The 144,179-nt window shown below is 46.6% G+C and overlaps 1 long non-coding RNA gene across 1 annotated transcript; it reads right to left on the reverse strand.

Annotated features, from left to right (window-relative positions):
* Positions 1-12,274: 12,274 nt before the first annotated feature.
* Positions 12,275-95,828, reverse strand: LOC143764166 (uncharacterized). The gene is made up of 3 exons (XR_013213079.1): positions 95,792-95,828; positions 85,736-85,813; positions 12,275-12,295 (listed from the first exon to the last, which is right to left on the reverse strand). It is a non-coding gene; the product is annotated as an uncharacterized LOC143764166 (long non-coding RNA).
* Positions 95,829-144,179: the final 48,351 nt, after the last annotated feature.

The following is a 144,179-nucleotide window of genomic DNA, read 5'->3' on the forward strand; positions in this document are numbered from 1 at the left end:
ATTCAGCGGCTTTTTCAACAGGAGATTTATCCTCCGGTGTTCCGGCAGTGGCTTGTAGCGCGATGCACCGCTGGACGCCCCGCGCCACCCAGCCAGCCTCTCCCATGGCTCTCTTCCATCTGGTATAAGTTACCGCGTCACCAGGCTCCAGATCGCGAGGGAATCGTCCTTCGCAAGGCTCCACCTCCTCTCGGTCCACGTGGACTTGTAGCGGCTCCCCGATCTCCTGGATAACCCCGCGTCCATATTGGGGGTTGAAGGAGACCACTACACCCCAGTGGGACAAAGGGGGCTCTGCAACGGTGGTTAGATCAACCCGGGTTGCCGGTTGTGGTCGGGTTCGCCGTGCATCCATCAAGCGCCGCAGGTGTTCGGCCTCAGGCATGAGTTTCAGGCCCGGTGCCTGCGGCGCGCTGTCAGCCACGACCGGGTCGAGAGGATCAGGGGACATTGGAGACAAGCAGACCTCCGTGGGTTGGCCCAGCCGAGCAGTCACACGGGCATCGGCCTCCAGGCGGGCAGCGATCCGCCGGGCTTCGGCTGCGGCCATACATTCTTCCGATGGCGGCCGGGGGGGTCGGCCCATCGTTGGCTCCGTAAGGGTCAGCTTTCGCAGTGACGGCGTATCCTGAGCCACATCGGACTGTCCAGCCTCTCTCTGCGTTCGACCATCCCCCTGCGGTGTCTCCGGCGTCGCCATCTTTTTCTCCTCTCCAAAGTCTTCTTCCCGCGATCTCTTTCGTGGGCGGCCCCGTCGCCATGGTCTCCACCCTCCAAACAGGATCAGGAGGCGGACCTCAGCCGTTGACGGACACGTCCGCAGGACACAGAAATACTTGGACTGGGCGGCCATTGTCTTTCGCGCTCTCCAGCTTGCCTACGCCCACTCCACGCCCCTCTTCTCTTCCTGCGCTCTCCTCAGCGCTGTAATGGCGGCGGATTTTGGCGGCAAATGGCGCAGCACAGTCCTTGCAATAAAGTACAGTCCAAGCACAGTAAATCACAGTTCTAAGGCACACATGACCTGATTCTTCAGGCTTAAGTAGATCCTGTTCGTGACGCCAAGTTTGGAGCGCCCCCACACCGCCGCAGGGCCTAGGGGTACCCGGCACCGGGCCTCTGGGTCTCAGTCCAGTTCTGGGGTTGTCACGGTGGCTAGACCCGGTCCGTGGCCCTGTCTGTCAGTGGGGGACGTCCGGTGCAATAAGTGGTGGTGTAACGGTGCAATTGTGAGGTGCAGGTCGCGGTAAATAACGAGGACACCAGGTTGCAGTCTCTTTACCTCTTTACTGAAGATCTCTGAGTCCTCAGTCCAGAATACGGTTTACCAGGCTGCGCAAGTCCGGCCTGTCCAATGGCACCTCCAGAGTTCTCTTCACAGGTGGAAATCTGTGCCTTCCTGCTTGCGCTATGTGTTGTGGTCCTTCCCTGCTGTGCTTACGGAAAGTCCCCACAACTGTTGTGTCTGTTTCTTAAGTTCCCTCACAACTCGACTAGATGATGTTCTGCTAATCCTCCGTCCCTCCCTGAGGTTCGGGTAGGAACGGCACCCGTTTGACGGGTAGGCTCGGAGCTCTTCCGGGACCCTAGAGACGCCCCTCTCCACAAGTTGCCCCCCAAGACTTCATAGGTGATTTGAGTTAGACAGCCCGCCTGAGACTGACTGTCCTGCCGCTGTTTAGAGTATTGCTTGAAGCTGAATGTTATAATACTCTCTCAGCGTTCCGGCCACCGGTTGTGCGCCTCAGTAGAATGTTGCCTCGGTCTTACAGCACGACTCCTACTGGTATTCTCCTATCGCTTTGATCTCGTTTCTCACTCAGCACAATCCATCTCTCTTCTAATCCTTTCTTGGGCACCGCCGCTACCCGGAGCAGGCACGGTCCCGTTACGTTCGTTCTCGTTGCCAAGCCTCTGTCAGGATCCCACCCCTAACAGAGACCCTACTGTCTCTTCCCCTACAACACCCTCTGCCACAAGGTGTTGCCTGGTTCCAACCCAGTCAGCTTTCTCCTCTCACTTCCTGCCTGACCCCCAGTTTACCCACTATGGTGGGGAGTGGCCTAATGAATAGCACCCTTAGCTCCCCCCGGAGGCCCGGCTGTGAAATGTATTGGTGACTGTGATACCTGATTAGATGAACTCCTTCAGTGCCATCAGACGCACCATAGCTCCCCATAGTGGCGGAGCCACAGTACTGCAACGACCAGGACTCTGGGGCGCTGCAAACTATCTCTGCTCACTATACTTCAATGACATTTAGACAAGGTTTGAAGTCTCACCGCTTTGAACGCTTCTCAAGCTGGTCCTCCATTGTACGAACTGTAGCTCGTCTTATCCACATTGCTCGCTGTTTTACAAAGGACAAGCCCTCAGGGTGCCATGGTTGGCACGTGTGTAAGAGTCGTCTTACTGCCGACGACATAGACCATGCTGAACAAGTCATCATCAGGTGTGTGCAACAAGAAGAATATTCACATGAGATTGGCAGTATTACCAAGGGAGTCAGTGTGTCCAAAAACAGCACCCTACTCGACTTGAACCCAGTAGTCGATCATCTCAAGTTTCTAAGAGTGGGTGGACGTTTAAGTAAATCAAACCTATACGATAAGGAGCAGAACCCTATCATCATTCTAGGTCGACATCACGTCACTACTCTGTTGATTCGGCACTATCACGAACGAGTACAGCACCAAGGCAGACATTTTACTGAAGGTGCCATCAGGTCTGCTGGCTTGTGGATCATGGGAATGAAGAGGTGCGTCTCCTCAGTTCTCCATAGATGTGTCAAGTGTCGAAGGTTACGAGGAAAACACCAACAACAACAAATGGCGAACCTCCCAGCAGATCGACTGAGCATGGACCAACCGTTCTCATATGTTGGTGTAGACGTCTTCGGGCCATGGTCGGTTGTTACCAAGAAAACCCGTGGAGGAGCCGCGAACAGTAAGCGGTGGGCTGTCCTATTCACCTGTCTCAGTATCCGTGCAGTTCACATCGAGGTAATTGAATCTATGGATACCTCCAGCTTCATCAATGCCCTAAGAAGATTCTTTTCCATCCGGGGACCTGCCAAGCAACTCCGGTCCGACTGCGGCGCAAACTTTGTAGGAGCCTGCAAGGAACTGCAGTTTGACGACTTCTTGTCCGACAATGGATGCACTTGGGTATTCAACCCTTCACACTCTTCACACATGGGTGGATCTTGGGAACGCATGATTGGAGTTGCACGTAGGATCCTTGACTCCATGTTGCTGGACCATAAACTTCCCCTTACTCATGAAGTTCTGGTCACTTTCCTTGCAGAAGTGTCAGCCATAATAAATGCTAGACCTTTGGTTCCAGTGTCATCCGACCCCGATGCTCCAACGATCCTTTCTCCAGCTACACTTCTTACACAGAAGACTGGAGCTACTACAGTTCTGCCTGGGAACTTCGATAACAAGGACATTTACAAACGTCAGTGGAGGCAAGTACAACATCTGGCTAACGTGTTTTGGCATCGCTGGAAGACTGAATATTTGCACTTGCTGCAAAACCGTCACAAATGGCAGACGCCCAGTCCCAATCTCCAAGAAGGAGACCTTGTTCTCTTAAAGGACAAAGAGGCTCATCGTAATAACTGGCCAATGGGACTTATCACCAAGGTCCTACCCAGTGAGGATGGAAAGACTCGTAAGGTAGAATTTAAGGTTACAAAAGGGGGCTATACCCAAACCTTCTTCCGCCCGGTGACTGAACTCGTGCTGCTTCTACTAAAGGAAGACATCACATGAACTGAACATGCTCCCGGACGTTGCTCACAGCGGGGAGCATTCCTCCTCGTTCCCCAGTTTTATTGAATATTGACATTTTCCATTGGATTGAACTGTTAATATTTCCATTGGATTCTGGGTTGGTGGAAGAGTTGGCATGTTTGCGGCTTCCCCAATCTGAAGATGGGTTTAATGTACTTGGACTTATCTTTCGGTGTGATCTACGGGTTGACAACAACGAGTTTGACTTAAAAATGTTTGATGTTTATTATTGTATGCATGTTTTCTTTCCTCTTGCCTTTTCAGGTTCGAATGACTTCGAAGAATCACGGACATTGTGAAATCCAAGGATTTCAGACGGGGAGTGTCATGTCTCACGACTTGGGAAATCATTTAATATTTGCATTGCTTGTGTTCAATCCTTCTTTCTAGGCAGAAGTTTGCCTTTCCCTGTATTTTGTCCCAACTCTCTCCCTGTAGTCCTGTGATGTATGTTTGTTCTCACCCTTATTCTCCATTTTGTCATCATTCCTCCATCTGTATGCATCTTACTACATGTCCTCTGTCATGTTCTCAATGGCAAGAGAACATAGCATCAGCATATATAGAAACTAGCTCTTGGAAGATGGGAACTGAGCTGACCATGAACTAAACCTAACGCACAACTAGCAGTGGCCGGGTAGCATGCCTACGTTGATTCTAGATGCCCAGCACCAGCCGGAGGACTAAATAATGCTAGCAGAGGAAAATATTAGTCCTAGCTCACCTCTAGAGAAATACCCCGAAAGGAGACAGAGGCCCCCCACATGTATTGGCGGTGAATTAAGATGAAATAACAAACGTAGTATGAAAATAGGTTTAGCAAATTTGAGGTCCACTTACTACATAGCAGAAGACAGAAAGGACACTTTCATGGTCAGCTGAAAACCCTATCAAAACACCATCCAGAAATTACTTTAAAACTCTGGCATTAACTCATAACACCAGAGTGGCAATTCCTGTTCACAAGAGCTTTCCAGACACAGTAACGAAACTACAGCTGTGAACTGGAACAAAAATGCAAAAACAAACATGGACAAGAGTCCAACTTATCTAGTAGTTGTCTAGGAGCAGGAACAAGCACAGAGAGGCTTCTGATAACATTGTTGACCGGCAAGCAACTAACAGAGCAGCAAGGTTATATAGCGACTCCCACATCTTGATGGGAACAGGTGAACAGAGAAGATGAAAACACCAGTTCAATTCCACCAGTAGCCACCGGGGGAGCCCAGAATCCAAATTCACAACAGTACCCCCCCCTCAAGGAGGGGGCACCGAACCCTCACCAGAACCACCAGGGCGATCAGGATGGGCCCTATGAAAGGCACGAACCAGATCAGAGGCATGAACATCAGATGCATTCACCCAAGAATTATCCTCCTGGCCGTATCCCTTCCACTTGACCAGATACTGGAGTCTCCGTCTGGAAACACGAGAGTCTAAGATTTTCTCCACAACGTACTCCAACTCACCCTCAACCAACACCGGAGCAGGAGGCTCAACGGAAGGCACAACCGGTACCTCATACCTGCGCAATAATGACCGATGAAAAACGTTATGAATAGAAAAGGATGCAGGGAGGTCCAAACGGAAGGAAACAGGGTTAAGAATCTCCAATATCTTATACGGGCCGATGAACCGAGGCTTAAACTTAGGAGAAGAGACCCTCATAGGGACAAAACGAGAAGACAACCACACCAAATCCCCAACACAAAGCCGAGGACCAACACGACGGTGGCGGTTGGCAAAAAGCTGAGTCTTCTCCTGGGACAACCTCAAATTGTCCACCACCTGCCCCCAGATCTGATGCAATCTCTCCACCACAGCATCCACTCCAGGACAATCCGAAGATTCCACCTGACCAGAGGAAAATCGAGGATGAAACCCCGAATTACAGAAAAACGGGGACACCAAAGTGGCAGAGCTGGCCCGATTATTGAGAGCGAACTCTGCCAATGGCAAAAAAGCAACCCAATCATCCTGGTCAGCAGACACAAAACACCTCAGATATGTCTCCAGGGTCTGATTAGTCCGCTCGGTCTGGCCATTCGTCTGAGGATGGAAAGCGGACGAAAAAGATAAATCTATGCCCATCCTAGCACAGAATGCCCGCCAAAATCTAGACACGAATTGGGTCCCTCTGTCAGAAATGATATTCTCAGGAATACCATGCAAACGAACAACATTTTGAAAAAACAGAGGAACCAACTCGGAAGAAGAAGGCAACTTGGGCAGAGGAACCAAATGGACCATCTTAGAGAAACGGTCACACACCACCCAGATGACAGACATCTTCTGAGAAACAGGCAGATCTGAAATAAAATCCATCGAGATGTGCGTCCAAGGCCTCTTAGGAATAGGCAAGGGCAACAATAATCCACTAGCCCGAGAGCAACAAGGCTTGGCCCGAGCACAAACGTCACAAGACTGCACAAAGCCTCGCACATCTCGTGACAGGGAAGGCCACCAGAAGGACCTTGCCACCAAATCCCTGGTACCAAATATGCCAGGATGACCTGCCAACGCAGAAGAATGAACCTCAGAGATGACTCTACTGGTCCAATCATCAGGAACAAACAGTTTATCAGGTGGGCAACGATCCGGTCTATCCGCCTGAAACTCCTGCAAGGCCCGCCGCAGGTCTGGAGAAACGGCTGACAATACCACTCCATCCTTAAGGATACCTGTGGGCTCAGAGTTACCAGGCGAGTCAGGCTCAAAACTCCTAGAAAGGGCATCCGCCTTAACATTCTTAGAACCCGGTAGGTATGACACCACAAAATTAAACCGAGAGAAAAATAATGACCAGCGCGCCTGTCTAGGATTCAGGCGCCTGGCGGTCTCAAGATAAATCAAGTTTTTGTGGTCAGTCAATACCACCACCTGATGTCTGGCCCCCTCAAGCCAATGGCGCCACTCCTCAAAAGCCCACTTCATGGCCAAAAGCTCCCGATTCCCAACATCATAATTCCGCTCAGCGGGCGAAAATTTACGGGAAAAGAAGGCACAAGGCCTCATCACGGAGCAGTCAGAACTTTTCTGCGACAACACTGCCCCAGCTCCGATCTCAGAAGCGTCGACCTCAACCTGAAAAGGTAGAGCAACATCAGGCTGACGCAACACAGGGGCAGAGGAAAAACGGCGCTTAAGCTCCCGAAAGGCCTCCACAGCGTCAGGGGACCAATCAGCAACATCAGCACCCTTCTTAGTCAAATCGGTCAATGGCTTAGCAATATCCGAAAAACCAGCAATAAATCGACGATAAAAGTTAGCAAAGCCCAAAAATTTCTGAAGACTCTTAAGAGAAGAGGGCTGCGTCCAATCACAAATAGCTTGAACCTTGACAGGATCCATTTCAATGGAAGAGGGAGAAAAAATATATCCCAAAAAGGAAATCCTCTGTACCCCAAAAACACATTTAGAACCCTTCACACACAAAGAATTAGACCGCAAAACCTGGAAAACCCTCCTGACTTGCTGGACATGAGAGTCCCAGTCATCCGAAAAAATCAGAATATCATCCAGATACACAATCATAAATTTATCCAAATAATCGCGAAAAATATCATGCATAAAGGACTGGAAAACTGACGGAGCATTTGAAAGACCAAAAGGCATCACTAAATACTCAAAGTGGCCCTCGGGCGTATTAAATGCGGTTTTCCACTCATCCCCCTGCCTGATTCGCACCAAATTATACGCCCCACGAAGGTCAATCTTAGAGAACCACTTGGCCCCCTTTATGCGAGCAAACAAATCAGTCAGCAACGGCAATGGGTATTGATATTTTACAGTGATTTTATTCAAAAGCCGATAATCGATACATGGTCTCAAAGAGCCGTCTTTTTTTGACACAAAGAAAAAACCGGCTCCTAAGGGAGATGACGATGGACGAATATGTCCCTTTTCCAAGGACTCCTTTATATATTCTCGCATAGCAGCATGTTCAGGCACAGACAGATTAAATAAACGACCCTTTGGGTATTTACTACCCGGGATTAAATCTATGGCACAATCGCACTCTCGGTGCGGAGGTAATGAACCAAGCTTGGATTCTTCAAAGACGTCACGATAGTCAGACAGGAACTCAGGAATTTCAGAGGGAATAGATGATGAAATGGAAACCACAGGTACATCCCCATGAGCCCCCTTACATCCCCAGCTCAACACAGACATAGCTCTCCAGTCGAGGACTGGGTTGTGAGATTGCAGCCAAGGCAATCCTAGCACCAAATCATCATGTAGATTATACAGCACCAGAAAGCGAATAATCTCCTGGTGATCCAGATTAATACGCATAGTTACTTGTGTCCAGTATTGTGGTTTATTATTAGCCAATGGGGTGGAGTCAATCCCCTTCAGAGGAATAAGAGTCTCCAAAGGCTCTAAATCATACCCACAGCGTTTGGCAAAGGACCAATCCATAAGACTCAAAGCGGCGCCAGAGTCGACATAGGCGTCCGTGGTAATAGATGACAAAGAGCAAATCAGGGTCACAGATAGAATAAACTTAGACGGTAAGGTGCAAATGGAAACAGATTTATCAAGCTTTTTAGTGCGCTTAGAGCATGCTGATATAACATGAGTAGAATCACCACAATAGAAACACAACCCATTTTTCCGTCTAAAATTCTGCCGCTCGCTTCGGGACAGAATTCTATCACACTGCATACTCTCTGGTGACTTCTCAGTGGACACCGCCAGATGGTGCACTGGTTTGCGCTCCCGCAAACGCCTATCGATCTGAATAGCCATTGTCATGGACTCATTCAGACCCGCAGGCACAGGGAACCCCACCATAACATCCTTAATGGCATCAGAGAGACCCTCTCTGAAAGTCGCCGCCAGGGCGCACTCATTCCACTGAGTAAGCACAGACCATTTACGGAATCTTTGACAGTAAATTTCCGCTTCATCTTGCCCCTGAGATAGGGACATCAAAGTTTTTTCTGCCTGAAGCTCCAAATGAGGTTCGTCATAAAGCAACCCCAAGGCCAGAAAAAACGCATCCACATTGAGCAACGCAGGATCCCCTGGTGTCAATGAAAAAGCCCAGTCTTGAGGGTCGCCCCGGAGCAAGGAAATCACAATCCTGACCTGCTGTGCAGGGTCTCCGGCAGAGCGAAATTTCAGGGACAAAAATAATTTGCAATTATTTCGAAAATTCTGAAACCCAGATCTATTCCCCGAGAAAAATTCCGGCAAAGGAATTCTCGGCTCAGATACAGGTGCATGACAAACAAAGTCTTGCAAATTTTGTACCTTCGTGGCGAGATTATTCAAACCTGCAGTTACACTCTGAAGATCCATTACAAACAGGTGGACACAGAGCCATTCAAAGATTAGAAGGAGAAAAAAAAAAATAAAAAATTCTCAGCAGACTTCTTATTTCTCTCCTTTCTCAGCCAAGGATTTTAACCCTTTAGTGGTCCGGTCAAACTGTCATGTTCTCAATGGCAAGAGAACATAGCATCAGCATATATAGAAACTAGCTCTTGGAAGATGGGAACTGAGCTGACCATGAACTAAACCTAACGCACAACTAGCAGTGGCCGGGTAGCATGCCTACGTTGATTCTAGATGCCCAGCACCAGCCGGAGGACTAAATAATGCTAGCAGAGGAAAATATTAGTCCTAGCTCACCTCTAGAGAAATACCCCGAAAGGAGACAGAGGCCCCCCACATGTATTGGCGGTGAATTAAGATGAAATAACAAACGTAGTATGAAAATAGGTTTAGCAAATTTGAGGTCCACTTACTACATAGCAGAAGACAGAAAGGACACTTTCATGGTCAGCTGAAAACCCTATCAAAACACCATCCAGAAATTACTTTAAAACTCTGGCATTAACTCATAACACCAGAGTGGCAATTCCTGTTCACAAGAGCTTTCCAGACACAGTAACGAAACTACAGCTGTGAACTGGAACAAAAATGCAAAAACAAACATGGACAAGAGTCCAACTTATCTAGTAGTTGTCTAGGAGCAGGAACAAGCACAGAGAGGCTTCTGATAACATTGTTGACCGGCAAGCAACTAACAGAGCAGCAAGGTTATATAGCGACTCCCACATCTTGATGGGAACAGGTGAACAGAGAAGATGAAAACACCAGTTCAATTCCACCAGTAGCCACCGGGGGAGCCCAGAATCCAAATTCACAACAGTCCTCTGTTGAATATTCCTTTTTACCTGCAACTTTCATCATAATACAAGAATTTCAGTTAAAGCAACCCTCTTTTCCTGGAGTCTTCTTACATGAGATCGTGGCTGAGTTAAGCTGTCTGATTAATCGGTATGAACGTGAGTACAGGTGAATACGGAAGCGCCTAAAAGTAGAGGTCTATCCAGGCACTACTACGTTCTACATATCCATGAGTCAGAATAGGTTGTGACTGACCAATCTGGCTCACATATGATTGGGAACTACTATAGGTCTCACATCTTGCCATACGGTTGTGCGGAACAAATTGGGTGACCATAGGTGTCTGGTGCCTTGATGGCAGATTGTAGGGCTGTGGACTAGCAAAGTGAGCACCACTACTATTACCCACAGACATGCTGGAGGACATTGATTCATAATGTTGGCTGTAGGTGGTGCTTGGATCAGACCTTTGCCAATATTGCTGAGTTGTGGCATGGGCATGAGGCAAAGAGGTAGGGCCAGACATTTGCCCATATTGCTGGCTACTGGCACGGGCATGAGGCACAGAGGTAGAACCAGACATTTGCCCATATTGCTGGCTACTGGCACGGGCATGAGGCACAGAGGTAGGACCAGACATTTGCCCATATTGCTGGCTACTGGCACAGGCATGAGGCACAGAGGTAGGACCAGACATTTGCCCATATAGCTGGCTACTGGCACGGGCATGAGGCACAGAGGTAGGACCAGACATTTGCCCATAATGCTGGCTACTGGCATGGGCATGAGGCACAGAGGTAGGATCAGACATTTGCCCATATTGCTGGCTACTGGCACGGGCATGAGGCACAGAGGTAGGATCAGATATTTGCCCATATTGCTGGCTACTGGCATGGGCATGAGGCACAGAGGTAGGATCAGACATTTGCCCATATTGCTGGCTACTGGCACGGGCATGAGGCACAGAGATAGGATCAGACATTTGCCCATATTGCTGGCTACTGGCACGGGCATGAGGCACAGAGGTAGGATCAGATATTTGCCCATATTGCTGGCTACTGGCACGAGCATGAGGCACAGAAGTAGGATGAGACATTTGCTCATATTGCTGGCTACTGGCACGGGCATGAGGCACAGAGGTAGGACCAGACATTTGCTCATATTGCTGGCTACTGGCACGGGCATGAGGCACAGAGGTAGGATCAGACATTTGCCTATATTGCTGGCTACTGGCACGGGCATGAGGCACAGAGGTAGGACCAGACATTTGCCCATATTGCTGGCTACTGGCACGGGCATGAGGCACAGAGGTAGGATCAGACATTTGCCCATATTGCTGGCTACTGGCACGGGCATAAGGCACAGAGGTAGGATCAGACATTTGCCCATATTGCTGGCTACTGGCACGGGCATGAGGCACAGAGGTAGGATCAGACATTTGACCATATTGCTGGCCACTGGCACGGGCATGAGGCACAGAGGTAGGATCAGACATTTGCTCATATTGCTGGCTACTGGCATGGGCATGGGCATGAGGCACACAGGTAGGACCAGACATTTTACCATAATCATGAGTGTAGCAATGGGCAGGAGAAAACCAAACAGGAGCAGACATTTGGGGATAACTATGTCTTACGGCAGGAGGTGGAAGCATGGACGAGGGTGCAGGCATTTCCTGTGATTGTTGTGTACCTACATTTTGTGCATTTGGTATATTGGTAGCAGATGACATTTGTATTTGATGCTGGGCAGTTCGCCATTGTTGCATCAGTGGATATTTCTGCAGCATCAGACACCTGCTCATCAGGCTGCGTTGATGGAGTGGGTTCTGCTGGGGCTTCGGTCTCCGATGCCGACGTACATAGCACTGATCTTGCTGTTGTTGGCGATTCATCAGAGTCCTCAAGGTTGTCATCAGTCCTAGGATAAAATAACATTAACAGTTTGTCACAATGCTAAACTAATCCTAAATAACATTCAAAAACACATTTTGGTTTTCACAAATGAAGTTAGATTTGGAACATGTTTGTATTTGTTAATTCAACATATAAACATGAGGATTATTGAAAGCACAAATGTCCTTCTGAAAGATAACTAGTGACCAAAGATTTACCTGACTTTTTTTTTAATTTTTAATATTTGTAAATGTGAAAAGACAGTGTAGTTAGTTTAATATGTTGGGACAATCATACACAGTGACACTTACGGATTTAGCTCCAGGATTGGGCGAAGAAAGGCTAAGTTTCTGTAGAACACATATTGGCGTTTTTTAGAAGCACCTGACGTGGAGGGGAGGGGATTGAATTCCCGCCTAAACTGGTCCCTCGCTGACCGCCATCGCCGTTTAACCAAATCAACTGTTGGAAAAGTTGAAACACAACAAGTCACATTCCCACTAATAACAAAATATTCATAACACAACACAATATGTTCAGCTATGTTAGAGTTTAAAAGTATTATGCTTTTGATCATCATGCCTGGTACCAAAATACATTTTTGATAAAAAATGCTGATCCCTTGCCATTGAGACTAAGAATTGTGTGACCATTTAGCACCATGTTGTAATTTTCCTCGTACCGAATTTATTGTTTGTACATGTCCCCACTTAATTGTAAAGTGCTGCGGAATATGTTGGCGCTATATAAATAAAAATTATTATTATTATTAATTATTATTATTTTAAAAATTACGATATAACTAGCATGAGCACTGTTATAATCTGTTGGCAAAAACATAGCCTGCAGGACTGTGGCTGGGTATAATAACACAAACATTAACACAATTAGCAATGAGCATTAGCCATATGTAAGGGCTTGACTTGTGTGAATAATTGTGTATGATGGCATTAATTAAGTGTAAACATTTGATTTCAATCAGTCACACACAAACTGTGTTGTGCCCAGCAAGACATGTTAAAATCAAACCCTCCAAGGAGCTACTATGTAAGATTTTTTGGGTATGTTGGTTTAAAAATAGCAGTCAGCACTAGTGTTGAGCGGTACCGTCCGATACTTGAAAGTATCGGTATCGGAAAGTATCGGCCGATACCGGCAAAGTATCGGATCTAATCCGATACCGATACCCGATACCAATACAAGTCAATGGGAGTCAAGTATCGGACGGTATTCCTGATGGTTCCCAGGGTCTGAAGGAGAGGAAACTCTCCTTCAGGCCCTGGGATCCATATTAATGTGTAAAAGAAAGAATTAAAATAAAAAATATTGCTATACTCACGGAAAACGCGCGCATTTTAAGCAAAGAACGCTGTCGGTTCCCTCGGTGAGGTCCAGGCTGCGTCGGAGAGGTGAGTATAGCAATATTTTTTATTTTAATTCTTTCTTTTACACATTAATGTTGTTTCAATACCGATACCCGATACCACAAAAGTATCGGATCTCTGTATCGGAATTCCGATACCCGCAAGTATCGGCCGATACCCGATACTTGCGGTATCGGAATGCTCAACACTAGTCAGCACATGTTGATCCTTAGATGTTTAACATTATATTATTTTAATAAATTAAAAAAAAAAAAACTCAGAGACTTTAAGGGCAACACTTTTTGCATATAGTACATCAGTCAATTAACAGATATACAAAAAAAAACCATTGTTACGCATAAGAGAAAATAATGTTAGACATCTATGGAGATATGCTTGAATACAGTTCACAGTGCAAAATATGATGTTACACGTTTTGTTACGCCAGGGAATTGTGGGCAAAAAATGCAGGTTGTGCACATGCCAGACAACTAGGCTTTGAGTTACTTAGATATTCATTAGTGTTTGCAAACATGAAAACAACACTTTGCAAAATATAAAGATACACCCTGGAAATAAAATGCTGCCAGAAACACACACTGCATTTTTAAGCAATTTCTAACAAGCATGGTTCATCATTCATGAGTAATTATAAAATATAACACAGGGAACATACTGGAAAGTACTAAGAATATTTTAAAGTGTATATGATAAGGTCCATGTAAATATAAAGCTTAACAACACATAAGCCGAATGCTTATGATGAAGTAGTGTCATATGTTTCTATGATTTACATGTTCAATACAACAAGGAACATCCAGGGCTGCCACTAGAAATTTCAGGGCCCCATACTGACAAAATTTTCAGGGCCCCCTTGAGACTCCGCCCAGGCTCCACCCCAGCCCCACCTCCACGCTCCACCCCTCGAACTGTCCACAGCCCCACCGCTCTCTCTTGGAAAATCTCCACTTCTCACCTATCACACATTGACAGTTCCCATCACCAGATCACACATATAGCTTACAGATATATATATATATATATATATATATATATATATATATATATATATATATAGCATACAGCTTTTGTTTTGGCCTAAAGATTTTTTAAGCCACCAAAATGACAAGGTAAACACTTTTGGCCAGGCCCTACTCTACTGTAACCTATTAAATATTTGTTAAAATATGCAATACAATTTAGGTATATTTTTATTTATTTTTCAATTTTTAAAATGACCTATAATACCACATACAAGGAACAAATACCACAGCACCATGTCCAGACCACATATTACCACCACAGTGATCGAATAATATCAAATACAAGGAACAAATACAACATCATGACCAGACCACATATTACCACCACATAGTGACTGAATACTACAATACTGATCTGTAGGGTTGAGCGACTTTCATTTTTTTAAGATCGAGTCGGGTTTTGTGAAACCCGACTTTGTCCAGAGTCGAGTCGAGTGCAGTCGGCCGATTATCGCTAAAAGTCGGGGATCGACCGAAACACGAAACCCAATGCAAGTCAATGGGGAAGCATAGTCGGCAGTGAGTGGAGGCCAGGAAAACACCTACAGTGCCCATTTTAATGCCAAAAACATCCATTCTTGTTTCTGAAGCTTGTCAATCTTAATTAACTTTATAATAATAGTTGGGCATAGGAAATTGGGGGTCATTTGGCAAAAGTTGTGGGGGGTAGGGCTGGTTCAAGCCTTTAGTGGGCCAAGGAAACGTGGACTACGTCACGGCGGTGGAGCAGGGAGAGGTAAGTATTTCAACGTTGCAAGTGCTGTGATCCTGAGCAAGCAGGGGGGGGCACTCGTTCGCATTGGCACTGGCACAGGGCCCCTCAAAGTACGGCGGTTTGTTTGCATGGCGGGGGCGGGGATGAGGAGGAAACAGATATAGGGCCAAAGAATAAAGTAGGCTAAATGCAGTTCAAAATTGGTAACAGGACTAAACAGGCGGCATTGCTTTGTTCAGTGGAGTAGCAAACCCAAGAGCAGCAGACACTGTTTTAAGGGCCCAACCACACTAGTAGGCCAAATGCAGTTTAATATCTGATACTATAGGCCGAAAGCCAGAAGGTTGAAGCTCAGCTGTATTCAGTTGAGGGCAACACCAGGGAGGGGCAGACACCGTTAGTAGGCCCTAAACACCTATTTTTTTTTTTTTTTTTTAAACTTAATAAGAGCCAGAAGGTTGAAGCTCAGCTGTATTCAGTTGAGGGCAAACACCAGGGAGGGGCAGACACCGTTAGTAGGCCGTAACCTAAGTTGAAGGCCAAATGCAGTTTAATATCTGATACTATAGGCCGAAAGCCAGAAGGTTGAAGCTGAGCTGTATTCAGTTGAGGGCAACACCAGGGAGGGGCAGACACCGTTAGTAGGCCCTAAACACCAAGTTTTTAAAAAACAGCACTTAATGAGAGCCAGAAGGTTGAAGCTCAGCTGTATTCAGTTGAGGACAAACACCAGGCAGGGGCAGACACCGATAGTAGGCCCTAAACACCATTTTTTTATTTAAAAACAGCACTTAATGAGAGCCAGAAGGTAGAAGCTCAGCTGTATTCAGTTGAGGGCAACACCAGGGAGGGGCAGACACCGTTAGTAGGCCCTAAACACCAAGTTTTTAAAAAACAGCACTTAATGAGAGCCAGAAGGTTGAAGCTCAGATTTATTCATTTGAGGACAACTTGAATTAGGGACTGCAGACAGACTTACCAGGCTGTCCCCTGTGTGGACCATGCATCCAATACATTAACCCATTGCGCCACAAAGGACACGTAACCTTCCGTGGCCATGCCTACAGGTCCATGTGTCTGTTGTCAGGTGTACCTTTGGACTCACAGATTGACAGAGTGCATGTACAATGCGGTCTTTTACATGCTGGTGGAGGGGTGGGATGGCTTTTCTCGCAAAAGAATTGTCAACTGGGTAGCTCATAGCGTGGTACAGCGTAGTCCATCATGGCTTTATTAATCTTAAATAAAATTAAAAAAATAGGCTCTATGCACTGTAAAATAGGTTCCAGGGGTAAACGGGCAGCATTGGTGTGGTCAGTGGAGGAGTAATGCAAGTAGGGACCGCAGACAGGCTATCAAAGGCCTAAAATAACAAACAATAGGCTCATGGCAGTTTTAAATTGGTTACATGGATGCACAGGCAGCATTATGGTCAGTGGAGGAAGAGTAATGGAAGTAGGGACCGCAGAAAGCCTATCAAAGGCCTAAGATAACAAACAATAGGCTCATGGCAGTTTTACATCGGTTACATGGATACACAGGCAGCATTGTGGTCAGTGGAGGATAGGGTTGAGCGAAACGGGTCGATCATTTTCAAAAGTCGCCGACTTTTGGCTAAGTCGGCGTCTCATGAAACCCGATCCGACCCCTGTGCTTGTCGGCCATGCGGTACGCGACTTTCGCGCCAAAGTCGCGTTTCAATGACGCGAAAAGCACCATTTCTCAGCCAATGAAGGTGAACGCAGAGTGTGGGCAGCGTGATGACATAGATCCTGGTCCCCACCATCTTAGAGAAGGGCATTGCAGTGATTGGCTTGCTGTCTGCGGCGTCACAGGGGCTATAAAGGGGCATTCCCGCCGACCGCCATCTTACTGCTGCTGATCTGAGCTTAGGGACAGGTTGCTGCCGCTTCGTCAGAAGCAGGGAGAGCGTTAGGCAGGGTCCACTAACCACCAAACCGCTTGTGCTGCAGCGATTTCCACTGTCCAACACCACCTTCGGTGTGCAGGGACTGTGGAAGCTATTTTTTTTTTTTTTTCCCCTCAGCGCTGTAGCTCATTGGGCTGCCCTAGAAGGCTCCGTGATAGCTGTATTGCTATGTGTACGCCACTGTGGAAACCAACTGCTTTTTTCAAAGCACATATCCTCTTGTTCCTTCCTTTCTGCACAGCTATCTTTTTTGTTTGTCCACACTTTTTATTTAATTTGTGCATCAGTCCACTCCTATTGCTGCCTGCCATACCTGGCTTACATTACTGCAGGGAGATAGTAATTGTAGGACAGTCCCTGTTTTTTTTTTGTTTTTTTTGTGGGAGATTAAGATTGGCATTTCTGCTACAGTGCCATCCCTGTGTGTGCCATCTCTCACTGAGTGGGCCATAGAAAGCCTATTTATTTTTTCCGTGATTTGTGTTCTAAATTCTACCTCAACACAAAAACACTACATCAATCAGTGGGAGAAAAATATTGGCCTCAGTCAGGGCTTGTGTGCCACTGCTGTGTGTGCTATCTCTCATTCAGTGGGCTATAGCAAGCCTATTTTTTTTTTTTTTTTTTTAATATTATTTGGTTTCTAAAGTCTCCCTGAAAAAAAAAAAAAAACCTAAAAAAACAGTGGGAGAGTAATATTGCCCTTTCAGCTTGTGTGCCAGTCTTGACTCCTGGGTGTGCCACCTCTCTCCCTCTCATTCAGTGGGCCATAGAAAGCCTATTTATTTATTTTTTTAAATATTATTGGGTTTCTAAAGTCTCCCTTAAAAAACAAAAAATACATAAAAAAACAGTGGGAGAGTAATATTGCCCTTTCAGCTTGTGTGCCAGGCTTGACTCCTGGGTGTGCCACCTCTCTCCCTCTCATTCAGTGGGCCATAGAAAGCCTATTTATTTTTTTTTTAAATATTATTGGGTTTCTAAAGTCTCCCTTAAAAAACAAAAAATACATAAAAAAACAGTGGGAGAGTAATATTGCCCTTTCAGCTTGTGTGCCAGTCTTGACTCCTGGGTGTGCCACCTCTCTCTCTCATTCAGTGGGCCATAGAAAGGCTATTTTTTTTTTGTTTTTTTAATATTATTTGGTTTCTAAAGTCTCCCTGAAAAAAAAAAAAAAAACATACAAAAAACAGTGGGAGAGTAATATTGCCCTTTCAGCTTGTGTGCCAGTCTTGACTCCTGGGTGTGCCACCTCTCTCCCTTTCATTCAGTGGGCCATAGAAAGCCTATTTATTTTTTTTTTTAAATATTATTGGGTTTCTAAAGTCTCCCTTAAAAAACAAAAAATACATAAAAAAACAGTGGGAGAGTAATATTGCCCTTTCAGCTTGTGTGCCAGTCTTGACTCCTGGGTGTGCCACCTCTCTCCCTTTCATTCAGTGGGCCATAGAAAGCCTATTTATTTATTTTTTTAAATATTATTGGGTTTCTAAAGTCTCCCTTAAAAAACAAAAAATACATAAAAAAACAGTGGGAGAGTAATATTGCCCTTTCAGCTTGTGTGCCAGTCTTGACTCCTGGGTGTGCCACCTCTCTCTCTCATTCAGTGGGCCATAGAAAGGCTATTTTTTTTTTTGGTTTTTTTAATATTATTTGGTTTCTAAAGTCTCCCTGAAAAAAAAAAAAAAACATACAAAAAACAGTGGGAGAGTAATATTGCCCTTTCAGCTTGTGTGCCAGTCTTGACTCCTGGGTGTGCCACCTCTCTCCCTTTCATTCAGTGGGCCATAGAAAGCCTATTTATTTTTTTTTTAAAATATTATTGGGTTTCTAAAGTCTCCCTTAAAAAACAAAAAATACATAAAAAAACAGTGGGAGAGTAATATTGCCCTTTCAGCTTGTGTGCCAGTCTTGACTCCTGGGTGTGCCACCTCTCTCTCTCATTCAGTGGGCCATAGAAAGGCTATTTTTTTTTGTTTTTTTTAATATTATTTGGTTTCTAAAGTCTCCCTGAAAAAAAAAAAAAAAACATACAAAAAACAGTGGGAGAGTAATATTGCCCTTTCAGCTTGTGTGCCAGTCTTGACTCCTGGGTGTGCCACCTCTCTCCCTTTCATTCAGTGGGCCATAGAAAGCCTATTTATTTTTTTTTTTAAATATTATTGGGTTTCTAAAGTCTCCCTTAAAAAACAAAAAATACATAAAAAAACAGTGGGAGAGTAATATTGCCCTTTCAGCTTGTGTGCCAGTCTTGACTCCTGGGTGTGCCACCTCTCTCTCTCATTCAGTGGGCCATAGAAAGGCTATTTTTTTTTTGGTTTTTTTAATATTATTTGGTTTCTAAAGTCTCCCTGAAAAAAAAAAAAAAAATCATACAAAAAACAGTGGGAGAGTAATATTGCCCTTTCAGCTTGTGTGCCAGTCTTGACTCCTGGGTGTGCCACCTCTCTCCCTTTCATTCAGTGGGCCATAGAAAGCCTATTTATTTTTTTTTTTAAATATTATTGGGTTTCTAAAGTCTCCCTTAAAAAACAAAAAATACATAAAAAAACAGTGGGAGAGTAATATTGCCCTTTCAGCTTGTGTGCCAGTCTTGACTCCTGGGTGTGCCACCTCTCTCCCTTTCATTCAGTGGGCCATAGAAAGCCTATTTATTTATTTTTTTAAATATTATTGGGTTTCTAAAGTCTCCCTTAAAAAACAAAAAATACATAAAAAAACAGTGGGAGAGTAATATTGCCCTTTCAGCTTGTGTGCCAGTCTTGACTCCTGGGTGTGCCACCTCTCTCTCTCATTCAGTGGGCCATAGAAAGGCTATTTTTTTTTTTGGTTTTTTTAATATTATTTGGTTTCTAAAGTCTCCCTGAAAAAAAAAAAAAAACATACAAAAAACAGTGGGAGAGTAATATTGCCCTTTCAGCTTGTGTGCCAGTCTTGACTCCTGGGTGTGCCACCTCTCTCCCTTTCATTCAGTGGGCCATAGAAAGCCTATTTATTTTTTTTTTTAAATATTATTGGGTTTCTAAAGTCTCCCTTAAAAAACAAAAAATACATAAAAAAACAGTGGGAGAGTAATATTGCCCTTTCAGCTTGTGTGCCAGTCTTGACTCCTGGGTGTGCCACCTCTCTCTCTCATTCAGTGGGCCATAGAAAGGCTATTTTTTTTTGGTTTTTTTAATATTATTTGGTTTCTAAAGTCTCCCTGAAAAAAAAAAAAAAACCATACAAAAAACAGTGGGAGAGTAATATTGCCCTTTCAGCTTGTGTGCCAGTCTTGACTCCTGGGTGTGCCACCTCTCTCCCTTTCATTCAGTGGGCCATAGAAAGCCTATTTATTTTTTTTTTTTAATATTATTGGGTTTCTAAAGTCTCCCTTAAAAAACAAAAAATACATAAAAAAACAGTGGGAGAGTAATATTGCCCTTTCAGCTTGTGTGCCAGTCTTGACTCCTGGGTGTGCCACCTCTCTCTCTCATTCAGTGGGCCATAGAAAGGCTATTTTTTTTTTGGTTTTTTTAATATTATTTGGTTTCTAAAGTCTCCCTGAAAAAAAAAAAAAAAACATACAAAAAACAGTGGGAGAGTAATATTGCCCTTTCAGCTTGTGTGCCAGTCTTGACTCCTGGGTGTGCCACCTCTCTCTCATTCAGTGGGCCATAGAAAGCATTTTTTTTTTTTCCTTGATTTGTGTTCTAAAATCTACCTCAACACAAAAACACTACATCAATCAGTGGGAGAAAAATATTGGCCTCAGTCAGGGCTTGTGTGCCACTGCTGTGTGTGCTATCTCTCATTCAGTGGGCTATAGAAAGCCTATTTTTTTTTTTTTTTTTTTAATATTATTTGGTTTCTAAAGTCTCCCTGAAAAAAAAAAAAAAACCTAAAAAAAAAAAACAGTGGGAGAGTAATATTGCCCTTTCAGCTTGTGTGCCAGTCTTGACTCCTGGGTGTGCCACCTCTCTCCCTCTCATTCAGTGGGCCATAGAAAGCCTATTTATTTTTTTTTTTAAATATTATTGGGTTTCTAAAGTCTCTCTTAAAAAAAAAAAAAAACATAAAAAAACAGTGGGAGAGTAATATTGCCCTTTCAGCTTGTGTGCCAGGCTTGACTCCTGGGTGTGCCACCTCTCTCTCTCATTCAGTGGGCTATAGAAAGCCTATTTTTTTTTTTTTTTTTTTTTTTTATATTATTTGGTTTCTAAAGTCTCCCTGAAATAAAAAAAAAACTTAAAAAAACAGTGGGAGAGTAATATTGCCCTTTCAGCTTGTGCGCCAGTCTTGACTCCTGGGTGTGCCACCTCTCTCTCTCTAATTGTGGGCCATAGAAAGCCATTTTTTTTTTTTTTTTTTAATATTATTTGGTTTCTAAAGTCTCCCTGAGAAAAAAAAAAAATAAATTAGGTGGGAGATTAATATTGACATTAGTGCTTGAGTGACAGTCCTGCGTGTGTGTCATCTCTGTGATTTTGTGCCACAGAAAACAGAGTGTGTAACATTGTGCCTGATTTTCCTTGTGGTCTCACCAACCTGTTAAGGGATATTGAAATCATACTGAAGTTATAGCTCACCGTGTAAGTTGTTTGACAGCAACAAATAAAGTTACTTTGGTTAAGATTTTAAAACAATGAGGAAGTCTGGTGCAAGAGGTCGTCGTGGGCGTTCATTGTCAGCTGGTAATGATGGTAGTGGTAGTGGAGCATCAGGTGGTCGTGGGGATAAAAATATTCCACCTAAGTCTGGAGCTGTGGAGCCAGTTTCGTCGTCAGGCTACACAAGGCCTCGAACGCTCTCTTTTCTGGGAGTAGGAAAACCGCTTTTAAAGGCGGAGCAGCAACAGCAAGTTTTGGCTTACATTGCAGACTCAGCCTCTAGCTCTTTTGCCTCCTCTTCCGAAACTGGTAAATGTAAAAGCAGCGCGTCGCTTGTGGATGTTCACGGTCAGGGACAAGTCGCTTCCTTGTCCTCCTCAGCAAAAACTACAACAAGAGAGAAGGATGCAGCAGGCGACACAACGGGTCACTCCATGGAGCTCTTTACACATACCGTCCCTGGCTTAGAAAGTGAAACATTTAACAGGCCATGCCCATTACAAGTATATTCTGACATGGAGTGCACTGATGCACAGCCACAGCCAGAGTACTATGCTGCTCCTTTGACTCAGACCACCACATTGCCCTCTCAGGGTACAGATCCACAATCAGACCCTGATGAGACTATGTTGCCCCGCCACGAACGCTATACCACCGACCGACACAGTGACACAGACGAAGTTGCACACGAGCTCGAAGAGGAGGTAATAGATGACCCAGTTATTGACCCCGATTGGCAGCCATTGGGGGAACAGGGTGCAGGCGGCAGTAGTTCAGAAGCGGAGGTGGAGGAGGGGCCGCAGCAGGCATCAACATCGCAACAGGTTCCATCTGCCGGGCCCGTATCTGGCCCAAAACGCGTGTCAAAGCCAAAACCTGTTGGAGCACAGCGTTGCCATCCGGTTAAAGCTCAGTCTGCAATCCCTGAAAAGGGATCCGAGTCTAGGAAGAGTGCAGTCTGGCATTTTTTTAAACAACATCCAACTGATCAGCGCAAAGTCATCTGTCAAAAATGTTCAACTAGCTTAAGCAGAGGTCAGAATCTGAAAAGTCTAAATACTAGTTGCATGCATAGACACTTAACCACCATGCATTTTCAAGCCTGGACTAACTACCAAACGTCCCTCAAGGTTGTAGCACCCTCGGCCAATGAAGCTAGTCAGCAACGCAACATCCCTTCCGTCACTGTAAGGCCACCATTTTCCGCACCACCGGCAGTATCTGTGCAGGTTTCTTTGCCAGCCAAAAGCAGTCAGGGTCAGGGAATCACCAGTTTTGTAGGAGGAAATATTGCATCTAGGGCACCGGCGGAAACAATACCGTCTCCAACCGTCTCTCAGTCTGCCATGTACACCGGCACACCCGAAAGTTCCACGATCTCCAGCTCTCCAGTCCAGCTCACCCTACATGAGACTCTGGTTAGAAAAAGGAAGTACTTATCCTCGCATCCGCGTACACAGGGTTTTAACGCCCACATAGCTAGACTAATCTCGTTAGAGATGATGCCCTACCGGTTAGTTGAAAGCGAAGCTTTCAAAGCCCTGATGGAGTACGCTGAACCACGATACGAGCTACCCAGTCGACACTTTTTTTCCAGAAAAGCCATCCCAGCCCTGCACCAGCATGTTAAACAGCGCATCGTCCATGCACTCAGGCAATCTGTGAGTACAAAGGTGCACCTGACTACAGATGCATGGACCAGTAGGCATGGCCAGGGACGTTATGTGTCCATCACGGCACACTGGGTGAATGTGGTGGATGCAAGGTCCACAGGCGACATCAATTTAGGGACAGTTGTGCCTAGCCCACGGTCTAGGAAACAGTTGGCTGTAGGCGTTCGCACCCCCTCCTCCTCCTCCTCCTCGTCCTCCTGCAGAAGCTACAGCTCTTCCACAGAACGCAGTCTGCCAACCACTCCATCGGCAGATGACACTGTTGCACACCAGTTGTCCCATTATGGGCCAGCTACTGCCAAGCGTCAGCAGGCTGTATTGGCTATGAAGTGCTTGGGCGACAACAGACACACCGCGGAAGTTCTGTCCGAGTTCTTGCAACAAGAAACACAGTCGTGGCTGGGCACAGTAGATCTTGAGGCAGGCAAGGTAGTGAGTGATAACGGAAGGAATTTCATGGCTGCCATCTCCCTTTCCCAACTGAAACACATTCCTTGCCTGGCTCACACCTTAAACCTGGTGGTGCAGTGCTTATTGAAAACTTATCCTGGGTTCTCCGACCTGCTCCTCAAAGTGCGTGCACTTTGCTCACATATCCGACGTTCGCCTGTACACGCCAGCCGTATGCAGACCTATCAGCGGTCTTTGAACCTTCCCCAGCATCGCCTAATCATAGACGTTGCAACAAGGTGAAACTCAACACTGCACATGCTTCAGAGACTGTGCGAACAGAGGCGTGCTGTTATTTATTTGTGGGAGGATACACGGGCAGGCAGTAGGATGGCAGACATGGAGTTGTCAGGTGTGCAGTGGTCTAAGATACAAGACATGTGTCAAGTCCTTCAGTGTTTTGAGGAATGCACACGGCTGGTTAGTGCAGACAACGCCGTAATAAGCATGAGCATCCCCCTAATGCGTCTGCTGATGCAAAGTTTGACGCACATAAAGGAGCAGGCGTCTGCACCAGAGGAAGAGGAAAGCCTTGATGACAGTCAGCCATTGTCTGGTCAGGGCAGTGTACAGGACGAGGTAGCGGGCGAAGAGGAGGTGGAGGACGAGGAGGATGATGGGGATGAGTATATTTTTAATGCGGAACCTTTCCCGGGGGCACAGGAAATTGGTTGCGTGTCACGGCCGGGTTCTGGTTTTTTGAGGGACACAAGTGACGTAGATTTGCCTGCAACTGCCCCTCAACCAATCACAACCGGAGATTTGACAACTGGAACTTTGGCCCACATGGCGGATTATGCCTTACGTATCCTAAAAAGGGACACACGCATTACGAAAATGATGAACGATGACGATTACTGGTTGGCCTGCCTCCTTGATCCACGCTATAAAGGCAAATTGCAAAATATTATGCCACATGAGAACTTGGAACTAATATTAGCAACCAAACAATCAACTCTTGTTGACCGTTTGCTTCAGGCATTCCCAGCACACAGTGCACGTGATCGTTCTCACACGAGCTCCAGGGGGCAGCAGACTAGGAGTGTTAGGGGTGCACACATCAGAAGTGGCGTTGGACAGAGGGGTTTTCTGACCAGGTTGTGGAGTGATTTTGCTATGACCGCAGACAGGACAGGTACTGCTGCATCAATTGAAAGTGACAGGAGACAACATTTGTCCAGTATGGTTACTAACTATTTTTCATCCCTTATCGATGTTCTCCCTCAACCGTCATTCCCATTTGATTACTGGGCCTCCAAATTAGACACCTGGCCAGAATTGGCAGAATATGCATTGCAGGAGCTTGCTTGCCCGGCAGCAAGTGTCCTATCAGAAAGAGTATTCAGTGCTGCAGGTTCAATATTAACCGAAAAAAGGACTCGTCTGGCTACCCAAAATGTTGACGATCTAACATTCATTAAAATGAACCACAACTGGATTTCGAAATCTTTTGCCCCACCTTGCCCGGCCGACACCTAGCTTTCCTATGAAAAGCTCTTGCCTGTGAATTACTTTTCTAATGTCTAATTTGCTGCAGCTGATTGTACAGCATACGACATGTTTACACCTCCCTAAATGGCAAAACTCCCCACACGGGGCCGTGGTATCGCGACTTGGCGCAAGCACCCGTGAGACTGCTGTTTGTCTGAAGAGGTGGGTGTGCTCGCTTTTGGTTGACGGCATTGCTACTGGGTCCCTCATAGTACAATGTAGTGTCTCTGGCGGTGGTGGTGCGCACCCAACGTCAGACACACCGTTGTAACATGAGGGGCCCTGGGGCGGTCCCGCCGGCCTCAAGAGAGTTCCCCCCTACCCCAGCTCAAAATGTGCTCTACCACGTCCAAAATTATGTCGCACAGCTCCACCAATCTTTAGTCTATTCGCTGACATCATTCAATGTCTGGCACTGACAATACAAATTTGTAGACATCTATGATGCAACTTAAAGTAGTCTGTGTCTGTGTCCTATATTGGCACCATTAAATAGTTACTGCCAAATTACTATGTCAGAAACTCAGTAGATGAGCCCACCCCTGTACCTAAGTATGCCACCTTTTTTTTTGTTTTGGTTGTTTTGCGAGACATTAACATCTATTTATATTTTGGGAGTACTGGGACAGACACTCCTTGCACTACTCCTCCACTCACCACCAAGCTGCCTGTGTATCCATGTAACCGCTGTAAAGCTGCCATGAGCCTATTGTTTGTTATTTTAGGCCTTTGATAGCCTGTCTGCGGTCCCTACTTTAAATACTCCTCCACTGACCACCAAGCTGCCTGCCCGTGTATCCATGTAACCGCTGTAAAACTGCCATGAGCCTATTGTTTGTTATTTTAGGCCTTTGATAGCCTGTCTGCGGTCCCTACTTTAAATACTCCTCCACTGACCACCAAGCTGCCTGCCCGTGTATCCATGTAACCGCTGTAAAACTGCCATGAGCCTATTGTTTGTTATTTTAGGCCTTTGAAGCCTGTCTGCGGTCCCTCCTTCCACTAGTCCTCCACTGACCAGACCACTGCTGCCCGTGTACCCCTGGAACCAATTATAAAGTGCCTACAGCCAGCCCATTTTCTTATGTTAGGCCTTTGAAGCCTGTCTGCGGTCCCTACTTTAAATACTCCTCCACTGACCACCAAGCTGCCTGCCCGTGTATCCATGTAACCGCTGTAAAACTGCCATGAGCCTATTGTTTGTTATTTTAGGCCTTTGATAGCCTGTCTGCGGTCCCTACTTTAAATACTCCTCCACTCACCACCACCAAGCTGCCTGCCTGTGTATCCATGTAACCGATGTAAAACTGCCATGAGCCTATTGTTTGTTATGTTAGGCCTTTGATAGCCTGTCTGCGGTCCCTACTTTAAATACTCCTCCACTCACCACCAAGCTGCCTGCCCGTGTATCCATGTAACCGCTGTAAAACTGCCATAAGCCTATTGTTTGTTATTTTAGGCCTTTGATAGCCTGTCTGCGGTCCCTACTTTAAATACTCCTCCACTCACCACCACCAAGCTGCCTGCCCGTGTATCCATGTAACCGCTGTAAAACTGCCATAAGCCTATTGTTTGTTATTTTAGGCCTTTGATAGCCTGTCTGCGGTCCCTACTTTAAATACTCCTCCACTGACCACCAAGCTGCCTGCCCGTGTATCCATGTAACCGCTGTAAAACTGCCATGAGCCTATTGTTTGTTATTTTAGGCCTTTGATAGCCTGTCTGCGGTTCCTACTTTAAATACTCCTCCACTCACCACCACCAAGCTGCCTGCCCGTGTATCCATGTAACCGCTGTAAAACTGCCATGAGCCTATTGTTTGTTATGTTAGGCCTTTGATAGCCTGTCTGCGGTCCCTACTTTAAATACTCCTCCACTGACCACCAAGCTGCCTGCCCGTGTATCCATGTAACCGCTGTAAAACTGCCATAAGCCTATTGTTTGTTATTTTAGGCCTTTGATAGCCTGTCTGCGGTCCCTACTTTAAATACTCCTCCACTGACCACCAAGCTGCCTGCCCGTGTATCCATGTAACCGCTGTAAAACTGCCATGAGCCTATTGTTTGTTATTTTAGGCCTTTGATAGCCTGTCTGCGGTCCCTACTTTAAATACTCCTCCACTCACCACCACCAAGCTGCCTGCCCGTGTATCCATGTAACCGCTGTAAAACTGCCATGAGCCTATTGTTTGTTATTTTAGGCCTTTGATAGCCTGTCTGCGGTCCCTACTTTAAATACTCCTCCACTGACCACCAAGCTGCCTGCCCGTGTATCCATGTAACCGCTGTAAAACTGCCATGAGCCTATTGTTTGTTATTTTAGGCCTTTGATAGCCTGTCTGCGGTCCCTACTTTAAATACTCCTCCACTCACCACCACCAAGCTGCCTGCCCGTGTATCCATGTAACCACTGTAAAACTGCCATGAGCCTATTGTTTGTTATGTTAGGCCTTTGATAGCCTGTCTGCGGTCCCTACTTTAAATACTCCTCCACTGACCACCAAGCTGCCTGCCCGTGTATCCATGTAACCGCTGTAAAACTGCCATAAGCCTATTGTTTGTTATTTTAGGCCTTTGATAGCCTGTCTGCGGTCCCTACTTTAAATACTCCTCCACTGACCACCAAGCTGCCTGCCCGTGTATCCATGTAACCGCTGTAAAACTGCCATGAGCCTATTGTTTGTTATTTTAGGCCTTTGATAGCCTGTCTGCGGTCCCTACTTTAAATACTCCTCCACTCACCACCACCAAGCTGCCTGCCCGTGTATCCATGTAACCGCTGTAAAACTGCCATGAGCCTATTGTTTGTTATTTTAGGCCTTTGATAGCCTGTCTGCGGTCCCTACTTTAAATACTCCTCCACTCACCACCAAGCTGCCTGCCCGTGTATCCATGTAACCGCTGTAAAACTGCCATGAGCCTATTGTTTGTTATTTTAGGCCTTTGATAGCCTGTCTGCGGTCCCTACTTCCATTACTCCTCCTCCACTGACCACAATGCTGCCTGCCTGTGTATCCATGTAACCGATTTAAAACTGCCATGAGCCTATTGTTTGTTATTTTAGGCCTTTGATAGCCTGTCTGCGGTCTTTACTTGCATTACTCCTCCACTAGGGTTGAGCGACTTTCATTTTTTTAAGATCGAGTAGGGTTTTGGGAAACCCGATTTTGTCCAGAGTCGAGTCGAGTGCAGTCGGCCGATTATCGCTAAAAGTCGGGGATCGACCGAAACACGAAACCCAATGCAAGTCAATGGGGAAGCATAGTCGGCAGTGAGTGGAGGCCAGGAAAACACCTACAGTGCCCATTTTAATGCCAAAAACATCCATTCTTGTTTCTGAAGCTTGCCAATCTTAATTAACTGTATAATAATAGTTGGGCATAGGGAATTGGGGGAAAGTTGTGGGGGGAGTAGGGCTGGCTCAAGTTTTTCGTGGGCCCAGGAAATGTGGACTACGTCACGGCGGTGTTGCAGGGAAAGGTAAGTATTTAAAAGTTGCAAGTGCTGTGATCCTGAGCAAGCAGGGGGGGGCCCACTCGTTCGCATTGCCACTGGCACAGGGCCCCTCAAAGTACGGCGGTGTGTTTGCATGGCGGGGGCGCCTCCCACCAGCAGCGACACTTTTGCGTACTCTGAGGGGCCCTGTGCCAGTGACGTCGCCAACGAGTATGCCCCCCCACCTGATGAAGGAACCTGCACTTTCATCTGCACCTTCCTCTTTGTCCCTGTGTAAGGTGGTATAACATGCGGGAAGGGGAACCTTACTTTCAGCAGGGACAGATTCTGGCTGTGTAGAGTACAAGGGGAATGTAGTGGTCTAGGTCAATGTACCAGCAGACTCATTTAGCAGTGGCTGGGCAATGGGCAGGATGAGGAGGAAACAGATATAGGGCCAAAGAATAAAGTAGGCTACATGCAGTTCAAAATTGGTAACAGGACTAAACAGGCGGCATTGCTTTGTTCAGTGGAGTAGCAAACCCAAGAGCAGCAGACACTGTTTCAAGGGCCTAACCACACTAGTAGGCCAAATGCAGTTTAATATCTGATAGTATAGGGCGAAAGCCAGAATGTGGAAGCTCAGCTTTGTTCAGTTGAGGACAACACCAGGGAGGGGCAGACACCTTTAGTAGGCCGGAAAAGCCTATTGCATTTTTTAAAATGGTAATTTGGAGCAGAAGGTTGAAGCTCAGCTTTATTTAGTTGAGGGCAACACCAGGCAGGGGCACACAGACAGACACCTTTAGTAGGCCGGAAAAGCCTATTGCATTTTTTAAAATGGTAATTTGGAGCAGAAGGTTGAAGCTCAGCTTTATTTAGTTGAGGGCAACACCAGGCAGGGGCACACAGACAGACACCTTTAGTAGGCCGGAAAAGCCTATTGCATTTTTTAAAATGGTAATTTGGAGCAGAAGGTTGAAGCTCAGCTTTATTTAGTTGAGGGCAACACCAGGCAGGGGCAGAAGCCGTTAGTAGGCCCTAACCACCATTTTTTTTTTTAAAACCACTTAATGAGAGCCGGAAGGTTGAAGCTCAGCTTTATTTAGTTGAGGACAACACCAGGCAGGGGCACACAGACAGACACCTTTAGTAGGCCGGAAAAGCCTATTGCATTTTTTAAAATGGTAATTTGGAGCAGAAGGTTGAAGCTCAGCTTTATTTAGTTGAGGGCAACACCAGGGAGGGGCAGAAGCCGTTAGTAGGCCCTAACCACCATTTTTTTTTTTAAAACCACTTAATGAGAGCCGGAAGGTTGAAGCTCAGCTTTATTTAGTTGAGGACAACACCAGGCAGGGGCACACAGACAGACACCTTTAGTAGGCCGGAAAAGCCTATTGCATTTTTCAAAATGGTAATTTGGAGCAGAAGGTTGAAGCTCAGCTTTATTTAGTTGAGGGCAACACCAGGCAGGGGCACACAGACAGACACCTTTAGTAGGCCGGAAAAGCCTATTGCATTTTTTAAAATGGTAATTTGGAGCAGAAGGTTGAAGCTCAGCTTTATTTAGTTGAGGACAACACCAGGCAGGGGCACACAGACAGACACCTTTAGTAGGCCGGAAAAGCCTATTGCATTTTTCAAAATGGTAATTTGGAGCAGAAGGTTGAAGCTCAGCTTTATTTAGTTGAGGGCAACACCAGGGAGGGGCAGAAGCCGTTAGTAGGCCCTAACCACCATTTTTTTTTTTTAAAACCACTTAATGAGAGCCGGAAGGTTGAAGCTCAGCTTTATTTAGTTGAGGACAACACCAGGGAGGGGCAGAAGCCGTTAGTAGGCCCTAACCACCATTTTTTTTTTTAAAACCACTTAATGAGAGCCGGAAGGTTGAAGCTCAGCTTTATTTAGTTGAGGACAACACCAGGCAGGGGCACACAGACAGACACCTTTAGTAGGCCGGAAAAGCCTATTGCATTTTTCAAAATGGTAATTTGGAGCAGAAGGTTGAAGCTCAGCTTTATTTAGTTGAGGGCAAAACCAGGCAGGGGCACACAGACAGACACCTTTAGTAGGCCGGAAAAGCCTATTGCATTTTTTAAAATGGTAATTTGGAGCAGAAGGTTGAAGCTCAGCTTTATTTAGTTGAGGACAACACCAGGCAGGGGCACACAGACAGACACCTTTAGTAGGCCGGAAAAGCCTATTGCATTTTTCAAAATGGTAATTTGGAGCAGAAGGTTGAAGCTCAGCTTTATTTAGTTGAGGGCAACACCAGGCAGGGGCACACAGACAGACACCTTTAGTAGGCCGGAAAAGCCTATTGCATTTTTTAAAATGGTAATTTGGAGCAGAAGGTTGAAGCTCAGCTTTATTTAGTTGAGGGCAACACCAGGGAGGGGCAGAAGCCGTTAGTAGGCCCTAACCACCATTTTTTTTTTAAAAACCACTTAATGAGAGCCGGAAGGTTGAAGCTCAGCTTTATTTAGTTGAGGACAACACCAGGGAGGGGCAGAAGCCGTTAGTAGGCCCTAACCACCATTTTTTTTTTTAAAACCACTTAATGAGAGCCGGAAGGTTGAAGCTCAGCTTTATTTAGTTGAGGGCAACACCAGGCAGGGGCACACAGACAGACACCTTTAGTAGGCCGGAAAAGCCTATTGCATTTTTCAAAATGGTAATTTGGAGCAGAAGGTTGAAGCTCAGCTTTATTTAGTTGAGGGCAACACCAGGCAGGGGCACACAGACAGACACCTTTAGTAGGCCGGAAAAGCCTATTGCATTTTTTAAAATGGTAATTTGGAGCAGAAGGTTGAAGCTCAGCTTTATTTAGTTGAGGGCAACACCAGGCAGGGGCACACAGACAGACACCTTTAGTAGGCCGGAAAAGCCTATTGCATTTTTTAAAATGGTAATTTGGAGCAGAAGGTTGAAGCTCAGCTTTATTTAGTTGAGGGCAACACCAGGGAGGGGCAGAAGCCGTTAGTAGGCCCTAACCACCATTTTTTTTTTTTAAAACCACTTAATGAGAGCCGGAAGGTTGAAGCTCAGCTTTATTTAGTTGAGGACAACACCAGGGAGGGGCAGAAGCCGTTAGTAGGCCCTAACCACCATTTTTTTTTTTAAAACCACTTAATGAGAGCCGGAAGGTTGAAGCTCAGCTTTATTTAGTTGAGGACAACACCAGGCAGGGGCACACAGACAGACACCTTTAGTAGGCCGGAAAAGCCTATTGCATTTTTCAAAATGGTAATTTGGAGCAGAAGGTTGAAGCTCAGCTTTATTTAGTTGAGGGCAACACCAGGCAGGGGCACACAGACAGACACCTTTAGTAGGCCGGAAAAGCCTATTGCATTTTTCAAAATGGTAATTTGGAGCAGAAGGTTGAAGCTCAGCTTTATTTAGTTGAGGGCAACACCAGGCAGGGGCACACAGACAGACACCTTTAGTAGGCCGGAAAAGCCTATTGCATTTTTCAAAATGGTAATTTGGAGCAGAAGGTTGAAGCTCAGCTTTATTTAGTTGAGGGCAACACCAGGCAGGGGCACACAGACAGACACCTTTAGTAGGCCGGAAAAGCCTATTGCATTTTTTAAAATGGTAATTTGGAGCAGAAGGTTGAAGCTCAGCTTTATTTAGTTGAGGGCAACACCAGGCAGGGGCACACAGACAGACACCTTTAGTAGGCCGGAAAAGCCTATTGCATTTTTCAAAATGGTAATTTGGAGCAGAAGGTTGAAGCTCAGCTTTATTTAGTTGAGGGCAACACCAGGCAGGGGCACACAGACAGACACCTTTAGTAGGCCGGAAAAGCCTATTGCATTTTTTAAAATGGTAATTTGGAGCAGAAGGTTGAAGCTCAGCTTTATTTAGTTGAGGGCAACACCAGGGAGGGGCAGAAGCCGTTAGTAGGCCCTAACCACCATTTTTTTTTTTTAAAACCACTTAATGAGAGCCGGAAGGTTGAAGCTCAGCTTTATTTAGTTGAGGACAACACCAGGCAGGGGCACACAGACAGACACCTTTAGTAGGCCGGAAAAGCCTATTGCATTTTTCAAAATGGTAATTTGGAGCAGAAGGTTGAAGCTCAGCTTTATTTAGTTGAGGGCAACACCAGGCAGGGGCACACAGACAGACACCTTTAGTAGGCCGGAAAAGCCTATTGCATTTTTTAAAATGGTAATTTGGAGCAGAAGGTTGAAGCTCAGCTTTATTTAGTTGAGGGCAACACCAGGCAGGGGCACACAGACAGACACCTTTAGTAGGCCGGAAAAGCCTATTGCATTTTTTAAAATGGTAATTTGGAGCAGAAGGTTGAAGCTCAGCTTTATTTAGTTGAGGGCAACACCAGGGAGGGGCAGAAGCCGTTAGTAGGCCCTAACCAAAGTTGAAGGCCAAATGCAGTTTAATTTCTGATACTATAGGCCGAAAGCCAGAAGGTGGAAGCTCCGATTTAGACAGTGGAGGACAATTTGAATTAGGGACTGCAGACAGACTTAGTAGGCTGTCCCCTGTGGACCATGCATCCACCACATTAACCCATTGCGCCGTAATGGACACGTAATCTTCCGTGGCCATGCCTACAGGTCCATGCGTCTGTTGTCAGGTGCACCTTTGTACTCACAGATTGCCAGAGTGCATGGACAATGCGGTCTTCTACATGCTGGTGGAGGGTTGGGATGGCTTTTCTCGCAAAAGAAGTGTCGACTGGTTAGCTTGTAGCGTGGTACAGCGTAGTCCATCATGGCCTTATTAATAGTAAATAAAATATATAACTAGGCTCTATGAACTTTTAAATAGGTTCCAGGGGTACACGGGCAGCATTGGTGTGGTCAGTGGAGGAGTATTGCAAGTAGGGGCTGCAGACAGGCTATCAAAGGCCTAAAATAACAAACAGTAGGCAGTCATGGCAGTTTTACATCGGTTACATGGATACACAGGCAGGCACTCCAGGCAGCATTGTGGTCAGTGGAGGAGTATTGCAAGTAGGGGCCGCAGACAGGCTATCAAAGGCCTAAAATAACAAACAATAGGCTCATTGCAGTTTTACAGCGGTTACATGGATAGACGGGCAGGCAGCTTGGTGGTGAGTGGAGGAGTATTTAAAGTAGGGACCGCAGACAGGCTATCAAAGGCCTAACATAACAAACAATAGGCTCATGGCAGTTTTACAGCGGTTACATGGATACACGGGCAGGCAGCTTGGTGGTCAGTGGAGGAGTATTTAAAGTAGGGACCGCAGACAGGCTTCAAAGGCCTAACATAAGAAAATGGGCTGGCTGTAGGCACTTTATAATTGGTTCCAGGGGTACACGGGCAGCAGTGGTCTGGTCAGTGGAGGAGTATTTAAAGTAGGGACCGCAGACAGGCTATCAAAGGCCTAAAATAACAAACAATAGGCTTATGGCAGTTTTACAGTGGTTACATGGATACACGGGCAGGCAGCTTGGTGGTGAGTGGAGGAGTATTTAAAGTAGGGACCGCAGACAGGCTATCAAAGGCCTAACATAACAAACAATAGGCTCATGGCAGTTTTACATCGGTTACATGGATACACGGGCAGGCAGCTTGGTGGTGGTGAGTGGAGGAGTATTTAAAGTAGGGACCGCAGACAGGCTATCAAAGGCCTAAAATAACAAACAATAGGCTCATGGCAGTTTTACAGCGGTTACATGGATACACGGGCAGGCAGCTTGGTGGTGGTGAGTGGAGGAGTATTTAAAGTAGGGACCGCAGACAGGCTATCAAAGGCCTAAAATAACAAACAATAGGCTCATGGCAGTTTTACAGCGGTTACATGGATACACGGGCAGGCAGCTTGGTGGTCAGTGGAGGAGTATTTAAAGTAGGGACCGCAGACAGGCTATCAAAGGCCTAAAATAACAAACAATAGGCTTATGGCAGTTTTACAGCGGTTACATGGATACACGGGCAGGCAGCTTGGTGGTCAGTGGAGGAGTATTTAAAGTAGGGACCGCAGACAGGCTATCAAAGGCCTAACATAACAAACAATAGGCTCATGGCAGTTTTACAGTGGTTACATGGATACACGGGCAGGCAGCTTGGTGGTGGTGAGTGGAGGAGTATTTAAAGTAGGGACCGCAGACAGGCTATCAAAGGCCTAAAATAACAAACAATAGGCTCATGGCAGTTTTACAGCGGTTACATGGATACACGGGCAGGCAGCTTGGTGGTCAGTGGAGGAGTATTTAAAGTAGGGACCGCAGACAGGCTATCAAAGGCCTAAAATAACAAACAATAGGCTCATGGCAGTTTTACAGCGGTTACATGGATACACGGGCAGGCAGCTTGGTGGTGGTGAGTGGAGGAGTATTTAAAGTAGGGACCGCAGACAGGCTATCAAAGGCCTAAAATAACAAACAATAGGCTCATGGCAGTTTTACAGCGGTTACATGGATACACGGGCAGGCAGCTTGGTGGTCAGTGGAGGAGTATTTAAAGTAGGGACCGCAGACAGGCTATCAAAGGCCTAAAATAACAAACAATAGGCTTATGGCAGTTTTACAGCGGTTACATGGATACACGGGCAGGCAGCTTGGTGGTCAGTGGAGGAGTATTTAAAGTAGGGACCGCAGACAGGCTATCAAAGGCCTAACATAACAAACAATAGGCTCATGGCAGTTTTACAGCGGTTACATGGATACACGGGCAGGCAGCTTGGTGGTGGTGAGTGGAGGAGTATTTAAAGTAGGAACCGCAGACAGGCTATCAAAGGCCTAAAATAACAAACAATAGGCTCATGGCAGTTTTACAGCGGTTACATGGATACACGTGCAGGCAGCTTGGTGGTCAGTGGAGGAGTATTTAAAGTAGGGACCGCAGACAGGCTATCAAAGGCCTAAAATAACAAACAATAGGCTTATGGCAGTTTTACAGCGGTTACATGGATACACGGGCAGGCAGCTTGGTGGTGGTGAGTGGAGGAGTATTTAAAGTAGGGACCGCAGACAGGCTATCAAAGGCCTAAAATAACAAACAATAGGCTTATGGCAGTTTTACAGCGGTTACATGGATACACGGGCAGGCAGCTTGGTGGTGAGTGGAGGAGTATTTAAAGTAGGGACCGCAGACAGGCTATCAAAGGCCTAACATAACAAACAATAGGCTCATGGCAGTTTTACATCGGTTACATGGATACACAGGCAGGCAGCTTGGTGGTGGTGAGTGGAGGAGTATTTAAAGTAGGGACCGCAGACAGGCTATCAAAGGCCTAAAATAACAAACAATAGGCTCATGGCAGTTTTACAGCGGTTACATGGATACACGGGCAGGCAGCTTGGTGGTCAGTGGAGGAGTATTTAAAGTAGGGACCGCAGACAGGCTTCAAAGGCCTAACATAAGAAAATGGGCTGGCTGTAGGCACTTTATAATTGGTTCCAGGGGTACACGGGCAGCAGTGGTCTGGTCAGTGGAGGACTAGTGGAAGGAGGGACCGCAGACAGGCTTCAAAGGCCTAAAATAACAAACAATAGGCTCATGGCAGTTTTACAGCGGTTACATGGATACACGGGCAGGCAGCTTGGTGGTCAGTGGAGGAGTATTTAAAGTAGGGACCGCAGACAGGCTATCAAAGGCCTAAAATAACAAACAATAGGCTCATGGCAGTTTTACAGCGGTTACATGGATACACAGGCAGCATTGTGGTCAGTGGAGGAGGAGCAATGGAAGTAGGGACCGCAGACAGGCTATCAAAGGCCTAAAATAACAAACAATAGGCTCATGGCAGTTTTACATCGGTTACATGGATACACAGGCAGCATTGTGGTCAGTGGAGGAGTAATGCAAGTAGGGACCGCAGACAGGCTATCAAAGGCCTAAAATAACAAACAATAGGCTCATGGCAGTTTTACATCGGTTACATGGATACACAGGCAGCATTGTGATCAGTTAAGGAGTAATGGAAGTAGGGACCGCAGACAGGCTAACAAAGGCCTAAAATAACAAACAATAGGCTCATGGCAGTTTTACATCGGTTACATGGATACACAGGCAGTATTGTGGTCAGTGGAGGAGGAGCAATAGAAGTAAGGACCGCAGACAGGCTATCAAAGGCCTAAAATAACAAACAATAGGCTCATGGCAGATTTACATCGGTTACATGGATACACAGGCAGCATTGTGGTCAGTGGAGGAGTAATACAAGTAGGGACCGCAGACAGGCTATCAAAGGCCTAAAATAACAAACAATAGGCTCATGGCAGTTTTACATCGGTTACATGGATACACAGGCAGGCAGCATTGTGGTCAGTGGAGGAGGAGCAATGGAAGTAGGGACCGCAGACAGGCTAACAAAGGCCTAAAATAACAAACAATAGGCTCATGGCAGTTTTACATCGGTTACATGGATACACAGGCAGCATTGTGGTCAGTGGAGGAGGAGTAATGGAAGTAGGGACCGCAGACAGGCTAACAAAGGCCTAAAATAACAAACAATAGGCTCATGGCAGTTTTACATCGGTTACATGGATACACAGGCAGCATTGTGGTCAGTGGAGGAGTAATGGAAGTAGGGACCGCAGACAGGCTAACAAAGGCCTAAAATAACAAACAATAGGCTCATGGCAGTTTTGCATCGGTTACATGGATACACAGGCAGGCAGCATTGTGGTCAGTGGAGGAGGATTGCAAGGAGTGTCTGACTCAGTTAGTACTCCAAAAAAAAAAAATGTTAATGTCTCGCAAAACAACTATAAGTAAAAAAAGGGTGGCATGCTTAGGTACAGGGGTGGGCTCATCTGCAGAGTTTATGACAAAGTAATTTGGCAGTAAATTAGTATTTACTGGTGTCAATATAGGACACTGCCCCAGACTACTTTAACTAGCATCATAGATGCAAACAAATTGGTATTGTTTGTCAGTGCCAGGCATTGAATGATGTCAGTGCATAGACTAAACATTTGTGGAGCTGTGCGAGATAATTTTGCACGTGGTAGAGCACAGTTTGAGCTGGGGGGGGGAACTCTCTTGTGGCCGGCGGTACCGCCCCAGGGCCCCTCATGTTACAACGGTGTGTCTGACGTTGGGTGCGCACAACCACCGCCAGAGACACCACATTGTACTATGAGGGACCCAGTGGCAGTGCCGTCGACCAAAAGCGGGCACACCCACCTCTTCAGACAAACAGCACTGTAACGGGTGCTTGCGCCAAGTGGCGAGACCACGGCCCCGTGCGGGGATTTTTCCCATTGGGGGAGGTGTAAACATGTCGTATGCTGGACAAACAGCTGCTGCAAATTAAGAGATAGGAACACTCAGTAAGACCAGTCCACAAGCAAGACCTTTTTATAGGAAAGCTAGGTGTCAGCAGGGAAAGGTGGGGCAAAATAATTTGAAATCCAGGAGTGGTTCATTTTAATGAAGGTGAGATCATCCACATTTTGGGTAGCCAGACGAGTCCTTTTTTCGGTTAATATTGAACCAGCAGCACTGAATACTCTTTCTGATAGCACACTAGCTGCTGGGCAAGCAAGCTCCTGCAACGCATATTCTGCCAATTCAGGCCAGGTGTCTAATTTTGATGCCCAGTAATCAAATGGGAATGACGGTTGAGGGAGAACATCGATAAGGGATGAAAAATAGTTAGTAACCATACTGGACAAATGTTGTCTCCTGTCACTTTGAATAGATGCTGCAGTACCTGTCCTGTCTGCGGTCATTGTGAAATCACTCCACAACCTGGTCAGAAAACCCCTCTGTCCAACGCCACTTCTGATCTGTGCACCTCTAACACCTCTGCCCTGTAGCCCCCTGCAGCTTGTGTGAGAACCATCACCGGCGCTGTGTGCTGGGAATGCCTGAATCAAACGGTCTACAAGAGTAGCTTGTTTGGTTGCTAATATTTGTTCGAGGTTCTCATGTGGCATAATATTTTGCAATTTGCCTTTATAGCGAGGGTCAAGGATGCAGGCCAACCAGTAATCGTCATCGCTCATCATTTTAATAATGCGTGTGTCCCTTTTGAGGATACGTAAGGCATAATCCGCCATGTGGGCCAAAGTTCCAGTTGTCAAATCTGCGGTTGTGCTGGTTGGAGGGGCTGTTACAGGCAAATCTACATCACTTGTCTCCCTTAAAAAAACAGAACCTGGCCTTGCAACGCCACTAATTTCTGTTGGCCCAGGAGAAGCTTCCTCATTCAAAAAGTACTCATCCCCATCATCCTCCTCGTCCTCCTCCTCCTCTTCGCCCGCTACCGCGTCCTCTACACGGCCCTGACCAGACAATGGCTGACTGTCATCAAGGCTTTCCTCTTCCTCGGCTGCAGACGCCTGCTCCTTTATGTGCGTCAAACTTTGCATCAGCAGACGCATTAGGGGGATGCTCATGCTTATTATGGCGTTGTCTGCACTAACCAGCCGTGTGCATTCCTCAAAACACTCAAGGACTTGACACAGGTCTTGTAGCTTCGACCACTGCACACCTGACAACTCCATGTCTGCCATCCAACTGCCTGCCCGTGTATGTGTATCCTCCCACAAAAACATAACAGCACGCCTCTGTTCGCACAGTCTCTGAAGCATGTGCAGTGTGGAGTTCCACCTTGTTGAAATGTCGATGATTAGGCGATGCTGGGGAAGGGTCAAAGACCGCTGATAGTTCTGCATACGGCTGGAGTGTACGGGCGAACGGCGGATATGCGAGCAAAGTCTGCGCACTTTGAGGAGCAGGTCGGGTAACCCCGGGTAACTTTTCAGGAAGCACTGCACCACCAGGTTTAAGGTGTGAGCCAGGCAAGGAATGTGTTTCAGTTGGGAAAGGGCTATGGCAGCCATGAAATTCCTTCCGTTATCACTCACAACCTTGCCTGCCTCAAGATGTACAGTGCCCAGCCATGACTGAGTTTCATTCTGCAAGAACTCGGACAGAACTTCCGTGGTGTGTCTGTTGTCGCCCAAACACTTCATTGCCAATACAGCCTGCTGACGCTTGCCACTAGCTGTCCCATAATGGCACACCTGGTGTGCAACAGTGGCAGCTGCGGATGGAGTGGATGTGCGACTGCGGTGTGTGGACGAGCTCTCGCTTCTGCATGAGGAGGAGGAAGAGGAGGAGGGGGGGCGAATGCCTACAGCCAACTCTTTCCTTGACCGTGGACTAGGCAAAACTGTCCCAATATTGCTGTCCCCTGTGGACCCTGCATCCACCACATTCACCCAGTGTGCCGTGATGGACACGTAACGTCCCTGGCCATGCCTACTGGTCCATGCATCTGTTGTCAGGTGCACCTTTGTAGTCACAGACTGCCTGAGTGCATGGACGATGCGGTCTTTAACATGCTGTTGGAGGGCTGGAATGGCTTTTCTAGAAAAGAAGTGCCGACTGGGTAGCTCGTAGCGTGGTACAGCGTAGTCCATCAGCGCTTTGAAAGCTTTGCTTTCAACTAACCGGTAGGGCATCATCTCTAATGAGATTAGTCTAGCAATGTGGGCGTTCAAACCCTGTGTACGCGGATGCGAGGATGAGTACTTCCTTTTCCTAACAAGAGTCTCATGTAGGGTGAGCTGGACTGGAGAGCTGGAGATCGTGGAACTAGCGGTGGTGCCGGTGGACATGGGTGAGTGAGAGAGGGTTGGAGATGGTATTCTTGCCGGTGCCCTACATGCAGTGTTTCCTACTGCAAACCTGGTGATTCCCTGACTGCTTTGGCCTGGCGACGAAAGCTGCACAGATACTGCCGGTGGTGCGGGAAATGGTGGGTTTACAGTGAGGGAAGGGATGTAGCGTTGCTGACTAGCTTCATTGGCCGAGGGTGCTGCAACCTTTAGGGACATTTGGTAGTTATTCCAGACTTGCAAATGCATGGTGGATAAATGTCTATGCATGCAACTTGTATTTAGACTTTTAAGATTCTGACCTCTGCTTAAGGTAGTTGAACATTTTTGACAGATGACTTTGCGCTGATCATTTGGATGTTGTTTAAAAAAAATGCCAGACTGCACTCTTTCTACTATCGGATAACTTTTCAGGCATTGCAGACTGAGCTTCTTTAACCGGATGGCCACGCTGTCCTCCAACAGGTTTTGGTTTTGCCACGCGTTTTTAGCCAGATACGGGCCCGGTAGATGGAACCTGTTGTGATGTTGATGCCTGCTGTGGCTCCTCCTCCTCCGCTTCTGAACTACAGCCGCCTGCACCCTGTTCCCCCAATGGCTGCCAATCGGGGTCAACAACTGGGTCATCTATGACCTCCTCTTCTATGTCGTGTGCAACTTCATCTGTGTCACCGTGTAAGCCGGTGGTATAGCGTTCGTGACGGGGCACCATAGTCTCCGCTGGGTTTGATTCTGCCTTAGTACACTGCGAGGGCAATGTTCTGGTCTGAGTCAAAGGAACAGCATAGTAATCTGGCTGTGGCTGTGCATCTGTGCACTCCATGTCCGATTCAACTTCTAATGGGCATGGCCTGTTAACTGTTTCACTGTCTAACCCAGGAACGGTATGTGAAAAGAGCTCCATGGAGTAACCTGTTGTGTCGACTGACGCATCCTTCACTGTTGTTCTGGGTGAAGGACACAAGGAAGCGACTTGTTCCTGACCGGGAGCATCCACTGATGATGCACTGCTCTGACATTTGGCACTTTCCGAGGAGGAGGCGAAAGAGCTAGAGGCAGAGTCAGCAATGAAAGCCAATACTTGTTCCTCCTGCTCCGGCTTCAAAAGTGGTTTTCCTACTCCCAGAAAAGAGAGCGTTCGAGGCCTTGTGTAGGCAGATGACGTTTTTGGCTCAACAACTCGAGACTTAGGTGCTGTACTGCTTTTACCACGACCACCTGATGCTCCACCACCACTACCATCATTACCAGCTGACAATGACCGCCCACGGCCACGACCTCTTCCACTAGACTTCCTCATTGTTTGCAAAAGGTAACCAAAGTAACGTTATTTGTTACTGTAAAACAACTTATAAGGTGAACTCAAACTTCTGTAGGATTTATATATACCTGTATAGGTGCCTGACACTGAAAGGAAAATCAGGCCCAATGGTACACACTAGGTTTTCTGTGCCCCAATAATTTGAGACAGATGGCACACACAGGAGCAGCACTCAAGCAGACTTGCCAATATTTATCTCCCACTAACTATTTTTTTTTGAAAAGGGAGAATGTACCCAAAAACAAAAAAAATGGCCAAGTATCACACACTGGTTTTCGGTGGGACACAATGAGAGACAGATGCCACACACAGGACTGGCACGGAGGCAGACTTGCCAAAATTTATCTCCCACTAACTATTGTTTTTTGAAAAGGGAGAATTTAACCAAAAAAAACAAAAAGGCCCAGTATTACACACTGCTTTTCGGTGGCACACAATGAGAGACAGATGCCACACACAGGACTGGCACGGAGGCAGACTTGCCAATATTTATCTCCCACTAACTATTTTTTTTTTAAAAGGGAGAATTTAACCAAAAAAAACAAAAAGGCCCAGTATTACACACTGCTTTTCGGTGGGACATAATGAGAGACAGATGCCACACACAGGACTGGCACGAAGGCAGACTTGCCAATATTTATCTCCCACTAACTATTTTTTTTTGAAAAGGGAGAATTTACCCAAAAAAAACAAAAAGGCCCAGTATTACACACTGCTTTTCGGTGGCACACAATGAGAGACAGATGCCACACACAGGACTGGCACGGAGGCAGACTTGCCAATATTTATCTCCCACTAACTATTTTTTTTTTGAAAAGGGAGAATTTACCCAAAAAAAAAAAAAAAGGCCCAGTATTACACACTTCTTTTTGGTGGGACACAATGAGAGACAGATGCCACACACAGGACTGGCACGGAGGCAGACTTGCCAATATTTATCTCCCACTAACTATTTTTTTTTGAAAAGGGAGAATTTACCCAAAAAAAACAAAAAGGCCCAGTATTACACACTGCTTTTCGGTGGGACACAATGAGAGACAGATGCCACACACAGGACTGGCACGGAGGCAGACTTGCCAATATTTATCTCCCACTAACTTTTTTTTTTTGAAAAGGGAGAATTTCCCCCAAAAAACCAAAAAGGCCCAGTATTACACACTGCTTTTCGGTGGGACACAATGAGAGACAGATGCCACACACAGGACTGGCACGGAGGCAGACTTGCCAATATTTATCTCCCACTAACTATTTTTTTTTGAAAAGGGAGAATTTACCCAATAAAACCAAAAAGGCCCAGTATTACACACTGCTTTTCGGTGGGACACAATGAGAGACAGATGCCACACACAGGACTGGCACGGAGGCAGACTTGCCAATATTTATCTCCCACTAACTATTTTTTTTTGAAAAGGGAGAATTTACCCCCCCCCCAAAAAAAGGCCCAGTATTACACACTTCTTTTCAGTGGGACACAATGAGAGACAGATGCCACACACAGGACTGACACGGAGGCAGACTTGCCAATATTTATCTCCCACTAACTATTTTTTTTTGAAAAGGGAGAATTTACCCAAAAAAACCAAAAAGGCCCAGTATTACACACTGCTTTTCGGTGGGACACAATGAGAGACAGATGCCACACACAGGACTAACACGGAGGCAGACTTGCCAATATTTATCTCACACTAACTATTTTTTTTTGAAAAGGGAGAATTTACACCAAAAAAACAAAAAGGCCCAGTATTACACACTGCTTTTCGGTGGGACACAATGAGAGACAGATGCCACACACAGGACTGGCACGGAGGCAGACTTGCCAATATTTATCTCCCACTAACTATTTTTTTTTTTAAAAGGGAGAATTTACCCAAAAAAACCAAAAAGGCCCAGTATTACACACTGCTTTTCGGTGGGACACAATGAGAGACAGATGCCACACACAGGACTGGCACGGAGGCAGACTTGCCAATATTTATCTCCCACTAACTATTTTTTTTTGAAAAGGGAGAATTTACCCCCAAAAAACAAAAAAGACCAGTATTACACACTGCTTTTCGGTGGGACACAATGAGAGACAGATGCCACACACAGGACTGGCACGGAGGCAGACTTGCCAATATTTATCTCCCACTAACTATTTTTTTTTGAAAAGGGAGAATTTACCCCCCCCAAAAAAAGGCCCAGTATTACACACTTCTTTTTGGTGGGACACAATGAGAGACAGATGCCACACACAGGACTGGCACGGAGGCAGACTTGCCAATATTTATCTCCCACTAACTATTTTTTTTTGAAAAGGGAGAATTTACCCAAAAAAACCCAAAAAGGCCCAGTATTACACACTGCTTTTCGGTGGGACACAATGAGAGACAGATGCCACACACAGGACTGGCACGGAGGCAGACTTGCCAATATTTATCTCCCACTAACTATTTTTTTTTGAAAAGGGAGAATTTACCCCCCCCAAAAAAAAGGCCCAGTATTACACACTGCTTTTCGGTGGGACACAATGAGAGACAGATGCCACACACAGGACTGGCACGGAGGCAGACTTGCCAATATTTATCTCCCACTAACTATTTTTTTTTGAAAAGGGAGAATTTACCCCCCCCCCCAAAAAAAGGCCCAGTATTACACACTTCTTTTCGGTGGGACACAATGAGAGACAGATGCCACACACAGGACTGGCACGGAGGCAGACTTGCCAATATTTATCTCCCACTAACTATTTTTTTTTGAAAAGGGAGAATTTAACCAAAAAAAACAAAAAGGCCCAGTATTACACACTGCTTTTCGGTGGGACACAATGAGAGACAGATGCCACACACAGGACTGGCACGGAGGCAGACTTGCCAATATTTATCTCCCACTAACTATTTTTTTTTGAAAAGGGAGAATTTACCCCCAAAAAACAAAAAAGACCAGTATTACACACTGCTTTTCGGTGGGACACAATGAGAGACAGATGCCACACACAGGACTGGCACGGAGGCAGACTTGCCAATATTTATCTCCCACTAACTATTTTTTTTTGAAAAGGGAGAATTTACCCCCCCCCAAAAAAGGCCCAGTATTACACACTTCTTTTTGGTGGGACACAATGAGAGACAGATGCCACACACAGGACTGGCACGGAGGCAGACTTGCCAATATTTATCTCCCACTAACTATTTTTTTTTGAAAAGGGAGAATTTACCCAAAAAAACCCAAAAAGGCCCAGTATTACACACTGCTTTTCGGTGGGACACAATGAGAGACAGATGCCACACACAGGACTGGCACGGAGGCAGACTTGCCAATATTTATCTCCCACTAACTATTTTTTTTTGAAAAGGGAGAATTTACCCCCCCAAAAAAAAAGGCCCAGTATTACACACTGCTTTTCGGTGGGACACAATGAGAGACAGATGCCACACACAGGACTGGCACGGAGGCAGACTTGCCAATATTTATCTCCCACTAACTATTTTTTTTTGAAAAGGGAGAATTTACCCCCCCCCCCAAAAAAAGGCCCAGTATTACACACTTCTTTTCGGTGGGACACAATGAGAGACAGATGCCACACACAGGACTGGCACGGAGGCAGACTTGCCAATATTTATCTCCCACTAACTATTTTTTTTTGAAAAGGGAGAATTTAACCAAAAAAAACAAAAAGGCCCAGTATTACACACTGCTTTTCGGTGGGACACAATGAGAGACAGATGCCACACACAGGACTGACACGGAGGCAGACTTGCCAATATTTATCTCCCACTAACTATTTTTTTTTGAAAAGGGAGAATTTACCCCAAAAAAACAAAAAGGCCCAGTATTACACACTGGTTTTTGGTGGGACACAATGAGAGACAGATGCCACACACAGGACTGGCACGGAGGCAGACTTGCCAATATTTATCTCCCACTAACTATTTTTTTTTGAAAAGGGAGAATTTACCCAAAAAAACCAAAAAGGCCCAGTATTACACACTTCTTTTCGGTGGGACACAATGAGAGACAGATGCCACACACAGGACTGGCACGGAGGCAGACTTGCCAATATTTATCTCCCACTAACTATTTTTTTTGAAAAGGGAGAATTTACCCAAAAAAAACAAAAAGGCCCAGTATTACACACTGCTTTTCGGTGGGACACAATGAGAGACAGATGCCACACACAGTACTGGCACGGAGGCAGACTTGCCAATATTTATCTCCCACTAACTATTTTTTTTTGAAAAGAGAGAATTTACCCCCCCCAAAAAAAAAGGCCCAGTATTACACACTGCTTTTCGGTGGGACACAATGAGAGACAGATGCCACACACTGGCACGGAGGCAGACTTGCCAATATTTATCTCCCACTAACTATTTTTTTTTGAAAAGGGAGAATTTAACCAAAAAAAACAAAAAGGCCCAGTATTACACACTGCTTTTCGGTGGGACACAATGAGAGACAGATGCCACACACAGGACTGGCACGGAGGCAGACTTGCCAATATTTATCTCCCACTAACTATTTTTTTTTGAAAAGGGAGAATTTACCCAAAAAAAACAAAAAGGCCCAGTATTACACACTGCTTTTCGGTGGCACACAATGAGAGACAGATGCCACACACAGGACTGGCACGGAGGCAGACTTGCCAATATTTATCTCCCACTAACTATTTTTTTTTGAAAAGGGAGAATTTACCCAAAAAAACCAAAAAGGCCCAGTATTACACACTGCTTTTCGGTGGGACACAATGAGAGACAGATGCCACACAAAGGACTGGCACGGAGGCAGACTTGCCAATATTTATCTCCCACTAACTATTTTTTTTTGAAAAGGGAGAATTTACCCCCCCCCCAAAAAAAAGGCCCAGTATTACACACTTCTTTTCGGTGGGACACAATGAGAGACAGATGCCACACACAGGACTGGCACGGAGGCAGACTTGCCAATATTTATCTCCCACTAACTATTTTTTTTTGAAAAGGGAGAATTTAACCAAAAAAAACAAAAAGGCCCAGTATTACACACTGCTTTTCGGTGGGACACAATGAGAGACAGATGCCACACACAGGACTGGCACGGAGGCAGACTTGCCAATATTTATCTCCCACTAACTATTTTTTTTTGAAAAGGGAGAATTTACCCAAAAAAAACAAAAAGGCCCAGTATTACACACTGCTTTTCGGTGGGACACAATGAGAGACAGATGCCACACACAGGACTGGCACGGAGGCAGACTTGCCAATATTTATCTCCCACTAACTATTTTTTTTTGAAAAGGGAGAATTTACCCCCAAAAAACAAAAAAGCCCAGTATTACACACTGCTTTTCGGTGGGACACAATGAGAGACAGATGCCACACACAGGACTGGCACGGAGGCAGACTTGCCAATATTTATCTCCCACTAACTATTTTTTTTTGAAAAGGGAGAATTTACCCCCCCCCAAAAGAGGCCCAGTATTACACACTGCTTTTCGGTGGGACACAATGAGAGACAGATGCCACACACAGTACTGGCACGGAGGCAGACTTGCCAATATTTATCTCCCACTAACTATTTTTTTTTGAAAAGGGAGAATTTACCCCCCCCCAAAAAAAAGGCCCAGTATTACACACTGCTTTTCGGTGGGACACAATGAGAGACAGATGCCACACACAGGACTGGCACGGAGGCAGACTTGCCAATATTTATCTCCCACTAACTATTTTTTTTTGAAAAGGGAGAATTTAACCAAAAAAAACAAAAAGGCCCAGTATTACACACTGCTTTTCGGTGGGACACAATGAGAGACAGATGCCACACACAGGACTGGCACGGAGGCAGACTTGCCAATATTTATCTCCCACTAACTATTTTTTTTTGAAAAGGGAGAATTTACCCAAAAAAAACAAAAAGGCCCAGTATTACACACTGCTTTTCGGTGGCACACAATGAGAGACAGATGCCACACACAGGACTGGCACGGAGGCAGACTTGCCAATATTTATCTCCCACAAATTTTTATTTTTTTTGAAAAGGGAGAATTTAGCCAAGAAAAAAAAAAAATGGCCAAGTATCACACAGTGTTTTTTTCGGTGCCACACAATGAGAGAGAGATGCCACCCACAGCAATGGCACGGAGGCAGACTTGCCAATATTTATCTCCCACTAACTATTTTTTTTTGAAAAGGGAGAATTTACCCAAAAAAACAAAAAGGCCCAGTATTACACACTGCTTTTCGGTTGGACACAATGAGAGACAGATGCCACACACAGGACTGGCACGGAGGCAGACTTGCCAATATTTATCTCCCACTAACTATTTTTTTTTGAAAAGGGAGAATTTACCCAAAAAAACCAAAAAGGCCCAGTATTACACACTGCTTTTCGGTGGGACACAATGAGAGACAGATGCCACACACAGGACTGGCACGGAGGCAGACTTGCCAATATTTATCTCCCACTAACTATTTTTGTTTGAAAAGGGAGAATTTAGCCCCAAAAAACAAAAAAGCCCAGTATTACACACTGCTTTTCGGTGGGACACAATGAGAGACAGATGCCACACACAGGACTGGCACAGAGGCAGACTTGCCAATATTTATCTCCCACTAACTATTTTTTTTTGAAAAAGGAGAATTTACCCCCCCAAAAAAAAGGCCCAGTATTACACACTTCTTTTTGGTGGGACACAATGAGAGACGGATGCCACTCACAGGACTGGCACGGAGGCAGACTTGCCAATATTTATCTCCCACTAACTATTTTTTTTTGAAAAGGGAGAATTTACCCAAAAAAACCAAAAAGTCCCAGTATTACACACTTCTTTTCGGTGGGACACAATGAGAGACAGATGCCACACACAGGACTGGCACGGAGGCAGACTTGCCAATATTTATCTCCCACTAACTATTTTTTTTTGAAAAGGGAGAATTTACCCAAAAAAACCCAAAAAGGCCCAGTATTACACACTGCTTTTCGGTGGGACACAATGAGAGACAGATGCCACACACAGTACTGGCACGGAGGCAGACTTGCCAATATTTATCTCCCACTAACTATTTTTTTTTGAAAAGGGAGAATTTACCCCCCCCCCAAAAAAAGGCCCAGTATTACACACTGCTTTTCGGTGGGACACAATGAGAGACAGATGCCACACACAGGACTGGCACGGAGGCAGACTTGCCAATATTTATCTCCCACTAACTATTTTTTTTTGAAAAGGGAGAATTTAACCAAAAAAAACAAAAAGGCCCAGTATTACACACTGCTTTTCGGTGGGACACAATGAGAGACAGATGCCACACACAGGACTGGCACGGAGGCAGACTTGCCAATATTTATCTCCCACTAACTATTTTTTTTTGAAAAGGGAGAATTTACCCAAAAAAAACAAAAAGGCCCAGTATTACACACTGCTTTTCGGTGGGACACAATGAGAGACAGATGCCACACACAGGACTGGCACGGAGGCAGACTTGCCAATATTTATCTCCCACTAACTATTTTTTTTTGAAAAGGGAGAATTTACCCCCAAAAAACAAAAAAGCCCAGTATTACACACTGCTTTTCGGTGGGACACAATGAGAGACAGATGCCACACACAGGACTGGCACGGAGGCAGACTTGCCAATATTTATCTCCCACTAACTATTTTTTTTTGAAAAGGGAGAATTTACCCCCCCCCAAAAGAGGCCCAGTATTACACACTTCTTTTTGGTGGGACACAATGAGAGACAGATGCCACACACAGGACTGGCACGGAGGCAGACTTGCCAATATTTATCTCCCACTAACTATTTTTTTTTGAAAAAGGAGAATTTACCCCCCCCAAAAAAAGGCCCAGTATTACACACTTCTTTTTGGTGGGACACAATGAGAGACGGATGCCACTCACAGGACTGGCACGGAGGCAGACTTGCCAATATTTATCTCCCACTAACTATTTTTTTTTGAAAAGGGAGAATTTACCCAAAAAAACCAAAAAGGCCCAGTATTACACACTTCTTTTCGGTGGGACACAATGAGAGACAGATGCCACACACAGGACTGGCACGGAGGCAGACTTGCCAATATTTATCTCCCACTAACTATTTTTTTTTGAAAAGGGAGAATTTACCCAAAAAAAACAAAAAGGCCCAGTATTACACACTGCTTTTCGGTGGGACACAATGAGAGACAGATGCCACACACAGTACTGGCACGGAGGCAGACTTGCCAATATTTATCTCCCACTAACTATTTTTTTTTGAAAAGGGAGAATTTACCCCCCCCCCAAAAAAAGGCCCAGTATTACACACTGCTTTTCGGTGGGACACAATGAGAGACAGATGCCACACACAGGACTGGCACGGAGGCAGACTTGCCAATATTTATCTCCCACTAACTATTTTTTTTTGAAAAGGGAGAATTTAACCAAAAAAAACAAAAAGGCCCAGTATTACACACTGCTTTTCGGTGGGACACAATGAGAGACAGATGCCACACACAGGACTGGCACGGAGGCAGACTTGCCAATATTTATCTCCCACTAACTATTTTTTTTTGAAAAGGGAGAATTTACCCAAAAAAACCAAAAAGGCCCAGTATTACACACTGCTTTTCGGTGGGACACAATGAGAGACAGATGCCACACACAGGACTGGCACGGAGGCAGACTTGCCAATATTTATCTCCCACTAACTATTTTTTTTTGAAAAGGGAGAATTTACCCCCAAAAAACAAAAAAGCCCAGTATTACACACTGCTTTTCGGTGGGACACAATGAGAGACAGATGCCACACACAGGACTGGCACGGAGGCAGACTTGCCAATATTTATCTCCCACTAACTATTTTTTTTTGAAAAGGGAGAATTTACCCCCCCCCAAAAGAGGCCCAGTATTACACACTTCTTTTTGGTGGGACACAATGAGAGACAGATGCCACACACAGGACTGGCACGGAGGCAGACTTGCCAATATTTATCTCCCACTAACTATTTTTTTTTGAAAAGGGAGAATTTACCCAAAAAAAAACAAAAAGGCCCAGTATTACACACTGCTTTTCGGTGGGACACAATGAGAGACAGATGCCACACACAGGACTGGCACGGAGGCAGACTTGCCAATATTTATCTCCCACTAACTATTTTTTTTTGAAAAGGGAGAATTTACCCAAAAAACCCAAAAAGGCCCAGTATTACACACTGCTTTTCGGTGGGACACAATGAGAGACAGATGCCACACACAGTACTGGCACGGAGGCAGACTTGCCAATATTTATCTCCCACTAACTATTTTTTTTTGAAAAGGGAGAATTTACCCCCCCCCAAAAAAAGGCCCAGTATTACACACTGCTTTTCGGTGGGACACAATGAGAGACAGATGCCACACACAGGACTGGCACGGAGGCAGACTTGCCAATATTTATCTCCCACTAACTATTTTTTTTTGAAAAGGGAGAATTTAACCAAAAAAAACAAAAAGGCCCAGTATTACACACTGCTTTTCGGTGGGACACAATGAGAGACAGATGCCACACACAGGACTGGCACGGAGGCAGACTTGCCAATATTTATCTCCCACTAACTATTTTTTTTTGAAAAGGGAGAATTTACCCAAAAAAAACAAAAAGGCCCAGTATTACACACTGCTTTTCGGTGGCACACAATGAGAGACAGATGCCACACACAGGACTGGCACGGAGGCAGACTTGCCAATATTTATCTCCCACTAATTTTTATTTTTTTTGAAAAGGGAGAATTTAGCCAAGAAAAAAAAAAAATGGCCAAGTATCACACAGTGTTTTTTTCGGTGCCACACAATGAGAGAGAGATGCCACCCACAGCAATGGCACGGAGGCAGACTTGCCAATATTTATCTCCCACTAACTATTTTTTTTTGAAAAGGGAGAATTTACCCAAAAAAACAAAAAGGCCCAGTATTACACACTGCTTTTCGGTTGGACACAATGAGAGACAGATGCCACACACAGGACTGGCACGGAGGCAGACTTGCCAATATGTATCTCCCACTAACTATTTTTTTTTGAAAAGGGAGAATTTACCCAAAAAAACCAAAAAGGCCCAGTATTACACACTGCTTTTCGGTGGGACACAATGAGAGACAGATGCCACACACAGGACTGGCACGGAGGCAGACTTGCCAATATTTATCTCCCACTAACTATTTTTGTTTGAAAAGGGAGAATTTAGCCCCAAAAAACAAAAAAGCCCAGTATTACACACTGCTTTTCGGTGGGACACAATGAGAGACAGATGCCACACACAGGACTGGCACGGAGGCAGACTTGCCAATATTTATCTCCCACTAACTATTTTTTTTTGAAAAAGGAGAAATTACCCCCCCAAAAAAAAGGCCCAGTATTACACACTTCTTTTTGGTGGGACACAATGAGAGACGGATGCCACTCACAGGACTGGCACGGAGGCAGACTTGCCAATATTTATCTCCCACTAACTATTTTTTTTTGAAAAGGGAGAATTTACCCAAAAAAACCAAAAAGGCCCAGTATTACACACTGCTTTTCGGTGGGACACATTGAGAGACAGATGCCACACACAGGACTGGCACGGAGGCAGACTTGCCAATATTTATCTCCCACTAACTATTTTTTTTTGAAAAGGGAGAATTTACCCCCCCCCAAAAAAAAAGGCCCAGTATTACACACTGCTTTTCGGTGGGACACAATGAGAGACAGATGCCACACACAGGACTGGCACGGAGGCAGACTTGCCAATATTTATCTCCCAGTAACTATTTTTTTTTGAAAAGGGAGAATTTACCCCCCCCCCAAAAAAAAAAGGCCCAGTATTACACACTTCTTTTCGGTGGGACACAATGAGAGACAGATGCCACACACAGGACTGGCACGGAGGCAGACTTGCCAATATTTATTTCCCACTAACTATTTTTTTTTGAAAAGGGAGAATTTACCCCAAAAAAACAAAAAGGCCCAGTATTACACACTGCTTTTCGGTGGGACACAATGAGAGACAGATGCCACACACAGGACTGGCACGGAGGCAGACTTGCCAATATTTATCTCCCACTAACTATTTTTTTTTGAAAAGGGAGAATTTACCCAAAAAAACCAAAAAGGCCCAGTATTACACACTTCTTTTCGGTGGGACACAATGAGAGACAGATGCCACACACAGGACTGGCACGGAGGCAGACTTGCCAATATTTATCTCCCACTAACTATTTTTTTTTGAAAAGGGAGAATTTACCCAAAAAAAACAAAAAGGCCCAGTATTACACACTGCTTTTCGGTGGGACACAATGAGAGACAGATGCCACACACAGGACTGGCACGGAGGCAGACTTGCCAATATTTATCTCCCACTAACTATTTTTTTTTGAAAAGGGAGAATTTACCCCCCCCCCAAAAAAAGGCCCAGTATTACACACTGCTTTTCGGTGGGACACAATGAGAGACAGATGCCACACACAGGACTGGCACGGAGGCAGACTTGCCAATATTTATCTCCCTTTAACTATTTTTTTTTGAAAAGGGAGAATTTAACCAAAAAAAACAAAAAGGCCCAGTATTACACACTGCTTTTCGGTGGGACACAATGAGAGACAGATGCCACACACAGGACTGGCACGGAGGCAGACTTGCCAATATTTATCTCCCACTAACTATTTTTTTTTGAAAAGGGAGAATTTACCCAAAAAAAACAAAAAGGCCCAGTATTACACACTGCTTTTCGGTGGGACACAATGAGAGACAGATGCCACACACAGGACTGGCACGGAGGCAGACTTGCCAATATTTATCTCCCACTAACTATTTTTTTTTGAAAAAGGAGAGTTTACCCCCCCCAAAAAAAGGCCCAGTATTACACACTTCTTTTTGGTGGGACACAATGAGAGACGGATGCCACTCACAGGACTGGCACGGAGGCAGACTTGCCAATATTTATCTCCCACTAACTATTTTTTTTTGAAAAGGGAGAATTTACCCAAAAAAACCAAAAAGGCCCAGTATTACACACTGCTTTTCGGTGGGACACAATGAGAGACAGATGCCACACACAGGACTGGCACGGAGGCAGACTTGCCAATATTTATCTCCCACTAACTATTTTTTTTTTAAATGGGAGAATTTACCCCCCCCCAAAAAAAAGGCCCAGTATTACACACTGCTTTTTGGTGGGACACAATGAGAGACAGATGCCACACACAGGACTGGCACGGAGGCAGACTTGCCAATATTTATCTCCCAGTAACTATTTTTTTTTGAAAAGGGAGAATTTACCCCCCCCCCAAAAAAAGGCCCAGTATTACACACTTCTTTTCGGTGGGACACAATGAGAGACAGATGCCACACACAGGACTGGCACGGAGGCAGACTTGCCAATATTTATTTCCCACTAACTATTTTTTTTTGAAAAGGGAGAATTTAACCAAAAAAAACAAAAAGGCCCAGTAATACATACTGCTTTTCGGTGGGACACAATGAGAGACAGATGCCACACACAGGACTGACACGGAGGCAGACTTGCCAATATTTATCTCCCACTAACTATTTTTTTTTGAAAAGGGAGAATTTACCCCAAAAAAACAAAAAGGCCCAGTATTACACACTGCTTTTCGGTGGGACACAATGAGAGACAGATGCCACACACAGGACTGGCACGGAGGCAGACTTGCCAATATTTATCTCCCACTAACTATTTTTTTTTGAAAAGGGAGAATTTACCCAAAAAAACCAAAAAGGCCCAGTATTACACACTTCTTTTCGGTGGGACACAATGAGAGACAGATGCCACACACAGGACTGGCACGGAGGCAGACTTGCCAATATTTATCTCCCACTAACTATTTTTTTTTGAAAAGGGAGAATTTACCCAAAAAAAACAAAAAGGCCCAGTATTACACACTGCTTTTCGGTGGGACACAATGAGAGACAGATGCCACACACAGGACTGGCACGGAGGCAGACTTGCCAATATTTATCTCCCACTAACTATTTTTTTTTGAAAAGGGAGAATTTACCCCCCCCCAAAAAAAAGGCCCAGTATTACACACTGCTTTTCGGTGGGACACAATGAGAGACAGATGCCACACACAGGACTGGCACGGAGGCAGACTTGCCAATATTTATCTCCCACTAACTATTTTTTTTTGAAAAGGGAGAATTTAACCAAAAAAAACAAAAAGGCCCAGTATTACACACTGCTTTTCGGTGGGACACAATGAGAGACAGATGCCACACACAGGACTGGCACGGAGGCAGACTTGCCAATATTTATCTCCCACTAACTATTTTTTTTTGAAAAGGGAGAATTTACCCCAAAAAAACAAAAAGGCCCAGTATTACACACTGCTTTTCGGTGGCACACAATGAGAGACAGATGCCACACACAGGACTGGCACGGAGGCAGACTTGCCAATATTTATCTCCCACTAATTTTTATTTTTTTTGAAAAGGGAGAATTTAGCCAAGAAAAAAAAAATGGCCAAGTATCACACAGTGTTTTTTTCAGTGCCACACGTTGAGAGAGAGATGCCACCCACAGCACAGGCACGGAGGCAGACTTGCCAATATTTATCTCCCACTAATTTTTTTTTTTTTGAAAAGGGAGAATTTAGCCAAAAAACAAAAATGGCCAAGTATCACACAGTGGTTTTTTCGGTGCCACACAATGAGAGAGAGATGCCACCCACAGCAATGGCACGGAGGCAGACTTGCCAATATTTATCTCCCACTAACTATTTTTTTTTGAAAAGGGAGAATTTAACCAAAAAAACAAAAAGGCCCAGTATTACACACTGCTTTTCGGTGGGACACAATGAGAGACAGATGCCACACACAGGACTGGCACGGAGGCAGACTTGCCAATATTTATCTCCCACTAACTATTTTTTTTTGAAAAGGGAGAATTTACCCCCCCCAAAAAAAAGGCCCAGTATTACACACTTCTTTTCGGTGGGACACAATGAGAGACAGATGCCACACACAGGACTGGCACGGAGGCAGACTTGCCAATATTTATCTCCCACTAACTATTTTTTTTTGAAAAGGGAGAATTTACCCAAAAAAAACAAAAAGGCCCAGTATTACACACTTCTTTTCGGTGGGACACAATGAGAGACAGATACCACACACAGGACTGGCACGGAGGCAGACTTGCCAATATTTATCTCCCACTAACTATTTTTTTTTGAAAAAGGAGAATTTACCCCCAAAAAACAAAAAAGCCCAGTATTACACACTGCTTTTCGGTGGGACACAATGAGAGACTGATGCCACACACAGGACTGGCACGGAGGCAGACTTGCCAATATTTATCTCCCACTAACTATTTTTTTTTGAAAAGGGAGAATTTACCCCCCCCCAAAAAAGGCCCAGTATTACACACTTCTTTATGGTGGGACACAATGAGAGACGGATGCCACTCACAGGACTGGCACGGAGGCAGACTTGCCAATATTTATCTCCCACTAACTATTTTTTTTTGAAAAGGGAGAATTTACCCAAAAAAAAACAAAAAGGCCCAGTATTACACACTGCTTTTCGGTGGGACACAATGAGAGACAGATGCCACACACAGGACTGGCACGGAGGCAGACTTGCCAATATTTATCTCCCACTAACTATTTTTTTTTGAAAAGGGAGAATTTACCCCCCCCAAAAAAAAGGCCCAGTATTACACACTGCTTTTCGGTGGGACACAATGAGAGACAGATGCCACACACAGGACTGGCACGGAGGCAGACTTGCCAATATTTATCTCCCACTAACTATTTTTTTTTGAAAAGGGAGAATTTACCCCCCCCCCAAAAAAAAGGCCCAGTATTACACACTTCTTTTCGGTGGGACACAATGAGAGACAGATGCCACACACAGGACTGGCACGGAGGGAGACTTGCCAATATTTATCTCCCACTAACTATTTTTTTTTGAAAAGGGAGAATTTAACCAAAAAAAACAAAAAGGCCCAGTATTACACACTGCTTTTCGGTGGGACACAATGAGAGACAGATGCCACACACAGGACTGACACGGAGGCAGACTTGCCAATATTTATCTCCCACTAACTATTTTTTTTTGAAAAGGGAGAATTTACCCCAAAAAAACAAAAAGGCCCAGTATTACACACTGCTTTTCGGTGGGACACAATGAGAGACAGATGCCACACACAGGACTGGCACGGAGGCAGACTTGCCAATATTTATCTCCCACTAACAATTTTTTTTTGAAAAGGGAGAATTTACCCAAAAAAACCAAAAAGGCCCAGTATTACACATTTCTTTTCGGTGGGACACAATGAGAGACAGATGCCACACACAGGACTGGCACGGAGGCAGACTTGCCAATATTTATCTCCCACTAACTATTTTTTTTTGAAAAGGGAGAATTTACCCAAAAAAAACAAAAAGGCCCAGTATTACACACTGCTTTTCGGTGGGACACAATGAGAGACAGATGCCACACACAGGACTGGCACGGAGGCAGACTTGCCAATATTTATCTCCCACTAACTTTTTTTTTTGAAAAGGGAGAATTTACCCAAAAAAAACAAAAAGGCCCAGTATTACACACTGCTTTTCGGTGGGACACAATGAGAGACAGATGCCACACACAGGACTGGCACGGAGGCAGACTTGCCAATATTTATCTCCCACTAACTATTTTTTTTTGAAAAGGGAGAATTTACCCCCAAAAAACAAAAAAGCCCAGTATTACACACTGCTTTTCGGTGGGACACAATGAGAGACAGATGCCACACACAGGACTGGCACGGAGGCAGACTTGCCAATATTTATCTCCCACTAACTATTTTTTTTTGAAAAGGGAGAATTTAACCAAAAAAAACAAAAAGGCCCAGTATTACACACTGCTTTTCGGTGGGACACAATGAGAGACAGATGCCACACACAGGACTGGCACGGAGGCAGACTTGCCAATATTTATCTCCCACTAACTATTTTTTTTTGAAAAGGGAGAATTTACCCCAAAAAAACAAAAAGGCCCAGTATTACACACTGCTTTTCGGTGGCACACAATGAGAGACAGATGCCACACACAGGACTGGCACGGAGGCAGACTTGCCAATATTTATCTCCCACTAATTTTTATTTTTTTTGAAAAGGGAGAATTTAGCCAAGAAAAAAAAAATGGCCAAGTATCACACAGTGTTTTTTTCGGTGCCACACGTTGAGAGAGAGATGCCACCCACAGCACAGGCACGGAGGCAGACTTGCCAATATTTATCTCCCACTAATTTTTTTTTTTTTGAAAAGGGAGAATTTAGCCAAAAAACAAAAATGGCCAAGTATCACACAGTGGTTTTTTCGGTGCCACACAATGAGAGAGAGATGCCACCCACAGCAATGGCACGGAGGCAGACTTGCCAATATTTATCTCCCACTAACTATTTTTTTTTGAAAAGGGAGAATTTAACCAAAAAAACAAAAAGGCCCAGTATTACACACTGCTTTTCGGTGGGACACAATGAGAGACAGATGCCACACACAGGACTGGCACGGAGGCAGACTTGCCAATATTTATCTCCCACTAACTATTTTTTTTTGAAAAGGGAGAATTTACCCAAAAAAAACAAAAAGGCCCAGTATTACACACTTCTTTTCGGTGGGACACAATGAGAGACAGATACCACACACAGGACTGGCACGGAGGCAGACTTGCCAATATTTATCTCCCACTAACTTTTTTTTTTGAAAAGGGAGAATTTACCCAAAAAAAACAAAAAGGCCCAGTATTACACACTGCTTTTCGGTGGGACACAATGAGAGACAGATGCCACACACAGGACTGGCACGGAGGCAGACTTGCCAATATTTATCTCCCACTAACTATTTTTTTTTGAAAAGGGAGAATTTACCCCCAAAAAACAAAAAAGCCCAGTATTACACACTGCTTTTCGGTGGGACACAATGATAGACAGATGCCACACACAGGACTGGCACGGAGGCAGACTTGCCAATATTTATCTCCCACTAATTTTTATTTTTTTTGAAAAGGGAGAATTTAGCCAAGAAAAAAAAAAAATGGCCAAGTATCACACAGTGTTTTTTTCGGTGCCACACAATGAGAGAGAGATGCCACCCACAGCAATGGCACGGAGGCAGACTTGCCAATATTTATCTCCCACTAATTTTTTTTTTTTTGAAAAGGGAGAATTTAGCCAAAAAAAAAAAAATGGCCAAGTATCACACAGTGGTTTTTTCGGTGCCACACAATGAGAGAGAGATGCCACCCACAGCAATGACACGGAGGCAGACTTGCCAATATTTATCTCCCACTAACTATTTTTTTTTGAAAAGGGAGAATTTACCCAAAAAAACAAAAAGGCCCAGTATTACACACTGCTTTTCGGTTGGACACAATGAGAGACAGATGCCACACACAGGACTGGCACGGAGGCAGACTTGCCAATATTTATCTCCCACTAACTATTTTTTTTTGAAAAGGGAGAATTTACCCAAAAAACCCAAAAAGGCCCAGTATTACACACTGCTTTTCGGTGGGACACAATGAGAGACAGATGCCACACACAGGACTGGCACGGAGGCAGACTTGCCAATATTTATCTCCCACTAACTATTTTTTTTTGAAAAAGGAGAATTTACCCCCAAAAAACAAAAAAGCCCAGTATTACACACTGCTTTTCGGTGGGACACAATGAGAGACTGATGCCACACACAGGACTGGCACGGAGGCAGACTTGCCAATATTTATCTCCCACTAACTATTTTTTTTTGAAAAGGGAGAATTTACCCCCCCCAAAAAAAGGCCCAGTATTACACACTTCTTTATGGTGGGACACAATGAGAGACGGATGCCACTCACAGGACTGGCACGGAGGCAGACTTGCCAATATTTATCTCCCACTAACTATTTTTTTTTGAAAAGGGAGAATTTACCCAAAAAAAAACAAAAAGGCCCAGTATTACACACTGCTTTTCGGTGGGACACAATGAGAGACAGATGCCACACACAGGACTGGCACGGAGGCAGACTTGCCAATATTTATCTCCCACTAACTATTTTTTTTTGAAAAGGGAGAATTTACCCCCCCCAAAAAAAAGGCCCAGTATTACACACTGCTTTTCGGTGGGACACAATGAGAGACAGATGCCACACACAGGACTGGCACGGAGGCAGACTTGCCAATATTTATCTCCCACTAACTATTTTTTTTTGAAAAGGGAGAATTTACCCCCCCCCCAAAAAAAAGGCCCAGTATTACACACTTCTTTTCGGTGGGACACAATGAGAGACAGATGCCACACACAGGACTGGCACGGAGGGAGACTTGCCAATATTTATCTCCCACTAACTATTTTTTTTTGAAAAGGGAGAATTTAACCAAAAAAAACAAAAAGGCCCAGTATTACACACTGCTTTTCGGTGGGACACAATGAGAGACAGATGCCACACACAGGACTGACACGGAGGCAGACTTGCCAATATTTATCTCCCACTAACTATTTTTTTTTGAAAAGGGAGAATTTACCCCAAAAAAACAAAAAGGCCCAGTATTACACACTGCTTTTCGGTGGGACACAATGAGAGACAGATGCCACACACAGGACTGGCACGGAGGCAGACTTGCCAATATTTATCTCCCACTAACTATTTTTTTTTGAAAAGGGAGAATTTACCCAAAAAAACCAAAAAGGCCCAGTATTACACATTTCTTTTCGGTGGGACACAATGAGAGACAGATGCCACACACAGGACTGGCACGGAGGCAGACTTGCCAATATTTATCTCCCACTAACTATTTTTTTTTGAAAAGGGAGAATTTACCCAAAAAAAACAAAAAGGCCCAGTATTACACACTGCTTTTCGGTGGGACACAATGAGAGACAGATGCCACACACAGGACTGGCACGGAGGCAGACTTGCCAATATTTATCTCCCACTAACTATTTTTTTTTGAAAAGGGAGAATTTACCCCCCCCCAAAAAAAAGGCCCAGTATTACACACTGCTTTTCGGTGGGACACAATGAGAGACAGATGCCACACACAGGACTGGCACGGAGGCAGACTTGCCAATATTTATCTCCCACTAACTATTTTTTTTTGAAAAGGGAGAATTTAACCAAAAAAAACAAAAAGGCCCAGTATTACACACTGCTTTTCGGTGGGACACAATGAGAGACAGATGCCACACACAGGACTGGCACGGAGGCAGACTTGCCAATATTTATCTCCCACTAACTATTTTTTTTTGAAAAGGGAGAATTTACCCAAAAAAAACAAAAAGGCCCAGTATTACACACTGCTTTTCAGTGGCACACAATGAGAGACAGATGCCACACACAGGACTGGCACGGAGGCAGACTTGCCAATATTTATCTCCCACTAATTTTTATTTTTTTTGAAAAGGGAGAATTTAGCCAAGAAAAAAAAAAATGGCCAAGTATCACACAGTGTTTTTTTCGGTGCCACACATTGAGAGAGAGATGCCACCCACAGCAATGGCACGGAGGCAGACTTGCCAATATTTATCTCCCACTAATTTTTTTTTTTTTGAAAAGGGAGAATTTAGCCAAAAAACAAAAATGGCCAAGTATCACACAGTGGTTTTTTCGGTGCCACACAATGAGAGAGAGATGCCACCCACAGCAATGGCACGGAGGCAGACTTGCCAATATTTATCTCCCACGAACTATTTTTTTTTGAAAATGGAGAATTTACCCCAAAAAACAAAAAGGCCCAGTATTACACACTGCTTTTCGGTGGGACACAATGAGAGACAGATGCCACACACAGGACTGGCACGGAGGCAGACTTGCCAATATTTATCTCCCACTAACTATTTTTTTTTGAAAAGGGAGAATTTACCCCCCCCCAAAAAAAAAGGCCCAGTATTACACACTTCTTTTCGGTGGGACACAATGAGAGACAGATGCCACACACAGGACTGGCACGGAGGCAGACTTGCCAATATTTATCTCCCACTAACTATTTTTTTTTTGAAAAGGGAGAATTTAACCAAAAAAAATAAAAAGGCCCAGTATTACACACTGCTTTTCGGTGGGACACAATGAGAGACAGATGCCACACACAGGACTGACACGGAGGCAGACTTGCCAATATTTATCTCCCACTAACTATTTTTTTTTTAAAAGGGAGAATTTACCCAAAAAAAACAAAAAGGCCCAGTATTACACACTTCTTTTCGGTGGGACACAATGAGAGACAGATGCCACACACAGGACTGGCACGGAGGCAGACTTGCCAATATTTATCTCCCACTAACTTTTTTTTTTGAAAAGGGAGAATTTACCCAAAAAAAACAAAAAGGCCCAGTATTACACACTGCTTTTCGGTGGGACACAATGAGAGACAGATGCCACACACAGGACTGGCACGGAGGCACACTTGCCAATATTTATCTCCCACTAACTATTTTTTTTTGAAAAGGGAGAATTTACCCCCAAAAAAGAAAAAAGCCCAGTATTACACACTGCTTTTCGGTGGGACACAATGAGAGACAGATGCCACACACAGGACTGGCACGGAGGCAGACTTGCCAATATTTATCTCCCACTAATTTTTATTTTTTTTGAAAAGGGAGAATTTAGCCAAGAAAAAAAAAAAATGGCCAAGTATCACACAGTGTTTTTTTCGGTGCCACACAATGAGAGAGAGATGCCACCCACAGCAATGGCACGGAGGCAGACTTGCCAATATTTATCTCCCACTAATTTTTTTTTTTTTGAAAAGGGAGAATTTACCCAAAAAACCCAAAAAGGCCCAGTATTACACACTGCTTTTCGGTGGGACACAATGAGAGACAGATGCCACACACAGGACTGGCACGGAGGCAGACTTGCCAATATTTATCTCCCACTAACTATTTTTTTTTGAAAAAGGAGAATTTACCCCCAAAAAACAAAAAAGCCCAGTATTACACACTGCTTTTCGGTGGGACACAATGAGAGACTGATGCCACACACAGGACTGGCACGGAGGCAGACTTGCCAATATTTATCTCCCACTAACTATTTTTTTTTGAAAAGGGAGAATTTACCCCCCCCAAAAAAAGGCCCAGTATTACACACTTCTTTATGGTGGGACACAATGAGAGACGGATGCCACTCACAGGACTGGCACGGAGGCAGACTTGCCAATATTTATCTCCCACTAACTATTTTTTTTTGAAAAGGGAGAATTTACCCAAAAAAAAACAAAAAGGCCCAGTATTACACACTGCTTTTCGGTGGGACACAATGAGAGACAGATGCCACACACAGGACTGGCACGGAGGCAGACTTGCCAATATTTATCTCCCACTAACTATTTTTTTTTGAAAAGGGAGAATTTACCCCCCCAAAAAAAAGGCCCAGTATTACACACTGCTTTTCGGTGGGACACAATGAGAGACAGATGCCACACACAGGACTGGCACGGAGGCAGACTTGCCAATATTTATCTCCCACTAACTATTTTTTTTTGAAAAGGGAGAATTTACCCCCCCCCCAAAAAAAAGGCCCAGTATTACACACTTCTTTTCGGTGGGACACAATGAGAGACAGATGCCACACACAGGACTGGCACGGAGGGAGACTTGCCAATATTTATCTCCCACTAACTATTTTTTTTTGAAAAGGGAGAATTTAACCAAAAAAAACAAAAAGGCCCAGTATTACACACTGCTTTTCGGTGGGACACAATGAGAGACAGATGCCACACACAGGACTGACACGGAGGCAGACTTGCCAATATTTATCTCCCACTAACTATTTTTTTTTGAAAAGGGAGAATTTACCCCAAAAAAACAAAAAGGCCCAGTATTACACACTGCTTTTCGGTGGGACACAATGAGAGACAGATGCCACACACAGGACTGGCACGGAGGCAGACTTGCCAATATTTATCTCCCACTAACTATTTTTTTTTGAAAAGGGAGAATTTACCCAAAAAAACCAAAAAGGCCCAGTATTACACATTTCTTTTCGGTGGGACACAATGAGAGACAGATGCCACACACAGGACTGGCACGGAGGCAGACTTGCCAATATTTATCTCCCACTAACTATTTTTTTTTGAAAAGGGAGAATTTACCCAAAAAAAACAAAAAGGCCCAGTATTACACACTGCTTTTCGGTGGGACACAATGAGAGACAGATGCCACACACAGGACTGGCACGGAGGCAGACTTGCCAATATTTATCTCCCACTAACTATTTTTTTTTGAAAAGGGAGAATTTACCCCCCCCCAAAAAAAAGGCCCAGTATTACACACTGCTTTTCGGTGGGACACAATGAGAGACAGATGCCACACACAGGACTGGCACGGAGGCAGACTTGCCAATATTTATCTCCCACTAACTATTTTTTTTTGAAAAGGGAGAATTTAACCAAAAAAAACAAAAAGGCCCAGTATTACACACTGCTTTTCGGTGGGACACAATGAGAGACAGATGCCACACACAGGACTGGCACGGAGGCAGACTTGCCAATATTTATCTCCCACTAACTATTTTTTTTTGAAAAGGGAGAATTTACCCAAAAAAAACAAAAAGGCCCAGTATTACACACTGCTTTTCAGTGGCACACAATGAGAGACAGATGCCACACACAGGACTGGCACGGAGGCAGACTTGCCAATATTTATCTCCCACTAATTTTTATTTTTTTGAAAAGGGAGAATTTAGCCAAGAAAAAAAAAAATGGCCAAGTATCACACAGTGTTTTTTTCGGTGCCACACATTGAGAGAGAGATGCCACCCACAGCAATGGCACGGAGGCAGACTTGCCAATATTTATCTCCCACTAATTTTTTTTTTTTTGAAAAGGGAGAATTTAGCCAAAAAACAAAAATGGCCAAGTATCACACAGTGGTTTTTTCGGTGCCACACAATGAGAGAGAGATGCCACCCACAGCAATGGCACGGAGGCAGACTTGCCAATATTTATCTCCCACTAACTATTTTTTTTTGAAAATGGAGAATTTACCCCAAAAAACAAAAAGGCCCAGTATTACACACTGCTTTTCGGTGGGACACAATGAGAGACAGATGCCACACACAGGACTGGCACGGAGGCAGACTTGCCAATATTTATCTCCCACTAACTATTTTTTTTTGAAAAGGGAGAATTTACCCCCCCCCAAAAAAAAAGGCCCAGTATTACACACTTCTTTTCGGTGGGACACAATGAGAGACAGATGCCACACACAGGACTGGCACGGAGGCAGACTTGCCAATATTTATCTCCCACTAACTATTTTTTTTTTGAAAAGGGAGAATTTAACCAAAAAAAATAAAAAGGCCCAGTATTACACACTGCTTTTCGGTGGGACACAATGAGAGACAGATGCCACACACAGGACTGACACGGAGGCAGACTTGCCAATATTTATCTCCCACTAACTATTTTTTTTTTAAAAGGGAGAATTTACCCAAAAAAAACAAAAAGGCCCAGTATTACACACTTCTTTTCGGTGGGACACAATGAGAGACAGATGCCACACACAGGACTGGCACGGAGGCAGACTTGCCAATATTTATCTCCCACTAACTTTTTTTTTTGAAAAGGGAGAATTTACCCAAAAAAAACAAAAAGGCCCAGTATTACACACTGCTTTTCGGTGGGACACAATGAGAGACAGATGCCACACACAGGACTGGCACGGAGGCAGACTTGCCAATATTTATCTCCCACTAACTATTTTTTTTTGAAAAGGGAGAATTTACCCCCAAAAAACAAAAAAGCCCAGTATTACACACTGCTTTTCGGTGGGACACAATGATAGACAGATGCCACACACAGGACTGGCACGGAGGCAGACTTGCCAATATTTATCTCCCACTAATTTTTATTTTTTTTGAAAAGGGAGAATTTAGCCAAGAAAAAAAAAAAATGGCCAAGTATCACACAGTGTTTTTTTCGGTGCCACACAATGAGAGAGAGATGCCACCCACAGCAATGGCACGGAGGCAGACTTGCCAATATTTATCTCCCACTAATTTTTTTTTTTTTGAAAAGGGAGAATTTAGCCAAAAAAAAAAAAATGGCCAAGTATCACACAGTGGTTTTTTCGGTGCCACACAATGAGAGAGAGATGCCACCCACAGCAATGACACGGAGGCAGACTTGCCAATATTTATCTCCCACTAACTATTTTTTTTTGAAAAGGGAGAATTTACCCAAAAAAACAAAAAGGCCCAGTATTACACACTGCTTTTCGGTTGGACACAATGAGAGACAGATGCCACACACAGGACTGGCACGGAGGCAGACTTGCCAATATTTATCTCCCACTAACTATTTTTTTTTGAAAAGGGAGAATTTACCCAAAAAACCCAAAAAGGCCCAGTATTACACACTGCTTTTCGGTGGGACACAATGAGAGACAGATGCCACACACAGGACTGGCACGGAGGCAGACTTGCCAATATTTATCTCCCACTAACTATTTTTTTTTGAAAAAGGAGAATTTACCCCCAAAAAACAAAAAAGCCCAGTATTACACACTGCTTTTCGGTGGGACACAATGAGAGACTGATGCCACACACAGGACTGGCACGGAGGCAGACTTGCCAATATTTATCTCCCACTAACTATTTTTTTTTGAAAAGGGAGAATTTACCCCCCCCAAAAAAAGGCCCAGTATTACACACTTCTTTATGGTGGGACACAATGAGAGACGGATGCCACTCACAGGACTGGCACGGAGGCAGACTTGCCAATATTTATCTCCCACTAACTATTTTTTTTTGAAAAGGGAGAATTTACCCAAAAAAAAACAAAAAGGCCCAGTATTACACACTGCTTTTCGGTGGGACACAATGAGAGACAGATGCCACACACAGGACTGGCACGGAGGCAGACTTGCCAATATTTATCTCCCACTAACTATTTTTTTTTGAAAAGGGAGAATTTACCCCCCCCAAAAAAAAGGCCCAGTATTACACACTGCTTTTCGGTGGGACACAATGAGAGACAGATGCCACACACAGGACTGGCACGGAGGCAGACTTGCCAATATTTATCTCCCACTAACTATTTTTTTTTGAAAAGGGAGAATTTACCCCCCCCCCAAAAAAAAGGCCCAGTATTACACACTTCTTTTCGGTGGGACACAATGAGAGACAGATGCCACACACAGGACTGGCACGGAGGGAGACTTGCCAATATTTATCTCCCACTAACTATTTTTTTTTGAAAAGGGAGAATTTAACCAAAAAAAACAAAAAGGCCCAGTATTACACACTGCTTTTCGGTGGGACACAATGAGAGACAGATGCCACACACAGGACTGACACGGAGGCAGACTTGCCAATATTTATCTCCCACTAACTATTTTTTTTTGAAAAGGGAGAATTTACCCCAAAAAAACAAAAAGGCCCAGTATTACACACTGCTTTTCGGTGGGACACAATGAGAGACAGATGCCACACACAGGACTGGCACGGAGGCAGACTTGCCAATATTTATCTCCCACTAACTATTTTTTTTTGAAAAGGGAGAATTTACCCAAAAAAACCAAAAAGGCCCAGTATTACACATTTCTTTTCGGTGGGACACAATGAGAGACAGATGCCACACACAGGACTGGCACGGAGGCAGACTTGCCAATATTTATCTCCCACTAACTATTTTTTTTTGAAAAGGGAGAATTTACCCAAAAAAAACAAAAAGGCCCAGTATTACACACTGCTTTTCGGTGGGACACAATGAGAGACAGATGCCACACACAGGACTGGCACGGAGGCAGACTTGCCAATATTTATCTCCCACTAACTATTTTTTTTTGAAAAGGGAGAATTTACCCCCCCCCAAAAAAAAGGCCCAGTATTACACACTGCTTTTCGGTGGGACACAATGAGAGACAGATGCCACACACAGGACTGGCACGGAGGCAGACTTGCCAATATTTATCTCCCACTAACTATTTTTTTTTGAAAAGGGAGAATTTAACCAAAAAAAACAAAAAGGCCCAGTATTACACACTGCTTTTCGGTGGGACACAATGAGAGACAGATGCCACACACAGGACTGGCACGGAGGCAGACTTGCCAATATTTATCTCCCACTAACTATTTTTTTTTGAAAAGGGAGAATTTACCCAAAAAAAACAAAAAGGCCCAGTATTACACACTGCTTTTCAGTGGCACACAATGAGAGACAGATGCCACACACAGGACTGGCACGGAGGCAGACTTGCCAATATTTATCTCCCACTAATTTTTATTTTTTTTGAAAAGGGAGAATTTAGCCAAGAAAAAAAAAAATGGCCAAGTATCACACAGTGTTTTTTTCGGTGCCACACATTGAGAGAGAGATGCCACCCACAGCAATGGCACGGAGGCAGACTTGCCAATATTTATCTCCCACTAATTTTTTTTTTTTTGAAAAGGGAGAATTTAGCCAAAAAACAAAAATGGCCAAGTATCACACAGTGGTTTTTTCGGTGCCACACAATGAGAGAGAGATGCCACCCACAGCAATGGCACGGAGGCAGACTTGCCAATATTTATCTCCCACTAACTATTTTTTTTTGAAAATGGAGAATTTACCCCAAAAAACAAAAAGGCCCAGTATTACACACTGCTTTTCGGTGGGACACAATGAGAGACAGATGCCACACACAGGACTGGCACGGAGGCAGACTTGCCAATATTTATCTCCCACTAACTATTTTTTTTTGAAAAGGGAGAATTTACCCCCCCCCAAAAAAAAAGGCCCAGTATTACACACTTCTTTTCGGTGGGACACAATGAGAGACAGATGCCACACACAGGACTGGCACGGAGGCAGACTTGCCAATATTTATCTCCCACTAACTATTTTTTTTTTGAAAAGGGAGAATTTAACCAAAAAAAATAAAAAGGCCCAGTATTACACACTGCTTTTCGGTGGGACACAATGAGAGACAGATGCCACACACAGGACTGACACGGAGGCAGACTTGCCAATATTTATCTCCCACTAACTATTTTTTTTTTAAAAGGGAGAATTTACCCAAAAAAAACAAAAAGGCCCAGTATTACACACTTCTTTTCGGTGGGACACAATGAGAGACAGATGCCACACACAGGACTGGCACGGAGGCAGACTTGCCAATATTTATCTCCCACTAACTTTTTTTTTTGAAAAGGGAGAATTTACCCAAAAAAAACAAAAAGGCCCAGTATTACACACTGCTTTTCGGTGGGACACAATGAGAGACAGATGCCACACACAGGACTGGCACGGAGGCACACTTGCCAATATTTATCTCCCACTAACTATTTTTTTTTGAAAAGGGAGAATTTACCCCCAAAAAAGAAAAAAGCCCAGTATTACACACTGCTTTTCGGTGGGACACAATGAGAGACAGATGCCACACACAGGACTGGCACGGAGGCAGACTTGCCAATATTTATCTCCCACTAATTTTTATTTTTTTTGAAAAGGGAGAATTTAGCCAAGAAAAAAAAAAAATGGCCAAGTATCACACAGTGTTTTTTTCGGTGCCACACAATGAGAGAGAGATGCCACCCACAGCAATGGCACGGAGGCAGACTTGCCAATATTTATCTCCCACTAATTTTTTTTTTTTTGAAAAGGGAGAATTTACCCAAAAAACCCAAAAAGGCCCAGTATTACACACTGCTTTTCGGTGGGACACAATGAGAGACAGATGCCACACACAGGACTGGCACGGAGGCAGACTTGCCAATATTTATCTCCCACTAACTATTTTTTTTTGAAAAAGGAGAATTTACCCCCAAAAAACAAAAAAGCCCAGTATTACACACTGCTTTTCGGTGGGACACAATGAGAGACTGATGCCACACACAGGACTGGCACGGAGGCAGACTTGCCAATATTTATCTCCCACTAACTATTTTTTTTTGAAAAGGGAGAATTTACCCCCCCCAAAAAAAGGCCCAGTATTACACACTTCTTTATGGTGGGACACAATGAGAGACGGATGCCACTCACAGGACTGGCACGGAGGCAGACTTGCCAATATTTATCTCCCACTAACTATTTTTTTTTGAAAAGGGAGAATTTACCCAAAAAAAAACAAAAAGGCCCAGTATTACACACTGCTTTTCGGTGGGACACAATGAGAGACAGATGCCACACACAGGACTGGCACGGAGGCAGACTTGCCAATATTTATCTCCCACTAACTATTTTTTTTTGAAAAGGGAGAATTTACCCCCCCCAAAAAAAAGGCCCAGTATTACACACTGCTTTTCGGTGGGACACAATGAGAGACAGATGCCACACACAGGACTGGCACGGAGGCAGACTTGCCAATATTTATCTCCCACTAACTATTTTTTTTTGAAAAGGGAGAATTTACCCCCCCCCCAAAAAAAAGGCCCAGTATTACACACTTCTTTTCGGTGGGACACAATGAGAGACAGATGCCACACACAGGACTGGCACGGAGGGAGACTTGCCAATATTTATATCCCACTAACTATTTTTTTTTGAAAAGGGAGAATTTAACCAAAAAAAACAAAAAGGCCCAGTATTACACACTGCTTTTCGGTGGGACACAATGAGAGACAGATGCCACACACAGGACTGACACGGAGGCAGACTTGCCAATATTTATCTCCCACTAACTATTTTTTTTTGAAAAGGGAGAATTTACCCCAAAAAAACAAAAAGGCCCAGTATTACACACTGCTTTTCGGTGGGACACAATGAGAGACAGATGCCACACACAGGACTGGCACGGAGGCAGACTTGCCAATATTTATCTCCCACTAACTATTTTTTTTTGAAAAGGGAGAATTTACCCAAAAAAACCAAAAAGGCCCAGTATTACACATTTCTTTTCGGTGGGACACAATGAGAGACAGATGCCACACACAGGACTGGCACGGAGGCAGACTTGCCAATATTTATCTCCCACTAACTATTTTTTTTTGAAAAGGGAGAATTTACCCAAAAAAAACAAAAAGGCCCAGTATTACACACTGCTTTTCGGTGGGACACAATGAGAGACAGATGCCACACACAGGACTGGCACGGAGGCAGACTTGCCAATATTTATCTCCCACTAACTATTTTTTTTTGAAAAGGGAGAATTTACCCCCCCCCAAAAAAAAGGCCCAGTATTACACACTGCTTTTCGGTGGGACACAATGAGAGACAGATGCCACACACAGGACTGGCACGGAGGCAGACTTGCCAATATTTATCTCCCACTAACTATTTTTTTTTGAAAAGGGAGAATTTAACCAAAAAAAACAAAAAGGCCCAGTATTACACACTGCTTTTCGGTGGGACACAATGAGAGACAGATGCCACACACAGGACTGGCACGGAGGCAGACTTGCCAATATTTATCTCCCACTAACTATTTTTTTTTGAAAAGGGAGAATTTACCCAAAAAAAACAAAAAGGCCCAGTATTACACACTGCTTTTCAGTGGCACACAATGAGAGACAGATGCCACACACAGGACTGGCACGGAGGCAGACTTGCCAATATTTATCTCCCACTAATTTTTATTTTTTTGAAAAGGGAGAATTTAGCCAAGAAAAAAAAAAATGGCCAAGTATCACACAGTGTTTTTTTCGGTGCCACACATTGAGAGAGAGATGCCACCCACAGCAATGGCACGGAGGCAGACTTGCCAATATTTATCTCCCACTAATTTTTTTTTTTTTGAAAAGGGAGAATTTAGCCAAAAAACAAAAATGGCCAAGTATCACACAGTGGTTTTTTCGGTGCCACACAATGAGAGAGAGATGCCACCCACAGCAATGGCACGGAGGCAGACTTGCCAATATTTATCTCCCACTAACTATTTTTTTTTGAAAATGGAGAATTTACCCCAAAAAACAAAAAGGCCCAGTATTACACACTGCTTTTCGGTGGGACACAATGAGAGACAGATGCCACACACAGGACTGGCACGGAGGCAGACTTGCCAATATTTATCTCCCACTAACTATTTTTTTTTGAAAAGGGAGAATTTACCCCCCCCCAAAAAAAAAGGCCCAGTATTACACACTTCTTTTCGGTGGGACACAATGAGAGACAGATGCCACACACAGGACTGGCACGGAGGCAGACTTGCCAATATTTATCTCCCACTAACTATTTTTTTTTTGAAAAGGGAGAATTTAACCAAAAAAAATAAAAAGGCCCAGTATTACACACTGCTTTTCGGTGGGACACAATGAGAGACAGATGCCACACACAGGACTGACACGGAGGCAGACTTGCCAATATTTATCTCCCACTAACTATTTTTTTTTTAAAAGGGAGAATTTACCCAAAAAAAACAAAAAGGCCCAGTATTACACACTTCTTTTCGGTGGGACACAATGAGAGACAGATGCCACACACAGGACTGGCACGGAGGCAGACTTGCCAATATTTATCTCCCACTAACTTTTTTTTTTGAAAAGGGAGAATTTACCCAAAAAAAACAAAAAGGCCCAGTATTACACACTGCTTTTCGGTGGGACACAATGAGAGACAGATGCCACACACAGGACTGGCACGGAGGCACACTTGCCAATATTTATCTCCCACTAACTATTTTTTTTTGAAAAGGGAGAATTTACCCCCAAAAAAGAAAAAAGCCCAGTATTACACACTGCTTTTCGGTGGGACACAATGAGAGACAGATGCCACACACAGGACTGGCACGGAGGCAGACTTGCCAATATTTATCTCCCACTAATTTTTATTTTTTTTGAAAAGGGAGAATTTAGCCAAGAAAAAAAAAAAATGGCCAAGTATCACACAGTGTTTTTTTCGGTGCCACACAATGAGAGAGAGATGCCACCCACAGCAATGGCACGGAGGCAGACTTGCCAATATTTATCTCCCACTAATTTTTTTTTTTTTGAAAAGGGAGAATTTAGCCAAAAAAAAAAAAATGGCCAAGTATCACACAGTGGTTTTTTCGGTGCCACACAATGAGAGAGAGATGCCACCCACAGCAATGGCACGGAGGCAGACTTGCCAATATTTATCTCCCACTAACTATTTTTTTTTGAAAAGGGAGAATTTACCCAAAAAAACAAAAAGGCCCAGTATTACACACTGCTTTTCGGTTGGACACAATGAGAGACAGATGCCACACACAGGACTGGCACGGAGGCAGACTTGCCAATATTTATCTCCCACTAACTATTTTTTTTTGAAAAGGGAGAATTTACCCAAAAAAACCAAAAAGGCCCAGTATTACACACTGCTTTTCGGTGGGACACAATGAGAGACAGATGCCACACACAGGACTGGCACGGAGGCAGACTTGCCAATATTTATCTCCCACTAACTATTTTTTTTTGAAAAGGGAGAATTTACCCCCAAAAAACAAAAAAGCCCAGTATTACACACTGCTTTTCGGTGGGACACAATGAGAGACAGATGCCACACACAGGACTGGCACGGAGGCAGACTTGCCAATATTTATCTCCCACTAACTATTTTTTTTTGAAAAGGGAGAATTTACCCCCCCCCAAAAAAAGGCCCAGTATTACACACTTCTTTATGGTGGGACACAATGAGAGACGGATGCCACTCACAGGACTGGCACGGAGGCAGACTTGCCAATATTTATCTCCCACTAACTATTTTTTTTTGAAAAGGGAGAATTTACCCAAAAAAAAACAAAAAGGCCCAGTATTACACACTGCTTTTCGGTGGGACACAATGAGAGACAGATGCCACACACAGGACTGGCACGGAGGCAGACTTGCCAATATTTATCTCCCACTAACTATTTTTTTTTGGAAAGGGAGAATTTACCCCCCCCCAAAAAAAAGGCCCAGTATTACACACTGCTTTTCGGTGGGACACAATGAGAGACAGATGCCACACACAGGACTGGCACGGAGGCAGACTTGCCAATATTTATCTCCCACTAACTATTTTTTTTTGAAAAGGGAGAATTTACCCCCCCCCCAAAAAAAAGGCCCAGTATTACACACTTCTTTTCGGTGGGACACAATGAGAGACAGATGCCACACACAGGACTGGCACGGAGGCAGACTTGCCAATATTTATCTCCCACTAACTATTTTTTTTTGAAAAGGGAGAATTTACCCAAAAAAAACAAAAAGGCCCAGTATTACACACTGCTTTTCGGTGGGACACAATGAGAGACAGATGCCACACACAGGACTGACACGGAGGCAGACTTGCCAATATTTATCTCCCACTAACTATTTTTTTTTGAAAAGGGAGAATTTACCCCAAAAAAACAAAAAGGCCCAGTATTACACACTGCTTTTCGGTGGGACACAATGAGAGACAGATGCCACACACAGGACTGGCACGGAGGCAGACTTGCCAATATTTATCTCCCACTAACTATTTTTTTTTGAAAAGGGAGAATTTACCCAAAAAAACCAAAAAGGCCCAGTATTACACACTGCTTTTCGGTGGGACACAATGAGAGACAGATGCCACACACAGGACTGACACGGAGGCAGACTTGCCAATATTTATCTCCCACTAACTATTTTTTTTTGAAAAGGGAGAATTTACCCCCAAAAAACAAAAAGGCCCAGTATTACACACTGCTTTTCGGTGGGACACAATGAGAGACAGATGCCACACACAGGACTGGCACGGAGGCAGACTTGCCAATATTTATCTCCCACTAACTATTTTTTTTTGAAAAGGGAGAATTTACCCAAAAAAAAACAAAAAGGCCCAGTATTACACACAGCGTTTCGGTGGGACACAATGAGAGACAGATGCCACACACAGGACTGGCACGGAGGCAGACTTGCCAATATTTATCTCCCACTAACTATTTTTTTTTGGAAAGGGAGAATTTACCCCCCCCCAAAAAAAAGGCCCAGTATTACACACTGCTTTTCGGTGGGACACAATGAGAGACAGATGCCACACACAGGACTGGCACGGAGGCAGACTTGCCAATATTTATCTCCCACTAACTATTTTTTTTTGAAAAGGGAGAATTTACCCCCCCCAAAAAAAAAAGGCCCAGTATTACACACTTCTTTTCGGTGGGACACAATGAGAGACAGATGCCACACACAGGACTGGCACGGAGGCAGACTTGCCAATATTTATCTCCCACTAACTATTTTTTTTTGAAAAGGGAGAATTTACCCAAAAAAAACAAAAAGGCCCAGTATTACACACTGCTTTTCGGTGGGACACAATGAGAGACAGATGCCACACACAGGACTGACACGGAGGCAGACTTGCCAATATTTATCTCCCACTAACTATTTTTTTTTGAAAAGGGAGAATTTACCCCAAAAAAACAAAAAGGCCCAGTATTACACACTGCTTTTCGGTGGGACACAATGAGAGACAGATGCCACACACAGGACTGGCACGGAGGCAGACTTGCCAATATTTATCTCCCACTAACTATTTTTTTTTGAAAAGGGAGAATTTACCCAAAAAAAACAAAAAGGCCCAGTATTACACACTGCTTTTCGGTGGGACACAATGAGAGACAGATGCCACACACAGGACTGACACGGAGGCAGACTTGCCAATATTTATCTCCCACTAACTATTTTTTTTTGAAAAGGGAGAATTTACCCCCAAAAAACAAAAAGGCCCAGTATTACACACTGCTTTTCGGTGGGACACAATGAGAGACAGATGCCACACACAGGACTGGCACGGAGGCAGACTTGCCAATATTTATCTCCCACTAACTATTTTTTTTTGAAAAGGGAGAATTTACCCAAAAAAACCAAAAAGGCCCAGTATTACACACTTCTTTTCGGTGGGACACAATGAGAGACAGATGCCACACACAGGACTGGCACGGAGGCAGACTTGCCAATATTTATCTCCCACTAACTATTTTTTTTTGAAAAGGGAGAATTTACCCAAAAAAAACAAAAAGGCCCAGTATTACACACTGCTTTTCGGTGGGACACAATGAGAGACAGATGCCACACACAGGACTGGCACGGAGGCAGACTTGCCAATATTTATCTCCCACTAACTATTTTTTTTTGAAAAGGGAGAATTTACCCCCCCCCCAAAAAAAAGGCCCAGTATTACACACTGCTTTTCAGTGGGACACAATGAGAGACAGATGCCACACACAGGACTGACACGGAGGCAGACTTGCCAATATTTATCTCCCACTAACTATTTTTTTTTGAAAAGGGAGAATTTACCCAAAAAAAACAAAAAGGCCCAGTATTACACACTTCTTTTCGGTGGGACACAATGAGAGACAGATGCCACACACAGGACTGGCACGGAGGCAGACTTGCCAATATTTATCTCCCACTAACTTTTTTTTTTGAAAAGGGAGAATTTCCCCAAAAAAAACAAAAAGGCCCAGTATTACACACTGCTTTTCGGTGGCACACAATGAGAGACAGATGCCACACACAGGACTGGCACGGAGGCAGACTTGCCAATATTTATCTCCCACTAATTTTTATTTTTTTTGAAAAGGGAGAATTTAGCCAAGAAAAAAAAAAAAATGGCCAAGTATCACACAGTGGTTTTTTCGGTGCCACACAATGAGAGAGAGATGCCACCCACAGCAATGGCACGGAGGCAGACTTGCCAATATTTATCTCCCACTAACTATTTTTTTTTGAAAAGGGCGAATTTACCCAAAAAAAACAAAAAGGCCCAGTATTACACACTGCTTTTTGGTGGGACACAATGAGAGACAGATGCCACACACAGGACTGGCACGGAGGCAGACTTGCCAATATTTATCTCCCACTAACTTTTTTTTTTTGAAAAGGGAGAATTTCCCCCAAAAAACCAAAAAGGCCCAGTATTACACACTGCTTTTCGGTGGGACACAATGAGAGACAGATGCCACACACAGGACTGGCACGGAGGCAGACTTGCCAATATTTATCTCCCACTAACTATTTTTTTTTGAAAAGGGAGAATTTACCCAATAAAAACAAAAAGGCCCAGTATTACACACTGCTTTTCGGTGGGACACAATGAGAGAGAGATGCCACACACAGGACTGGCTCGGAGGCAGACTTGCCAATATTTATCTCCCACTAACTATTTTTTTTTGAAAAGGGAGAATTTACCCCCCCCCCAAAAAAAAAGGCCCAGTATTACACACTTCTTTTCAGTGGGACACAATGAGAGACAGATGCCACACACAGGACTGGCACGGAGGCAGACTTGCCAATATTTATCTCCCACTAACTATTTTTTTTTTGAAAAGGGAGAATTTAACCAAAAAAAACAAAAAGGCCCAGTATTACACACTGCTTTTCGGTGGGACACAATGATAGACAGATGCCACACACAGGACTGACACGGAGGCAGACTTGCCAATATTTATCTCCCACTAACTATTTTTTTTTGAAAAGGGAGAATTTACCCCAAAAAAACAAAAAGGCCCAGTATTACACACTGCTTTTCGGTGGGACACAATGAGAGACAGATGCCACACACAGGACTGGCACGGAGGCAGACTTGCCAATATTTATCTCCCACTAACTATTTTTTTTTGAAAAGGGAGAATTTACCCAAAAAAACCAAAAAGGCCCAGTATTACACACTGCTTTTCGGTGGGACACAATGAAAGACAGATGCCACACACAGGACTGGCACGGAGGCAGACTTGCCAATATTTATCTCCCACTAACTATTTTTTTTTGAAAAGGGAGAATTTACCCCCAAAAAACAAAAAAGCCCAGTATTACACACTGCTTTTCGGTGGGACACAATGAGAGACAGATGCCACACACAGGACTGGCACGGAGGCAGACTTGCCAATATTTATCTCCCACTAACTATTTTTTTTTGAAAAGGGAGAATTTACCCCCCCAAAAAAAAGGCCCAGTATTACACACTTCTTTTTGGTGGGACACAATGAGAGACAGATGCCACACACAGGACTGGCACGGAGGCAGACTTGCCAATATTTATCTCCCACTAACTATTTTTTTTTGAAAAGGGAGAATTTACCCAAAAAAAACAAAAAGGCCCAGTATTACACACTGCTTTTCGGTGGGACACAATGAGAGACAGATGCCACACACAGGACTGGCACTGAGGCAGACTTGCCAATATTTATCTCCCACTAACTATTTTTTTTTGAAAAGGGAGAATTTACCCCCCCCCCAAAAAAAGGCCCAGTATTACACACTGCTTTTCGGTGGGACACAATGAGAGACAGATGCCACACACAGGACTGGCACGGAGGCAGGCTTGCCAATATTTATCTCCCACTAACTATTTTTTTTGAAAAGGGAGAATTTACCCCCAAAAAACAAAAAGGCCCAGTATTACACACTGCTTTTCGGTGGGACACAATGAGAGACAGATGCCACACACAGGACTGGCACGGAGGCAGACTTGCCAATATTTATCTCCCACTAACTATTTTTTTTTTGAAAAGGGAGAATTTAACCAAAAAAAACAAAAAGGCCCAGTATTACACATTGCTTTTCGGTGGGACACAATGATAGACAGATGCCACACACAGGACTGACACGGAGGCAGACTTGCCAATATTTATCTCCCACTAACTATTTTTTTTTGAAAAGGGAGAATTTACCCCAAAAAAACAAAAAGGCCCAGTATTACACACTGCTTTTCGGTGGGACACAATGAGAGACAGATGCCACACACAGGACTGGCACGGAGGCAGACTTGCCAATATTTATCTCCCACTAACTATTTTTTTTTGAAAAGGGAGAATTTACCCAAAAAAACCAAAAAGGCCCAGTATTACACACTGCTTTTCGGTGGGACACAATGAAAGACAGATGCCACACACAGGACTGGCACGGAGGCAGACTTGCCAATATTTATCTCCCACTAACTATTTTTTTTTGAAAAGGGAGAATTTACCCCCCCCCAAAAAAAAAGGCCCAGTATTACACACTTCTTTTCGGTGGGACATAATGAGAGACAGATGCCACACACAGGACTGGCACGGAGGCAGACTTGCCAATATTTATCTCCCACTAACTATTTTTTTTTTTGAAAAGGGAGAATTTAACCAAAAAAAACAAAAAGGCCCAGTATTACACACTGCTTTTCGGTGGGACACAATGAGAGACAGATGCCACACACAGGACTGACACGGAGGCAGACTTGCCAATATTTATCTCCCACTAACTATTTTTTTTTGAAAAGGGAGAATTTACCCAAAAAAAACAAAAAGGCCCAGTATTACACACTTCTTTTCGGTGGGACACAATGAGAGACAGATGCCACACACAGGACTGGCACGGAGGCAGACTTGCCAATATTTATCTCCCACTAACTTTTTTTTTTGAAAAGGGAGAATTTCCCCAAAAAAAACAAAAAGGCCCAGTATTACACACTGCTTTTCGGTGGCACACAATGAGAGACAGATGCCACACACAGGACTGGCACGGAGGCAGACTTGCCAATATTTATCTCCCACTAATTTTTATTTTTTTTGAAAAGGGAGAATTTAGCCAAGAAAAAAAAAAAAATGGCCAAGTATCACACAGTGGTTTTTTCGGTGCCACACAATGAGAGAGAGATGCCACCCACAGCAATGGCACGGAGGCAGACTTGCCAATATTTATCTCCCACTAATTTTTATTTTTTTTGAAAAGGGAGAATTTAACCCAAAAAAACAAAAAGGCCCAGTATTACACACTGCTTTTCGGTGGGACACAATGAGAGACAGATGCCACACACAGGACTGGCACGGAGGCAGACTTGCCAATATTTATCTCCCACTAACTATTTTTTTTTGAAAAGGGAGAATTTACCCAAAAAAAAAAAAAAGGCCCAGTATTACACACTTCTTTTTGGTGGGACACAATGAGAGACAGATGCCACACACAGGACTGGCACGGAGGCAGACTTGCCAATATTTATCTCCCACTAACTATTTTTTTTTGAAAAGGGCGAATTTACCCAAAAAAAACAAAAAGGCCCAGTATTACACACTGCTTTTTGGTGGGACACAATGAGAGACAGATGCCACACACAGGACTGGCACGGAGGCAGACTTGCCAATATTTATCTCCCACTAACTTTTTTTTTTTTGAAAAGGGAGAATTTCCCAGAAAAAACCAAAAAGGCCCAGTATTACACACTGCTTTTCGGTGGGACACAATGAGAGACAGATGCCACACACAGGACTGGCACGGAGGCAGACTTGCCAATATTTATCTCCCACTAACTATTTTTTTTTGAAAAGGGAGAATTTACCCAATAAAAACAAAAAGGCCCAGTATTACACACTGCTTTTCGGTGGGACACAATGAGAGAGAGATGCCACACACAGGACTGGCTTGGAGGCAGACTTGCCAATATTTATCTCTCACTAACTATTTTTTTTTGAAAAGGGAGAATTTACCCCCCCCCCAAAAAAAAAGGCCCAGTATTACACACTTCTTTTCAGTGGGACACAATGAGAGACAGATGCCACACACAGGACTGGCACGGAGGCAGACTTGCCAATATTTATCTCCCACTAACTATTTTTTTTTTGAAAAGGGAGAATTTAACCAAAAAAAACAAAAAGGCCCAGTATTACACACTGCTTTTCGGTGGGACACAATGATAGACAGATGCCACACACAGGACTGACACGGAGGCAGACTTGCCAATATTTATCTCCCACTAACTATTTTTTTTTGAAAAGGGAGAATTTACCCCAAAAAAACAAAAAGGCCCAGTATTACACACTGCTTTTCGGTGGGACACAATGAGAGAGAGATGCCACACACAGGACTGGCACGGAGGCAGACTTGCCAATATTTATCTCCCACTAACTATTTTTTTTTGAAAAGGGAGAATTTACCCAAAAAAACCAAAAAGGCCCAGTATTACACACTGCTTTTCGGTGGGACACAATGAAAGACAGATGCCACACACAGGACTGGCACGGAGGCAGACTTGCCAATATTTATCTCCCACTAACTATTTTTTTTTGAAAAGGGAGAATTTACCCCCAAAAAACAAAAAAGCCCAGTATTACACACTGCTTTTCGGTGGGACACAATGAGAGACAGATGCCACACACAGGACTGGCACGGAGGCAGACTTGCCAATATTTATCTCCCACTAACTATTTTTTTTTGAAAAGGGAGAATTTACCCCCCCCAAAAAAAGGCCCAGTATTACACACTTCTTTTTGGTGGGACACAATGAGAGACAGATGCCACACACAGGACTGGCACGGAGGCAGACTTGCCAATATTTATCTCCCACTAACTATTTTTTTTTTAAAAGGGAGAATTTACCCAAAAAAAACAAAAAGGCCCAGTATTACACACTGCTTTTCGGTGGGACACAATGAGAGACAGATGCCACACACAGGACTGGCACTGAGGCAGACTTGCCAATATTTATCTCCCACTAACTATTTTTTTTTGAAAAGGGAGAATTTACCCCCCCCCAAAAAAAAGGCCCAGTATTACACACTGCTTTTCGGTGGGACACAATGAGAGACAGATGCCACACACAGGACTGGCACGGAGGCAGGCTTGCCAATATTTATCTCCCACTAACTATTTTTTTTGAAAAGGGAGAATTTACCCCCAAAAAACAAAAAGGCCCAGTATTACACACTGCTTTTCGGTGGGACACAATGAGAGACAGATGCCACACACAGGACTGGCACGGAGGCAGACTTGCCAATATTTATCTCCCACTAACTATTTTTTTTTTGAAAAGGGAGAATTTAACCAAAAAAAACAAAAAGGCCCAGTATTACACACTGCTTTTCGGTGGGACACAATGATAGACAGATGCCACACACAGGACTGACACGGAGGCAGACTTGCCAATATTTATCTCCCACTAACTATTTTTTTTTGAAAAGGGAGAATTTACCCCAAAAAAACAAAAAGGCCCAGTATTACACACTGCTTTTCGGTGGGACACAATGAGAGACAGATGCCACACACAGGACTGGCACGGAGGCAGACTTGCCAATATTTATCTCCCACTAACTATTTTTTTTTGAAAAGGGAGAATTTACCCAAAAAAACCAAAAAGGCCCAGTATTACACACTGCTTTTCGGTGGGACACAATGAAAGACAGATGCCACACACAGGACTGGCACGGAGGCAGACTTGCCAATATTTATCTCCCACTAACTATTTTTTTTTGAAAAGGGAGAATTTACCCCCAAAAAACAAAAAAGCCCAGTATTACACACTGCTTTTCGGTGGGACACAATGAGAGACAGATGCCACACACAGGACTGGCACGGAGGCAGACTTGCCAATATTTATCTCCCACTAACTATTTTTTTTTGGAAAGGGAGAATTTACCCCCCCCAAAAAAAGGCCCAGTATTACACACTTCTTTTTGGTGGGACACAATGAGAGACAGATGCCACACACAGGACTGGCACGGAGGCAGACTTGCCAATATTTATCTCCCACTAACTATTTTTTTTTGAAAAGGGAGAATTTACCCAAAAAAAACAAAAAGGCCCAGTATTACACACTGCTTTTCGGTGGGACACAATGAGAGACAGATGCCACACACAGGACTGGCACTGAGGCAGACTTGCCAATATTTATCTCCCACTAACTATTTTTTTTTGAAAAGGGAGAATTTACCCCCCCCCAAAAAAAGGCCCAGTATTACACACTGCTTTTCGGTGGGACACAATGAGAGACAGATGCCACACACAGGACTGGCACGGAGGCAGACTTGCCAATATTTATCTCCCACTAACTATTTTTTTTGAAAAGGGAGAATTTACCCCCAAAAAACAAAAAGGCCCAGTATTACACACTGCTTTTCGGTGGGACACAATGAGAGACAGATGCCACACACAGGACTGGCACGGAGGCAGACTTGCCAATATTTATCTCCCACTAACTATTTTTTTTTGAAAAGGGAGAATTTATCCAAAAAAACCAAAAAGGCCCAGTATTACACACTTCTTTTCGGTGGGACACAATGAGAGACAGATGCCACACACAGGACTGGCACGGAGGCAGACTTGCCAATATTTATCTCCCACTAACTACTTTTTTTTGAAAAGGGAGAATTTACCCAAAAAAAACAAAAAGGCCCAGTATTACACACTGCTTTTCGGTGGGACACAATGAGAGACAGATGCCACACACAGTACTGGCACGGAGGCAGACTTGCCAATATTTATCTCCCACTAACTATTTTTTTTTTAAAAGGGAGAATTTACCCCCCCCCAAAAAAAAGGCCCAGTATTACACACTGCTTTTCGGTGGGACACAATGAGAGACAGATGCCACACACAGGACTGGCACGGAGGCAGACTTGCCAATATTTATCTCCCACTAACTATTTTTTTTTGAAAAGGGAGAATTTAACCAAAAAAAACAAAAAGGCCCAGTATTACACACTGCTTTTCGGTGGGACACAATGAGAGACAGATGCCACACACAGGACTGGCACGGAGGCAGACTTGCCAATATTTATCTCCCACTAATTTTTATTTTTTTTGAAAAGGGAGAATTTAGCCAAGAAAAAAAAAAAATGGCCAAGTATCACACAGTGTTTTTTTCGGTGCCACACAATGAGAGAGAGATGCCACCCACAGCAATGGCACGGAGGCAGACTTGCCAATATTTATCTCCCACTAATTTTTTTTTTTGAAAAGGGAGAATTTAGCCAAAAAAAAAAAAAAATGGCCAAGTATCACACAGTGGTTTTTTCGGTGCCACACAATGAGAGAGAGATGCCACCCACAGCAATGGCACGGAGGCAGACTTGCCAATATTTATCTCCCACTAACTATTTTTTTTTGAAAAGGGAGAATTTACCCCAAAAAACAAAAAGGCCCAGTATTACACACTGCTTTTCGGTGGGACACAATGAGAGACAGATGCCACTCACAGGACTGGCACGGAGGCAGACTTGCCAATATTTATCTCCCACTAACTATTTTTTTTTGAAAAGGGAGAATTTACCCCCCCCCCCCAAAAAAAAAGGCCCAGTATTACACACTTCTTTTCGGTGGGACACAATGAGAGACAGATGCCACACACAGGACTGGCACGGAGGCAGACTTGCCAATATTTATCTCCCACTAACTATTTTTTTTTTGAAAAGGGAGAATTTAACCAAAAAAAACAAAAAGGCCCAGTATTACACACTGCTTTTCGGTGGGACACAATGAGAGACAGATGCCACACACAGGACTGACACGGAGGCAGACTTGCCAATATTTATCTCCCACTAACTATTTTTTTTTGAAAAGGGAGAATTTACCCCAAAAAAACAAAAAGGCCCAGTATTACACACTTCTTTTCGGTGGGACACAATGAGAGACAGATGCCACACACAGGACTGTTACGGAGGCAGACTTGCCAATATTTATCTCCCACTAACTATTTTTTTTTTAAAAGGGAGAATTTACCCAAAAAAAACAAAAAGGCCCAGTATTACACACTGCTTTTCGGTGGGACACAATGAGAGACAGATGCCACACACAGGACTGGCACGGAGGCAGACTTGCCAATATTTATCTCCCACTAACTTTTTTTTTTTGAAAAGGGAGAATTTCCCCAAAAAAACCAAAAAGGCCCAGTATTACACACTGCTTTTCGGTGGGACACAATGAGAGACAGATGCCACACACAGGACTGGCACGGAGGCAGACTTGCCAATATTTATCTCCCACTAACTATTTTTTTTTGAAAAGGGAGAATTTAACCAAAAAAAATCAAAAAGGCCCAGTATTACACACTGCTTTTCGGTGGCACACAATGAGAGACAGATGCCACACACAGGACTGGCACGGAGGCAGACTTGCCAATATTTATCTTCCACTAACTATTTTTTTTTTAAAAGAGAGAATTTACCCAAAAAAAACAAAAAGGCCCAGTATTACACACTGCTTTTCGGTGGCACACAATGAGAGACAGATGCCACACACAGGACTGGCACGGAGGCAGACTTGCCAATATTTATCTCCCACTAATTTTTATTTTTTTTGAAAAGGGAGAATTTAGCCAAGAAAAAAAAAAAATGGCCAAGTATCACACAGTGGTTTTTTCGGTGCCACACAATGAGAGAGAGATGCCACCCACAGCAATGGCACGGAGGCAGACTTGCCAATATTTATCTCCCACTAATTTTTATTTTTTTTGAAAAGGGAGAATTTAGCCAAAAAAAAAAAAATGGCCAAGTATCACACAGTGGTTTTTTCGGTGCCACACAATGAGAGAGAGATGCCACCCACAGCAATGGCACGGAGGCAGACTTGCCAATATTTATCTCCCACTAATTTTTTTTTTTTTGAAAAGGGAGAATTTAGCCAAAAAAAAAAAAAAATGGCCAAGTATCACACAGTGGTTTTTTCGGTGCCACACAATGAGAGAGAGATGCCACCCACAGCAATGGCACGGAGGCAGACTTGCCAATATTTATCTCCCACTAATTTATTTTTTTGGAAAAGGGAGAATGTAGCCAAAAAAAAAAATGGCCAAGTATCACACAGTGGTTTTCGTTTTCGGTGCCACACAATGAGAGAGAGATGCCACCCACAGGACTGGCACGGAGGCAGAGTTGCCAATATTTATCTCCCTGCAGTTATCTCAGAAAAGTATGGCAGGCAGCTAGAAAAAGGACTGCTGCACACAAAAGTGTGGACAAACACACAAGATAGCTGTGCAGAAAGGAAGGAAATACAGGATTTGTGCTTTGAAAAAAGCAGTTGGTTTGCACAGCGGCGTACACACACAGGCACAGCAACGCATCTATCAGGGTCAGGGAGCCTTCTAAGGCAGCCCAATGAGCGACAGCGCTGAGGAAAAAAAAATGTAGCTTCCACTGTCCCTGCAAACAAAAGGTGGTGTTGGACAGTGGAAATCGCTACAGCACAAGCGGTTTGTAGCTTTATGTACCCTGCCTATCACTATCCCTGCTTCTGAAGAAGCGGCAGCAACCTCTCCCTACGCTCACATCAGCAGCAGTAAGATGGCGGTCGGCGGGAACGCCCCTTTATAGCCCCTGTGACGTGGCAGAAAACAAGCCAATCACTGCAATGCCCTTCTCTAAGATGGTGGGGACTGAGATCTATGTCATCACGCTGCCCACACTCTGCGTCCACCTTCATTGGCTGAGAAATGGCGCTTTTAGCGTCATCGAAACGCGACTTTGGCGCGAAAGTCGCGTACCGCATGGCCAATGCAACGCTGGGATCGGCTCGGTTTCATGAGACGCCGACTTTGCCAAAAGTCGGCGACTTATGAAAATGAACGATCCGTTTCGCTCAACCCTACTGATCAGTAATAAAAAAAACCCACAATACTATCTCCATCAGTGCCATTATACACAAGAGATCTGTACTTAGTATGCAGTGTCTGTGTACAGGTAATACAGTGATCACCAGTGACATTATACACAGGAGCTCTGTATATAGTGTATAGGTAATACAGTGATCACTGGTGACATTATACACAGGAGCTCTATATATAGTATACAGTGTATAGTGTCAGTGTATAGGTAACACACTGACTCACCAGTGACACATCTAGGTGAAGTCCTTCATCTTTCATCCAGCACAGATATCCATCACATCATCCAGCCAGGGCTCGTCTCTGCAGGAAATAACACAGTTATCTCGAGTTCCGCTTGCAGAACAGATTACTTAATTTTCCCAACTTCTACATTATACCACATGAAGAAGGCAACATAGTATCACTCTACACAGTAATAGGACCGCCTCTCCATTTAAAACAGTATACTCAAAAAATAAAATAAATACATCACTGCAGTAATAATATCCCTTAATTAGCCCCTATGGTAATAAAATTCGCCATCCTAACCACCGTGTGTCTCATTCCTGGCGTCAGCTATATGTTCTCCCATCCTGCCCCATATGATCTCCTGATCCTGCCCCATCTGTCTCCATCATATCCATCCTGCCCCATGATCCTGCCTTATCTGTCTCTAATCCTGCTCCCAGTGTCTCCAACCATGCCCGTATCACCAATCTGCCCCATCTCCAATCATGCCCCCATGTCTGCAATCATGCCCCCTGTGTCTCCATTCTGCCCTGTATCTCCTGTTGTGAAATTGGATTTTGGGCTCCCCCGGTGGCCACTGGTGGAATTGAACTTGTGTGCATCATCCCCTCTGTTCACCTGTTCCCATCAGGATGTGGGAGTCGCTATTTAACCTTGCTCCTCTGTCACTTCCATGCCGGTCAACATTGTAATCAGAAGCCTTTCTGTGCATGTTCCTGCTACCAGACAACTTCCAGCTAAGTCGTACTTTTGTCCTTGTTTGTTTTTTGCATTTTGTTCCAGTTCACAGCTGCAGTTTCGTTTCTGTGTCTGGAAAGCTCTTGTGATCTGAAATTGCCACTCTGATGTTATGAGTTAATACTAGAGTCTTAAAGTAATTTCAGGATGGTGTATTGATAGGGTTTTCAGCTGACCATGAAAGTACCCTTTCTGTGTTCCTGCTATCTAGTAAGCGGACCTCGATTTTGCTAAACCTATTTTCATACTACGTTTGTCATTTTCATCTTAAATCACCGCCAATATATGTGGGGGCCTCTGTCTGCCTTTCGGGGAAATTTCTCTAGAGGTGAGCCAGGACTATATTTTCCTCTGCCAGGATTAGTTAGTCCTCCGGCCGGCACTGGGCGTCTAGGGATAAAACGCAGGCTACGCTACCCGGCTACTGTTAGTTGTGCGGCAGGTTTAGTTCATGGTCAGTTTAAGTTTCCATCCTTCCAAGAGCTAGTTCCTATGTATGCTGGGCTATGTTCTCTTGCCATTGAGAACCATAACAGTTTGACCGGCCCACAAAGGGTTAAATTAATTGGCAGAGAAAGGAGAGAAAAAAGAAGTCTGCTGAAAAATTTTTTTTTTTTTTTTTTTCCCTTCAGTTCTGAGGGTGCTTTCAATTGAATCACTTGCAAGTCTGCCTATATTGCAGCCTTCCTCTCTCTCTCTCCTTCTAATCCTGGAATGGCTCTGTGTTCACCTGTTTAAAATGGATATTCAGAGTTTAGCTGCAGGTTTGAATAATCTCACCACGAAAGTTCAAAATTTACAAGATTTTGTTGTTCATGTTCCTATATCTGAACCTAGAATTCCTTTGCCTGAATTTTTCTCGGGGAATAGATCTTGCTTTCAAAATTTCAAAAATAATTGCAAGTTGTTTTTGTCCCTGAAATCTCGCTCTGCTGGAGATCCTGCTCAGCAGGTCAGGATTGTGATTTCCTTGCTCCGGGGCGACCCTCAAGATTGGGCTTTTGCATTGGCTCCAGGGGATCCTGCGTTGCTCAATGTGGATGCGTTTTTTCTGGCCTTGGGGTTGCTTTATGAGGAACCTCATTTAGAGCTTCAGGCGGAAAAAGCCTTGATGTCCCTATCTCAGGGGCAAGATGAAGTTGAAATATACTGCCAAAAATTCCGTAAATGGTCTGTGCTTACTCAGTGGAATGAGTGCGCCCTGGCGGCGAATTTCAGAGAGGGTCTCTCTGATGCCGTTAAGGATGTTATGGTGGGGTTCCCTGTGCCTGCGGGTCTGAATGAGTCCATGACAATGGCTATCCAGATCGATAGACGTCTGCGGGAGCGCAAACCTGTGCACCATTTGGCGGTGTCTACTGAGAAGACGCCAGAGAATATGCAATGTGATAGAATTCTGTCCAGAAGCGAACGGCAGAATTTTAGACGAAAAAATGGGTTGTGCTTTTATTGTGGTGATTCAACTCATGTTATATCAGCATGCTCTAAGCGTACTAAGAAGCTTGATAAATCAGTTTCAATTGGCACTTTTCAGTCTAAGTTTATTCTATCTGTGACCCTGATTTGTTCTTTATCATCTATTACCGCGGATGCCTATGTCGACTCTGGCGCCGCTTTGAGTCTTATGGATTGGTCCTTTGCCAAACGCTGTGGGTATGATTTAGAGCCTCTTGAAACTCCTATACCTCTGAAGGGGATTGACTCCACCCCATTGGCTAGTAATAAACCACAATACTGGACACAAGTAACTATGCGAATTAATCCGGATCATCAGGAGATTATTCGCTTTCTTGTGCTGTATAATCTACATGATGTGTTGGTGCTTGGATTGCCATGGCTGCAATCTCATAACCCAGTCCTCGACTGGAACGCTATGTCTGTGTTAAGCTGGGGATGTAAGGGGATGCATGGGGACGTACCTTTGGTTTCCATTTCGTCATCTATTCCCTCTGAGATTCCTGAATTCTTGTCTGACTATCGTGACGTTTTTGAAGAACCTAAGCTTGGTTCATTACCTCCGCACCGGGAGTGCGATTGTGCCATAGATTTGATTCCGGGTAGTAAATACCCTAAGGGTCGTTTATTTAATCTGTCTGTGCCTGAACATGCTGCTATGCGAGAATATATAAAGGAGTCCTTGGAAAAGGGACATATTCGTCCTTCGTCATCTCCCTTAGGAGCCGGTTTTTTCTTTGTGTCTAAGAAAGATGGCTCTTTGAGGCCGTGCATTGATTATCGGCTTTTGAATAAAATCACGGTTAAATATCAATATCCGTTGCCACTGCTGACTGATTTGTTTGCTCGCATAAAGGGGGCCAAGTGGTTCTCTAAGATAGATCTCCGTGGGGTGTATAATTTGGTGCGAATTAAGCAGGGGGATGAGTGGAAAACCGCATTTAATACGCCCGAGGGCCACTTTGAGTATTTGGTGATGCCTTTTGGCCTTTCAAATGCCCCTTCAGTCTTTCAGTCCTTTATGCATGACATTTTCCGTGATTATTTGGATAAATTTATGATCGTGTATCTGGATGATATTCTGATTTTTTCGGATGACTGGGACTCTCATGTCCAGCAGGTCAGGAGGGTTTTTCAGGTTTTGCGGTCTAATTCCTTGTGTGTGAAGGGTTCTAAGTGCGTTTTTGGGGTTCAAAAGATTTCCTTCTTGGGATACATTTTTTCCCCCTCTTCCATCGAGATGGATCCTGTCAAGGTTCGGGCTATTTGTGATTGGACGCAACCCTCTTCTCTTAAGAGTCTTCAGAAATTTTTGGGCTTTGCTAACTTTTATCGTCGATTTATTGCTGGTTTTTCTGATGTTGTTAAACCATTGACTGATTTGACTAAGAAGGGTGCTGATGTTGCTGATTGGTCCCCTGCTGCTGTGGAGGCCTTTCGGGAGCTTAAGCGCCGCTTTTCTTCCGCCCCTGTGTTGCGTCAGCCTGATGTTGCTCTTCCTTTTCAGGTTGAGGTCGACGCTTCTGAAATCGGAGCTGGGGCGGTTTTGTCGCAAAGAAGTTCCGACTGCTCCGTGATGAAACCTTGTGCTTTTTTTTCTCGTAAATTTTCGCCCGCCGAGCGGAATTATGATATTGGGAATCGGGAGCTTTTGGCCATGAAGTGGGCTTTTGAGGAGTGGCGTCATTGGCTTGAGGGGGCTAGACATCAGGTGGTGGTATTGACCGACCACAAGAATTTGATTTATCTTGAGTCCGCCAGACGCCTGAATCCTAGACAGGCGCGCTGGTCGTTGTTTTTCTCTCGGTTTAATTTTGTGGTGTCATACCTACCGGGTTCTAAGAATGTTAAGGCGGATGCCCTTTCTAGGAGTTTTGAGCCTGACTCCCCTGGTAATTCTGAACCTACAGGTATCCTTAAGGATGGAGTGATATTGTCTGCCGTTTCTCCAGACCTGCGGCGGGCCTTGCAGGATTTTCAGGCGGATAGACCTGATCGTTGCCCACCTGGTAGACTGTTTGTTCCTGATGATTGGACCAGTAAAGTCATTTCTGAGGTTCATTCTTCTGCGTTGGCAGGTCATCCTGGAATCTTTGGTACCAGGGATTTGGTGGCAAGGTCCTTCTGGTGGCCTTCCCTGTCACGAGATGTGCGAGGCTTTGTGCAGTCTTGTGACGTTTGTGCTCGGGCCAAGCCTTGTTGTTCTCGGGCTAGTGGATTGTTGTTGCCCTTGCCTATCCCGAAGAGGCCTTGGACGCACATCTCGATGGATTTTATTTCGGATCTTCCTGTTTCTCAGAAGATGTCTGTCATCTGGGTGGTGTGTGACCGTTTCTCTAAGATGGTCCATTTGGTTCCCCTGCCTAAGTTGCCTTCTTCTTCCGAGTTGGTTCCTCTGTTTTTTCAAAATGTGGTTCGTTTGCATGGTATTCCGGAGAATATCGTTTCTGACAGAGGAACCCAATTCGTGTCTAGATTTTGGCGGGCATTCTGTGCTAGGATGGGCATAGATTTGTCTTTCTCGTCTGCTTTCCATCCTCAGACTAATGGCCAGACCGAGCGGACGAATCAGACTTTGGAGACATATTTGAGGTGTTTTGTGTCTGCAGATCAGGATGATTGGGTTGCTTTTTTGCCTTTAGCGGAGTTTGCCCTCAATAATCGGGCCAGCTCTGCCACCTTGGTGTCTCCTTTTTTCTGTAATTCGGGGTTTCATCCTCGATTTTCCTCCGGTCAGGTGGAATCTTCGGATTGTCCTGGAGTGGATGCTGTGGTGGAGAGGTTGCATCAGATTTGGGGGCAGGTGGTGGACAATTTGAAGTTGTCCCAGGAGAAGACTCAGCTTTTTGCCAACCGCCGGCGTCGGGTTGGTCCTCGGCTTTGTGTCGGGGACTTGGTGTGGTTGTCTTCTCGTTTTGTCCCTATGAGGGTTTCTTCTCCTAAATTTAAGCCTCGGTTCATCGGCCCGTACAAGATATTGGAGATTCTTAACCCTGTGTCCTTCCATTTGGACTTCCCTGCATCTTTTTCTATTCATAATGTTTTTCATCGGTCATTGTTGCGCAGGTATGAGGTACCGGTTGTGCCTTCCGTTGAGCCTCCTGCTCCGGTGTTGGTTGAGGGCGAGTTGGAGTACGTTGTGGAAAAAATCTTGGACTCCCGTGTTTCCAGACGGAAACTCCAGTATCTGGTCAAATGGAAGGGATACGGTCAGGAGGATAATTCTTGGGTGACTGCCTCTGATGTTCATGCCTCCGATCTGGTCCGTGCCTTTCATAGGGCTCATCCTGATCGCCCTGGTGGTTCTGGTGAGGGTTCGGTGCCCCCTCCTTGAGGGGGGGGTACTGTTGTGAAATTGGATTTTGGGCTCCCCCGGTGGCCACTGGTGGAATTGAACTTGTGTGCATCATCCCCTCTGTTCACCTGTTCCCATCAGGATGTGGGAGTCGCTATTTAACCTTGCTCCTCTGTCACTTCCATGCCGGTCAACATTGTAATCAGAAGCCTTTCTGTGCATGTTCCTGCTACCAGACAACTTCCAGCTAAGTCGGACTTTTGTCCTTGTTTGTTTTTTGCATTTTGTTCCAGTTCACAGCTGCAGTTTCGTTTCTGTGTCTGGAAAGCTCTTGTGATCTGAAATTGCCACTCTGATGTTATGAGTTAATACTAGAGTCTTAAAGTAATTTCAGGATGGTGTATTGATAGGGTTTTCAGCTGACCATGAAAGTACCCTTTCTGTCTTCCTGCTATCTAGTAAGCGGACCTCGATTTTGCTAAACCTATTTTCATACTACGTTTGTCATTTTCATCTTAAATCACCGCCAATATATGTGGGGGCCTCTGTCTGCCTTTCGGGGAAATTTCTCTAGAGGTGAGCCAGGACTATATTTTCCTCTGCCAGGATTAGTTAGTCCTCCGGCCGGCGCTGGGCGTCTAGGGATAAAACGCAGGCTACGCTACCCGGCTACTGTTAGTTGTGCGGCAGGTTTAGTTCATGGTCAGTTTAAGTTTCCATCCTTCCAAGAGCTAGTTCCTATGTATGCTGGGCTATGTTCTCTTGCCATTGAGAACCATAACAATCTCCATTCTGCCCCGTGTCCAGCATTCTGCCCCTGTGTCCAGCAATCTGCCCTTGTCCAGCTTTCTTCCCGTGTCCAGCATTCTGCCCCAATGTCCAGCTTTCTGCATCAGTGTCCAGCATTCTGCCTCAATGTCCAGCTTTTTGCCCCTGTGTCCAGCATTCTGCCCCAATGTCCAGCTTTCTGCATCAGTGTCCAGCATTCTGCCCCAATGTCCAGCATTCTGCCCCTGTGTGCAGCATTCTACCCCTGTGTCCAGCGTTCTGCCTGTGTCCAGCATTCTGCCCCTGTGTCCTGCTTTCTGCCGCAATATCCAGCTTTCTGCCTGTGTACAGCATTCTGTCCCTGTGTCCAGCATTCTGCCTCTGTGTGCAGCGTTCGGCACCCGTGTGCAGCGTTCTGCCCCAATGTCCAGCATTCTGCCCCTGTGTCAAGCTTTCTGCCCGTGTCCAGCTTTCTGCCCCTGTGTCCAGCTTTCTGCCCCTGTGTCCAGCTTTCTGCCTGTGTCCAGCTTTCTGCCCCTGTGTCCAGCTTTCTGCCCCTGTGTCCACCTTTCTGCCCCTGTATCAAGCTTTCTGTCCCTGTGTGCAGTGTTCTACCCATGTCCAGCGTTCTGCCCCTGTGTCCAGCGTTCTGCCTCTGTGTCCAGCTTTCTGTCCCTGTGTCCAGCTTTCTGCCCCTGTGTCCAGCGTTCTGCCCCTGTGTCCAGCGTTCTGCCCCTGTGTCCAGCTTTCTGCCCTGGGCCCCCCGGATCGCCGCTCTCAATAAAAAAAAAACAAAACAAGTTCTGCTTACCTGGTCGCGCTCCTGCTCTCTCTACGCAGCTGAAGCGCGCACTCGCCGGCAACTGACAATGACGTCAGACGCCGGCGACATGCACACTGTGGCTGATGTCAGCTGCCAGCCTCAGATTGGCTGGTGGCTGTTAACTATTGACATGCGGGCACGGGCCCGCACGTCAATAGTGTTAAACAGCTGCAGCGCCGCTAAGGGCCCGGTGTAGCCTGCGGCTGCCGGTAGGGGCTCGGTGAGCAGATCAGACGGGGCCCGATGTGGGCCCCCTCTGCCTACCGGGCCCCATACGCCAGTCATGGCTGTAATGCCCTGATGGCGGCCCTGGGAACATCTATGGGGGAACTTACCAAACTTTGCCTGCTTTGCTGGTGAAAATGTGGACCAACCAGGTCTGGGGTACAGCTGCTCAGCTACAGCAAACCAACCACAATCAATCGCCAGCCTGTCATGGTATCCTTCGCATCGTGTGTCCCATAGTTCAGGATGGTGCTCCACCAAACTTATTAGCCGCTCTGTGTCCACACGGGTGGCCATAATATTATCCAGTCAGCAGAGTATAAAGATGGCAGCACTCTGATAACTTGCCAACTTCACCTCAGAGCCTAAAATGATGTCTAGACTTATGTTAAACTTTGGGCCAAGCAATGTCTAGACACCTGTCTGGTATTGATACAATTGCTTTGAATGTTAATCCTCAAATTTTAAAAATGCACATGGACAGCACACGGACGGCACACGGACGTCATCCGTGTGCGGCACGTGTTAACACGCACCCATTGACTTTAATGGGTCCGTGTGATCTGTGCGCTCCCACGAACACTGACATGTCTCCGTATTTTGCACACGGACACACAGTCCGCAAAAAATCACTGACATGTGCAGAAACACATTGATTTTAATGTGTCTACGTGTGTCAGTGTCTCCGGTACGTGAGAAAACTGTCACCACACGTACCGGAGCCACTGACGTGTGAAACAGGCCTTACTGGAGTCTGGCGGGAGGGCCACTTGCTCAGGGGCTATCCCGCTATACGATGTCTTGGATATGTTAGCACTCACCAGGTCCTCAGGTGGATATGGTGCAGATGGATCGCCATCTTCCTCCTCTTCCTCCACCTGGTAGGGTCTCCTGACCGCCCAAGACAGCCACCGGTCATGGCCCTGAATCGGTCATCGTTCCTCAACTTCTCCTCAAAGGGGGCCGCTTCCTGCCAGGATCTCCGCTCTATGATTTTCCAGGGAAATAATCGACCCCTTCAGCCTCTCCACCGTGGCGGAGACCTCACCTCTTCTCGAGGCAGGGCCGTAGTTGGCAACAGGCTCCCCTGCCGCCTTAGAGCCCTAGATTAGGGTCCAACTGCCGCACCTCTGTTGACCGACTCTCCTCCTGCGGGAGGAGGACCCGCCATGGCCGCGGCCTTAGGGGTCTTGGTCTTCTGGGTCCTGTGGCCCACCTGAGTTATTATTTTTCTTTCCCATTGTTCCCAGGACTGGCTAGATGGTAGGCCTCCTGATGCTATATGAGGCCTCCCACCCCCAGCCGGCTTAGACCGGGGGGTGGGAGCCAGGGTCTCAGCCCCGGAGCTCAGTCCCAGGAACAGTCTTCACTCCCTGGGAAGGGGGCAGGCAAAGAGTCCCAGTTGAAAAATTACCTCCCTTCCCAGGAGCACACGGTCCACAGTGAAGCACACAGCAACCACACGACCAGCAGCCACGCCTCTTCCTCTCATTGGATGGAGCTGGAATTACCATGGCAGCTGGCACCAGACTTGCCCTCCAATAGATCCTTGTTAAAGGATTTAAAGTGTACTCATTCCAATTATAGAGCCTCGAAAGAGTCCTGTATTGTTATTTTTCGTCACTACCTCACCGGGTCGGGAGTGGGTAATTTGCGCGCCTGCTGCCTTCCTTGGATATGATAGCCATTTCTCAGGCTCCCTCTCCGGAATCGAACCCTGATTCACCGTTACCCGTGGTCACCATGGTCGGCACAGAAAGTATCATCGAAAGTTAATAGGGAAGACACCGGACTGGATCGTCGCCGTCATGGGGACGTGTGATTGGCCCGAGTATATCCAGAGTCACAATGCTTACAGGGAGAGCGTGGCTGGGGCAAGGCCATGGAAGACCGTCCTGAAGCCGCACCCGGGACCCCAGACTGGTTTTGGTCTGATAAATGCACACATCCCTGGTGGTCAGAACTTGTTTACACATATTAGCTCTAGAATTACCACAGTTGTCCGAGTCAATGGTTTAGAGCGATTCAAGGAACCATAACTGATTTAATGAGCCATTCGCAGTTTCACTGTACCGCCCGTGTGTACTTACACGTGCATGGCTTAATCTTTGAGACAAGCATATGTTACTGGCAGGATCAACTATGTAGCTCCCCAGTACTACTGGTCCGCGTTGAGGCAAGGGAGAGACCCAGAGAGAGGGAGAAAGAAACTGGAGGAGACCCCGCAGCAGGAAGGGCACCCGGAGGAACAGAAATCCTCATCATCGTCTGAGCCGGTGGTGGCAATATGGGGCGTAACCTGCAGTAAGGGAGCCTGAACGGCGAGTGCATTGCCACCGTGAGATTGTGCACGCTGTACAGTAAATATTAAATAACAAACAGATAAACACATACGGCTACTGGAATATAACATGATCAATATAAGATGTTGCCAAATATATGCATAAAGATATATTCCATAGCTAAATAATTGGAACAATAAGGATCCACTGAAATCAATATGAGAACCACCACAGAAAAAAGTTCAGTGAAATAAATCCAAAGAGAATTATAAATATATATTGCAAAGAATGAGTTTATTAGTACAAAAGCTCAACTGACAAGCAACATGGCTAAAAAGTGACAGACAATGCCGCATATAAAAAGGCGGTAATAAACAGCATAACAATATCTAGATATTCAGTAGGTAAGAGTATGCAAATTAATGAATAAGTGAAAAACAATTCCAGCAACAGTTGGGAGTTACCTTCCTTCCTCAGGGGGCGTGCCGCGATGAGTAGCAGTGGTTATTTATAGCTCACCCATGCCAGAAGATTGTGTCGGCCAGCAGATGGAAACTGTCCCGCCCACACATCAGCAACACCCTGGCCGCTGATGCAGGATCACATGGGGCACCATGTGACCAACCCGTCAGACAGTGGGCGGTGCCAGAAGGGAAGGCAGGGCGAAGCTGAGCAACACATTCACCAGTGGCCTTCTTGATTATGGGCCAAAGGCCAGCACTGCATAGTGGCAGCGCATATGTAGACATCAGAATGCGTAGTAGTATCATATATGCCCAGAGCCAATATAAGTTAAACAAACTATGGCAAACCATTTAATATATCCCATATAAGCATATATAAACAAGAAACATTTGCAGAATAATTCATACGCAATATATCAAAATTAGATAGCATTAATCAATAGTTTATAACAAGTTTATCAATATTACATAATTTTACTCAAAAATAGATACATATACACAAAGATAAATGCCATACAAATTTAATAATACTACACAATATACCAATAAGGGACAATTATATATACCATTATTATACGTAAAATCATATGCATAGCTCTTATCAAATATAACATATGCACCGCTCCTAGCACACATGCAGGCCATATACGCAAATAACAAAATGAAGCGTAATATTCAGTAATAATTGGTGGTCTTCATCCCAAAGCACTCATCATAGCCATATGGAGATCTTCAAATGTCACTAAAATACAAATATAAGAAAATAAAAAACAGAATAAAAGAACTATGCAGAAAGGCCGCCCCCATAAATACACATCAGCCGGAGGACTCAAGTTAGGGAGCAAAGGACAGACAATCAAGCCAGTAGCGTAACTACCGGGGGGGGGGCAGAGGGTGCGGGTGCCCCAGGCCCGGTGCTCAGAGGGGGCCCACCCGGAGCTACGCTACTGTAAATATATCGGCACAATGTGCACGCCGATAGTTACATGCTGCGGCAGAGCAGGGAGAATCGATCTCCCTGCTCTGCCGCCGGCTATGGGGCCCTTAAGCAGGCGGTGCCAGCAGTGGGCCCCCCGCCTGTCACTGCAGGGTCAGCTGTACCGGCATTTAGCCTATACAGCTGACCGCAATGATGAGGGAAGGAGCGCTGCGCTCCTTCCCCCATCATCCCCCTGTCAGCATCTGATGTCGGCGATGCTGACAGGGGGTGAGTGGGAGCTCAGAGCAGCGCAGGAACCAGGAAGAAGAGAGGTGAGTATTTATTTATTTTTTAAGCGGTGCTACCTAATACTACAGAATCTGCCTATGGAGGGGTCTGCCTAATACTACAGGGTCTGCCTAATACTATAGGGTCTGCCTATGGGGGGGTCTGCCTAATATTACAGGGTCTGCCAATGAGGGGGGTCTGCCTAATACTACAGGGTCTGCCTATGAAGGGTCTGCATAATGCTACAGGGTCTGCCTATGGGGGGTCTGCCTAATGCTACAGGGTCTGCCTTTGGGAGGGTCTGCATTATACTACAGGGTCTGCCTATGGTGGTCTGCCTTATTCTACAGGGTCTGCCTTTTGTGGGTGCTGCCTTATACTACAGGGTCTGCCTATAGGGGTGCTGCCTTATAGTAGAGTCTGCCTATAAGGGTGCTGCTTTATACTGCAGGGTCTGCCTGCGGGTGCTACTGTAACAACCCTGCTGGCATCACTGCATGGCCTCCCATCCCCCACCTGCATTACACTCAAACTCACTTACTTCTCTGGGCCTTGTTGTCACTTCTCTCTGCTGCCAGCTCCATGCTGTGTGCCTCATGTCTGCTGTTTGCTCTGTGCATGTTCTGTCTGTGTGCATGGGGGGGGCGGTGCCGGCAACTCTTGTGTCTTATAGAGACTGTGTGCACCTTGCTAAGGTGTCCCCGGCCAATTGCCATGAAGCTTCCTGTATTTAAGACTTCCCCACCCATTGGAGGGGGCCTGTGCAACTTACTCCCTCAGTCAGTTCTTAGCTGCTGAGGTGCAAGGCCCTGTCTGTCACCCAGGGGGGCATTATACCCTGGTCTGTGTCCTGTGTAGCCACCCAGTGGGGCTTAGTACCCTGGCCTTTGTCCTTTTGTAGCCACCCAGAGGGGCGTCGTACCCTGGCTTGTGTCCATGTCTCTGTGCCTTTCCTGTTCCTGACTTTGTCTTAGCCTAGTCCTGTTCCTGTGTCCCTTTATATCCCTGCTTTGGTTTCCTTTCCCTGCTGTGCGTACCCTGTGTCTTGCTTTGCTCTGCTCTCTGCGACCTTGCTTTGCTCCTTGCTCTGCATTCTGTGACCTTGCTCTGCTCTCTGTGGTTTTGCTCTCAGCTCTGCACTCTGTGTCTTGCTCTGCACTCAGCTCTGCACTCTGACTTTGTTCTGCTCTCAGCTCTGCACTCTGTGTCTTGCTCTGCACTCAGCTCTGCACTCTGACTTTGTTCTGCTCTCAGCTCTGCACTCTGTGGCTTTGCTCTCAGCTCTGCTCTCTGTAACTTTGCTCTGCACTCTGATCTTGCCCTGTACTCTGTGGCTTTGCTCTGCAGCACTGCTCAGCTCTCGCTCTGCGGTTCCGCTCCTTGCGGTTCTACGTCTCATGCTCTTGGCTCTGCCTCCTGGGTTTCTGTACATGGCTCCGCCTCCTGCATTTCTGCACTTGGCTCCGCCTCCAGCTCTTGGCTCTGCCTCCAGCATCTCTGTTCTTGGCTCTAGCTCCTGTGCCTTCGCTCTTCATCCACTCTTGCGGTCTTTTTCTACCTATTCTTAAGTCCTCCTGTCTGAACAGGTTCTTACCTGTTTTACATATCTGCCTGCAGACCGGTCCCTACCGGTTCTTCCAGTGTACCAGCCTTGTCTGCCTGTCCTGCCAGAGAGCCAGCCATACATGCCTTCCTACCAGAGAGCCAGCCGTGCCCGCCTGCCTGCCAGTGTCTCTGTTGTATCTGTCCACCTGCCTGTGTCCCAGCCATGCCCGCCTGTCTGCCAGAGTGCCAGCTGTGCCCACTTGCCTGTCTATGTTCCGTTCTCCGGTGGGATCAGCAGCCACAGCCAGATACCACCCTGGAGTGGTACCTGGTAGCTTCCTGCCGCACAAGTCTGACCTCACCATCAGAGGCTCCAGCAAATACCAAGGAAGCTACTTAGTTACGCCCCTTCCAGGGTAGTCTGGTATGTGGCACAGTGGGGCCACTCCCTCGCACACCCATGCCTACCAGTCTGGGCGCAAGCATGACAGCTACCTTATACTACAGGGTCTGCCTATGGGGGGCTGCCTTATACTACAGGGTCTGCCTATGGGTGCTGCCTTGTGCTATAGAGTCTGCCTATGAAGGGGTGCATTATACAATATAGAGTAGGCCTATGGGGAGTGCATTATACTATATCGAGGACGATCTGGTGCATTATACTATATTGAGGACAATCTAGTGCATTATACTATATGGAGGCTATCTAGAGGGGCATCATACAATGTGGGGATTACAGTGTTGGAGCCATCAAACAGTTTGGAGGCTACTAAGGGGTTAGTATACTGTGTATAAGAGAGCATCATAGGTGTGTATAGGGGAGCTGTACAGGAGGCAGACTCTGGACATTATTAAATGTAAAGTGGATACTTATTGTTATAGGGGAACTCAGGTTACTGTGACTATCAAAGGGGCACACAGGACAATATTACTTTCTAGGGGGCAAAATATGGGCACTGTTTTCTCGGGCACTTGCACCTGGCATTGCTATATTATAGAGGGGTGCCTTAGAATTTAAAGGGCACACAGAACCACACAGCAGGGGCAGTAAAAGGGACATATATCGCAGCAGCGGCTCAGTATTGGGGTATCAGGTGCAGTAATAGGGACACATATGGCAGCTGCGGCTCAGTATTGGGGTATCAGATGCAGTAATAGGGATACATACCGCAGCAGAGGCTCAGTATTGGGGTATCAGCTGCAGTAATAGGGTAACATACGGCAGCAGCCGCTCAGTATTGGGGTATCAGATGCAGTAATAGGGACACATACGGCAGCAGCGGCTCAGTATTGGGGTATCAGTTACAGTAATAGGGTCACATAGGGCAGCAATGGCTCAGTATTGGGGTATCAGGTGCAGTAATAGGGACACATACGGCAGCAGCGGCTCAGTATTGGAGTATCAGGTGCAGTAATAGGGACACATAAGGCAGCAGCGGCTCAGTATTGGGGTATCAGTTGCAGTAATAGGGTCACATAGGGCAGCAGCGACTCAGTATTGGGGTATAAGCAGGATGAGGATTTTGTGCAGGTTGGAAATAGATGGCGATGGGGCTGGTATATGAGAAGAGAAATGTGTCTTTGTTGTATTCTCTGCAGCTTAGTCGTTGCTGGAAGAAGTTGTCATGTCGGTCTGGGCCAGATGGAAAAGACGGGAAAAGTGAACAATTCCATCATAAAGAACGTCAGCGGTAAGACATTATCTGTAACTGTGCTGTGATTAGGGTTGAGCGACTTTCATTTTTTTAAGATCGAGTAGGGTTTTGGGAAACCCGATTTTGTCCAGAGTCGAGTCGAGTGCAGTCGGCCGATTATCGCTAAAAGTCGGGGATCGACCGAAACACGAAACCCAATGCAAGTCAATGGGGAAGCATAGTCGGCAGTGAGTGGAGGCCAGGAAAACACCTACAGTGCCCATTTTAATGCCAAAAACATCCATTCTTGTTTCTGAAGCTTGCCAATCTTAATTAACTGTATAATAATAGTTGGGCATAGGGAATTGGGGGAAAGTTGTGGGGGGAGTAGGGCTGGCTCAAGTTTTTCGTGGGCCCAGGAAATGCGGACTACGTCACGGCGGTGTTGCAGGGAAAGGTAAGTATTTAAAAGTTGCAAGTGCTGTGATCCTGAGCAAGCAGGGGGGGGCCCACTCGTTCGCATTGCCACTGGCACAGGGCCCCTCAAAGTACGGCGGTGTGTTTGCATGGCGGGGGCGCCTCCCACCAGCAGCGACACTTTTGCATACTCTGAGGGGCCCTGTGCCAGTGACGTCGCCAACGAGTATGCCCCCCCACCTGATGAAGGAACCTGCACTTTCATCTGCACCTTCCTCTTTGTCCCTGTGTAAGGTGGTATAACATGCGGGAAGGGGAACCTTACTTTCAGCAGGGTCAGATTCTGGCTGTGTAGAGTACAAGGGGAATGTAGTGGTCTAGGTCAATGTACCAGCAGACTCATTTAGCAGTGGCTGGGCAATGGGCAGGATGAGGAGGAAACAGATATAGGGCCAAAGAATAAAGTAGGCTACATGCAGTTCAAAATTGGTAACAGGACTAAACAGGCGGCATTGCTTTGTTCAGTGGAGTAGCAAACCCAAGAGCAGCAGACACTGTTTCAAGGGCCTAACCACACTAGTAGGCCAAATGCAGTTTAATATCTGATAGTATAGGGCGAAAGCCAGAATGTGGAAGCTCAGCTTTGTTCAGTTGAGGACAACACCAGGGAGGGGCAGACACCTTTAGTAGGCCGGAAAAGCCTATTGCATTTTTTAAAATGGTAATTTGGAGCAGAAGGTTGAAGCTCAGCTTTATTTAGTTGAGGGCAACACCAGGGAGGGGCAGAAGCCGTTAGTAGGCCCTAACCACCCTTTTTTTTTTTTAAAACCACTTAATGAGAGCCGGAAGGTTGAAGCTCAGCTTTATTTAGTTGAGGACAACACCAGGCAGGGGCACACAGACAGACACCTTTAGTAGGCCGGAAAAGCCTATTGCATTTTTTAAAATGGTAATTTGGAGCAGAAGGTTGAAGCTCAGCTTTATTTAGTTGAGGGCAACACCAGGGAGGGGCAGAAGCCGTTAGTAGGCCCTAACCACCATTTTTTTTTTTTAAAACCACTTAATGAGAGCCGGAAGGTTGAAGCTCAGCTTTATTTAGTTGAGGACAACACCAGGCAGGGGCACACAGACAGACACCTTTAGTAGGCCGGAAAAGCCTATTGCATTTTTTAAAATGGTAATTTGGAGCAGAAGGTTGAAGCTCAGCTTTATTTAGTTGAGGACAACACCAGGCAGGGGCACACAGACAGACACCTTTAGTAGGCCGGAAAAGCCTATTGCATTTTTTAAAATGGTAATTTGGAGCAGAAGGTTGAAGCTCAGCTTTATTTAGTTGAGGACAACACCAGGCAGGGGCACACAGACAGACACCTTTAGTAGGCCGGAAAAGCCTATTGCATTTTTTAAAATGGTAATTTGGAGCAGAAGGTTGAAGCTCAGCTTTATTTAGTTGAGGGCAACACCAGGGAGGGGCAGAAGCCGTTAGTAGGCCCTAACCACCCTTTTTTTTTTTTAAAACCACTTAATGAGAGCCGGAAGGTTGAAGCTCAGCTTTATTTAGTTGAGGACAACACCAGGCAGGGGCACACAGACAGACACCTTTAGTAGGCCGGAAAAGCCTATTGCATTTTTTAAAATGGTAATTTGGAGCAGAAGGTTGAAGCTCAGCTTTATTTAGTTGAGGGCAACACCAGGGAGGGGCAGAAGCCGTTAGTAGGCCCTAACCACCATTTTTTTTTTTTAAAACCACTTAATGAGAGCCGGAAGGTTGAAGCTCAGCTTTATTTAGTTGAGGACAACACCAGGCAGGGGCACACAGACAGACACCTTTAGTAGGCCGGAAAAGCCTATTGCATTTTTTAAAATGGTAATTTGGAGCAGAAGGTTGAAGCTCAGCTTTATTTAGTTGAGGGCAACACCAGGCAGGGGCACACAGACAGACACCTTTAGTAGGCCGGAAAAGCCTATTGCATTTTTTAAAATGGTAATTTGGAGCAGAAGGTTGAAGCTCAGCTTTATTTAGTTGAGGACAACACCAGGCAGGGGCACACAGACAGACACCTTTAGTAGGCCGGAAAAGCCTATTGCATTTTTTAAAATGGTAATTTGGAGCAGAAGGTTGAAGCTCAGCTTTATTTAGTTGAGGGCAACACCAGGGAGGGGCAGAAGCCGTTAGTAGGCCCTAACCACCCTTTTTTTTTTTTAAAACCACTTAATGAGAGCCGGAAGGTTGAAGCTCAGCTTTATTTAGTTGAGGACAACACCAGGCAGGGGCACACAGACAGACACCTTTAGTAGGCCGGAAAAGCCTATTGCATTTTTTAAAATGGTAATTTGGAGCAGAAGGTTGAAGCTCAGCTTTATTTAGTTGAGGGCAACACCAGGGAGGGGCAGAAGCCGTTAGTAGGCCCTAACCACCATTTTTTTTTTTTTTAAAACCACTTAATGAGAGCCGGAAGGTTGAAGCTCAGCTTTATTTAGTTGAGGACAACACCAGGCAGGGGCACACAGACAGACACCTTTAGTAGGCCGGAAAAGCCTATTGCATTTTTTAAAATGGTAATTTGGAGCAGAAGGTTGAAGCTCAGCTTTATTTAGTTGAGGGCAACACCAGGCAGGGGCACACAGACAGACACCTTTAGTAGGCCGGAAAAGCCTATTGCATTTTTTAAAATGGTAATTTGGAGCAGAAGGTTGAAGCTCAGCTTTATTTAGTTGAGGACAACACCAGGCAGGGGCACACAGACAGACACCTTTAGTAGGCCGGAAAAGCCTATTGCATTTTTTAAAATGGTAATTTGGAGCAGAAGGTTGAAGCTCAGCTTTATTTAGTTGAGGGCAACACCAGGGAGGGGCAGAAGCCGTTAGTAGGCCCTAACCACCCTTTTTTTTTTTTAAAACCACTTAATGAGAGCCGGAAGGTTGAAGCTCAGCTTTATTTAGTTGAGGACAACACCAGGCAGGGGCACACTGACAGACACCTTTAGTAGGCCGGAAAAGCCTATTGCATTTTTTAAAATGGTAATTTGGAGCAGAAGGTTGAAGCTCAGCTTTATTTAGTTGAGGGCAACACCAGGGAGGGGCAGAAGCCGTTAGTAGGCCCTAACCACCATTTTTTTTTTTTAAAACCACTTAATGAGAGCCGGAAGGTTGAAGCTCAGCTTTATTTAGTTGAGGACAACACCAGGCAGGGGCACACAGACAGACACCTTTAGTAGGCCGGAAAAGCCTATTGCATTTTTTAAAATGGTAATTTGGAGCAGAAGGTTGAAGCTCAGCTTTATTTAGTTGAGGACAACACCAGGCAGGGGCACACAGACAGACACCTTTAGTAGGCCGGAAAAGCCTATTGCATTTTTTAAAATGGTAATTTGGAGCAGAAGGTTGAAGCTCAGCTTTATTTAGTTGAGGACAACACCAGGCAGGGGCACACAGACAGACACCTTTAGTAGGCCGGAAAAGCCTATTGCATTTTTTAAAATGGTAATTTGGAGCAGAAGGTTGAAGCTCAGCTTTATTTAGTTGAGGGCAACACCAGGGAGGGGCAGAAGCCGTTAGTAGGCCCTAACCACCCTTTTTTTTTTTTAAAACCACTTAATGAGAGCCGGAAGGTTGAAGCTCAGCTTTATTTAGTTGAGGACAACACCAGGCAGGGGCACACAGACAGACACCTTTAGTAGGCCGGAAAAGCCTATTGCATTTTTTAAAATGGTAATTTGGAGCAGAAGGTTGAAGCTCAGCTTTATTTAGTTGAGGGCAACACCAGGGAGGGGCAGAAGCCGTTAGTAGGCCCTAACCACCATTTTTTTTTTTTAAAACCACTTAATGAGAGCCGGAAGGTTGAAGCTCAGCTTTATTTAGTTGAGGACAACACCAGGCAGGGGCACACAGACAGACACCTTTAGTAGGCCGGAAAAGCCTATTGCATTTTTTAAAATGGTAATTTGGAGCAGAAGGTTGAAGCTCAGCTTTATTTAGTTGAGGACAACACCAGGCAGGGGCACACAGACAGACACCTTTAGTAGGCCGGAAAAGCCTATTGCATTTTTTAAAATGGTAATTTGGAGCAGAAGGTTGAAGCTCAGCTTTATTTAGTTGAGGACAACACCAGGCAGGGGCACACAGACAGACACCTTTAGTAGGCCGGAAAAGCCTATTGCATTTTTTAAAATGGTAATTTGGAGCAGAAGGTTGAAGCTCAGCTTTATTTAGTTGAGGGCAACACCAGGGAGGGGCAGAAGCCGTTAGTAGGCCCTAACCACCATTTTTTTTTTTTTAAACCACTTAATGAGAGCCGGAAGGTTGAAGCTCAGCTTTATTTAGTTGAGGACAACACCAGGCAGGGGCACACAGACAGACACCTTTAGTAGGCCGGAAAAGCCTATTGCATTTTTTAAAATGGTAATTTGGAGCAGAAGGTTGAAGCTCAGCTTTATTTAGTTGAGGGCAACACCAGGCAGGGGCACACAGACAGACACCTTTAGTAGGCCGGAAAAGCCTATTGCATTTTTTAAAATGGTAATTTGGAGCAGAAGGTTGAAGCTCAGCTTTATTTAGTTGAGGACAACACCAGGCAGGGGCACACAGACAGACACCTTTAGTAGGCCGGAAAAGCCTATTGCATTTTTTAAAATGGTAATTTGGAGCAGAAGGTTGAAGCTCAGCTTTATTTAGTTGAGGGCAACACCAGGGAGGGGCAGAAGCCGTTAGTAGGCCCTAACCACCCTTTTTTTTTTTTAAAACCACTTAATGAGAGCCGGAAGGTTGAAGCTCAGCTTTATTTATTTGAGGACAACACCAGGCAGGGGCACACAGACAGACACCTTTAGTAGGCCGGAAAAGCCTATTGCATTTTTTAAAATGGTAATTTGGAGCAGAAGGTTGAAGCTCAGCTTTATTTAGTTGAGGGCAACACCAGGGAGGGGCAGAAGCCGTTAGTAGGCCCTAACCACCATTTTTTTTTTTTAAAACCACTTAATGAGAGCCGGAAGGTTGAAGCTCAGCTTTATTTAGTTGAGGACAACACCAGGCAGGGGCACACAGACAGACACCTTTAGTAGGCCGGAAAAGCCTATTGCATTTTTTAAAATGGTAATTTGGAGCAGAAGGTTGAAGCTCAGCTTTATTTAGTTGAGGACAACACCAGGCAGGGGCACACAGACAGACACCTTTAGTAGGCCGGAAAAGCCTATTGCATTTTTTAAAATGGTAATTTGGAGCAGAAGGTTGAAGCTCAGCTTTATTTAGTTGAGGACAACACCAGGCAGGGGCACACAGACAGACACCTTTAGTAGGCCGGAAAAGCCTATTGCATTTTTTAAAATGGTAATTTGGAGCAGAAGGTTGAAGCTCAGCTTTATTTAGTTGAGGGCAACACCAGGGAGGGGCAGAAGCCGTTAGTAGGCCCTAACCACCCTTTTTTTTTTTTTAAAACCACTTAATGAGAGCCGGAAGGTTGAAGCTCAGCTTTATTTAGTTGAGGACAACACCAGGCAGGGGCACACAGACAGACACCTTTAGTAGGCCGGAAAAGCCTATTGCATTTTTTAAAATGGTAATTTGGAGCAGAAGGTTGAAGCTCAGCTTTATTTAGTTGAGGGCAACACCAGGGAGGGGCAGAAGCCGTTAGTAGGCCCTAACCACCATTTTTTTTTTTTAAAACCACTTAATGAGAGCCGGAAGGTTGAAGCTCAGCTTTATTTAGTTGAGGACAACACCAGGCAGGGGCACACAGACAGACACCTTTAGTAGGCCGGAAAAGCCTATTGCATTTTTTAAAATGGTAATTTGGAGCAGAAGGTTGAAGCTCAGCTTTATTTAGTTGAGGGCAACACCAGGCAGGGGCACACAGACAGACACCTTTAGTAGGCCGGAAAAGCCTATTGCATTTTTTAAAATGGTAATTTGGAGCAGAAGGTTGAAGCTCAGCTTTATTTAGTTGAGGGCAACACCAGGGAGGGGCAGAAGCCGTTAGTAGGCCCTAACCACCATTTTTTTTTTTTAAAACCACTTAATGAGAGCCGGAAGGTTGAAGCTCAGCTTTATTTAGTTGAGGGCAACACCAGGGAGGGGCAGAAGCCGTTAGTAGGCCCTAACCAAAGTTGAAGGCCAAATGCAGTTTAATTTCTGATACTATAGGCCGAAAGCCAGAAGGTGGAAGCTCCGATTTAGACAGTGGAGGACAATTTGAATTAGGGACTGCAGACAGACTTAGTAGGCTGTCCCCTGTGGACCATGCATCCACCACATTAACCCATTGCGCCGTAATGGACACGTAATCTTCCGTGGCCATGCCTACAGGTCCATGCGTCTGTTGTCAGGTGCACCTTTGTACTCACAGATTGCCAGAGTGCATGGACAATGCGGTCTTCTACATGCTGGTGGAGGGTTGGGATGGCTTTTCTCGCAAAAGAAGTGTCGACTGGTTAGCTTGTAGCGTGGTACAGCGTAGTCCATCATGGCCTTATTAATAGTAAATAAAATATATAACTAGGCTCTATGAACTTTTAAATAGGTTCCAGGGGTACACGGGCAGCATTGGTGTGGTCAGTGGAGGAGTATTGCAAGTAGGGGCTGCAGACAGGCTATCAAAGGCCTAAAATAACAAACAGTAGGCAGTCATGGCAGTTTTACATCGGTTACATGGATACACAGGCAGGCACTCCAGGCAGCATTGTGGTCAGTGGAGGAGTATTGCAAGTAGGGGCCGCAGACAGGCTATCAAAGGCCTAAAATAACAAACAATAGGCTCATTGCAGTTTTACAGCGGTTACATGGATAGACGGGCAGGCAGCTTGGTGGTGAGTGGAGGAGTATTTAAAGTAGGGACCGCAGACAGGCTATCAAAGGCCTAACATAACAAACAATAGGCTCATGGCAGTTTTACAGCGGTTACATGGATACACGGGCAGGCAGCTTGGTGGTCAGTGGAGGAGTATTTAAAGTAGGGACCGCAGACAGGCTTCAAAGGCCTAACATAAGAAAATGGGCTGGCTGTAGGCACTTTATAATTGGTTCCAGGGGTACACGGGCAGCAGTGGTCTGGCCAGTGGAGGACTAGTGGAAGGAGGGACCGCAGACAGGCTTCAAAGGCCTAACATAAGAAAATGGGCTGGCTGTAGGCACTTTATAATTGGTTCCAGGGGTACACGGGCAGCAGTGGTCTGGTCAGTGGAGGACTAGTGGAAGGAGGGACCGCAGACAGGCTTCAAAGGCCTAACATAAAAAAATGGGCTGGCTGTAGGCACTTTATAATTGGTTCCAGGGGTACACGGGCAGCAGTGGTCTGGCCAGTGGAGGACTAGTGGAAGGAGGGACCGCAGACAGGCTTCAAAGGCCTAAAATAACAAACAATAGGCTCATGGCAGTTTTACAGCGGTTACATGGATACACGGGCAGGCAGCTTGGTGGTCAGTGGAGGAGTATTTAAGGTAGGGACCGCAGACAGGCTTCAAAGGCCTAACATAAGAAAATGGGCTGGCTGTAGGCACTTTATAATTGGTTCCAGGGGTACACGGGCAGCAGTGGTCTGGCCAGTGGAGGACTAGTGGAAGGAGGGACCGCAGACAGGCTTCAAAGGCCTAACATAAAAAAATGGGCTGGCTGTAGGCACTTTATAATTGGTTCCAGGGGTACACGGGCAGCAGTGGTCTGGTCAGTGGAGGACTAGTGGAAGGAGGGACCGCAGACAGGCTTCAAAGGCCTAAAATAACAAACAATAGGCTCATGGCAGTTTTACAGCGGTTACATGGATACACGGGCAGGCAGCTTGGTGGTCAGTGGAGGAGTATTTAAAGTAGGGACCGCAGACAGGCTTCAAAGGCCTAACATAACAAACAATAGGCTCATGGCAGTTTTACAGCGGTTACATGGATACACGGGCAGGCAGCTTGGTGGTCAGTGGAGGAGTATTTAAAGTAGGGACCGCAGACAGGCTTCAAAGGCCTAACATAAGAAAATGGGCTGGCTGTAGGCACTTTATAATTGGTTCCAGGGGTACACGGGCAGCAGTGGTCTGGCCAGTGGAGGACTAGTGGAAGGAGGGACCGCAGACAGGCTTCAAAGGCCTAACATAAAAAAATGGGCTGGCTGTAGGCACTTTATAATTGGTTCCAGGGGTACACGGGCAGCAGTGGTCTGGTCAGTGGAGGACTAGTGGAAGGAGGGACCGCAGACAGGCTTCAAAGGCCTAAAATAACAAACAATAGGCTCATGGCAGTTTTACAGCGGTTACATGGATACACGGGCAGCTTGGTGGTGAGTGGAGGAGTAGTGCAAGGAGTGTCTGTCCCAGTACTCCCAAAATATAAATAGATGTTAATGTCTCGCAAAACAACCAAAACAAAAAAAAAGGTGGCATACTTAGGTACAGGGGTGGGCTCATCTGCTGAGTTTCTGACATAGTAATTTGGAGGTAACTATTTAATGGTGCCAATATAGGACACAGACACAGACTACTTTAAGTTGCATCGTAGATGTCTACAAATTTGTATTGTCAGTGCCAGACATTGAATGATGTCAGCGAATAGACTAAAGATTGGTGGAGCTGTGCGACATAATTTTGCATGTGGTAGAGCACATTTTGAGCTGGGGTAGGGGGGAACTCTCTAGAGGCCGGCGGGACCGCCCCAGGGCCCCTCATGTTACAACGGTGTGTCTGACGTTGGGTGTGCACCACCACCGCCAGAGACACTACATTGTACTATGAGGGACCCAGTAGCAATGCCGTCAACCAAAAGCGAGCACACCCACCTCTTCAGACAAACAGCAGTCTCACGGGTGCTTGCGCCAAGTCGCGATACCACGGCCCCGTGTGGGGAGTTTGGCCATTTAGGGAGGTGTAAACATGTCGTATGCTGTACAATCAGCTGCAGCAAATTAGACATTAGAAAAGTAATTCACAGGCAAGAGCCTTTCATAGGAAAGCTAGGTGTCGGCCGGGCAAGGTGGGGCAAAAGATTTCGAAATCCAGTTGTGGTTCATTTTAATGAATGTTAGATCGTCAACATTTTGGGTAGCCAGACGAGTCCTTTTTTCGGTTAATATTGAACCTGCAGCACTGAATACTCTTTCTGATAGGACACTTGCTGCCGGGCAAGCAAGCTCCTGCAATGCATATTCTGCCAATTCTGGCCAGGTGTCTAATTTGGAGGCCCAGTAATCAAATGGGAATGACGGTTGAGGGAGAACATCGATAAGGGATGAAAAATAGTTAGTAACCATACTGGACAAATGTTGTCTCCTGTCACTTTCAATTGATGCAGCAGTACCTGTCCTGTCCATAGCAAAATCACTCCACAACCTGGTCAGAAAACCCCTCTGTCCAACGCCACTTCTGATGTGTGCACCCCTAACACTCCTAGTCTGCTGCCCCCTGGAGCTCGTGTGAGAACGATCACGTGCGCTGTGTGCTGGGAATGCCTGAAGCAAACGGTCAACAAGAGTTGATTGTTTGGTTGCTAATATTAGTTCCAAGTTCTCATGTGGCATAATATTTTGCAATTTGCCTTTATAGCGTGGATCAAGGAGGCAGGCCAACCAGTAATCGTCATCGTTCATCATTTTCGGAATGCGTGTGTCCCTTTTTAGGATACGTAAGGCATAATCCGCCATGTGGGCCAAAGTTCCAGTTGTAAAATCTCCGGTTGTGATTGGTTGAGGGGCAGTTGCAGGCAAATCTACGTCACTTGTGTCCCTCAAAAAACCAGAACCCGGCCGTGACACGCAACCAATTTCCTGTGCCCCCGGGAAAGGTTCGGCATTAAAAATATACTCATCCCCATCATCCTCCTCGTCCTCCACCTCCTCTTCGCCCGCTACCTCGTCCTGTACACTGCCCTGACCAGACAATGGCTGACTGTCATCAAGGCTTTCCTCTTCCTCTGGTGCAGACGCCTGCTCCTTTATGTGCGTCAAACTTTGCATCAGCAGACGCATTAGGGGGATGCTCATGCTTATTACGGCGTTGTCTGCACTAACCAGCCGTGTGCATTCCTCAAAACACTGAAGGACTTGACACATGTCTTGTATCTTAGACCACTGCACACCTGACAACTCCATGTCTGCCATCCTACTGCCTGCCCGTGTATCCTCCCACAAATAAATAACAGCACGCCTCTGTTCGCACAGTCTCTGAAGCATGTGCAGTGTTGAGTTCCACCTTGTTGCAACGTCTATGATTAGGCGATGCTGGGGAAGGTTCAAAGACCGCTGATAGGTCTGCATACGGCTGGCGTGTACAGGCGAACGTCGGATATGTGAGCAAAGTGCACGCACTTTGAGGAGCAGGTCGGAGAACCCAGGATAAGTTTTCAATAAGCACTGCACCACCAGGTTTAAGGTGTGAGCCAGGCAAGGAATGTGTTTCAGTTGGGAAAGGGAGATGGCAGCCATGAAATTCCTTCCATTATCACTCACTACCTTGCCTGCCTCAAGATCTACTGTGCCCAGCCACGACTGTGTTTCTTGTTGCAAGAACTCGGACAGAACTTCCGCGGTGTGTCTGTTGTCGCCCAAGCACTTCATAGCCAATACAGCCTGCTGACGCTTGGCAGTAGCTGGCCCATAATGGGACAACTGGTGTGCAACAGTGTCATCTGCCGATGGAGTGGTTGGCAGACTGCGTTCTGTGGAAGAGCTGTAGCTTCTGCAGGAGGACGAGGAGGAGGAGGAGGAGGGGGTGCGAACGCCTACAGCCAACTGTTTCCTAGACCGTGGGCTAGGCACAACTGTCCCTAAATTGATGTCGCCTGTGGACCCTGCATCCACCACATTCACCCAGTGTGCCGTGATGGACACATAACGTCCCTGGCCATGCCTACTGGTCCATGCATCTGTAGTCAGGTGCACCTTTGTACTCACAGATTGCCTGAGTGCATGGACGATGCGCTGTTTAACATGCTGGTGCAGGGCTGGGATGGCTTTTCTGGAAAAAAAGTGTCGACTGGGTAGCTCGTATCGTGGTTCAGCGTACTCCATCAGGGCTTTGAAAGCTTCGCTTTCAACTAACCGGTAGGGCATCATCTCTAACGAGATTAGTCTAGCTATGTGGGCGTTAAAACACTGTGTACGCGGATGCGAGGATAAGTACTTCCTTTTTCTAACCAGAGTCTCATGTAGGGTGAGCTGGACTGGAGAGCTGGAGATCGTGGTACTTTCGGGTGTGCCGGTGTACATGGCAGACTGAGAGACGGTTGGAGACGGTATTGTTTCCGCCGGTGCCCTAGATGCAATATTTCCTCCTACAAAACTGGTGATTCCCTGACCCTGACTGCTTTTGGCTGACAAAGAAACCTGCACAGATACTGCCGGTGGTGCGGAAAATGGTGGCCTTACAGTGACGGAAGGGATGTTGCGTTGCTGACTAGCTTCATTGGCCGAGGGTGCTACAACCTTGAGGGACGTTTGGTAGTTAGTCCAGGCTTGAAAATGCATGGTGGTTAAGTGTCTATGCATGCAACTAGTATTTAGACTTTTCAGATTCTGACCTCTGCTTAAGCTAGTTGAACATTTTTGACAGATGACTTTGCGCTGATCAGTTGGATGTTGTTTAAAAAAATGCCAGACTGCACTCTTCCTAGACTCGGATCCCTTTTCAGGGATTGCAGACTGAGCTTTAACCGGATGGCAACGCTGTGCTCCAACAGGTTTTGGCTTTGACACGCGTTTTGGGCCAGATACGGGCCCGGCAGATGGAACCTGTTGCGATGTTGATGCCTGCTGCGGCCCCTCCTCCACCTCCGCTTCTGAACTACTGCCGCCTGCACCCTGTTCCCCCAATGGCTGCCAATCGGGGTCAATAACTGGGTCATCTATTACCTCCTCTTCGAGCTCGTGTGCAACTTCGTCTGTGTCACTGTGTCGGTCGGTGGTATAGCGTTCGTGGCGGGGCAACATAGTCTCATCAGGGTCTGATTGTGGATCTGTACCCTGAGAGGGCAATGTGGTGGTCTGAGTCAAAGGAGCAGCATAGTACTCTGGCTGTGGCTGTGCATCAGTGCACTCCATGTCAGAATATACTTGTAATGGGCATGGCCTGTTAAATGTTTCACTTTCTAAGCCAGGGACGGTATGTGTAAAGAGCTCCATGGAGTGACCCGTTGTGTCGCCTGCTGCATCCTTCTCTCTTGTTGTAGTTTTTGCTGAGGAGGACAAGGAAGCGACTTGTCCCTGACCGTGAACATCCACAAGCGACGCGCTGCTTTTACATTTACCAGTTTCGGAAGAGGAGGCAAAAGAGCTAGAGGCTGAGTCTGCAATGTAAGCCAAAACTTGCTGTTGCTGCTCCGCCTTTAAAAGCGGTTTTCCTACTCCCAGAAAAGAGAGCGTTCGAGGCCTTGTGTAGCCTGACGACGAAACTGGCTCCACAGCTCCAGACTTAGGTGGAATATTTTTATCCCCACGACCACCTGATGCTCCACTACCACTACCATCATTACCAGCTGACAATGAACGCCCACGACGACCTCTTGCACCAGACTTCCTCATTGTTTTAAAATCTTAACCAAAGTAACTTTATTTGTTGCTGTCAAACAACTTACACGGTGAGCTATAACTTCAGTATGATTTCAATATCCCTTAACAGGTTGGTGAGACCACAAGGAAAATCAGGCACAATGTTACACACTCTGTTTTCTGTGGCACAAAATCACAGAGATGACACACACGCAGGACTGTCACTCAAGCACTAATGTCAATATTAATCTCCCACCTAATTTATTTTTTTTTTTTTTTCTCAGGGAGACTTTAGAAACCAAATAATATTAAAAAAAAAAAAAAAAAAAAGGCTTTCTATGGCCCACAATTAGAGAGAGAGAGGTGGCACACCCAGGAGTCAAGACTGGCGCACAAGCTGAAAGGGCAATATTACTCTCCCACTGTTTTTTTAAGTTTTTTTTTTATTTCAGGGAGACTTTAGAAACCAAATAATATAAAAAAAAAAAATAAAAAAAAAATAGGCTTTCTATAGCCCACTGAATGAGAGAGAGAGGTGGCACACCCAGGAGTCAAGACTGGCACACAAGCTGAAAGGGCAATATTACTCTCCCACTGTTTTTTTATGTTTTTTTTTTTTTCAGGGAGACTTTAGAAACCCAATAATATTTAAAAAAAAAAAAAAATAGGCTTTCTATGGCCCACTGAATGAGAGGGAGAGAGGTGGCACACCCAGGAGTCAAGACTGGCACACAAGCTGAAAGGGCAATATTACTCTCCCACTGTTTTTTTATGTATTTTTTTTTTTCAGGGAGACTTTAGAAACCCAATAATATTTAAAAAAAATAAATAAATAGGCTTTCTATGGCCCACTGAATGAGAGGGAGAGAGGTGGCACACCCAGGAGTCAAGCCTGGCACACAAGCTGAAAGGGCAATATTACTCTCCCACTGTTTTTTTATGTATTTTTTGTTTTTTAAGGGAGACTTTAGAAACCCAATAATATTTAAAAAAAAAATAAATAGGCTTTCTATGGCCCACTGAATGAGAGGGAGAGAGGTGGCACACCCAGGAGTCAAGACTGGCACACAAGCTGAAAGGGCAATATTACTCTCCCACTGTTTTTTATGTTTTTTTTTTTTTTTTCAGGGAGACTTTAGAAACCAAATAATAAGAAAAAAAATAAATAAATAGGCTTTCTATAGCCCACTGAATGAGAGATAGCACACACAGCAGTGGCACACAAGCCCTGACTGAGGCCAATATTTTTCTCCCACTGATTGATGTAGTGTTTTTGTGTTGAGGTAGATTTTAGAACACAAATCAAGGGAAAAAAAAATGCTTTCTATGGCCCACTGAATGAGAGAGAGGTGGCACACCCAGGAGTCAAGACTGGCACACAAGCTGAAAGGGCAATATTACTCTCCCACTGTTTTTTTATGTATTTTTTGTTTTTTAAGGGAGACTTTAGAAACCCAATAATATTTAAAAAAAAAAATTAATAGGCTTTCTATGGCCCACTGAATGAGAGGGAGAGAGGTGGCACACCCAGGAGTCAAGCCTGGCACACAAGCTGAAAGGGCAATATTACTCTCCCACTGTTTTTTTATGTATTTTTTGTTTTTTAAGGGAGACTTTAGAAACCCAATAATATTTAAAAAAAAAATAAATAGGCTTTCTATGGCCCACTGAATGAGAGGGAGAGAGGTGGCACACCCAGGAGTCAAGACTGGCACACAAGCTGAAAGGGCAATATTACTCTCCCACTGTTTTTTTATGTATTTTTTGTTTTTTAAGGGAGACTTTAGAAACCCAATAATATTTAAAAAAAAAAATAAATAGGCTTTCTATGGCCCACTGAATGAGAGGGAGAGAGGTGGCACACCCAGGAGTCAAGACTGGCACACAAGCTGAAAGGGCAATATTACTCTCCCACTGTTTTTTTATGTATTTTTTGTTTTTTAAGGGAGACTTTAGAAACCCAATAATATTTAAAAAAATAAATAAATAGGCTTTCTATGGCCCACTGAATGAGAGGGAGAGAGGTGGCACACCCAGGAGTCAAGACTGGCACACAAGCTGAAAGGGCAATATTACTCTCCCACTGTTTTTTTATGTATTTTTTGTTTTTTAAGGGAGACTTTAGAAACCCAATAATATTTAAAAAAAAAAAAATAGGCTTTCTATGGCCCACTGAATGAGAGGGAGAGAGGTGGCACACCCAGGAGTCAAGCCTGGCACACAAGCTGAAAGGGCAATATTACTCTCCCACTGTTTTTTTATGTATTTTTTGTTTTTTAAGGGAGACTTTAGAAACCCAATAATATTTAAAAAAAAAAATAAATAGGCTTTCTATGGCCCACTGAATGAGAGGGAGAGAGGTGGCACACCCAGGAGTCAAGACTGGCACACAAGCTGAAAGGGCAATATTACTCTCCCACTGTTTTTTAATGTATTTTTGTTTTTTAAGGGAGACTTTAGAAACCCAATAATATTTTTTTAAAAAAATAAATAGGCTTTCTATGGCCCACTGAATGAGAGGGAGAGAGGTGGCACACCCAGGAGTCAAGACTGGCACACAAGCTGAAAGGGCAATATTACTCTCCCACTGTTTTTTTATGTATTTTTTTTTTTCAGGGAGACTTTAGAAACCCAATAATATTTAAAAAAAAAAATAAATAGGCTTTCTATGGCCCACTGAATGAGAGGGAGAGAGGTGGCACACCCAGGAGTCAAGCCTGGCACACAAGCTGAAAGGGCAATATTACTCTCCCACTGTTTTTTTATGTATTTTTTGTTTTTTAAGGGAGACTTTAGAAACCCAATAATATTTTTTTAAAAAAATAAATAGGCTTTCTATGGCCCACTGAATGAGAGGGAGAGAGGTGGCACACCCAGGAGTCAAGACTGGCACACAAGCTGAAAGGGCAATATTACTCTCCCACTGTTTTTTTAGGTATTTTTTTTTTTTCAGGGAGACTTTAGAAACCAAATAATATTAAAAAAAAAAAAAAAAAAATAGGCTTGCTATAGCCCACTGAATGAGAGATAGCACACACAGCAGTGGCACACAAGCCCTGACTGAGGCCAATATTTTTCTCCCACTGATTGATGTAGTGTTTTTGTGTTGAGGTAGAATTTAGAACACAAATCACGGAAAAAATAAATAGGCTTTCTATGGCCCACTCAGTGAGAGATGGCACACACAGGGATGGCACTGTAGCAGAAATGCCAATCTTAATCTCCCACAAAAAAAACAAAAAAAAAACAGGGACTGTCCTACAATTACTATCTCCCTGCAGTAATGTAAGCCAGGTATGGCAGGCAGCAATAGGAGTGGACTGATGCACAAATTAAATAAAAAGTGTGGACAAACAAAAAAGATAGCTGTGCAGAAAGGAAGGAACAAGAGGATATGTGCTTTGAAAAAAGCAGTTGGTTTCCACAGTGGCGTACACACAGCAATACAGCTATCACGGAGCCTTCTAGGGCAGCCCAATGAGCTACAGCGCTGAGGGGAAAAAAAAAAAAAATAGCTTCCACAGTCCCTGCACACCGAAGGTGGTGTTGGACAGTGGAAATCGCTGCAGCACAAGCGGTTTGGTGGTTAGTGGACCCTGCCTAACGCTCTCCCTGCTTCTGACGAAGCGGCAGCAACCTGTCCCTAAGCTCAGATCAGCAGCAGTAAGATGGCGGCCGGCGGGAACGCCCCTTTATAGCCCCTGTGACGCCGCAGACAGCAAGCCAATCACTGCAATGCCCTTCTCTAAGATGGTGGGGACCAGGATCTATGTCATCACGCTGCCCACACTCTGCGTTCACCTTCATTGGCTGAGAAATGGCGCTTTTCGCGTCATTGAAACGCGACTTTGGCGCGAAAGTCGCGTACCGCATGGCCGACAAGCACAGGGGTCGGATCGGGTTTCATGAGACGCCGACTTAGCCAAAAGTCGGCGACTTTTGAAAATGATCGACCCGTTTCGCTCAACCCTAGCTGTGATCTCTTATATGTTCTGTAGGACTGGTATCTACCACTGACCATATGGTGGTAATATCCATGATGGTCGTTATATAGAGATTATCTTCAGTAACAGAGCGGTCATCTGCTGAGGTTCTCCTTCACTATTAGGGCGCAACACTGAGTTGTAATGAAGGTTACCTGGTTAGGGGCCCACTCAGAAGCTTTGCCCCCCCCCCAGCCAAAACCCTAGCTACGCCTCTGCTACGCCTCTGATTCAAGAGAAAGGGGTGAACCGTATTCGATGAACAAATCCAATTTGTCTCCAGCATAGCCAAACTTTTAAATAGACCACCACCTCTGATATTAATTTTCAAAGCATAGATACCACATACCCTTAATAGGGTACTATTGCAATCATGAAAATTTTTAAAATGCCGTGGTATCGTTTTCAGGGTGGAAGTGTCCCTGTGGCCGACTGCCGCCTGAATCCCCAAAATGTGCTCCCTAGCGCGGACCTTCAGTTGGCGTGTTGTTAGTCCAACATAAATAAGGTCACATGGGCACGTAGCATAATATATCACGTACCTTGTGTTAGGGCTGGCGGAACGCACCGAGTAAATTGAGAGATATTATTTGGTGCGTTCACAGCCCGGGGTCCACCGTGCAGGAGAGGACCTGCTGCTGGCAAATGGCGGCCCTTTATGGTGGTAGAAGCGAACTCTGTTACTTCACAGAGACGCTGTGCCAGATCTCACTCTGACCCTCGGTGGCTATAGTGCCCGCAACTGAGGACACCCCGAGTCAGCAGCTGAGACCTTGGGAACTAAGGAACGCAGAACCCTGTTGACTTCACAGGAGTATCCAGCAACTGCCGAGCTGATGGCAGTGTGTGGCAACACAAACATACAATCTCCTCACCGGAGGAGCCGGTATTCTAGGGGCTTATTTCAGCCGGGGCCCTAAATCCACGCACACAATCTCCTCGCCGGAGGTGCCGTCATTCTAGGGGCTTATTTCAGCCGAGTCCCTGAACACACATAAATGTGACCACACTGGGCATGCACATAACTGATTCAATACTAGCGCATGGCTGTGCGGTCATGAGAGCCTTAAATAGCTGCAGCAAGTACAGGACCTTCCTAGAAGGACCAATGAGAGGCTGCTACAGAGCCTGAGCACCTTCAGGACCTTCCTGGAGGACCAATGGATTTAGCTGCAGTATCTGAACATGTGACCCTCGATCTCCACTGAGAGATCTTACTCTGGGCATGCTCAGAATGAGAAAAGCAGGACTTAGTCCAGAAGCATCTGCTCACCGCTGCCCAGCACTGGCTTTAATGGCAGAAGCTGGAAAAGCAGCAGTAACCCTTTGTACAGAGTCAGACTGAGCGAGACGCTGGGATTGATGTCTCTGCTGAGCAGGCTCTACTGCAGCAGGAGAAGAATAGGAGACCGCAGCGGAGATGGCCCGAGATTCCCCCTGTGCAGAGGCGGGAACTTGACCCCCAATAGGACCGCCCCTCCTTGGGCCTCGCTACGCTCGAAGGCAGCAATGAGCTGTGGAGCCTGAATGTGCTCAGCAGGCTCCCAGGACCTGTCCTCGGGACCATAACCTTTCCAGTCCACCAAATAATTTTTTTTGCCACGGACCACCTTGCACCCCAAAATAGCATTCACCTCGTAATCGTCCATAGACGAACCCGATGTCCCGGCAGATGACTTAGAAAACCGGGACATATATACGGGGTTAAGGAGGGACACATGAAAGGTGTCGGTGATACCTAGACGTGGAGGAAGGGCCAGACAGTAGACCACAGGGTTAACCTGTTCGAGGACCTTGAAGGGACCCAAGTAGCGAGGTGCAAACTTAGTGGACTCAATACGCAGCCTGATGTTACGGGCAGAGAGCCACACTAAGTCGCCAGGAGCAAAGGTCGGAGCAGGGCACCGATGTGCATCGGCAGAGGACCTCATTCTCTCCTTAGAGGCCCGGATGGCATCCCTAGTGCGGTCCCAAATGTCCCGTGCCTCCACTGCCCAGTCTGCCACCCTGGAGTCAGCAAAAGACACGGGCATAGGCACAGGAACCCGCGGACGCTGGCCGTAATTAAGGTGGAAAGGAGATTTACCGGTGGAGTCGGCTACAGCGTTGTTAAGCGCAAACTCTGCCCACGGTAGCAAGGATGCCCAGTCATCCTGCCTGGCAGAGACAAAATGTCGCAGATATGTGACCAGGGTCAGGTTGGCCCTCTCTACCAACCCATTTGTCTCGGGATGATATGCTGAGGAGAGATTCAACTCAGTGCTGAGTAGCCGACAAGGCTCTCTCCAGAATCGAGACGCAAACTGGGGACCCCGGTCACTGACAATTTTGTCTGGCATACCGTGTAGGCAAAATATGTGTTTGATAACGCCGCCAGAGCCCGTGCACAAGGTAGCCGTGGAAGAGGCACCAAGTGCACCATTTTGGAAAAATGGTTGGTGATCACCCAAATAATGGTGCAGCTACGAGACTTGGGTAAGCCCACCACAAAATCCATCCCGACCATCTCCCAGGGCCTACCTGCCACTGGCAGAGGGTGAAGCAACCCAGCTGGGCGTTGACGAGGAGACTTGTTCTTGGCGCAGGAGACACATGCCCGAATATAGTCTGCTACGTCACGGACCATATGAGGCCACCAATATGTCCTCGCCAGTAACTCAGATGTCCTTTTGGTCCCGAAATGTCCACCCACCCTAGACGAGTGAGCCCAAGAGAGAACCTCCGGACGCAAACTGGATGGTACAAAAGTCTTGCCCGGAGGTACAGACTCTAGCGAAACCGGGGCCACAGTTCTCAGGCTCTCGGAAGGGACAATAAGCCGGAGGTCAATACGAGTAGAGACAGCTATTAACTCCTCCAGTGTGGCGGGAATCTCCCTAGTGGCCAGAGCGTCCTTCACGTGGTCAGCCAGCCCCCTCCAAAATATGGGGATAAGGGCTTTATTCCACCACTCCAGCTCAGATGCTAGGGTACGGAAGTGGATGGCAAAATGGCTGACCAAGGACGAACCCTGAGTCTATGACAGCAGTTGGAGCGCCGTGTCATGGGTGACTCGAGGTCCTAAAAAGACCTGTTTCAGAGTGCTCAGGAACAGCAGACCACTCTGCACCACATGATCGCCACTCTCCCACAGCGGCATAGCCCATTCCAGCGCCCTGTCCGACAAGAGAGACTCAATAAATCCCACCTTTGCCCGCTCTGTGGGAAAACGTGCAGCCAGGAGCTCGAGGTATATAGAGCACTGACTCACGAAACCCCTACAAGATTTACTATTTCCTGAAAATTTTTCTGGCAGCGGGAGGCGAGATAATGTCGGAACAGGGGTGGAAGTGGACAAGGTTACTGCAGCCACGCTAGCAGCCTGTACAGCAACTGTGGTAACATCCACAACTGAGGTTGTGCTCTCGAGAGCCGCCAACCTACCCTCTAGCTGCTGGATGTACCGCAAGGACTGCTGTATGTCCGCCAATTACTAGCCAGACCCTGGCGCTAGTATTTTGTTAGGGCTGGTGGAACGCACCGAGTAAATTGAGAGATATTATTTGGTGCGTTCGCAGCCCGGGGTCCACCGTGCAGGAGAGGACCTGCTGCTGGCAAATGGCGGCCTTTTATGGCGGTAGTAGCAAACTCTGTTACTTCACAGAGATGCTGTGCCAGATCTCACTCTGACCCTCGGTGGCTATAGTGTCCATGCCTGAGGACGCCCCAAATCAGCAGCTGAGACCTTGGCAACTAAGATTTACGTATAGACTGTGTTATATAGCAAACTAGCTGTTTCCAGCCAGCTAACGCTCAGCATGCTCATTGCTATCTAATTAACGCTGCTAGTGATTAAACTAAAGTAAATAATGATAACATTCAATAGCGCTTATGCAGGTGGTAAATTAACTTAAAATGAATTTAATAACAATAATAATTAAAAATCAGAATAATACTAATACATTTTATTCACAGTGTAAAATCAAAAGCAAACTGGATTCGTGTGGTAATGTGTGGGGACGCAGCCTCATGTGGTAATGTGTGAGGGTGGAGTATAGTGTGGTAATGTGTGGGGATGGAGCCTCATGTGGTAATGTGTGGGGATGGAGTCTCGTGTGGTAATGTGTGAGGACGGAGTCTCATGTGGTAATGTGTGGGGACGGAGTCTCATGTGGTAATGTGTGAAGATGGAGTCTCGTGTGGTAATGTGTGGGGACGCAGCCACATGTGGTAATGTGTGAGGATGGAGTCTCGTGTGGCAATATGTGGGGATGCAGCCTTATGTGGTAATGTGAGGACCGAGTCTTGTGTGGTAATGTGTGGGGACGAAGTCTCGTGTGGTAATGTGTGGGGATGGAGCATCATGTGGTAATGTGTGGGGACGCAGCCTCATGTGGTAAAATGTGGGTACGGAGCCTCGTGTTGTAATGTGGGGGGATGGAGCCTCATGTGGTAATGTGTGAGGACGGAGTCTCGTGTGGTAATGTGTGGGGACAGAGCCTCGTGTGGTAATGTGGTGGGTGGGATTATGTGTGGCAATATGGTGGGGGCGGGATTATGTGTGGTAATGTGGTGGGGGCGGGATTATGTGTGGTAATGTGGTGGGGGGCAGGATTATGGGTGGTAATGTGGTGGGGGGAGGGATTATGTGTGGTGATGTGGTTGGGAGATGGGATTATGTATGGTAATGTGGTGGGGGCGGGATTATGTGTGGTAATGTGGTGGGGGGGCAGGATTATGTGTGGTAATGTGGTGGGGGCCGGATTATGTGTGGAAATGTGGTGGGGGCGGGATTATGTGTGGTAATGTGGTGGGGGGCAGGATTATGTGAGGTGATGTGGGGGGACGGGATTATGTGTGGTAATGTGGTGGGGGGCGGGATTATGCGTGGTAATGTGGTGGGGGCAGGATTGTGTGTGGTAATGTGGTGGGGGCAGTTTTGTGTTTGGTAATGTGGTGGGGGCGGGATTGTGTGTGCTAATGTGGTGGGGGGCAGGATTATGAGTGGTAATGTGGTGGGGGTCAGGATTGTGTGTGGTGATGAGGTGCGGATTGTATGCGGTGGAGGCGGGATTGTGTGTAATAAAGGGGTGAGGGGCGGGATTATGTGTGGTGATGTGTGGGGGGCTGAGCTACTGTGCAGGGGGCAGGATTATGTATGGTAATGTGGTGGGGGGCGGGATTGTGTGTGGTAATGTTGTGGGGGGCGGGATTGTGTGTGGTAATGTGGTGGGGGGGTGGGATTATGTGTGGTAATGTGGTGGGGGGTGGGATTATGTGCGGTAATGTGGTGGGGGGCGGGATTATGTGTGGTAATGTGGGGGGGCAGGATTATGTGTGGTGATGCGGTGGGGGGTGGGATTGTGTGTGGTAATGTGTTGGGGGCGGGATTGTGTGTGGTAATGTGGTGGGGGCAGGATTATGTGTGGTAATGTGGTGGGGGGGCAGGATTATGTGTGGCAATGTGGTGGGGGCAGGATTATGTGTGGTAATGTGGTGGGGGCGGTTTTGTGTTTGGTAATGTGGTGGGGGCGGGATTGTGTGTGGCAATGTGGTGAAGGGCAGGATTGTGTGTGGTAATGTGGTGGGGGGCGGGATTGTGTGTAGTAATGTGGTGGTGGGGCGAGATTATGTGTGGTAATGTGGTGGGGGCAGGATTGTGTGTGGTAATGTGGTGGGGGCGGTTTTGTGTATGGTAATGTAGTGGGGGCGAGGTTGTGTGTGGTAATGTGGTGGGGGGCGGGATTATGTGTGGTTATGTGGTGGGGGGCGGGATTATGTGTGGCAATGTGGTGGGGGCAGGATTGTGTGTTGTAATGTGGTGGGGGGATTGTGTTTGGTAATGTGGTGGGGGCGGGATTGTGTGTGCTAATGTGGTGGGGGGCAGGATTATTAGTGGTAATGTGGTGGGGGTCAGGATTGTGTGTGGTGATGAGGTGCGGATTGTATGCGGTGGAGGCGGGATTGTGTGTAATAAAGGGGTGAGGGGCGGGATTATGTGTGGTGATGTGTGGGGGGCTGAGCTACTGTGCAGGGGGCAGGATTATGTATGGTAATGTGGTGGGGGGCGGGATTGTGTGTGGTAATGTTGTGGGGGGCGGGATTGTGTGTGGTAATGTTGTGGGGGGCGGGATTGTGTGTGGTAATGTGGTGGGGGGGTGGGATTATGTGTGGTAATGTGGTGGGGGGTGGGATTATGTGCGGTAATGTGGTGGGGGCGGGAATATGTGTGGTAATGTGGGGGGGCAGGATTGTGTGTGGTGATGCGGTGCGGGGTGGGATTGTGTGTGGTAATGTGTTGGGGGGCGGGATTGTGTGTGGTAATGTGGTGGGGGCAGGATTATGTGTGGTAATGTGGTGGGGGGGCAGGATTATGTGTGGCAATGTGGTGGGGGCAGGATTATGTGTGGTAATGTGGTGGGGGCGGTTTTGTGTTTGGTAATGTGGTGGGGGCGGGATTGTGTGTGCTAATGTGGTGGGGGGCAGGATTATGTGTGGTAATGTGGTGTGGATTGGGATTGTGTGTGGTGATGAGGTGCGGATTGTATGTGGTGGAGGCGGGATTGTGTGTAATAAAGTGGTGAGGGGCGGGATTATATGTGGTGATGTGTGGGGGCTGAGCTACTGTGCAGGGAGCGGGATTATGTATGGTAATATGGTTGGGGGCAGGATTGTGTGTGGTAATGTGGTGGGGGGCGGGATTGTGTGTGGTAATGTGGTGGGGGCGGGATTATTTGTGGTAATGTGGTGGGGGGCGGGATTATGTGTGGTAATGTGGTGGGGGGGCGGGATTATGTGTGGTAATGTGGAGGGGGGCGGGATTATGTGTGGTAATGTGGTGGGGGGCGGGATTATGCGTGGTAATGTGGTGGGGGCAGGATTGTGTGTGGTAATGTGGTGGGGGCGGTTTTGTGTTTGGTAATGTGGTGGGGGCGGGATTGTGTGTGCTAATGTGGTGGGGGGCAGGATTATGAGTGGTAATGTGGTGGGGGTCAGGATTGTGTGTGGTGATGAGGTGCGGATTGTATGCGGTGGAGGCGGGATTGTGTGTAATAAAGGGGTGAGGGGCGGGATTATGTGTGGTGATGTGGGGGGGGCTGAGCTACTGTGCAGGGGGCAGGATTATGTATGGTAATGTGGTGGGGGCAGGATTGTGTGTGGTAATGTTGTGGGGGGCGGGATTGTGTGTGGTAATGTGGTGGGGGGGCGGGATTATGTGTGGTAATGTGGTGGTGGGGCGAGATTATGTGTGGTAATGTGGTGGGGGCAGGATTGTGTGTGGTAATGTGGTGGGGGCGGTTTTGTGTTTGGTAATGTAGTGGGGGCGAGGTTGTGTGTGGTAATGTGGTGGGGGGCGGGATTATGTGTGGTTATGTGGTGGGGGGCGGGATTATGTGTGGCAATGTGGTGGGGGCAGGATTGTGTGTTGTAATGTGGTGGGGGGTTTGTGTTTGGTAATGTGGTGGGGGCGGGATTGTGTGTGGTAATGTGGTGGGGGGGCGGGATTATATACACTATATTCCTTGATAAGGCGTTGATCCAGGGAACTAGTCTGATTGCCGTATGTGGAGTCGGGAAGGAATTTTTTTCCCCATGGTGGAGTTACTCTTTGCCACATGGGTTTTTTTTGCCTTCCTCTGGATCAACATGTTAGGGCATGTTAGGTTAGGCTATGGGTTGAACTAGATGGATTTACAGTCTTCCTTCAACCTTAATAACTATGTAACTATGTAACTATGTGTGGTAATGTGGTGGTGGGGCGGGATTATGTGTGGTAATGTGGTGGGGGCAGGATTGTGTGTGGTAATGTGGTGGGGCGGTTTTGTGTTTGGTAATGTGGTGGGGGCGAGGTTGTGTGTGGTAATGTGGTGGGGGGCGGGATTATGTGTGGTAATGTGGTGGGGGGTGGGATTATGTGTGGTAATGTGGGGGGGCAGGATTGTGTGTGGTGATGCGGTGGGGGTGGGATTGTGTGTGGTAATGTGTTGGGGGGCGGAATTGTGTGTGGTAATGTGGTGGGGGCAGGATTATGTGTGGTAATGTGGTGGGGGGGCAGGATTATGTGTGGCAATGTGGTGGGGGCAGGATTATGTGTGGTAATGTGGTGGGGGCGGTTTTGTGTGTGGTAATGTGGTGGGGGGGCGGTATTATGTGTGGTAATGTGGTGGTGGGGCGGGATTATGCGTGGTAATGTGGTGGGGGCAGGATTGGGTGTGGTAATGTGGTGGGGGCGGTTTTGTGTTTGGTAATGTGGTGGGGGCGAGGTTGTGTGTGGTAATGTGGTGGGGGGCGGGATTATGTGTGGTAATGTGGTGGGGGGCGGGATTATGTGTGGCAATGTGGTGGGGGCAGGATTGTGTGTGGTAATGTGGTGGGGGCGGTTTTGTGTTTGGTAATGTAGTGGGGGCGAGGTTGTGTGTGGTAATGTGGTGGGGGGCGGGATTATGTGTGGTAATGTGGTGGGGGGCGGGATTATGTGTGGCAATGTGGTGGGGGCAGGATTGTGTGTGGTAATGTGGTGGGGGCGGTTTTGTGTTTGGTAATGTGGTGGGGGCGAGGTTGTGTGTGGTAATGTGGTGGGGGGCGGGATTATGTGTGGTAATGTGGTGGTGGGGTGGGATTATGTGTGGTAATGTGGTGGGGGCAGGATTGTGTGTGGTAATGTGGTGGGGGCGGTTTTGTGTTTGGTAATGTGGTGGGGGCGAGGTTGTTTGTGGTAATGTGGTGGGGGGCGGGATTATGTGTGGCAATGTGGTGGGGGCAGGATTGTGTGTGGTAATGTGGTGGGGGTGTTTTGTGTTTGGTAATGTGGTGGGGGCGGGATTGTGTGTGGTAATGTGGTGGGGGGCAGGATTGTGTGTGGTAATGTGGTGGGGGACGGGATTGTGTGTGGTAATGTGGTGGGGGGGCGGGATTATGTGTGGTAATGTGGGGGGGCGGGATTATGTGTGGTAATGTGGTGGGGCAGGATTGTGTGTGGTAATGTGGTGGGGGCAGTTTTATGTTTGGTAATGTGGTGGGGGCGAGATTGTGTGTGGTAACGTGGTGGGGGGCGGAATTATGTGTGGTAATGTGGTGGGGGTCGGGATTGTGTGTGGTAATGTGGTGGGGGGGCGGTTTTTTGTTTGGTAATGTGGTGGGGGTGGGATTGTGTGTGCTAATGTGGTGGGGGCAGGATTATGTGTGGTAATGTGGTGGGGGTCGGGATTGTGTGTGGTGATGAGGTGCGGATTGTATGTGGTGGAGGTGGGATTGTGTTTAATAAAGGGGTGAGGGGTGGGATTATGTGTGTTGATGTGTGGGGGGCTGAGCTACTGTGCAGGGGGCGGGATTATGTATGGTAATGTGGTTGGGGGGCAGGATTCTGTGTAGTAATGTGGTCGGGGCAGGATTGTGTGTGGTAATGTGGTGGGGGCAGGATTATGTGTGGTAATGTGGTGGGGGCAGGATTATGTGTGGTAATGTGGTGGGGGGGTGGGATTATGTGTGGTAATGTGGTGGGGGCAGGATTATGTGCGGTAATGTGGTGGGGGGCGGGATTATGTGTGGTAATGTGGGGGGGCAGGATTGTGTGTGGTGATGCGATGGGGGTGGGATTGTGTGTGGTAATGTGTTGGGTGGCGGGATTGTGTGTGGTAATGTGGTGGGGGCAGGATTATGTGTGGTAATGTGGTGGGGGGGCAGGATTATGTGTGGCAATGTGATGGGGGCAGGATTGTGTGTAGTAATGTGGTGGGGGCGGTTTTGTGATTGGTAATGTGGTGGAGGCGGGATTGTGTGTGGTAATGTGGTGGGGGGCAGGATTGTGTGTGGTAATGTGGTGGGGGCGGGATTGTGTGTGGTAATGTGGTGGGGGGGCAGGATTATGTGTGGTAATGTGGGGGGGCGGGATTATGTGTGGTAATGTGGTGGTGGGGCGGGATTATGTGTGTTAATGTGGTGGGGGCCGGATTTTGTGTGGTAATGTGGTGGGGGGCGGTTTTGTGTTTGGTAATGTGGTGGGGGGCAGGATTATGTGTTTTAATGTGGTGGGGTCGGGATTGTGTGTGGTGATGAGGTGCGGATTGTTCGTGGTGGGGGATTGTGTGTAATAAAGGGGTGAGGGGCGGGATTATGTGTGGTGATGTGTGGGAGGCTGAGCTACTTTGCAGGGGGTGGGATTATGTATGGTAATGTGGTGGGGCAGGATTGTGTGTGGTAATGTGGTGGGGGGGTGGGATTATGAATGGTAATGTGGTGGGGGGTGGGAATATGTGTTGTAATGTGGTGGGGGCAGGATTGTGTGTGGTAATGTGGTGGGGGGCATGAATGTGTGTGGTAATGGACGCCCCCCCCATAGAAAAATACATGGGGGGTCGCATGATAACACAGCCCCTACATTTATATCATTCCCCCCCCCAATGGGGTTCTTTAATATGGGGTCTAACATTTGAAATTCAACAGAAAGTATGAGCATTGAGTTTTATGTGAAAGGGTTAAATTAATAAGTAAGCTGCGCTAGGCGTGAGCAGGTTCTAACTGGTTTTATCTAGTCTTATTCCCGCACTTTTTATGATTTTTGATTGGCTTGCGGAAAAAGTGCGAGAAGAATATCTCCTATATAATCAGCTGTTCCATCAGCTGTCGTTCAGTCACCTGATGAATACAGAAGACAGCTGATGGATTCCCTCCCACAGCAGCTGATCCTGAGAGCGGAGGCGGAGGGCGGAGCTGAATGGCTAAGGAGTTGCTTGGCTTTGAACCCGGCTGTAAAACCTACCTCTGATATAGAGGTGCCGGCTTCTCCAGCGCCCAGGCTGTCGCCCTCCCCTCAGCGGGAAGAAGATCCTTCGACCCCGGCGCGGTCAAGCCGGAGCACCGGGAGGAGCCGCAGAGCGAGAGTGGTGTATTCTCCGTCGCCACCATCTTCTTTGAGGCCGGAAACCAGTGTGTCGGCGCGCAACAGCAAGAGGAAGTCGTCGCGGCGGAAGTCTCGGAGTCCGCCGCAGGATCTGCAGGGGAGCCGTATGACTTCGCATCTCAAAGCGCCGGATGCTGCAGCGGTACCCGGCGCGTCAAGAGGGGGAGAACCGGAAGAGCCTCTTATGCCGGCAGATTCAATTGATCCCTCATCTAACCGCTTCGGCCGTACAAGCGCCACAGCGGTCCAGGGATCCTGGCACAGCACCGCGCCCTCTAGCAGCGACGTCCTCCTCTCAAGCTCCCCGGCCGCCGCATCTACGGCTGCCATATCTTCCGCAGCCATGTCCTGGACGACGCGGCATACAGATCCCAGCAGAGAAAGGATACGTCCTCCGTGTCAAGCGCATTCGCCTACAGGAGCAGGCTTGAGTGCCGATACCTACACCACTCAAGATCGGAGGCTTCACGGAAGTGGTGAGAGCCTAAATGTGCCATTGTCTGTGAACCCACTTAATGTAAAGGATTTAGTGAGGGAGGCGTTGGAGGAATATCTGGGCAATGGCAATAATTCTTTTGCCCCCAGATGTTCTTTCAATGATGCTAATCCTGGTAGCAATAATCCTGTCCTAAGGCCCGGTTTGCCAGAGATTCTTGTAAAGGAATCTCTTACCTGTGACGTATCACCGCTGGGTTTTCATTTAACCCCTGCAGTGAAAGATTTGATATGGAGCAAGGCATTCGTGGATATATTTTCCCTTTTGCCTTCTGGTAGGGAACAGCAGGGTAGATTTGAGAAGAGGGAAGAGTCAGATGATAAACGTAAATTCATTCCAGTTAAATCCTTTAATAACTGGATCCAAGCCTTCTCAATCTATTCTGCTGTATTAGGTGAGAAATATCCAAACCTATGCTCTGGGTTATTCCAACACTTAGATTCCATTTTAGAAGCATACCGTAACTTCGGAGGTATGGCATGGCTTCTTTATGACGAGGCCTTCAGGCAGAAATTGTCAATGTTCCCTAATTTATCTTGGGGTTCGAAAGATGTCGGGCTGTGGATTAACTTAATGATACCTCAGAGGTTCCCAGCCCATAGACAGAATCCTAACCCCACGGTAAAGAAGGGAGTTTGCTTTGCATTTAATGAATCGTCATGTAAATGGGCCCAGAATTGCAGGTTTCGGCATGAATGCTCCTTCTGTGGGGGCGTTCATCCGATGGCCAAATGTTATAAAAAGCAGATGCAAGGTATTCAGCACACTGGCGGTAGAGAAACCTTTTCTAAGAGCAACGACGCCAGTGAACCTGGAAAGCATGGTTCCATGGCTAAAAATATACCCAGATCAGGAGAGTAGTTCGCTTCTTTTTAACGGATTTTTAAAAGGATTTTTCGTACCCCATTTTTCTGGCACAGGTTGCAAGAATGTGGCTAACCTTCCATCTGCCCTTGAATTCCCACATGTAGTAGAGGAAAAAATCATAGCAGAATTAAAAGCGGGTAGGGTGGCCGGTCCGTTTAATACCCTCCCTTTTGAGAACTTTAGGATCTCACCGTTAGGCGTAGTCCCTAAAAAAGACAGCGGGTCTTTTAGATTTATTCATCATTTATCGTACCCTAAAGGCGAATCGCTAAATGATGAAGTGGGTGGTTATAACTGTTCAGTTCATTATTAGTGTTGAGCATTCCGATACCGCAAGTATCGGGTATCGGCCGATACTTGCGGTATCGGAATTCCGATACCGGGATTCCGATACTTGCCGCGTATCGGATACCGGAATCGGAAGTTCCCAGATTCAAAATGCACAAATTCAGCCAATGAGAATGATTTCAAGTGTGGGCACATCCTGTTCAGCATGGAGGGCATGAAACTACTGGCATGGCTGTGATTGGCTGCTGAAATGATGTCATGATGCAGTTTAAAAGTCGCTGGCGCCATTTTGCGATCACTCTGCTGTGAATTCAGTTAGTGACAGGACGCTGTTTGCTGACTGAGGGCCAGTTTAGAGATAGCGATTTGCTTCTTTGTGCTTTCCAAAGGCTAATTTAGCAACCGCTGTGTTCACCTACTATTCACCTTGCTTTTGCCTTGTAGCGCTGTTTTCACAGCGATCTGCAAGGTCTGTGTGTGTGTGTGTGTGAGTGCAGCCCACTCTCTAGTCTGAGTGCAGCCACATAGGCCATCCATAGCTGGTTGTATTCAGTTCAGGGAGGGTGGTTCATTGCCTCATACTGTTCTTTTTTTTTTTTTTTTTCCAAGTAGTGTAGTCTGCTGCTAAGTTTTAACAAAAAATCCTATTAGTGTCTTTCCACCCGTCTCCAGCTAATTTGTGGAAAAACACTACATAGGATAACGTAGAGGAGGGTTTTTGGGCCTTGCAGCGCCGTTTACGGCTGTCTGCACGGTCTCCGTGTGACTGCAGCTCGCCCTGTAGTCTGTGAGCAGCCATAGCCTGGTTGTCTCCAGCTCAGGGTTGTTCACTGCGTCATACCGCAAAATCAATTTTCATTTTGTTTTAAGTAGTGCAGGCTGCTGCACATTTTTTCAAAAAATTCCTATTAGTGTCTTTCCACCCGTCTCCAGCTAATTTGTGGAAAAACACTACATAGGATAACGTAGAGGAGGGTTTTTGGGCCTTGCAGCGCCGTTTACGGCTGTCTGCACGGTCTCCGTGTGACTGCAGCTCGCCCTGTAGTCTGTGAGCAGCCATAGCCTGGTTGTCTCCAGCTCAGGGTTCTTCACTGCGTCATACCGCAAAATCAATTTTCATTTTGTTTTAAGTAGTGCAGGCTGCTGCACATTTTTTCAAAAAATTCCTATTAGTGTCTTTCCACCCGTCTCCAGCTAACTTGTGGAAAAACACTACATAGGATAACGTAGAGGAGGGTTTTTGGGCCTTGCAGCGCCGTTTACGGCTGTCTGCACGGTCTCCGTGTGACTGCAGCTCTCTCTGTTGTCAGTTCAGCCCCCAAAAAATAAATAAATAATAAAGTTCACCAAACACACCAGTGACACCACTTTACATTTCTGTAGGCCACATTAGCTCATATTAAAGTCTAGTCCACACTTTAGAAAATTAGTGTTTCTTATACCTGTTAGGAGGAGTTGTTCAGGAATAAGCACACAAAGCCGTTAGTACTTTTCTGCTTATCTTTATCAGTCACCCAAGATGAAGAAGGCAGTGAGTAAGGCACGTGGGCGTGGGCGCGGAGCAGGGAGGGGACGTGGGGATTCTGTGCCCGCTGCGGGCACCGGTGACTCATCAGCACCCACTTTCACAAGGGAACATTCATTCATGCGCAGCTTTGTCGCAGAGCGCCGTACACCGCTGCTGCGTGAAGACCAAATTGAAGCCGTTGTCGGATGGATGGCAGCTAATGCATCAACTTCAATTAGTGCCACATCCTCTCAGACACAGAGCACTGGAGAGCAGCCATCTGTCTCTTCACCACCTGCCAAATTGCCCAGGCAGACAGAGAGCCCTGGACAGGAGCTGTCTCTACTTCTGTTCTCTGAATCTCTTGGCTCGGAAACAGGGGGCCAGCCAAGCAGCATTGGAGAAATGGAAGAAGAGGCAGGGTGCAGTGATGCCCAACAGCTTTTTCTCTCTTCCTCTGAAGAGGCGGGTGGGCCAGTGGCTCCGGTCACCACATCGCAGGCCGCATCCGCTGATGATGACACTCAGGTGCCACTTACTGGTGCGTGCTCTGCTGCTGAGACTACCCAGGAGGAGCAGTTGGGGGCAGAGGGTAGTGTAGATGATGAGGTCCTTGACCCATCTTGGCGTGAGGGACAGGAAGGTGGTGGGAGCAGCTCTGAGGAAGAGATTCCCCGTACGGCCCAAAGAGGGAGAGGGAGGGGGAAGACTGCGGATCCTGCAGCCTCCGCTTTGGCACCCTGTTATGACCCCAGTGGACAGGGTCTCAGAGGAACGTGTAAGTCTGCGAGATTCAAAAATCCAGCTCATAGGGCTGTGGTAACTGGGTTGACCAAATAGCTACTCCTAACGCCAACACTAGAAGTAGCCGGGGATCATGCCTACGGTGATCGCTAGATGACTCGCGCCAGCCGGAGAATCTAACTACCCCTAGGAGAAGAAAACAAAGACCTCTCTTGCCTCCAGAGAAAGGGACCCCAAAGCAAGATACAAGCCCCCCACAAATAATAACGGTGAGGTAAGAGGAAATGACAAACACAGAAATGAACCAGGTTCAGCAAAGAGAGGCCAGCTTACTAATAGCAGAATATAGCAAGATAACTTATCTGGTCAACAAAAACCCTATAAAAATCCACGCTGGAGATTCAAGAACCCCCGAACCGTCTAACGGTCCGGGGGGAGAACACCAGCCCCCTAGAGCTTCCAGCAAAGGTCAGGATACAGATTGGAACAAGCTGGACAAAAATACCAAACAAAACAAAAGCAAAAAGCAAGGAAGCAGACTTAGCTTGAAATACAGGAACCAGGATCATAGGACAAGAGCACAACAGATTAGCTCTGATTTCAACGATGCCAGGCATTGAACTGAAGGTCCAGGGAGCTTATATAGCAACGCCCCTGAACTAACGGCCCAGGTGAGGATATAGGAAAAGACAGAAGCTCCAGAGTCAAATCACTAATGACCACTAGAGGGAGCAAAAAGCAAAATCACAACAGCACCCGTTAGGAGCATGTCTCTTCCAAAAGCCAAAAAGGGCGCTCCCAAGACTTGCAGTGCCTGGGCCTTTTTTGACACAGTTGCAGATGACATTTGCTATGTCAAATGCAAGGTGTGTCATCAGAAAGTCAAAAGAGGTCGAAATGTCAGCAGCCTCAATACCTCCAACATGTGGAAACATGTGCGCAACAGGCACGCGGCGTTGTTAGAAAAACACACTGAAGAGCTAGGCCAACCAACAGCGGCAGCTACCACCTCTTCAGCTCGTGTTGCCTCTTCCTCCAGCTCACACGCAGCTGGTTCGGCTTCCTCCCAGGATCGCCGTGGAAGAACCTCTGGCCCTGTTGTCCAGAGACCCGCTGTAATTCCACCCGCAGCACCACTTTCCCAGTCATCCACACACTCCCAGCCCAGTCTACAGCCATCGGTAGTACAGGCATGGGAGAAAAGGCGGCCTTTCTCGTCAAACCACCCACGAGCACAGGCTCTGACTGCAGGCATTGCCAAACTTCTGTCACTGGAAATGCTGTCATTCAGGCTGGTGGAGACTGACAGCTTCCGTAACTTGATGTCATTGGCAGTCCCACAGTACAATGTGCCAGGCCGCTTTTACTTCAGCAGGCAAGCCGTCCCTGCCCTGCACAAGCATGTGGAGGGACACATAAAACACGTGCTACTGAACGCCGTCAGTAGCAAGGTCCACCTCACCACCGATGCGTGGACCAGTCAACATGGACAGGGGCGATACCTTTCCCTCACTGCCCATTGGGTTAATGTCGTTGAGCCGGGTACAGACCGTGCGAGTGGCGCAGGACGTGTCCTGCCCACTCCAAGGATTGCAGGAATCCATTCTGTACGCATTGACTCCTCCTCCTACACCAGTTCCTCAGAATCATCGCTGCAGGAGCCGTCACAGTCCACCTCCACATGGACCCGTGATGAACGTGTACCTGTTACGACCGACATGAGCACAGCCGTGGCCAAACGTCAACAGGCCGTCTTGAAATTAATTTATTTGGGGAATCGAAGCCACACAGCGCAGGAGCTCTGGAATGCCATCATGCAGGAGAGCGATGTGTGGTTTGTGCCAGCGAATCTCCAGCCAGGCATGGTAGTGTGTGATAATGGCCGAAATCTGGTGGCAGCTCTGGGCCTCGGCAACCTCACTCACATCCCATGTCTGGCACATGTGCTCAATTTGGTCATGCAGAGTTTTCTGAGGGACTATCCGGATCTTGATGCACTGCTGCACAAGGTCCGCCTAGAGTGTGCTCACTTGCGGCGTTCCAGCACGGCAAAAGCGCGCATTGCGGCTCTGCAGCGCCGACACCGCCTGCCGGAACATCGCATCATATGTGACCTACCTACCAGGTGGAATTCCACGTTACATATGTTGGAGCGGTTGTGTGAGCAGCAGCAAGCTGTAATGGAGTACCAGCTGCTTCAGGCGCAAAGAAGTCGCAGTCAGCGCCGTACAGACTTCACAACCACAGAGTGGGCCACTATGAATGACGTCTGCCAGGTTTTGCGTCCCTTCGATTATTCCACGCGGATGGCGAGTGCAGATGATGCACTAGTCAGCATGACTGTCCCCCTTATCTGCCTGCTTGAAAAATCACTGCAAGCGCTAAGGGATGATGTTGTGGAAGAGGTGGAGGATGAGGATTCAGCATTTCCATCATCTTCTGGACAGTCAGCGCCACGTGGTTCCTCACAAACGCGTAGGCAGGGGACAGTTTGTGAGGAGGATGAGGAGGAGTCAATGGAGGAGGAAGACATCCGTCCAGAGGAGGGAGTTACACAATTGTCCAGTAGTCAGTGTGTACAGCGAGGGTGGGGTGATGACGAGCGGGCAGAGATCACGCCTCCAGCAGGGGACAGCGTTTCTTGGGCAGTTGGCAGTCTGCAGCACATGGTGGATTACATGCTGCAGTGCCTGAGAAACGACCGCCGCATCGCCCACATTCTCAACATGTCTGATTATTGGGTGTTCACCCTCCTCGATCCTCGCTACCGGGACAACGTAGAAAGCCTCATCACACCGTTGAACCGGGAGCGAAAAATGCGGGAGTACCAAGACACACTGGTGAATTCCATCATCTTCTCCATTCCAAGTGAGAGAAGTGCTGCTAGTGCATTCCAAAGCAGCTCAGTGCGTCCAGGCAGTGGTGGAGGCTCTGCACAAAGAGGGAGCAGAAGCAGTGCCTCTGCCCAAGGCAAGACCAGCATGGCCCAACTGTGGCACAGTTTTCTGTGCCCGCCACAAAAGTCTACACCATCACAGACGGCTCCAGTCAGCAGGAAGCAACGGTTCCGTCAGATGGTGACAGACTACATGTCTTGCCCTCTTGCTGTACTCCCAGACGGCTCTTCCCCTTTCAAGTTTTGGGTCTCAAAGCTGGATACATGGCCAGAGCTAAGCCAGTATGCATTGGAGGTGCTGTCTTGCCCTGCGGCCAGTGTATTATCGGAACGTGTCTTTAGTGCTGCAGGTGGTGTACTAACTGACCGTCGCATGCGACTATCCTCCGATAACGTTGACCGGCTTACTTTCCTGAAAATGAACAAGGCCTGGATCTCGCAGGAATTTGCCACTCCTCTTCCTGATTAAATAATTAGGTGACTGTCTACAGTATCCAGGTCTCCTGTTGTGTTCATCTTTCTACCACCCGAACTTAAATTCCTGGGCTCCAACACCGCCAGTTGAGGCTCAGAAGTGCCGTCTGCACAGTCAAAACATACGACCCAGTGTTATTGGGTTTCAGTAACGTCAGCTGATCCCCAGCTGTGTAGCCGGCAATGTGTCCTGCGACCGCCACGCTGACACAACAACTGAAATGTAAGGGAACCTGTCCCCCCCCCCCCAAAGGCGTTTGTTACTGAAAGAGCCACCTTGTACAGCAGTAATGCTGCACAAGGAAAAGGTAGCTATTTTTGTTTAGCTCCTTGCACACGCAGAACTTAACACTTATAAAATGTGTCCACTGATACCGTAAAACCGTCCCGGAGGTGGGACTTTCCTTCGTAATATGACGCAGCACAGCCGTCATTCCTACCGCCTTGGCGCCGTGCCCCGGCTCCTCAGCGTTGTTTGATTCCGTCCCGGAGCCTGCGCTGTTATGTTATCCCTTGGCCAGGCACACTTAGCGCTGCCCGTCTTCTGACATCATTTGGTGTCAGGATGGCTGCGCCTGTGCGGCCGCGCTGGCCGAGAGCCCGCCTCGCAGTGTCTTCTGATTTCATCCCACTGGGGGCCTGAGATCCATAGACATGCGCAGTGCATATCTGAACCTCCACCTCTCACTCATCTCCCTACGGCTTCTTCAGACTGTGCGGTGTCAGCTGGTCCCTAATAGCATGCCACGGCCGTGACACCGCACAGTCTTAAGAAGCCGTAGGGAGGGGAGTGAGAGGCGAGGATATGCACTGCGCATGGCCACGGATCCCAGGCCCGCGGTGGGATTACATTAGACGACACTGCGAGGCGGGCTCTCGGCCAGCGCGGCCGCACAGGCGTAGCCAGCCTGACACCAAATGATGTCAGAAGATGGGCAGCGCTAAGTGTGCCTGGCCAAGGGATAACATAACAGCGCAGGCTCCGGGACGGAATCAAACAACGCTGAGGAGCCGGGGAACGGCGCCAAGGAGGTAGGAATGACGGCTGTGCTGCGTCATATTACGAAGGAAAGTCCCACCTCCGGGACGGTCACACGGTATCAGGGGACACATTTTATAAGTGTTTAGTTCTGTGTTTGCAAGGAGCATCATGAAAAGAGCCACCTTTTCCTTTTGCATCTTTTTTGCTGCACAAGCTGGCTCTTTCAGCTACAAACGCCTTGGGGGGGGGGTTAAAGGTTCCCTTTCGACTTTCTCCAATCAGGCTTCGGCCTACATTGTGTTCCTCTGCTTCTCCTCCTGTCCCTGGGCTCCAACACCGCTAGTTGTTGACTGTTTGTGCTGTACGCACAGTCCCGACAGTCCCTCCTCTGTTATTGGGGTTCAGTAACGTCAGCTGTTCCCCTGCTGTGTGTGTGGCAATCCCTCCTACCTCCTCCACCTCCTCCTCCTCCACCTGTCCCTGGGCTCCAACACCGCTAGTTGTTGCCTGGTAGTGCTGTACGCACAGTCCCGACAGTCCCTCCTCTGTTATTGGGGTTCAGTAACGTCAGCTGTTCCCCTGCTGTGTGTGTGGCAATCCCTCCTATCTCCTCCACCTCCACCTCCACCTCCCCCTCCTGTCCCTGGGCTCCAACACCGCTAGTTGTTGACTGGTAGTGCTGTACGCACAGTCCCGACAGTCCCTCCTCTGTTATTGGGGTTCAGTAACGTCAGCTGTTCCCCTGCTGTGTGTGTGGCAATCCCTCCTACCTCCTCCACCTCCTCCTCCTCCACCTGTCCCTGGGCTCCAACACCGCTAGTTGTTGCCTGGTAGTGCTGTACGCACAGTCCCGACAGTCCCTTCTCTGTTATTGGGGTTCAGTAACGTCAGCTGTTCCCCTGCTGTGTGTGTGGCAATCCCTCCTATCTCCTCCACCTCCCCCTCCTGTCCCTGGGCTCCAACACCGCTAGTTGTTGCCTGTTAGTGCTGTACGCACAGTCCCGACAGTCCCTCCTCTGTTATTGGGGTTCAGTAACGTCAGCTGTTCCCCTGCTGTGTGTGTGGCAATCCCTCCTACCTCCTCCACCTCCTCCTCCTCCACCTGTCCCTGGGCTCCAACACCGCTAGTTGTTGCCTGGTAGTGCTGTACGCACAGTCCCGACAGTCCCTCCTCTGTTATTGGGGTTCAGTAACGTCAGCTGTTCCCCTGCTGTGTGTGTGGCAATCCCTCCTATCTCCTCCACCTCCCCCTCCTGTCCCTGGGCTCCAACACCGCTAGTTGTTGCCTGGTAGTGCTGTACGCACAGTCCCGACAGTCCCTCCTCTGTTATTGGGGTTCAGTAACGTCAGCTGTTCCCCTGCTGTGTGTGTGGCAATCCCTCCTATCTCCTCCACCTCCACCTCCCCCTCCTGTCCCTGGGCTCCAACACCGCTAGTTGTTGCCTGGTAGTGCTGTACGCACAGTCCCGACAGTCCCTCCTCTGTTATTGGGGTTCAGTAACGTCAGCTGTTCCCCTGCTGTGTGTGTGGCAATCCCTCCTACCTCCTCCACCTCCTCCTCCTCCACCTGTCCCTGGGCTCCAACACCGCTAGTTGTTGCCTGGTAGTGCTGTACGCACAGTCCCGACAGTCCCTCCTCTGTTATTGGGGTTCAGTAACGTCAGCTGTTCCCCTGCTGTGTGTGTGGCAATCCCTCCTATCTCCTCCACCTCCCCCTCCTGTCCCTGAGCTCCAACACCGCTAGTTTTTGCCTGGTAGTGCTGTACGCACAGTCCCGACAGTCCCTCCTCTGTTATTGGGGTTCAGTAACGTCAGCTGTTCCCCTGCTGTGTGTGTGGCAATCCCTCCTATCTCCTCCACCTCCACCTCCCCCTCCTGTCCCTGGGCTCCAACACTGCTAGTTTTTGCCTGGTAGTGCTGTACGCACAGTCCCGACAGTCCCTCCTCTGTTATTGGGGTTCAGTAATGTCAGCTGTTCCCCTGCTGTGTGTGTGGCAATCCCTCCTACCTCCTCCACCTCCTCCTCCTCCACCTGTCCCTGGGCTCCAACACCGCTATTTGTTGCCTGGTAGTGCTGTACGCACAGTCCCGACAGTCCCTCCTCTGTTATTGGGGTTCAGTAACGTCAGCTGTTCCTCTGCTGTGTGTGTGGCAATCCCTCCTACCTCCTCCACCTCCTCCTCCTCCACCTGTCCCTGGGCTCCAACACCGCTAGTTGTTGCCTGGTAGTGCTGTACGCACAGTCCCGACAGTCCCTCCTCTGTTATTGGGGTTCAGTAACGTCAGCTGTTCCCCTGCTGTGTGTGTGGCAATCCCTCCTATCTCCTCCACCTCCCCCTCCTGTCCCTGGGCTCCAACACCGCTAGTTGTTGCCTGGTAGTGCTCTACGCACAGTCCCGACAGTCCCTCCTCTGTTATTGGGGTTCAGTAACGTCAGCTGTTCCCCTGCTGTGTGTGTGGCAATCCCTCCTACCTCCTCCACCTCCTCCTCCTCCACCTGTCCCTGGGCTCCAACACCGCTAGTTGTTGCCTGGTAGTGCTGTACGCACAGTCCCGACAGTCCCTCCTCTGTTATTGGGGTTCAGTAACGTCAGCTGTTCCCCTGCTGTGTGTGTGGCAATCCCTCCTATCTCCTCCACCTCCCCCTCCTGTCCCTGGGCTCCAACACCGCTAGTTGTTGCCTGGTAGTGCTCTACGCACAGTCCCGACAGTCCCTCCTCTGTTATTGGGGTTCAGTAACGTCAGCTGTTCCCCTGCTGTGTGTGTGGCAATCCCTCCTACCTCCTCCACCTCCTCCTCCTCCACCTGTCCCTGGGCTCCAACACCGCTAGTTGTTGCCTGGTAGTGCTGTACGCACAGTCCCGACAGTCCCTCCTCTGTTATTGGGGTTCAGTAACGTCAGCTGTTCCCCTGCTGTGTGTGTGGCAATCCCTCCTATCTCCTCCACCTCCCCCTCCTGTCCCTGGGCTCCAACACCGCTAGTTGTTGCCTGTTAGTGCTGTACGCACAGTCCCGACAGTCCCTCCTCTGTTATTGGGGTTCAGTAACGTCAGCTGTTCCTCTGCTGTGTGTGTGGCAATCCCTCCTATCTCCTCCACCTCCACCTCCCCCTCCTGTCCCTGGGCTCCAACACCGCTAGTTGTTGCCTGGTAGTGCTCTACGCACAGTCCCGACAGTCCCTCCTCTGTTATTGGGGTTCAGTAACGTCAGCTGTTCCCCTGCTGTGTGTGTGGCAATCCCTCCTACCTCCTCCACCTCCTCCTCCTCCACCTGTCCCTGGGCTCCAACACCGCTAGTTGCCGTCCAGAAGTGCTGTCCGCACAGAGCAAAACACCTCGCCAATGTGTTAGTGGGGTTCAGTAACGTCAGCTGTTCCCCTGCTGTGTATACGGCAACGTGTACTGCGACCGCCACGCAGGCACAACAAGTTAAATTTAAGGGAACCTGTCCCCCCCCCCAGGCGTTTGTTACTGAAGGAGCCACCTTGTGCAGCAGTAATGATGCAAAGGGAAAAAGTGCCCCTTTTCGTGGTGCTCCTTGCACATGCTGAACCTAACACTTATGAAAAGTGTCCCCTCCTACCGTGATACCGTCCATGGACATGCGCAGTGCATATCTGAACCTCCACCTCTCACTCATCTCCCTACGGCTTCTTCAAACTGTGCGGTGTCAGCTGGTCCCTAATAGCATGCCACGGCCGTGACACCGCACAGTCTGAAGAAGCCGTAGGGAGGGGAGTGAGAGGTGAGGATATGCACTGCGCATGGCCACGGATCTCAGGACCCCAGTGGGATTAAATCAGAAGACAGTACGAGGCGGGATCTCGGCCAGCGCGGCCGCACAGGCGCAGCCAGCCTGACACCAAATGATGTCAGAAGACGGGCAGCGCAAAATGTGTGCATGGCCAAGGGCTAACCTAACAGCGCAGGCTCCGGGACTGATGCAAACAACGCTGAGGAGGCGGCGCACGGCGCCAAGGGGGTAAGAATGACGGCTGTGCTGCGTCACATCACAAAGGAAAGTTCCACCTACCGGACGGTATCACGGTAGGAGGGGACACTTTTCATAAGTGTTAGGTTCAGCATGTGCAAGGACCATAATTAAAAGAGCTAAGTTTACCTTTTCCAGCATTAGTGCTGTACACGATGGCTCTTTCAGCTACAAACGCCTGGGGGGGGGGGGGGTAAAGTTTCCCTTTCAACTTGCTCCAGTGCAGGCTTCGGCCTACACTCTGCTCCATCTCCTCCTCCTGCTGACCCTGGGCTCTAACACCGCCAGTTGGGGCCCGGTACTGCTAGCTGCACAGAGAAAAACACCAGCCAATGTGTCAGTGGGGTCCAGCACCGCCAGCTGTTCCCCTGCTGTGTAGCCGGCATCGTGTCCTGCAAAAGCCATGCAGACACAAGAACTGAAATTGAAGGGAACCTGTCCCCCCTCCCCCAGGCGTTTGTACGTTTTACAGCCACCTCGTACAGCGGTAATGTTGCATGTGTGCAAGGTGGCTCATAAACGTATTCTCCTCGCACATGTGGAACTGAAAACACATCTGAAATGTGTCCTCTGTGTGACCATTTAACCGTCCCGGTGGTGTGACTTTCCTTTGTAATGACACGCTGCAACCCCCTTGGTAGCGCTGCCCGTCTTCTGGCATCATTGTTTGGCTGCCTGCGCCTCTGCGGCCGCCCTGACCCACACGACGCCCCTCGGTGTCTTATTTATTTGGACTGCGAGGGTGTGATTGACGGGCATGAACGGTGCATTTCTTCGCCTATCCCTCATCTCCTTCCGCCTTCTTCGGACTGTGCGGCTTCATGGCCGTGGCATGCGATAAGGGATCAGCTGACGCCGCATAGTCTGAAGCGGGTGTAAGAACCCAAGCGAGAGGCGAACATATGTACTGCGCCAGGCCATGAATCCCAGCCCCGCAGTGTTTTAACAATGTTAAGACACTGCGGGGCTGGGATTCATGGTCATCGCGAACCGCAACGGCCGACATCAAATGTTGTCAGAGGACGGGCAGCGCTAACAGCGCAAGGCCAAGGGATAACACGACAGCGCAGACTCCTGTGCAGCAAATAACGATGCTCAGGAGGCCGCGCCAAGCACCAAGGTGGCATTTTTGCCAGCTGTGCTGCGTCTCATTACGAAGGGAACTCACGCCTCCAACACAGTATGACTGTATAAAGGGCTAAATGTTATACGTGTTTCATTCGGCGTGTGCAAGGAGAAAAATTAAAAGAGCAACCTTTGACTTGTGCGGCACTACTGCTGCATAAGCTGTGGCTCTTCTAGTTTGTAACCCCTGAGGGGGGGTTAAAGGTTACCTTTGAAATCGGTTCAATTAGGCTTCGGCCTACACTCTGCTCCACCGGCAGAGCCCGGGCTCCAACACCGCTAGTTGCTGTCCAGAAGTGCTGGCTGCACAGAGCCAAACACCTCGCCAATGTGTCAGTGGGGTTCAGCACCGCCAGCTGTTCCCCTGCTGTGTAGCCGGCAACGTGTCCTGCGACCGCCACGCAGGCACAACAGACCCAAAGCTGCCGCAGGTGCAGGCTTCGGCCTACACTACCCTCCCCCTGCTCCTCCTCCTGCTCCTCCTTCTGCTGACCCTGGGCTCTAACACCGCCAGTTGGGGCCCGGTACTGCTAGCTGCACAGAGAAAAACACCAGCCAATGTGTCAGTGGGGTCCAGCACCGCCAGCTGTTCCCCTGCTGTGTAGCCGGCAACGTGTCCTGCGACAGCCACGCAGACACAAGAACTGAAATTGAAGGGAACCTGTCCCCCCTCCCCCAGGTGTTTCTATGTTTTACAGCCACCTTGTACAGCAGTAATGCTGCATGTGTGCAAGTTGGCTCGGAAACTTATTCTCCTTGCCCATGGGGAACTGAACACGTCTAAAATGAGTCCTCTGAGACCATTAAAACGTCCCTCAGGTGTGATTTTCCTTTGTATTGACACACAACAAGCTCCTTGGTAGCGCTGCCCATCTTCTGGCCTCATTGTTTGGCTGGCTGCGCCTCTGCCGCCGCCTTGCCCCACACAACGCCCCTCGGTGTCTTATTTATTGGGACTGCGAGGGTGTGATTGATGGGCATGATCGGTGCATTTCTTCGCCTGTCCCTCATCTCCTTCCGCCTTCTTCGGACTGTGCGTCTTCATGGCCGTGGCATGCGATAAGGGATCAGCTGACACCGCATAGTCTGAAGCAGGTGTAAGAACCCAAGCGAGAGGCGAACATATGTACTGCACCAGGCCATGAATCCCAGCCCCGCAGTGTTTTAACAATGTTAAGACACTGCGGGGCTGGGATTCATGGTCATCGCAAACCGCAACGGCCGACATTACATGATGTCAGAGGATGGGCAGCGCTAACAGCGCAAGGCCAAGGGATAACACGACAGCGCAGACTCCTGTGCAGCAAATAAAGATGCTCAGGAGGCCGCGCCAAGCACCAAGGTGGCATTTTTGCCAGCTGTACTGCGTCTCTTTACGAAGGGAACTCACGCCTCAAAATCAGTTTGACTGTGTAAGGGCCTAAATGTTATACGTGTCCCTTTCAGCGTGTGCAAGGAGAAAAATTAAAAGAGCAACCTTTGACTTGTGCAGCACTACTGCTGCATAAGGCGTGGCTCTTCTAGTTTGTAACACCTGAGGGGGGGTTAAAGGTTAACTTTAAAATTGGTTCAATTAGGCTTCGGCCTACACTCTGCTCCCTCTCCTCCTGCTGACCCTGGGCTCTAGCACCGCCAGTTTGGGCCCGGTACTGCTAGCTGCACAGAGAAAACACCAGCCAATGTGTCAGTGGGGTCCAGCACCGCCAGCTGTTCCCCTGCTGTGTAGCCGGCAACGTGTCCTGCAAAAGCCACGCAGACACAAGAACTGAAATTGAAGGGAACCTGTCCCCCCTCCCCCAGGCGTTTGTACGTTTTACAGCCACCTCGTACAGCGGTAATGCTGCATGTGTGCAAGGTGGTTCATAAACGTATTCTCCTTGCACATGTGGAACTGAAAACACGTCTAAAATGTGTCCTCTGTGTGACCATTTAACCGTCCCGGTGGTGTGACTTTCCTTTGTAATGACACGCTGCAACCCCCTTGGTAGCGCTGCCCGTCTTCTGGCATCATTGTTTGGCTGCCTGCGCCTCTGCGGCCGCCCTGACCCACACAACGCCCCTCGGTGTCTTATTTATTTGGACTGCGAGGGTGTGATTGATGGGCATGAGCAGTGCATATCTTCGCCTGTTGTCACTCATCTCCTTCCGCCTTCTTCAGACTGTGCGGCTTCATGGCCGTGGCATGCGATAAGGGATCAGCTGACGCCGCACAGTCTGAAGCGGGTGTAAGGACCCGAGTATGAGAGGCGAACATATGTGCTGCGCCAGGCCATGAATCCCAGACCCGCAGTGTTTTAACAATGTTAAGACACTGCGGGGCTGGGATTCATGGTCATCGCGAACCGCACCGGCCGACATTACATGATGTCAGAAGATGGGCAGCGCTAACAGCGCTAGGCCAGGGGATAACACGACAGCGCAGACTCCTGTACAGCAAATAACAACACTCAGGAGGCTGCACCCAGCACCAAGGTGGGATTCTTGACATCTGTGCTGCGTCTCATTACGAAGGGAACTCGCGCCTCCAACACAGTTTGACTGTATAAAGGGCTAAATGTTATACGTGTTTCATTCAGCGTGTGCAAGGAGAAAAATTAAAAGAGCAACCTTTGACTTGTGCGGCACTACTGCTGCATAAGCTGTGGCTCTTCTACTTTGTAACACCTGAGGGGGGTTAAAGGTTACCTTTGAAATTGGTTCAATTAGGCTTCGGCCTACACTCTGCTCCCCCTGCAGAGCCCGGGCTCCAACACCGCCAGTTGGGGCCCGGTACTGCTAGCTGCACAGAGGAAAACACCAGCCAAAGTGTCAGTGGGGTTCAGCACCGCCAGCTGTTCCCCTGCTGTGTAGCCGGCAACGTGTCCTGCGACCGCCACGCAGGCACAACAGACCCAAAGCTGC

The sequence above is a fragment of the Ranitomeya variabilis genome, chromosome 1, assembly GCF_051348905.1.
Source record: "Ranitomeya variabilis isolate aRanVar5 chromosome 1, aRanVar5.hap1, whole genome shotgun sequence".
Classification (NCBI taxonomy): Eukaryota; Metazoa; Chordata; class Amphibia; order Anura; family Dendrobatidae; genus Ranitomeya; species Ranitomeya variabilis.